Source organism: Callorhinus ursinus, unplaced genomic scaffold, assembly GCF_003265705.2.
Source record: "Callorhinus ursinus isolate GAN/ISIS: 27379988/994484 unplaced genomic scaffold, GSC_fseal_2.0 scaffold44, whole genome shotgun sequence".
Taxonomy (NCBI): domain Eukaryota; kingdom Metazoa; phylum Chordata; class Mammalia; order Carnivora; family Otariidae; genus Callorhinus; species Callorhinus ursinus.
Window position 1 is genome coordinate 1,002,285 of NW_027397106.1, and position 129,553 is coordinate 1,131,837.

General features: G+C 49.3%; 4 protein-coding genes across 10 annotated transcripts; 3 read left to right on the forward strand and 1 right to left on the reverse strand.

Annotated features, from left to right (window-relative positions):
• Positions 1-33,060: 33,060 nt before the first annotated feature.
• ITGA5 (integrin subunit alpha 5) lies at positions 33,061-53,829 on the forward strand. The gene is made up of 30 exons (XM_025882809.2): positions 33,061-33,422; positions 39,651-39,781; positions 41,181-41,293; positions 41,439-41,559; positions 41,762-41,823; positions 41,913-41,958; positions 42,223-42,348; positions 42,571-42,615; positions 42,759-42,802; positions 44,506-44,562; positions 44,750-44,802; positions 45,108-45,316; positions 45,597-45,788; positions 46,018-46,063; positions 46,244-46,345; positions 46,539-46,594; positions 46,729-46,883; positions 47,167-47,304; positions 47,437-47,504; positions 48,302-48,452; positions 48,536-48,628; positions 48,775-48,854; positions 48,946-49,026; positions 49,132-49,237; positions 49,444-49,596; positions 50,365-50,451; positions 50,531-50,644; positions 51,249-51,350; positions 51,942-52,064; positions 52,729-53,829. The coding sequence occupies exons 1-30, from the start codon at positions 33,193-33,195 to the stop codon at positions 52,810-52,812; spliced, it is 3,168 nt and encodes a 1,055-aa protein (XP_025738594.1). The 5' UTR covers positions 33,061-33,192; the 3' UTR covers positions 52,813-53,829.
• Positions 53,830-57,469: 3,640 nt separating this feature from the next.
• ZNF385A (zinc finger protein 385A) lies at positions 57,470-77,427 on the forward strand. 6 transcript variants are annotated; one of them, XM_025883123.2, is made up of 8 exons: positions 57,470-57,550; positions 63,941-64,077; positions 71,043-71,153; positions 72,792-72,954; positions 74,874-75,116; positions 75,457-75,626; positions 75,834-75,929; positions 76,072-77,427. In XM_025883123.2, exons 1-8 carry the CDS (start codon positions 57,541-57,543, stop codon positions 76,300-76,302), a joined length of 1,161 nt encoding a protein of 386 aa, XP_025738908.1. In that variant the 5' UTR covers positions 57,470-57,540; the 3' UTR covers positions 76,303-77,427. The 6 variants fall into 6 exon arrangements, with proteins under 6 accessions (XP_025738908.1, XP_073737977.1, XP_073737978.1 ...); XM_073881876.1 differs by lacking the exon at positions 57,470-57,550 and adding an exon at positions 62,718-62,840; XM_073881877.1 differs by lacking the exon at positions 57,470-57,550 and adding an exon at positions 63,316-63,647.
• A 2,408-nt stretch (positions 77,428-79,835) lies between these two features.
• On the forward strand, positions 79,836-81,892 carry GPR84 (G protein-coupled receptor 84). Its single transcript, XM_025883060.2, has 2 exons — positions 79,836-79,944; positions 80,491-81,892. Exon 2 carries the CDS (start codon positions 80,499-80,501, stop codon positions 81,678-81,680), a length of 1,182 nt encoding a protein of 393 aa, XP_025738845.1. The 5' UTR covers positions 79,836-79,944; positions 80,491-80,498; the 3' UTR covers positions 81,681-81,892.
• Positions 81,893-91,003: 9,111 nt separating this feature from the next.
• COPZ1 (COPI coat complex subunit zeta 1) lies at positions 91,004-111,537 on the reverse strand. Of its 2 annotated transcripts, none has more exons than XM_025883071.2 (9): positions 111,453-111,537; positions 100,013-100,081; positions 98,596-98,677; positions 97,885-97,976; positions 96,261-96,316; positions 94,664-94,741; positions 94,449-94,500; positions 93,233-93,271; positions 91,004-92,399 (listed from the first exon to the last, which is right to left on the reverse strand). In XM_025883071.2, exons 1-9 carry the CDS (start codon positions 111,468-111,470, stop codon positions 92,352-92,354), a joined length of 534 nt encoding a protein of 177 aa, XP_025738856.1. In that variant the 5' UTR covers positions 111,471-111,537; the 3' UTR covers positions 91,004-92,351. The 2 variants fall into 2 exon arrangements, with proteins under 2 accessions (XP_025738856.1, XP_073737981.1); XM_073881880.1 differs by lacking the exon at positions 91,004-92,399 and adding an exon at positions 92,470-92,631.
• Positions 111,538-129,553: the final 18,016 nt, after the last annotated feature.

Genomic DNA, 129,553 nt, shown 5'->3' on the forward strand with positions numbered 1-129,553 from the left:
ATTGATAGCATTTAGATAGCAAAACACCCCATTCTTGTTTAGAATCTGTAGAACACCTTGCTCCCTGAATATTTCCAACCTAGAGTAGGTTTCTTTTGTTTCTCTCCCACATTCCAGCTAGAAATTGTACTAGCTGTCAAACCAGGTGTAGATTATGTAGGAGTGAAGATTGGAATGGAGAGGAACAATTGTATGTGTGGAGAAGAGATAGGCTTTCCACCTATGTGAAATTTGATTAAGCTTCAAAGCTTAAATGTGTGATGGCCCTGCTGACTCTCCTGGAATGTGTATATAAGTTAGATTTCTGAAACACCCAAGGCTCTGGCTAGCCTAGCATTTTGTTGGCCCTTACAAGGAAACTTCATAATCTCCCCAGGCCAGTTTTTTGTTTATTTGGATTATCTGTGCGTTTTTTTGTGTTTTTGTTGGTTGGTTTTTTTCAGGTTTGGTTTGGTTTGGTTCTAAATCTGTCTGGCAGGGAGAGGGATTGGGGATCTGGTATAGATAAGGACTTGGATGAAGCATAGTGATAATTTCAAAAATGATCTATCTAGCATTTTTTGTGAGTAACAGATAAGGAAGAGTGGGCTCTTGTGGAATGCCTTCTTTCATGATATTTACACAAAACAGGATTCTCTCCTAATAGAAGCAGAGCTGTTTATTTAGTTGCAGTCCCTAAAAATGGGTCCAAGATAGCCCCAGTACAATGGTATTTCTGCTTCTAGCTGTGTGATCTTAAGAGAATAACTAGACCATTTCCTCTGGAGAGGGTGATAATGTATTGAAGGGGGGAAAACACCCATTATGCCACTAATTCTGGTTATTTGTGTATCAATCAATACCTCACACCAACTTAAGGTTATTTAATAGTCTTATTACTAGAAAATAACCCTTTTGATTTCATTTGGGTGATAACAGAACAAAACTGTTATACTACACTTGTAACCCAGAACTCCTACCTAGTTTAGGGAAAACAAGCAAGATTGTGAGTCTCATTGCAAAGAATTAGCTGCTTGAATACAACTCAAAGAAATCAAATAGAAACCACAAAAATCACAAAACATCTGACCATTTTGAGTATGAATAAGAGAATGCCTGCCTGTGTTAATTTTGTTAGCTCACAAAATAAATCCTGTGGTTTCTTCAGTAAACTAATGATTAAAGCAGCCAATTTGTCTGGCCCAAGAGCTTTCTGAGACTACTTAGGGTGTTTATTGGGCCTAGAATTCACTAGTCTGGATTTAGTTTGCTGGTGATTTTTGGAGATTCCCAAAAACTAGAATAAAGAAGTGACTATTTATAGGTCCGTTAGAATTGGGGAGGAGAAGCTTACCTGTGAGACCCTTTTTTTCAGAGAATGCTCTCCCTTTGGAATGCGGACAGGTAAGCAGCTGAATATTCTGCTTTAATTTCAGTTAAAGTCAAGTGTTAATGGTAAAGGTTAAAAGCAGAGGTGTTTCAAAGCTTAGCCCAGAGAGCCTTTGAGGCCTGCATTTCCATCTTATCCAGGGCCTCCCTACTCTACCCCAAGGAGAGGATTTGCTTTTTTGGAAGATTGCCTTTCTCTGTAGGGGTTCTGGAAGTGCCATTGTGATTTGCAAATATTCTCACCAGGAATAAACACATGTAGATTAAAATGATGCTGAGCTCTCCTGGTAGCTGTACCTGAGCTAAACACGGAGAGTATCTGGATTTAATTTCAAATAATGCACTGCAGTATTCTTTCATTGTGGAGGCAGAGTGGTAGCTTCTTGTGTTAGTCCTAATGTCAAACAAAATGGATATACATATATTGGCATTCTTGGAGTCCTGTAGTTTTTACTGTGCCCAGCTCATATTAAGCTCCAAAGTAGGCAGAAACTGGGGAGATAACATTATGCTTATTATTGCCATTTTTAAAGAGGCAGGTTATAAAAATCAAGGTGATTTGTATACCAAATTTTAAATGATTGAAGCAGGACTGGCCTTGGAAAGGAAACCTTTAAGAAAATACTTGTTTTCTTGTGCCAATTCCGTGGGTAGAATAAGGAAAACTACCTATATACCATGAGAAAAATACTGTAGTGACTGCTTATTCTTTTGATCACGGTCTTCCTGGTACCATTAAGGTTCAGAACATACTCACATCCTACTTTACAGCCATGGCCTCTTGAGAGGCCACTGAAGACACATGAACCTGTTACCCATACCCACAGCCTCAGGTGACTTGTTATTCCAGCCATACCGAGGTCTGATAAATGCAGACCTGTGTATGAACAGGGCATTTGCTCTTTACACAGCAGTTCCACTGCCTGGTCCAACTCACTTATAAACTTGGTAACTGGTGAAACAAATATAAAAGTTCAAATTGTTTATAGCTAGGAAAAATAGCATCCTAAGGCCGACAGTAACCCTGGAGATCAACCATATGGTCAGCAGGTTTGCATTTGTGTTTACCTCATTTAAAGATTGTTTTATAGGGGCGCCTGGGTGGCTCAGTCGTTAAGCGTCTGCCTTCGGCTCAGGTCATGATCCCAGGGTCCTGGGATCGAGCCCCAGGGCTCCCTGTTCGGCAGGAGGCCTGCTTCTCCCTCTCCCACTCTGCCTGCTTGTGTTCCCTCTCACACTGTGTCTCTCTCTGTCAAATAAATAAATAAAATCTTTAAAAAAAAAATAAAGATTGTTTTATATAAAAACAAATAGCGAAAGAATCTTTGAGGAAACATGAAGAAGACAAGTTTAGTTTTATTTTATACATGCACACACACAATTGTATGGAGGAAATAAATCCAGGTTGTATGAAAAATTGCATATGAACCCAGCTGTGCCTCCTCATTTTTATTAAAATACTTGTCACTGAAATAAATATGTTTTCCTAGTTCAACTGTTTCAGATCTATTTCCTCCGGCTTGGGTTTCAGGTTTTCACTGGACAGGGTCAGGGGCTTAGCTTATTTAGCTCCTTGTGTTGGTTTTCTCCAGAGTAGAACTTTCTAGCAGAGGTGCAAATTGAAAGTGATGGAAAGTCTTGATCTTGAGATTAGAAATTCCATTGAGATACCCTTTTGTTGAATTGGAGATTTCAACAGAAGAGTGAGTGTTTTAGCTCTATAAAACCCTTGAAAAATAAGCATTTATTATATGGTTCCACTAGGTATGTAACTTTGATGCCCATCATATCTCATATACCCTTGGAGCTGAAAGGGAGCTTAGAGAGCACATGATCCAAAGCTTCATCTTAACATATGAAGAAACAGGCCCTACTCTGGAAAACATTATGGAGGTTCCTTAAAAAGTTGAAAATAGAACTACCCTACAACACAACAAGTGCACTACTGGGTATTTACACCAAAGATACAAATGTAGTGATCCGAAGGGGCACACGCACCCCAATATTTATAACAGCAATGTCCACAATAGCCAAACTATGGAAAGAGCCTAGATGTCCATCAGCAGATGAATGGAGAAAGAAGATGTGATATATACATACAATGGAATATTATGCAGCCATCAAAAAATGAAATCTTGCCATTTGCAACGACATGGATGGAACTAGAAGGTATTATGCTAAGCGAAATAAGTCAGAGAAAGACAAGTATCATATGATTTCACTGATTTGAGGAATTTGAGAAACAAGACAGAGGATCATAGGGGAAGGGAGGGAAAAATGAAACAAGATGAAACCAGAGAGGGAGACAAACCATAAGAGGCTCTTAACCTCAAGAAACAAACTGAGGGTTGCTGGAGTGGAGGGGGGTGGGAGGGATGGGGTGGCTGGGTGATAGACATTGGGGAGGGTATGTGCTATGGTGAGCACTGTGAATTGTGTAAGACAGATGAATCACAGACCTGTAGCCTTGAAACAATACATTATATGTTAAAAAAAAAATTAGAAGAAAAACAGGCCCTGTACAAATGTGAGACATAACATTAAAAAAAAAGAAAATCATAAACGCAAAATTCAAGACAGTGGTTACCTTCAGGGGAGAAGCCGGGGGGATGGGACCAGGAAAAAACATAGTGTATTAATATTCTGTTCAGTAAGTTGGATGGTAGCTTTCATGGTATTTATCCTTTTTTTTAAAGATTTTATTTGACAGCACACAAGCAGGCAGAGGGAGAGGGAGAAGCAGGCTCCCTGCTGAGCAGAGAGCCCAGCACGGGGACCCAATCCCAGGACCCTGGGATCATGACCCAAGCTGAAATCAGTCGCTTAACTGACTAAGCCACCCAGGCGCCCCTCCTGGTATTTATCTTATTATGCTTCATATGTGTGTATTAAATAGTATATAATTTTAAAACAGCAACAATTAGTATATAGTTACAGAGTGCTTACTGTATGCAAGCCACTGTTCTTACTTGGCATTTTACATACCTTAACCCAAGGTGGAGGAAAGAGGCCTCAAAAATGTTATCTTTGCTGAGGATCCATGGCTTGTTAATATTGGCTGTGACCTTATCCTGGGACTTCTAATTTCTAATTTACTGCTTTTGGCTTCTAGACCCATCCTGCTTCCCTAAATGGTAATTTGCACTCTATCTCTCATTCTCCCAGGCTATGAGTTTCCTCCTGAACTCATTTCCATGTCTGTCAGCTTAGACTTCATGGTCAGTCACTTCAGTGGCCTAAATCAGCACCCTGAGTTTTCTTGACCCCATTGTTCTTTTACTATCTCTGCTTCACCAATTCCCAAGTCAAGCGAAATCCACCATCTCTTATACTCGAATTCTTCTAGGTTGTTGAGCGTGGTGGTAGAAAATCACATAAGTATGCCAACTGACTCCCCTGCAGATGTATGATTTCTTAACTCAGATACTCCTTCCTGTTTGGCTTTTTCAGATTTACCTGAGGTGCAGATGACCACTGTACCCTTTTTATTATTCTCAACTTTATAGTCCCTACTTCCCATCCTTACTTTCAGCAGATAGCTTTGCCTCTTATTCTCTAGGGAAAATACTGGTCATCAAACTTAACTTCCTCTTTTTCCCATCCCTAGACAAGTTCTTAGAGCATCCACTTTCTCTTTATTTCAGGGGTACGCTTCCTCTCCAAGGCTACCCTCATCCTCATTACCTGTGCTGTACCCCAGTGTACTAGTTATCTGTTGATGCATAACAAATTTCCCCAAAGCCTAGTGGATTAAAACAATAATAAACATCTGTTACCCTCACAGTTTCTGTGGGTAAGGAATTCGGGAGTGACTTAGGTGGGTAATCCTGGCTTGGGGTTTTCATGTGATTGCAGTCAAAATGTCAGCTAGTGCTGCAGTTTTCTGTAGACTTGCCTGAGGCTGGAGGATTTGCTTCTAAGGTGGCTCACTTGCTTGGCCTGTCAGTGTTGGTTGTTGGCAGAAATTCCAGTGTCTTCACAACATGTCAACTGCCTTCCTCCAGAGTAAGTTAAGAGCAAGATGGAAAGTGTAAATTCTTTTGTGACCTAACTTCAGAAGTCATATGACATCATTTCCACTATATGCTTTTGGTTACACAGCTGAGCCCTTTTCAGTGTGGGAGGGGATTTCACAGGAGCGTGAATACCGGGAGGCAAGGATCACTGGGGGGCTCTCTTGGAGGCTGGCTATCACACCACTTCTAACCTCCACTATCTTCCATAAGTTATTTGCTCTTTTCTCTTTACCTTAATTTTATTTCTCCTTACTCTTCTATGTGTTATACTTTTCATTAATAGTCTTTAATCTTGAACTGTGTAAGCTACAAAAATAAGGTTACATTTGTTCTTTAAAACATATACCCTTTCCTAGCCCCATGCACCAAATAAATGAATAAATTTAAAAATAGGGGTGTCTGGCTGGCTCAGTCAGTGGAGCATGCGACTCTTGATCACGGGGTTGTGGGTTTGAGCCCCACACTGGGTGTAGAGATTACTTACAATCTTTAAAAATATATCAATAAAAATAAACACACACTCTGTCCCCCCATATTGATCCAGGCTTGGTTGTAGAAAATACCCACTGAGCTAGTCTAAGCAGGAAGGGACTTATTTCGGATCACAGAGTCATTGGGAAGGCTAAAGAAACAAACTCTAGACTGGACTTCCAGAAGTGGCTCCCAAAGACTACTCCGAAGTCTTTGCTGCTTCTGCAGTCATTAGGAAGCTGCCAGTACAGCTGCTGCCAGTTCAAGAAGTAACACTGTTATGGCTCCTACACACACGCATCACAAGAAACAACCCACTGCTCCCTGAATGAGTAAGGGAGTAGAATTAAAGAATTATTAAGGCCACTTTCCTCAGACAGGCCTTGGACTTGGAGATGCTGAGAGCCTTGAGCTTCAGCTACCACCTAGACCCGTTCTTCCTCATACGTGACTAATCTAGGTTAATGATCTTTTCAGGACTCCTCAAATTCAGTTAGTCCCCAAATCCCGGCATTTCAGTACCAGAGATGACTTCTGACACCCACCAGTTCCTTGTCTCTCCACCACCACTGCCTCATTTCCCGTTCTCATCCCTGCCTGGACTTTCACAGCAGCCTCTTAGTAGTCTTAGTAGACTTAGCCAGGGGGTTTTCTCCATTTCAGTCTATCCTCCACCTGCCTTAGCACAGCATTCAAGATATTTAGTAATCTGTTCCCAGTTTACCTACTGATAATAGCAAAAGCTTTTTGAGGACTTGATACGTGCCAAATGCTGGACAAAAAGTACATTATATGCATTCTCATACTTAATTCCACATAACCCCATGAAGTAGATATTATTAGGTCCCCATTTGGTAGATAAAGAAACTGAGAATCATAGAATATATGAGATTTGACCAGAGTTACTTAACTGCTATGTGGAGGAACCAGAATTGGAGTCAGGTCTGCTACCCCTACAGGCAGTATTCCTAATCCTACTGCATTTTACACTTGTTCCAGCCCCGCTCCCTCCTGACCCTGCTCAGAATTGAGCCATAGTGATCTCACCATCTCTCTAACACCATGCTCTTTCACTGTACCTTGGCACATCTTGTTTTCTAAAATACACTTGTTTCCTCCCTATCCCAACACTCTTCTGCTTAGCATATTCCACCTTCAACTTCCAATTCAAATGTTAGCTCCTTGGGTAACTATTCCAGGCTCTCTGATCTAGGCTCCTACTGTCCTCTGTTCATACTATTTTTAATCGCATTTATTGAGTTCTGTTGTAATTATCTTCTAAATGCCTGTATCAGTAAAGGTCTAGAACAGGATACAAACCACTCTCAATATTTTTAAGCAAAAGAAACCATATGGAGCATTAGTAAGTACTTACGAAATCGTTTGAATTGCTGGAGAAGCAGACAATAGGTGGCACCTCTAGGAATGATTCATAGAACACTACTGAGCTAACCCACCAAGGGAACTGCAGTCTCTGATGGCCCCTGGAATACTGAGTTTGAGAACATAGCATGGTAGCTACAATCCAGGAATCAGGAAGCTGCCACAAACAATCCCACAACATATATAGTATCAGATTTTTACAGAGCTACTGACCAATGTAAATATCCAAATGCATGGTCAGCAGTGGTAGGAAAAAGGAAACTAGATAATCAGTACCTGAAGTATTGAGAGTTTGCTCTAGGGTGTGTTGAAGTTTTGAATAAGATTAGGTCAATCTTTTTTTTTTTTTTAAGGAAATAGTTACTTTCAAGTTTAAAGAAAAAATTTCCACATGCCAACCTGCCCCCTCTTAAAAAAAAATAGTTAAAATGTGTTGCTATGGTATTGAGTACTAAGTGGGCAGGGGCAGGCAAAAACTCCTTGAGAACAGTGGCTGTGAAAGCAGTTGAGAGAGGTAACGTTGACCTAAGAGTCAGTACAAACTTATCTTCCATCTAAGACCAGCCCTGCAACCTTGGACACATCAGTTAAACTTTCTGGGCCTCATTCCTGTCTCCCATAAAGTAAAATTGAACTAGATGACCTCCAAGTTTCGGTCCAACCCTACAGTTTTTTTTCTTTGTTATTCAGTTGAAAAACATGTTTAAAGAGGAAGATTATACAAGCATTTCTAGGGCTTGCTTTACTTTTGATTATTCTCTAAAATGTTCCTGTCAACCTTAAAATATTCTCTGAGGCCATCTAGCTGAGGCTAGAGAAGCAGTGGGAAGAAAGTAACATAAAAAGTGAAGCCTTTTTCCCTTCACCATACTGAATCACATATAGTGTGTAAAAACCACACCAGAGGGGCACCTGGGTGGCTCAGTCGTGAAGCATCTGCCTTCGGCTCAGGTCATGATCCCAGGGTCCTGGGATGGAGCCCCGCATTGGGCTCCCTGCTCAGCGGGAAGCCCGCTTCTCCCTCTCCCACTCCCCCTGCTTGTGTTCCCTCTCTTGCTGTGTCTTTCTCTGTCAAATAAATAAATAAAATCTTTAAAAAAAAAAAAACAAAACACCAGAGCAACTCAGGAGTTCCCTAATTTCCCAATTTGGAGTTTTGGTTAATCTGCCCCCAGGTGTCAAGGGGAAAAGAAATTATTTTTTTCTAACCTTGAACATCATCTCTTTATTTCTTTTTTTTAATTCAATTAGCCAACATATAGTGCATCATTAGTTTTTGATGTAGTGTTCGTTCGGCGTTTGATTAGTTGTGTATAACACCCAGTGCTCATCACATCACGTGCCCTCCTTAATGCCCATCATGCAGTTACCCCATCCCCCACCCACCTCCCCTCCAGCAGCCCTCAGTTTAAGTCAGTCAGAGAAAGACAATTATATGGTTTCACTCATATGTGGAACATAAGAAATAGTGCAGAGAATCATAGGGGAAGGGAGGGAAAACTGAATGGGAAGGAATCAGAGAGGGAGACAAACCATGACAGACTCATGACTCTGGGAAAAGAAATTCTTTAAAGAACCATCATTCATTCTAGGAGCTAGAAAGAGTCATCACAACCTCCAAAACCAGGCTTGTTATAAAAAGGGTTTGAAAAGCGGCCTCTAGGCTGCGTCAGGTAGGCCAGAGATTAAATAGAGCTTTCCCCACGTCCCTGCAACCTCCTTGGGGCTATTTGAGGAGCTTGCTGTCGTTTTTGGCCTAATTTTTTTTTACTTTAAGACTTGCCCTTCATTCTCTTGCTTCTCTGATGTAAACTTCTTTTCAGAACACAATTTCCAGGCAAACCTTCAGATGGTAGCCAAGGGTGGGTTTGCCAGTACTGTTTTTAGTTACTTCCTTCAAAATAGGAGACACCCGGCAGCGACTGGTGCTGTCTTTCTTCAGAGAATGCTGTGTTGTTACAGGCTCCGCGTGCAGCCCTTCATTTCTCCCCTGCTAATGTGCTTTCTTAGTTTGCTTCAAAGCTTGTTTACCAACCCAGCTTAGTCCCTGGGCTCTCCTCCCTTCACCCCGCCCCCCTGCGTTGTGCATTTCAAAATGTAGAGAAAAATGACAGCTTCTTCTCAGGCCTCTCAAGTGAAGACTGCAGAATCACCAGGGCCAGTATGTCAAAGTATACAGCCTTCAACAAACCTCTGCCCAGAGAGATTTCAGATAAGCAAAAGAAAAAGCCTCTTAACATATAACACAGCCTCTTTTCCAAGGGCATCCAACAGGGAGGCCGCAGGGCTGCCTCTCCTTGGAGCAGAAAATAAGTGAGATGAGCGTGAGTGAGCAGAGTTGAGTCCATAGCCAAGGATGATACAAACTTCCATGTCACATCTATTGCTACATGCAGCAAATTAAATGGGATGTACACATGAAGATTTGTTATAGTTACAGCCCTATCCTCGAGCCATTTATAGTCAAAGGCACTGTTTCTCAAAGCATAATCCAAATATCACCTACATCATAATTACTTGGGTGCTTATTTTAAAATGCAGATTCCTGGGCTTTGGTCGAGACTTCCTGAATCAGAATATCTGGAAGCAGCACTCAGGAACCTATTTTTCACAATACACCTCATATCATTCTTAAGTACAATAAAGTTTCTCAAACCACATATTGCCTTGAATAAAGGCTTTTTAGGAATTTACAAGGAAGATAATGACACTATTTGAGTTTTTAAGGACCCCAGGTCCTTAATGGATCCTTAAAACTCCACACGCTAATCACAAAGTAAAGAGTATAGCATGGTAACGATTAAGAATATGAAGATAGTAAAGGAACAGCACCTGAATCATAAGATCATCTAAAGGTATAAATGGGGAAAAATGCACTAAAGTTTTTAGCAGTGTTAACAGTAAGCACTTAATGCATTTTAGCTGTAATAACTAAACTGAGGGTACCTAATACACAGATGACATGAAGTACAGGCAGCACAAGATTATCTCCATACGTTGTGTTTTCTCCTTGATTTCTTCCTTTTAAATGTTTTTTAAAGATTTTATTTATTGGGGTGCCTAGGTGGTTCGGTAGGTTAAGCATCTGCCTTCGGCTCAGGTCATGGTCCCAGGGTCCTGGGATCGAGTCCCGCATCGGGCTCCCTGCTCAGCAGGGAGTCTGCTTCTCCCTCTCCCTCTGCCTGCCGCTCCCCCTCCTTGTGCTCCCGCTTTGTCAAATAAATAATTTTTATTTATTTGGCAAAGAGAGAGAGAACACAGGGCAGTGGGAGGAGGTGCAAAAGGGGAAGGAGAGGGAGAGAAACTCAAGCAGACTCTGTGCTGAGCGTGGAACCCAATGGGGGGCTCATCACATGACCCTGAGACCAGGACCTGAGCTGAAACCAAGAGTCCCACACTTAACCAACTATGCCACCCAGGTGCCCTGATTTCTAACTTTTAATAAATTTGAGGGGTGCCTGAGTGGCTCAGTTGGTTAAGCATTGGACTCTTGGTTTCAGCTCAGGTCATGATATCAAAGTCATATGATGAGACCTCCATCAGACTCCATGCTCAGTGCAGAGCCTACTTGAGATTCTTTCCCTCTGCCCCTCTCCCATCACCCCCCCCACCAGCTCATGCGCACCCACGCACACTCTTTCTCTAAAAAAAAAAATCTGAAAGACAAAGGGCACCCTTTTAGTCAAGGTCAGACATCCAAAAAATGAAAAAGAAATGACTGCTTTTTACTTAATCTGGGTAGAGCACAATGTAGTTAGGAAAGGAGAGTAGATTTCTGGATCTGATGTCGTTTGTTTTCCTAGCCCTATACCCTCCATGGATTGATATTATTATTGTATGTCCTAATCAGTTTTAAGGGTATTTATTGACATTGTCCCATTTCACCAATAAAGGAACCATTTGAGAGCTGTCACTACTTATAAATGACCTTCACTTCTGAAGATATAGCCCAGGTACTCCAACACGGACTGAAGGATCACTAATGGGTTTGAAAGGAGTTGTCTTTGCTAGTGAGCATGGGAAGAAGAGAACAGCCATGAGTATGAAGAGAACAGTAGAGAGGAAACACACAGACACACACATCCGTATCTCAATCAGGTAGAGGACATGGAGACAAATAAGGGCAGTTCTTTATTTTTCCTTCTCCCTGCCCCTAAGGCCTAACAGGGACCGTGTGATCTTGGCCTAAGTATAACCCCACCTATCTACTGCTTTCTGTTTGTGGGCATAGTTAACAGGTGTGAAGAAGAGCATAGATTTCAACCACCCCACACCTAGGACAACTGATGCAAGGAGGGGATGCTCTTCATCCAGCCTCTGAGAGATTTTTTGATAGGGAGAGGACAGCGAATGGGGGAAATTGTACCCAGCTCTCCCTAGAATCCAGTCTTCTGAAAAGACAGTCTTCCAAGAGAGAAAAATGTGGCCTCAACAGATTCTGAGAAGAATTTTTTTTTTAAGATTTTATTTATTTATTTGAGAGAGAGAATGAGAGATAGAGAGCACGAGAGGGAAGAGGGTCAGAGGGAGAAGCAGACTCCCAGGCACCCGAGAAGGAAGAATTTAAGCTTGGAATAAAAGTGGAGTATTAGTGAAGTTTTAGTATGTTGTAAAGAAAAAGCTGAGACAGGGTTGTTGATCTCCTTGGTGTCCAGCAGGTGGGGATACAGTCTAAGGCTCTCTGGGACTGCAGTGGAAAATACTGGGCAATAGGTAGCTTCCAGAGTCTTCTGAAGCCTGAGGGAGAGAATAAGTAAGGTACCTTTGCTGCTTCCCAGTCCCCACCTACCCTAACCTACTTACACCCCCTTTCTCTTCCTTCCCTTTCTTGGAGACTTTGACTTCAGACCTGTCGGCTTCTTTTTTTTTTTTAAGTTTGTTTGGTTGTTTGTTTATTTTTAAAGATTTTATTTATTTATTTGAGAGAGAGAGTGAGGGAGGGAGTGGAGGGAGGGGCAGAGGGGGAGGGAGAAAGAGAAGAGGGAGAGAGAGAGAGAATCCTGAGCATGGAGCCCAGCTCAGGGCTTGATCCCAGGACCCTGAGGTCATGACCTGAGCTGGTACAAAACCAAGAGTATTGGCTGAGCCAGCCAGGCACCCCTTATTTACTCATTTTATGTAATCTCTACACCCAACATGAGGCTTGGACTCACAATCCTGAGATCAAGAGTAGCACACTCATCTCACTGAGCCAGCCAGGCCCCCAAGAGCTATCAGCTTCTGATACGAGGCTAGGAAGGGGGGATACAAAAAACTCTACGGTGGAGGAAAGATAGGAAAAGGTGAATCACAGAGACATTTGAAGGAGTTTTCTGAAGTCCAGGTCTGTGCTGTTTAGCTCAGATTCTAGGTTGGCAGGGAGGTGTCCTTCCTGCCAATCTGGAGATGCCAGTATCTTAAATCCATAAAGAGACCTCCCTTGTAAAATTCCCACACATCTACAAATCTAAAAATGACAAAAACCAGGACCAGCAGACCACGGAAGATGCAACATAGGTATCCAGCTAGCCATCTGGCATCTCTGGATGCCAGGCACCAAGTTAATGTATGGGTGGGTACCCTCCCTGCCAGTGGGCACTAGGCCATGACCACCAGTTGGATACAACCAGCCTGCCAAGGTAGAGGGCATCCCAGGGCATTATGCCCATCAGCTTCCCTTGCCACAAACTGAATGGAGCCCAGAACTTCTGAGAGCCCTCCTGGATATGGAGAAATAGACTCAGTTCCTCACTGAGAGCAACAGGAGAAAGGGAGACAGGGAAAAGGGATAAGACTCTAAGAGCAGTAGCAGAAGCTCTTCATCTTCACCCCTCCACTGGAAAAAAAAAAAGTATGGAAGTGGACCTTTCCGAATATGACCCAGCACTTGCAGTTGGGAGTTAGTAGGATAAATGGGAATTAGCAGAGTGAAGGCCAATGTGGCATGATGGAAAGACCGTAGTATAAAGATACCTGGATTCTATCCCACTTTAGCTGTATGACCTTGGGCAAGTCATTTCATATCTCTGGGCCTCAGTTTCCTTATCTGTAAAATAAGGACATTGGGCTAGATGGTATCTAGAATATCTTCCTCCTTCAGTGTCTGCTCTTTAATTTTGAGAAGTGATTAACTTTCCCTTGTTGAGGGTGACCAGTATCGTACCTACAGAACCCTGTGTGACCCCAGGCATAAGCTTTGTCTAAACAAGGGAACCATGTACTAGAAGAGGTGGGGAAGTGAAAGTTCTGAGTTCCCAGTGTCCCTACTCCCGCTAACTCTATTCCCACACTGGGCATCCACCACCACAGGGATTTGAAGATCATAGGTCCGGACATCCTAATCTGTGTACCTAGAAGGCTGGAGGCTCTAGTCAACCTTGTAACTAAAAGAATCCATAACTATTGTGTCAAAAATAAAGTGATGCTCATCTGGGGGACATATATTGTACAGTAGCCCCTCCCCCACCCCTGCTTATCTGCAGTTTCACTTTCAGCAGTTTGAGTTATTTGCGGTCAACCACGGTCCAGAAGCAGATGAGTGTCTCACAATATGTCAGGAGATGTCATTCACCTCACTTCATCTCATCATGGAGGCATTTTATTGCCTCACATCATCATAAGAAGGGTGAGTATGGTACAGTAAGATATTTTGAGAGAGAGGCCACACTTATAACCTTTATTACAGTATATTGTTATAATTGTCCTATTTTAAGACTGTTGTTAATCTCTTACTGTGCCTAATTTTTTTTAAAGATTTTATTTATTTATTTATTTATTTATTTGACAGAGACATGGCGAGAGAGGGAACACAAGCAGGGGGGAGAGGGAGAAGCAGGCTTCCCACCCAGTAGAGAGCCTGATGCGGAGCTTGATCCCAGGACCCTGGGATCATGACCTGAGCCAAAGGCAGACGCCTAATGACTGAGCCACCCAGTCGCCCCTTACTGTGCTTAATTTAAAAGTTCAACTTTATCATTGGTGTGTATGTACAGGAAAAAATACAGTATATAGGGCTCAGTACCATCTTGGTTTCAGGTATCCAGTGGGGGTTCTTGGAATGTGTCTCCCACAGATGAAGGGGGACTACTGTATTAAACACATTGAGTTTGGGTCTAATGCAGATCTGTCTCCGATCGATTGGTGTATTGCCCACAGAGCTGCCCTTCCTCACTCAGGCCCACTCCTGCCCATTCAGATTCACAGTGGGCTGAGTCTGTTGGTTCTGGCTATCTGTGCAGTGTTCCCCTGGTCCCTGGGAAAGAATCTGTGCCTGAATTTATCCTGTGAAGAGAGGCAACCCTTTCCTTTCCCTCCAGGCATTGTCTTACTTCCTTTGTCCAGGTGAGTTTCCACAAGATACTGGAAACTCCCCATTTACCAAAGCCTCCCTATATACCCAGGCATAAGAACATATTCCACTTAAGAATTGAGAACAGAGGGGTGCCTGGGTGGCTCAGTTGGTTAAGCGACTGCCTTCGGCTCGGGTCATGATCCTGGAGTCCCGGGATCGAGTCCTGCCCGCATCGGGCTCCCTGCTCGGCGGGGAGTCTGCTTCTCCCTCTCCCGCTCCCCGCTCTTGTGCGCTTTCTCTCTCTCAAATGAATAAATAAAATCTTTAAAAGTTTTTATTTATTCGTTTGAGACACAGAGATACAGAGAGAGAGAGAGCATGAGCAGGGAGAGAGGCAGAGGGAGAGGGAGAAGCAGACTCCCTGCTGAGCCAGGAGCCCCAAGTGGGGCTTGATCCCAGGACCCTGGGATCATGACCTGAGCCGAAGGCAGACGCTTAACCATCTGAGCCACCCAGGCACCCCTGAATAAATAAAATCTTAAAAAAAAATTGAGAACAGAGAATCTGGGGAGATTCCAGAATGACAAATACCAATACTCGCCCTGAGACCTGAGTTCTACTCCTTTGTCCTCACCTCCACTCTGGGGGATCCTAAATACGCTCAGAAAATTAAAAATGGTCAAAATAGATTGACTAACATCTTGTTTTTCCTCATTCAAATTTATTATGCTGAGTTTCAAGGGGAATGTCATTTCACCTCTCACATTTCACCAGATATTTTAGTATGCTCTAATCTCCAAGGTGGAAGTAGGGAGGTAGTTCATGCAGTAACTTGAAGTAAAATAGGTTTAACTCATAAATCCGACTTTCCAGGAATTTATAATCTACATTGGATGTCTATTATAACAAATTATATCTATTATAACAAATTGTCCCCAAAATGTAATGACTTAAATAAACATTTATTGTCTCACGGTTTCTGTGGGTCAGGAACTCAAGAGCAGCTCAGATAGATGGCTCTGGCTTGATGTCTCTCTTGAAGTTGCAGTCAAGATGCCAACTGGGACTGCAGTTTTCTAAAAGCTTGGCTCTGGTTGGCCACCTTGTATTGGGAGGTGACTCACATGAATGAACTCAAAGTCTGGCAAGGCAATGCTGGCTTTTGGGGAGGGCCCAAGTTAATCTCCACAGAGCTGCTTGGAGTATCCCCATGACCTGCAACTGGCTTCCCTCAGAGCAAGTGATCCAAGAGATAGACCAAGTTGGAAACTGCAACGTCTTTTTACGACTTAGCCTTGGAGGTTACACACGTCACTTCTGCAGTACTGTGTTGCTCACACAGGCCAGCCATGATTTATGTAGGAAGGGGACACAGCAAGGGCCTGAACACCGTGAGATGAAGATCACTACACCATCTCGGAGGCTGACTACCCCATAATCCATCTAGGATTTCAAAGTTATCATAAATAATATATTATGCGAAATAGAAGAGGTAGGATGTTTATACACCTGCAAGAAATTTGAATATGCTCATGATAGAGCAAATTCCATAGTTTTTCACAAAATGCCATTAAATAAACTAGATGTCAGCAGATTCTATTTTCTTTGAAATTGGTTCAATTTTATTTTGGAACTTCTTGAAAACATTCTTCAACGTAGGCTGAGATTTCATGATTTCATGGTGATCTTAATCTTTTTTCTTTTTTCTTTAAAGATTTAATTCATTTATTTGAAAGACAGTGTACCAGCTGGGGGGCAGGGCAGAAGGAGAGGGAAAAGCAGACTCCCCACTGAGCAGGGAGCCCAACGTGGAGCTCGATCCCAGGACCCTGAGATCATGACCTGAGCCGAAGGCAACCCCTTAACCGACTGAGCCACCCAGACACCCTTAATCTTTTTTCAAAGAATGTAGGCCATGCTGCTATAACAAAGACACCCACAAACAGAATAGTTCAAATAAAGGAATAGACCAGAAGGACATGTATAGACAGTCCTTGACTGATGGAGAAGGCTTGTATGGCTTGGTCAAAAGTAGCTGTTTGGTTTGTCACCATGTCCCAGCAAGCAAAAGGAAGAAGGAGGAAGTAGAGGGCAATCAGCTTTCCTTTTTAAGAACATGACCCGGAAGTTACACACATTGCTTCATTCACATTCCATTAAACAGAACTCAGTTATGTGGCCACCACTACTATAAGAGAGGCTGGACAGAGTAGTATCTAGCTGGCAGCCGTGTACTGTGCTAAAATTCAGTGTGTGGGTGGCAGGGGGAGGGGTCATATTACTAAAAGAAAGAAGAGGAAAGTGGATGTTGAGCGACAGTGGTCTCTGCCACACCTACAAAATATGGTTCTGTCAGGTGAACAAAGTTAACCAGCAGTAGGACCATGTCTCCAGATACATTTCAAGATTTGCATGTACATCGGGGCACCTGGGTGGCTCAAGTCATTAAGCGTCTGCCTTCAGCTCCAGTCATGATCCCAGGGTCCTGGGATCGAGTCCCATATTGGGCTCCCTGCTCAGCGGGAAGCCTGCTTCTCCCTCTCCCACTCCCCCTGCTTGTGTTCCCTCTCTAGCTGTGTTTCTCTCTGTCAAATAAATAAATAAAAACTTAAAAAAAAAAAAAAGAATTGCATGTACATCAAAAGCACGATAGCAAAAAGTGTTATCTTGCTATAAGATTATCTTTTTTTTTTAAAGATTTTATTTATTTGAGAGGGAGAGAATGAGAGATAGAGAGCACGAGAGGGAAGAGGGTCAGAGGGAGAAGCAGACTCCCTGCTGAGCAAGGAGCCTGATGTGGGACTCGATCCCGGGACTCCAGGATCACGACCTGAGCAGAAGGCAGTCGCTTAACCAACTGAGCCACCCAGGCACCCTTGCTATAAGATTATCTTATTAAAAAAATTGTCAGAGACTTCAGAAATTAATTTTGTAATATCACTGTTATGTTTAGTATTGCTCTTTTTTTTTTTTTAAATAAACTCTACCCTCAGTGTGGGACTCAACTCACGCCGCTGAGCTCAAGAGTCATATGCTCTACCTACTGAGCCAGCCAGGTGCCCCCACCATTGATTTTTTTTAAAAGGCTTAATTTATTCCAATAATATTTAAATGTGCTAGGCGATGGAAAAACTGACGTTAACAAGACCTTTATCTCACAGAGCTGAGCCTAGTGTGGGAGACAATTAAACAAGAAGATACAGTGCAGTGACTAGACCTGAGAAACTGGGTGGGGAATTAAGGAAAGCTTCTTGGAAATAGAGCTACCCTACGACCCAACAATTGTACTACTGGGTATTTACCCCAAAGATACAAATGTAGTGATCCGAAGGGGCACATGCACCCCAATATTTACAGCAGCAATGTCCACAATAGCCAAACTATGGAAAGAGCCTGGATGTCCATCAACAGATGAATGGAGAAAGAAGATGTGGTATATATTTACACACACACACACACACACACACACACACACTGGACTATTATGCAGCCATCAAAAAAATGAAATCTTGCCATTTGCAACGACATGGATGGAACTAGAGGGTATTAATTATGCTAAGCAAAATAAGTCAATCAGAGAAAGACAAGTATCTTATGATCTCACTGATAGGAGGAATTTGAGGAACAAGACAGGATCATAGGGGAAGAGAGGGAACAATGAAACAAGATGAAACCAGAGAGAGAGACAAACCATAAGAGACTTTTTTTTTTTTTTAGATTTTATTTATTTGACAGAGAGAGACACAGCGAGAGAGGGAACACTAGCAAGGGGAGTGGGAGAGGGAGAAGCAGGCTTCCTGCTGAGCTGGGAGCCCCATGCAGGGCTCGATCCCAGGACCCTGGGATCATGACCTGAGCTGAAGGCAGATGCTTAACGACTGAGCCACCCAGGCGCCCCAACATAAGAGACTCTTAATCTCAGGAAACAAACTGAGGGTTGCTGAAGGGGAGGGGAGTGGAGGGATGGGGTGGCTGGGTGATGGACATTGGGGAGGGTATGTGCTATGGTGAGCGCTGTGAATTGTGTAAGACTGATGAATTACAGACATGGACCCCTGAAATAAAAAATACATTACATGTGAATAAAAAATAAATACAATTACAAGAAAAAAAGGGAAAGTTTCTTGGAGGAAGTAACGTCTGTGCTGAGAACTGACCAATAAAATACATTCCGTTTCATTCAAAGAGCTTATCAGACTGAATAGATTTCAGATTCATCAGCTGGACTGAATGAAGTTTTACTATTTGCAGTCAAGCACTGTGGCAGATAATTGTGCAAACACTGTATTCATTTCATTCTCCCAACAAATCAAGGAAGGTATGAACTCTGCTTTACGGATGAAGGTACTGGGACTCAGGGATGTTAAGGAACTTGCCAAGGTCACATAACTGTTACGTGAGAGAGGCAGCATTCAAACCCAGGTCATCTTTCCAGTATAACATATACCTTTCCTGTGCAGATTAGAAGGACATTAACAAAAAGCAAACATTAGCATTAAAAATTCTATGGAATATGCTTTCATAAGATATTTACAGTTGCTTCTATCATATATACATCCAAATATATTCACTCTCTAAACTGCACAAGGGCTTTATAAATGCCCTGCATCATTAAGTGCTAGACTGTGTAAGTTCATACTGTGAGTGCAAGAATTCAGAAGAGTGGGGCATTGCTGAGAGTTAGAATAAGCTGGGGGAAGTGCATGCAGGCCTTGACGAATGATACAGAGGACAGTGCATCCCAAACCCTAAAATCACAGGAAAAAAAACTAAAGATAAATTGGGCACATAGTGAAACAACACTGAATCATTGAGCCTCAAGTGACTGACAGAGGTTGTATTGGGAAGAGGCTTTTTCTGCTCCTCACAGGTCAGGGAGGAAGGAAGCTTTAATGTCAATTTATCCCTCATTTAAGTGCCCTGGTAGCTGTGGCCTCACCCCATCCCCTTTTCTAGGAAAAAATATATTCCAGGGGCACCTGGGTGGCTCAGTCTGTTGAGCATCTGCAGTTGGCTCAGGTCATGATCCCCGGGTCCTGGGATCAAGCCCCATGACCACTCTCTGCTCAGCAGGGAGTCTGCTTCTCCCTCTCCCTCTGCCTGCCGCTCCCCCTGCTTGTGCTCTCTCTCTCTCTCTGACAAATAAATAAATAAATAATCTTTAAAAAGAAAGAAAATGTTGCATGCTCTACTGACTGAGCCAGCTAGGCACCTCATAATAGTTCCCCTTAGATGTATGCTACACCATAGAGGGGTAATGGCAAACTCCTTTACATGGAAGAGAACACCAGGCATGGATGGGAAGGTCCCAGGCTGGACAAGGTTACTTATACCCCCAAATCCCTCATCAATCCAGTACAGTCACCTGGAAAAGGGCTGACAGAAGGGAAAAGGCCCTTCCTCTCATGGAACTCTGCCTCTCCTATCTCCCCCCACAAATGAGCACTGTGTGGAAAGCTGACCAAAGGAAGAGGTAGGAGGTGCTCTTAAGAGTCAGACAGAACCCAGCAACCTGGCCCCCATCCAGTGGAAAACATCATTGTCTCAGTTACTTTCTCAACTTCCTGCCCTCAAACATCTACCTCACCTAAGAGGCATACTCAGGGTCAGGTCTCCTGCTCTACCTCCTGGTTTGGAGGCACTGCATACCAAGAGGACAAGAGACCCCAAGGTTCTCCTAAAGTGAGAGGGAAGATCAGCCAGACCCGTCCCCTGTGGGGAAGGGCCAAAGAGATGAGAAACACAGGCCTTTGAATCACTAGAGGAGGATGTTTCCAGATCTTAATGAAGATCCAGGATACTCTTATCCCTCTCACCCCCTACTTCTTTCTCCTAGTGCAGTTCACCGGAAGATCTGGGGTTTTCTGACAAAAGTGAGAAACAGCTGGATGGGAAAAGAGTGGGGGTGGGTCTAAGTAGGTGTCTGTGCCTTGAGGCACGTCACAATTTTTGGTTTGTGGGAGAGGAGAGTTCAGAAGATTGGGTGTGGCTGTGGGTGTGTCCCAAGTAGAATGAGGGTTCTACAACCCAGTTCTGTTAAAGTCTCCAGGCTCCCTGCCCTACCAGCCCTCACGATGAGACCAGATGCTCATTCCCAGCTGACTCCCATTCCCAGCCACTGACTCCCAGCTCCGTGGTCCCTCCCCCATCCCCACACTCCAGCTCCTCTGGCAGGATAGCTGGGCTTTTGGCTGGGAACCGAGCTCAAAGCGGAAATGGGCAGTTGGGAGGTGTGATTTATGTCTCTGAGTTCACCCCAGGCTGGAGCCCAACACATGGACCCTCCCCTCAAAGTGCCCTTTTGGCAAATTTCCTCCTCTTCCTCAGAAATCTCAGGCTCTTCTAACTGGTCAGAGGTCATCTAGGGGAACCACTCCATCTCCACTACCATCCCCCCTTCTCCACCACCACTACCACTCATACCCCCACCTCCTGCTGACTGGTGATGGAAGAATCTATTAACTTTACAATCACCCACAGGAGGCAAGATTCCGCTATCAACCCAAACAATAGGGAAGTCCCTCTGTATATCTAATTTCCTTCTATCCTGCTATTGAGGCAGTAGCTGGTCAAACAAAGGGCAGCTACTTCACTCAGAATTCAGCCTCTGGCCTCTCAAGCTCCTTTGGCAGATTTAAAGTAATTCCCCAACTCTATGATTGTTTCTATCTCTAAAGACTTCTTAAGAACAAATCTAAGGTATCAGGGTGCAATTTTCTCATTCCTAACCAGTAACATATCAGGTGACATTGGTGCATAACCCCATCTCCTGCCTGTCAAGGACTGGAAAGTGCACCCCACCTTCTTTCAGCTAAATCAGTCCTGAAACCCAGAGTAGAAAAGATCTTCACAGGAAGTGAGAATCCCCATAACTCCTTCCAGGGTGTCCCACCTTTACCAGTTAGAAAAGTCCTATTAGAAATCTCATTTCGCCTTTTCCTGCTTTTTCAGATTCCTCATCAGTCAAATGGCTTTGTAAACTTTAGAGGGTGATTAGGAAGATGAAATAGGGAAAGGGATTTGAAAGATATAAAGTGCTGCCTCTTCAGATTATTTTGAGGTTAAATGAGGTAATATATACATAATGCTTAGATCTGTACCTGGTACTTGGTAACTTAGCCAATTTTTCCCACGATACCTCAAAAATTGGGGAGGAACCTGAAAGTTTGCCCTTCCCAGACATTTAGAGCTCCTAGTCTCATTATAGCCTCCTTGGATGGGAAGCTCAGATTCCTAGGTTTTAATTTCTGAAGGTACATGGTTGAATGAATGAGTGAGTCCATTTTCCATTCACTTTTCTGGGGTCTGGCCTTGCCTGGCCTGGCTTCCTTCCCATCACCCCCTGCAGAGCCTTTCCCTCAGAGCCCTGAGCTCATCCTAGTTACCAAGTGTTTGTTTAGTCCTGCCCACCCCCCACCCACACACACAGAAGGACTCCAGCCCCCACGCTGGTTTTCCCCAGTGAGTTCTTTTTTTTCCCCCACTGAGCTCTTACATAGGAATCTGAATGTGTTGGAGATGGAAACTCAGGGACCATCTCATTCAATTCCTTCTGTTTGGGGAAGACAAAACTGAGAGCCAGAGAAGGGCAGGGTCGTACTCAAGCCGGCACTTAGAAGTCAAATACCTGGATCCATCCCAGGGGGTCTGCTGTCAGGGCTAGAAGAATTCTCAGCCTCCTCTTCTTTTCTCCACCTCAGTAGGTAGAATAATTCACTATTTTTAAATGCCTGGAACATAAGCAAGGGCTGGAAAAGGGCTCGAGAAGGTCCCTCCACACACACCCTGTGGCTTCCTCTTCATTACTCCATCTTAACCCTAGCTCTTATTTCCGGCCCCTTTTTGCATCCCCGCCACCACCATCCCCCCAACCCTTCAGTTACACTTATTTGGCTTCTGTGCTAACCCGCATATCATTTGTGTGTCACTCAACAAATACATTTTTTGGGTTTTGGTTTTTGGTTTTTTTTAATGGACCAGTGGCTCTCTGGGAGTGTTTAGTCTGAATCCATGCAAATACCCAAGGGTCCATAACGGGTCACATTTGACTGGCAGCTTCTGTGAGCATCACCACCCCAGAAGCCACTTGGGCATTCCTTATGCCCCTGCCAGTGAGGCTCAAGTATTCCACGGACAAAGCCAGTGGGTTGGTTTCTCCTAAAGTGAAGCCAGATTGCTCGGATTTGAATCCCAGCTCTTGCAGGGACACTGGAACTAGTGACTTAAACTCTCTGTGCCTCAGTTCCCTCATCTTTTTTTTTAAAATTTTTTATTGTTATGTTAATCACCATACATTACATCATTAGTTTCTGATGCAGTGTTCCATGATTCATTGTTCGTGCATAACACCCAGTGCTCCACGCAGAACGCGCCCTCTTTAATACCCGTCACCAGGCTAACCCATTCCCCCACCCCCCCTTCCCTCTAGAACCCTCAGTTTGTTTTTCAGAGTCCATCGTCTCTCATGGTTCGTCTCCCCCTCCAATTTACTCCCCTTCATTCTTCCCTTCCTGCTATCTTCTTTTTTTTTTCTTAACATATATTGCATTATTTGTTTCAGAGGTACAGATCTGTGATTCAACAGTCTTGCACAATTCACAGTGCTCACCACAGCACATACCCACCCTAATGTCTATCACCCAGCCACCCCCGCCCTCCCACCCCCCACCACTCCAGCAACCCTCAGTTTGTTTCCTGAGATTAAGAATTCCTCGTATCAGTGAGGTCATATGATACATGTCTTTCTCTGATTGTTAGTTCTCTCATCTTAACAGATAGATCTACAGCAGCTCCCTCATATGGTGCAGTACCAAGTAAATGAATTCATACATGTAAAACTCTCAGAATACATAGTGTGTATTATGATATGTATAATCGTATATACTATATAGTATATATAATAATACCATAGGCTATTATTATAAGAAAAGACAACTCCAGGAAGCTGTGTCTCTACCCCCACCCTCTGTATATACCCGGGTCATGTGGCCTGATTCCGCTCTTTTCCTGCAATCCCATTACCCTTCTCCAAACCTGTTCGCCTGGCCCCCAGGCAGTCCTTACCCTTCCCTAGCCCCCTCCTCTCCCCTGGGGCCCAAACCTGGATGGGGGGGGGAGGGAAGGAGGAAAGGAGAGAAAAACGTGGCCATTTTAGGGCAGAGGAGCTGTTAGAGGGGAGAGGGAGTGGGGGCAGCAAGGGAGTAGACCCAGAGTTGGGAGGTTCCTTATTGGGAAAGGCCCCTGTCTGATTCTGGGTGACAGAGGCCAGGCCTGGGCACTCGGCCAAGTCCAAAGAGCGGGCCCCAGGCCCTGTCCTGGCCCCGAAGCTAGCACCGGTGAAGAGACTAGATGCTCAGTTGCTTTGGGCCCTCCTCCACACAGTCACAGCACACAGGCCCCTACCCCCAGCCTACCCCTTCTGCCTAAACCCCCGTGGCCATTAAAGTGACCAGAGCCAGGAGGATGACCTCCCTGCACGTGTGTGTTGGGGAGAGGGAGGGGCTCCTGCTTTGGCCGTCTCTAGGACACTGCACTGCCCACCACCCACCACCCCCACCGCCTCCGTTCCTTGTCCAACACTGTGAGCTCCTCCTACAGGAATTCAGCCAGTTCTGGGGAGACCACTGCCAGTGAGGGGGGGCCCAAGGGTGAGTAACGGTTCCCGCGGGGATCGGGGTGCCCATGACTAATCAATGAGAGAGTGAGAGAGGAAACTTACATTCCTTGACTTGTAGGGCAGTGGATGGAGGTGGGAGGTGGGGCAGGGCAGACTGAGGCAAGGACAGCCAAGTAGGGACACAGAGAAGGAAGCTAGGCTGCAGTGGGGGTGGGGTGTCTCTTCATCCCTGCTCTCTCCACATCCCAGGTTACAGGAGGGGCAGGCCCCAGGTAACCAAATACCTGGGTCCCTGCTCTGTTCAGAGGCTCCCCATCTTCCGGCCAATGAGCCCCTCCCACCGTTCATTCACATGGGGCTACTGACCTTGAACGTGTTGAGAGAGGGACAGACTGGCACCCCATTTGCATTCCTTAGCCCCTCTTCCACTTATCTAGGGGTTCCCATTCCCAGAAGTCTCCACTTGGAAAAACTCCACTGGGCCAGGCTGAGAGCTAAGGCATAAGAGAGGAAATGAGCTGGGAGCCAAGGTGCCCCGGTGAGGAAGGAAGCCAGTCTGCCGCCACAAAGGAGTCCGGAAAGAGAGGGAACAAACAGCCAAGTTCTTCCTGCCCACTCTCTTTCCTACCTCCCCACCAGCCTCCTCCAGACGGTCCTAACATCCCAGGGCCTGGGGGAGAAGGAGGAAAGGGGTGCGGAGACCCACGCTGGACGCCACCTACTGCTTCCAGCTCAGCAGCCTTCATGGCAGGGGCGCCAGGGGCTACTCTCATGGCAACCTCCTCATCCACTGCTGAACGATCACCCCCACCTCAGCCAGTCCCTGAAGCTCCTCGCCCCAATTTCTTTCACTGGGGAAGAAAGTGACCCGTTCCTCTTTCTGTTTTATGGCTTGCTTTCTCTGGCCCTCCAGTTATCTGTGATTGAAAGAGAAGTCCGTTGGCTAGAGAAGGGATGGAATGGTGGGGAAAGCAGGCAGCCCTCATTCCTCAAGCCCCTAGCTCACCCGCCCCCAACCCTGCAGTGGCAAGAGATCACGCCCCAACTGTGGCCTGTTGACCACTCAGGACACAGATGCCCACCCCCGCCCTTGCATCTGTGCACACCGACACGAGCACGTTCAGGTGCTCAGACCACACACACACACACACACACACACACACACACACACACACACACACAGAGGTTTTCACCTCCCATAAACATTCACAGCACACAGGACCTTTTCCCAGCCCAACCAGCACAAATGGTGAACATTCATGCAGGGATACAAAAACCTGGGCCAACTTGGGCCCAAAATCTATCCCAGCTTTGACTCTTCTCCAGGCCTATTTCTCCTCTGGTCTTGGTTCTCCCCCAGGTCTTTCCCTACGGAGCACAGCAGAAGTGGGGTGGAGGCACCTGAGGGTGCTCTGTCCCCAAGTCTGCCTGTTGTGAAACTCAGTCAGCTCTGTCTGGGTTTCTGGAACCCAGCCCCCATCCCTGAGGTGATCACATGGAAAATGTCCAGCTGTGGTTGCTTGGAGAGATGAGCTCAGCCCGTCTGAGTGGGGCTGGGGGCCTGGACTCAGCGTCAGACTTTCCATCTCGGACCTTACCCCTCCTCCTACCCCCAAATACCACTCCAGGGATTCAGGAGCAGGAAAGGGGCCAAAGGGACTTCTGACACAAATGTCTCAGGCCAGGACGGATTTGGCAGAGGAGGGGAGACACTGAGTGGAAAGCAGACCAGAGCTGGAAGCACCTCTGGGTCTGCTTTACCCCTGCCCACCCACTTCAGGGAAAGAAACCCAGAGAAGAGGGACACAGGAGACTGGCCTGCAGTGTGATGAGTGCAGAGGAAGTTGACTTCAGAAATCAGTACCCAAGAGGTAGGGGTGAGGAGGACAGGGAGCCAGTGAAAGAATAGTCAATTCAAGGACCCCAAAATGGCAAGGGACAGAGAAAGCTTGGTCCTAAATGGGAAGCAGGTGAGGAGCAGACCAGGCAGCCTGCGGGCTTCCTGCCCACTCCAGAGTGCCTCTTGGGGGCCAGCAGAGTTCCCGACCCAGCAGGAGGAAAGGAGAGCCCCCCAGTTCTATCATCTCCTACTTACCATGCCTCCATATGCCTCCCTCCACATCCTCCCTCCTCCCCCTGCTTCCTTCCTTCCTGGTCCTTCCCCCTCCCCTCCCTCTCACCCATCTCTCCAGGACCCTCCCTCCTGCTGCCTCCACCCCTTCCCTTTCATCCTCCTGGCTCTGCCTCCTGAATCACTCTGCCTTTTCTCTCTTTCTGTGGCCTCTCTGTCCACCCCTTGGCTCCTTTCTATCCCCATCATAGCCCGATGCCCCCTCCTCCTTCTCCCTTCTTATTCCTCCCAGCATGGCCCACGGAACTTTGTACATAGTTAGCACTCAAAATGTACACTGATGTGGGTCAACCATACTTCTGTGTGTCTTGCATGGTTCTCAGCACTTTCCGAGTAGACAGATCTCTACTGGTTAAAAGGCTGGAGCCATGGAAGGTTTTGAGGGAGGGGCGAAGTAGCATCATTAGAGCTTTGGTTTAAGACTAATTTGCCCGCAGTGGGTAGGGCAGGTTGCAGGGGGGGTGAGACCCTCTTCTCTCCTTTCCCCTCCCCCTCTCCAACTGTTTCCTTCTGACTTCCTCATCTTCACAGGCTTCCCCATGTGACCACAATGTCTCCCTCTCTCCCTTCCAAGAATCTCCCCTCCTTTCTTCAGTTTTCCTTCTCTGCACCCCCATCCACCCAAGCTCCTTCCAACCCCCCCTTTTCGTGGCACATCTGTAAGCAATTGGCTTGTGGAGGGGGGTAGGGTTGTGATCTCTTCCCCGCCAGCTGTGGGGGTGCGGCCAGCTGTGCCACGGCAGGCTGGGTGTGAGGGTGTGGTCTGAAGGAAGGGTTGATCTCCCTGAGGTGAAAGCTTAGAGCTTCGTCCCACCTTTTCCTCCCCCAGCCATTCAGCCACCTACCAAACCCCATTTCCCTTCTTCCCAGGTCAATCTCCATCACATATCCCTCTATCTTAAAGACCTGAGGGCCTTAGCCCCCCACCCCACAGTTCTGTCTGCTGGGACCCCCTAGCCAAGCCTAGATCAGAGATGGGGACAGGGAGGTCTCTGGTGCCCAGCCTCTGAGCTGCTGGATAGCTATTGAAAGGGATCTGAGCCAAGAGGTCAGGGAACACCTCCTCTTGGCTTCTCCCCTGGGGCTTTGAAGTCCAGTCAAGGGTTGAGGCCAGAGGTGAGAAGGGGTGGAGGCTCAAAGGGCAAAGCCCATTCAATCTTTGCTGCAGGTAAGTCAGGAAGACCCCCATATATTTTTGCACTCAAAAATTGTATACAACACTACATTAGTAGCCCTCTCTCAGTAAGCCACAACCTTGGGGTCCAGAGGCTGTTTAAGAATCTTTCCAGGTTTGGTTCCCCATCAAGCTGTAGGAGAAAGGGAGAGGGCTCTACTCCCCAGGAGTGCTCCGTATCACTGAACTCCTGAGTCTTGGCCCCAGAGACTTTCCATTTTACCCTTAGGGGCTGGCTGCTGGCACTACCTGGACCCCTTGCAGGGGTCACTGTACACCCCATTTACCTCCAAATTCAACCCTGACAGGTTAGATTTCCCCGAGGGGAAGGGCAAGGGGATAGACCTATTCTTAGCCCTGTACATGGTCCCTGGAAAACAAATGTGCTCATTACAAGGTGACGATGGACAGGGAGGAATTTGCAGCCAAGGAAGGAGTGTGTGTGCGTTTGTTTGAGGGTGGAGAGGTGAGGAGTGCAAAAGGTCCAGAGACTCATGGGCAGGACTTCTGTCCTTTCATGAGAAGCAAGCAGGGGGGACATGCTGACCCCCATCCCTAATCTCATGCCAGGGCAAATTTATTATTTTGTTAAGAACAAATGGCATACCTATGCTATACACACAGACACACACACAAACCCTGATTCCTTCCTGATCAGAGATGTCATCTCTATACAGCCAGAAGGAGCTGAAGCTAATGAAACAGTCTGTCTGGGTTTGGGTGCAATCCCTGTGATCTCTTGCCCTGCTCCCAGCCCCTTCCAATGCCCTAACTTCCTGTCTGGGATTGGTAATCCTTCCCAGGAGAGGGCTAGAAATGGCAGGCAAATTTATGGGGGTGGGAGGGAATGCCTGGCTCATCTTCAGCCCCTCACAGCCCCAGTCGGATGTGTATTGGGAATCCTGGTGTTCCAGGTCCCTCCCTGATGGGCTCCAGATGTGCTTACATCTGGGAAGGCCATCCCAGGAAACTGATGCTCCCGCCCACAGCTCCCACCCCGGATGGATCTCTCCTCCAGCCCCCAGGTTTTTGAGCACAGAAGCTTCAGGCACTCCTTTGCTCTCCAGAGGTAGTTCCAAGGCAGCAAGGGGGAGAAAAAGGATGGAAAGTAATGGGGGTGGGGTGGGTGAGCAAATAAAATGAGGTCAACGTTTAGAACACCCCAGAGAATCATATTTCCCTTTTAACTTCCTATCTGGGGTTGTTACATTTTGCTGTAGAATTCTGTTCCAGAAAAAAAGAACAGAAAAACTGAAGAGGTTTTGGAAGCAAAGACTCTAGCTGGGATGGAGGAAATTCCTTCCCATTGATCTGCTTGTTTTGCACCCCTGGGTCTTATATTTTTTTCACCCTAGCGTCTCCTTAGCCCTGCCCCTCTCCCATCAGTGTCCTTCCCCTGATTCCTGTCCCTCTGTCTCTCCCTTACCTAGCCCAGCTTGGGAAATCTCCCAGGTTTGGTTCCTTACAGAGCTATCTGGTCACAGTCTCAACCCCTAGGTTCAGAGCCCTGGAGCACCAAGAGAACTCAAGCATCCTATCCCCCAGGACTGGTCTTGTCACCCTAGCAAACATCATCCACCCCTTCTGTGCTCTGAGCAAAGTGGGTGGGGAAAGGGGAGGGTAGTCTGGGTTTACTTTAGGTCTAGGGCATGGGGGAGGGGGTTCTTCCCACCAGACAGGGAGTGGGGGGGGGGGTGACTCACAGATGATGGAGCCATCAGTTCCTCTAGGCTGAGACCTGAGTCAGGGCAGTGACAGAGCCCAAGGGTTCAGATGGCTTGCTCCTGTACTTTCCAATTACTCTTTCTTAGACACACACACACTCAGAGCAATGTCTCAGTGTTACCAGGCTCTGGACCCAGACTCCTGGGATAACTGGGCTCCTACTCTATTTCCAGAGATCCACCCCCCACCCCACCGCAGCTCCATAAGTTTCCTAAGTATATCCCTCCTTCTTTCCCTCTCTGAGGAGGACTCCCACTCATCACCCCACCACAGGGCAGAGGGAGTGGGACCCCCAGGCCAAAGCCAGGAGCCACAGACCACCTAACCCCTCTGGCCCCTTTGTCCAGCAAGCTCTTCCCAGTCTTGTCTGTATCAAGTGACATTAAGAACATGGTATTTGCACAGTCCCCCACAGTAAGCAAGAGCCACCAGCCTGGGGTTTCTGGCAGTTCCAGGTCTCTCTAGACTACAAGGGTTGAGGGGATCGGTAACTGTCTCAGCACACCTACAACCACCAGTGAGGAAGTTTTATTTCATGAAGACCTCACTCAGCCCAAACCACCCAACCAGGCTTCTTACAGACCTGACAAGGCTTGAGTCTATTCCTTGAAATCAGGACATCCAGCCTCAGTGTTCATAGAATTTCCAGGCATTTGAAACTCTAAAAGAAACAACTGGGTCTCACCCCAGAGAAATCACATGCATACACACAAGAACTTCCATCCAGTTTCAGAGGACTAATGGATTGTGCACCCAGTGTTCCCATCACCCCACCCTGAGGACAGTGGACCTAGGTTAAAGATCTCTGCTCCAGAATCTTCCCCCTATAGAAACCCAGCCCAGTTTAGAGGGCTAAACTGACAGTACAGTGGGAAAAGCAATGACTTTGTTATCAGTTGGGATTGAATTTGGATTCTACCTCGGCCCCTTTCTTTCTCTCTTTCTTTTTTTAAAGATTTTACTTATTTATTTGGAAGAGACACAGCGAGAGAGGGAACACAAGCAGGGAGAGTGGGAGAGGGAGAAGCAGGCTTCCCGCCGAGCAGGGAGCCCCACGCGGGGCTCAATCCTGAGATCATGACCTGAGCCGAAGGCAGATGCTTACCGGCTGAGCCACCCAGGTGCCCCTCAGCCCCTTTCTTTCTGTTGCTCTTGGCTCAGTCGCTTCACTCGTTGGGCCTCAGTTTCTTGACAGTAAAATGAAGAATATGGTACATTCAAATGCTGGATAGTTGGGAAGATTAAATGGGATAAAGGCAGGTTAAAAGTCAAGTGCAGGACCAGACACATAGCACATGGGAAATAAACCATTAATACTGCTAATCCCTCTCCCACCCTATTGAAACTAAGCATGGTCCCTGGCTTTAGAACTTACACCTCTACCCTGACCATCTCTGAAAATTTCCTCTTCTTGTTTTAAGGCTCCAGCCTGCAGGGCGGGCAGGCTGGTGACAGCAGGAGCCTGGTGAGTGTCCTGCCCTTGCCCTTCACTCCTGCCCCTCCGTCAAGCAGACTGTGATTCATAATAGTCAGTCATCACAGCAAATCATTCCTACTGAGCATTGAAGGGACAGAGAGTACCAGAGAGGTCAGATCTGAGAGACAAAACAGAGACACTTGGAGACATACAGGCTGGGCCAGAGACAAGCTGAGAGATATACAGAAGAGAGAAAGCTGAGAGAAGACAGAGCATTTAGAGGTCAGCTGGCTAAAAAAGAAAGGGCATTGGGTTTAGAGTCAAAACACCACTGACTGCCTAGCCCTGTGACCTTGGATAAGTCACTTCATCTGTCTACACCCATTTCCTCTTCTGAAAGAGAGGGTTGGCTGATAACCTCTAGGTTAACCCCCTCCTGGCAGACCTTTTAGGCCCCTCCTAGGCTGACCTTCCAGACCTGGAGGGCTGTACAGAAGCAGCTCCAACTAGGAGGGAACCCTAAGCCAGGCCTGACCCGGAAGCAGAGGAAAGCAGAGCCAAGCAAAGGCAGACATGGTGAGAGGAAAGGCAGGAGGAGGTGTTGGGGCCACTGGGAGAGGACTTATAAGGGCAGAGAGAGCCAAGAGAGGAGGGATATTGGGGAGAGTAGAAAAGCCAGCCAGAGAATGACTAAGGGGCTCCCGGTATAAACAGGAGCGGGGAATGGACAGGGAGGGGGCCTGTTTGAGTTGGCCAAGGCTGGGGGTGTGGAGTGAGGAGGAGGACTGGGGCAGGACACTCTGTCCCCTGTCCCCCACCAAAGCTCCTGGGAGGAGCTGAGTCACACACCTCCCTCCCTATGCCCCTCCCCACCCCCACCCCAAGCTCCCAAATCCTGGGAAAATCTAAGAGTTTATGCCTGGGCTGAAAAAAACGAGAGAGCTGGGTTCATACACTTGTGCTTTGCTGGGCTACACAGCAGTCAGGCCACAGCCCCTCTCCTGCCAAAAGGGGTTCTCAGCCCTTGGCTTGAGCAGTTTTCACCTAGAGGTTACCTTCGAGGCAGTGGCATGCTTAGATTCTGACCCAGAGATTCCTTGGGTTCCTCGCCTAAGAAAGGCTCAGGACCTACAGATGTGAGAGTGGGACGGGGGCCAGCATCACCCCACAGTCTGACCAGCTGGCCTCTCCCTTGGGCTGCACTGGCTCTGGAGAGGGGCTTTTTAAAAAACAGCTGGGTGATTTGGGACAGGAAGGAGAGTAGCAGAATGAGGAGGAAGACTCCGTGTGGAAGGAAAAAGCATTGATTCTGGGGCACTTTCATTCTGAGTACCCCAGGCCAGAGTGGGGCAGGGGCCTGGGGAAGAGAAGGGGCGGGGTTTGATTTGGGGGATTATTATTCTGGAAGGGGGAGAAGTCCTGGGGGAAAAAAGGCAGGAAGGGGGCTGGGAAGGAAAGGTTAGGAGAGAATCTAGGCCCCTTGGTCCCCCTCCCCCAGACTAAGATAAAGACTAGAATCCTGAAAGGTGATCTCATCACACAGAGCCAGGGCTGGGGGAAGGGGTGGGCAGGGGGTCACTGCCTTCCCTTGCTAAAGAGTCCTTTCCTCTACATCCACAGGGGATCAGGGGATAATGGGGTCCTGGGTTCCAGCTCCCAGAACCTAAAGGTTGGGTCCCTTTGCAAGACACCACCACCACCCTACCCCACTCTACAAATCTTCAAGTTTGTAGGAATCTGGCCAGTTTGATCAAGAAGACACTGAGGGGCCAAAGCACCCCCCTCCCAACCACTCCCAGGCTCTTGGTCAACTGCCAGATTCTAGGGAGGGTCTCAACAGAGGTTTCCATACCCTACAACCAAGAAGGGGGTGACCTGGAACAGAATCACCTGGTGAGTGATCCCAAACTCCTGGGTTTTCAATTCTAGCAGCTTGGAGGGAGGGGGTGAGGGGGCAGGAGAACTAGAGGAGCCGCAGGCAGGTCTTCCATCAGATCAGGCTGCCTGGGCGGGCTCTGTACCTGAACTCCTGAATCCCAAATCCAGCTGGCCGGAACCCAGGCACCCGGTGGCCCCGGAAGGCAAGGGGGAATCCCAGTTGGCTAGATGCCAGAGGTGTCTCCTATCTCTTTAGACCCCAAAGTCTCCTTCCCGAAGGAATGAGGGAGACCCCCACACCCATATACAGGCTCCCTCCTCCCTCCAGAGGTGATTCCTTTCCTCATTAGGAAATTCTCCGCTCCCTTTTTCCGACTCCTTTTCCGAGCGTTTACGTTGTACATCTGGAAAGGAGGGGGAGGAAGGAGGCGAAAGCAGAGAGAAGGAGGGGGAAGAGCCCAAACCCGCTCAGTCTGACCCAGTCCAGACAACCGGCCTCCAGCTGGGGCTAGGGAGAGGGGAGTGGAGAGGTGCGGGGGCCCCCCCACGCCCCTTCGGGGTGGGGGGCACGGGCTCAGCGTTCCAAGGACCCAGGAATGCCCCCCCGCCCGCCCCCCCGGCAGGCGGGGCGAGGGCTCAGCCGGGAGTTTGGCAAACTCCTCCCCGCGTTGAGTCATTCGCCTCTGGGAGGTTTAGGAAGCGGCTCCGGGTCGGTGGCCCCAGGACAGGGAAGAGCGGGCGCTATGGGGAGCCGGGCACCAGGGTTCCCTCTCCACGCCGTGCAGCTGCGCTGGGGCCCCCGGCGCCGACCCCCGCTGCTGCTGCTGCTGCTGCTGCCGCCGCTGCTGCTGCTGCCGCCGCCACCCAGGGTCGGGGGCTTCAACTTAGACGCCGAGGCCCCAGCTGTGCTCTCTGGGCCCCCGGGCTCCTTCTTCGGCTTCTCGGTGGAGTTTTACCGGCCGGGATCAGACGGGTGAGTAAGGAGAGTTGGCGGCGGGATGGGGGGTGGGGGGCTGGAGACTGGGGGCGCGGCTGGAGTATGGAGGGGACCAAGGCTTGAGTTTGGGAGGCGGAGTTTGGAAGGACTAGGGCTGGAGTTGGGGGCCCGCGCGGGAGTAGGGAGGGGACAGTGGCCGGCGCGGAGTGGGCGCCTGGAGTTTGAGATCAGTGGGGAGACATGTGTGGGGTGGGGAGAGGACACGAAGCTGGAAGCTGGAGAGGTCTGGGCAAGGGTCTCGGGGCAAAGGGAAAGGAGGACGCGCGAACCGAGAGCAGCGGGTCTCTGGCTGAGATCTGTGAGCTGCCGGGACCCGAGGCGGATGCTGGCGAGAGGGGGCGCGGAGGCCGGGAAGGGCTTTTTGGAGCCCTGGGGGACCTTGGGACCCCTGAGGGCCATTGTGCGGAGGGAAGACGGGTCGAAGCAGAATGAACTGTGTGTAGCAAGAGGAGAGTCGGGGACTGAGGGGGTCCGGAGGTTAAATGGGGACCAGCTTCATCCTCCCCTCCCCCCCTCCGCTCAGACTGGGTAAGACCCGGGAGGGGGATGGCGGCTCCCTCCCCTTTCTCCTCGGGCTCCTACTCCGCCCTCCACCCCCAATCTCCGTTCGGACGAGGGGACCCGAGAAGTTGGGGAGAGTCCCGGGACCCGGGCCCTGGGGGCGCCAGCGCTGGGGCGGGCTTGGCCAAGGGCGGGTGCTCGGATGTGTCGGGAGGGGTGTGTGTGTGCGCGCGTGAAGGGGGGTGGGCGGTTTCCCTCTTCCTCTAGCTCTTGGGAGGAAGAGAAATGCCGATTTCCTGTAGCTTGTAGGCTGGAGCTGAACTGAGGCCGGACTCCAGGGCTGGGGTCGGAAGCTGGGGAGACGCGGGCTCGCTGGGCCCAAGAGCGTCATAACACAGGCCATCAAGGACTGGGGAAGTCTCAAAGGAGGGTCCTCATTCCCAGCTCAGCAGGGTGACAAGCAGACCGGACCCTGAGTGCCTGGATAGTGGGGATCCCACAGACTTGGGAAACCGGAGTTAGAGCTGAGGCAACATTGGAACAAGGGTATTTGTTTAAATGTGGGGGGTTGGGAAGCAAGAGAAGGTAGCTGCTCCTGGGCCAAGCCAGGGACTCCCAGTTTCAGATTCCTGATCCTCCACAATAACTGGGAAATCCTCCTTCTCCTCGTCTCTGGGCACTGAGCTTCCCACTGGTGCCGAGCACCACCACCCCAACCCCTAGTGTCTCGGGGTTTGATAGGACCTCTGTCAGAGGTGAGCTGTTTTTATACATGATACATTTAACTTAGCTCTACTCATTTTCTTTAGTTTTTGGAGAAAAGGGGTTAATCTAGCTAATTCATTGGGGGGGGCAGCAAATTTCTCCTTTGTCTGAAATGGGAAAAAAGAAAGATGGTTAGGCCCCAGCTGTTGGTTCTGCGCTATTCAAGGTCCCCACCCAACCCCCACCCCACCCCCCTGGCCTCCTGCCCAAACCCCATTGCATCACCCTGGCCTGGAGCCTCTGCCAGGCCTGGCCTCCCCCAGGCCCCCTCAAACTGCTCACCACAACCCTAATGGAGTAGAGAAGAGGGAGGCAGGGAGGGGATGGGATCTGGCCCCATATCAGGGTAAATCCAGTGGTCTGGCTCTTAACCTTCCTCACAGCCCACCCCCACCCCCACCTAGCCAAAGTGTCATCTCCCTTTTAAAAGACTCCTTTAAAACATCTGGACTTTCACACACTCCCATTCCCTAGGTGTCTGGCCCCTGGGCTGATCCTATAGTCCCTAAAGCAGTCTTCTCAACCAGGACCCAACCTTCTCATGCCTCCTCCACCCCCTCTGCTCATCACTCCTCCCAAGAGAACCCAGGTGTCCAACTTGCACTCCTCCCCTCTCATTTTCTCTTACAATACACCCTTAGAGTAGGACTCTGAACAGTCCACCTCCCCAGTGACCTCCCTCCCACCACAGCTGGGCCTTCAACCCCCTCCTGCCCACAGGGGACAAAAGTAGCTCCCAACCTGGGGCCATCGCTGGAGAGGGCAGGCCTCAGTGTTCGTGTTGTCCCTGAAACATCTCTCACAGGGGCACTGAGACAGCATCAAAGGGCAGGGTGAGGCCGAGAGCGGTTACATGGTAAGAAAGGGCCATGCTTGGAGTCAGACAGTGCTGGGGGTGCATCCTGGCCCCACCACTTTGTTCTTTGTGTGACCTGGGGCGAGTTACTTTTGCTCCGTGTTTCATGGTGTTTCATGAGAATCAGACACCTAATGGATGAGGCTGTTCTGAGGACTGAGTGAGACAATAGATACAAAAAGCACCTGGTCCATAGAGGGTGATCAGTACATGGGAGGCATGATTTTTCCAGGGTAGCTGTTTTCTATCTCTGGTTTTCTCCTCCCTGGATTATCACCTGGTTCTTTGTCTAACTTTTTCCCCAATTCTTACTTGCTTCTAGTATTTGTTTATAGTAGTGATAGTAATAATGGTCCTTCACATTCCTTAGCACTGTCCTATCAATTTTTCCATTGGATTGTTAACAAAAACCCTTGCATTAGGTATAGGAAACACTACTGTGTCGTTTTTTTTTTTTTAATTTTTTTTATTGTTATGTTAATCACCATATATTACATCATTAGTTTTTGATGTCTACTGTGTCGTTTTATGTATACATATAAACGGAAACTTCAGGAATCATAGAAATTGGCTTAGGGACCATTCAAGGGCAACCCGTCATTTTATGGGGAGAGAATCCAGAGCTTGGAGAGAAGTGACTTGGCCCAGGTCACAAGCTGGAAAGGCATCCAGACTTCTTAGCCCGGCTCCTTCTTCCGTTCTGGTACCGGGCGCTGCCACAAGTGGAGGCGACTCTTCCCCGCCAGCCAGCCGGGCATTTCTCTTGGGAATACACTGGGGGATCTAGAATGTCTTCCTCTGACCTGGCCAGGGCAGCGGTAGGACCTGCAGGAGCTGGGCCCTGGTCCACTTGCTACTCCCCACCCCCGACCTTGCCAGGCCAACAGAGTCAAACAGTAACCATGTATTGAACAGGAACTTGGTTAATCAGAAGCCTGGCTGGGGAGATAGTAGAGGGGAGAGAAGGGGATAAGTTGGCAGCAGGGTAGACCAGAACACTGGCCTAGGAAAGAGGGTTCTTAGCTTCTGGTCCTTATGTCGGGAAGGATTCTGAGTGACCTTGGACATGTTACTTAACCTCTCTGGGACTTAGTTTTCCCATCTGTAAAATGAGAACACGGGACTAGGTCAGCAATTTTTTAAGTAAAACTTTTTCTTTATTTCCTTTATTTTTGTTTAAATTCAAACGATGGCTTACCAGAGCATTCTATATAAAACCGGGAAAAAAGGTTGCTCTAAAAGAAGATGGGGAGGACTGTCAGGACCAAACGGGCCTCCCCAAACTTCCATGTGGCTGGCCTGAGGCATCTACAGGACAGTCTTCAAACTAGTGGCACCTCGAAGCTGTGGTAGCCTGTGTCTCCACGAGCCAACTCTAGAATTTCGGGGAGCTGAGGCTTCAAAAGTAATTATGGCAATTATTTCTTCCCATGAACTCCACATTTTAGAAGAGTTTATCTACCAAACTGCATTTAGTAAGGCATAATTAATTCCTTTTTCCTGTTTTTTATCAACTAGAAGTTAGAACAAGAAGACGGCTATAGCTGCCAATCAGAGCTTCTGACCAATACGTGATAACCAGCTTCCCCAAATGTTGATATAATTTTAGCCAAAAGCAAATACACTTGAGGTTTTAATTAGCCCAGCCACCTTATCAGGTGAATGCATGATTTCCATTAGGCTTTCTGAAATATTGAAAATAGCCCAAGGTCCCTCCATTGTTACCTTCGTGGACCCCTAAGAGGGCCCAACGGCTGCAGGATTTAGGAAGCAAGAACGAGGAGTGGGGGGAACAAGGATAGACTATGTGATGGGGCTACCCTGACACCAGGCACTTTGCTTGGCACCTGGGGAAGGGCGCTATTTATTGGGATGCAAGGGCCACTGCAACCTGCAGGTATCAGTCACGGGGTGGGGGTCTGGGTCTGTGTCCCTTGCCTGCTTGCCAGATCTCCTGATCTCTCGCACAGCCACAACGTATATGCCCCCCCAGCCCATGAGCCTGTGGGCTTCACAGGCTTTGTGAGGCCTCACTCACCTTCCAACCCTGCCAAACTCCAAGCTTCTTCTCCAAGCCATCCTAAGAGCCCTTGGGCTCAGTTCATCATCAAGAGCAGGGGTTGTTGGAAAACTCAGAGTGGGAGCAGGGTCTCTTGGCTGCCGCCTTGTGCCCTCCTGGAAATGGAGAGCTCCAGGAGACTTTCAGGTAAACTGTTCAACCTCTTCACCTAGAGAGAGAGGGAAACGGTATCGCCCAAGTCCACACTGAGCTAGAGCCTGACCCAGAGCTCCTGACTCCTAGTCCAGTGCTCTTTTCACTGCCTCCTGTACCACAGCTATTCTCTGGAGCTGCGCCTGCTAAGGGAGGCTTGCACCCCTCTCTCCTCACCCAGTCCTGGGACAGTGCAGCCTCTGCCCCCCACCAGCCTCACCTACTGGGCCTGGCAACTGACTGGATCACTGTGCCTTCCAAGTAGCCAGCTCCCACCCCCCAACTGGATGCAATGCCTGAGTGAGAGGGGTGGGGCCCCGGGCCAGGCCAGCGGGTGGGAGACAAACGGAGAAGTGAGAGGTTGGAAACAGACAGGAAGCCACAGGCAGTAAACATTTCCTGTCCCCAGGGTAACCAGGGCTCACACCCCACCCCCCTTCACTCCAGGAACTCTCCCTCCCTGGCCCCCTCCTATTCCTCTGGACCCTGCCTTCTCCCTCCTCTGTTCTCATCCTCCAGCCCTCCCTGCCCACTCCACACTCCCCACTTCAGTCCCGTGGCCCCGCCACCTTATTCTCCCCATCCCCTGTTCTTCTTGAACCCCACCCCTCTCACCCCTGCCCCACCTGGTCCTCTTGGAAGACACCCTTAGCTTTTGGGACCTCTACCATACTTACCCACTTGGGCTCTTTCCTGGTAAGGAAGGCTAGGGAACATACCCAGATATCAGGGAAAAGATGGTACAGGGAATGTTGAAAGCTAAAAGAGGCCAGAAACCAGTAGAGATGGAAGAACCCAAGATCTGAGATGGAGAGAGGGACAGATGACTCAAAAAACCGAAACGAAGAAGGCAAGTCGTCACAGGGGCAAAGAGACAGAGAGACTGAGAAGCAGTGCCAGAGCAGATATGGGAGGAGAATAGAGGCCAGCCTGGCAGGGACACTGGCCCAGGGGCTGGGTCCAGTTGCCCCAGGCTGCCAGATGCAGTCCTTGTGGGAGACCCTGGAGGAGAAAACCAACAGGGCTGATGGCTACACAGAGGCCTTGGAGCCAAGGGACCTCAAAGACTGTGGTAGAGGCAGAGCCCAAGGCAGGAAAGATTGTCCAGGACCTTAACCATGACCCCACCCCGTTACATAGGACCCCCCAGCAAAGGCAACTTTCCTCCTCATTGTCTCAAAGCACCATGTTCAGAATCAAGACCCAGTAGAGCAAGATCTGAATTCAGACTCCTAGGGATGGTGTGTGGGGAAGGGGTTCAGGGCTGAGCAGAAACCTAGCCAAGATGGGGAGGTCTACCCCAGAGCCCAGGGGCAGGCAGGCCCAAGCCCAAGGGAATCTGTCTTCACCGTCCTCCAAGCTCCTCTCTCCACTTCTACTGACTGATTTCCAAGACTCACATTTTCCTCCTACACGCCCCAAGGCTGGGCAGCCGGATGCCTGGGTCTTGGCCCAGAGAAGGGCTTTGGCTTGGGACAAGAGGGTAGAGGTTAGGTGAGAGGACCCTGGAGCTCCAGGGGCTGCGTGTCCCATCCTGGCAATCCACAGGGGAGACGGAGAAGCTGGGGTCCAGGCCCTCTGGCTCCTGTTCCCTTCCCAGAACTGACTCTGGTCCTCCTCTCTAATAACAAGGGAAGATGGTGAAGGGGGGTGGTTGTGTTAGTGACAGCGGCACATGGGGACCACCTGACTCCAGCCTGTGCCTCTGGCATCTGTGGCATCTTCTGGGATCTAAATACAACCCAGGGGGCATCTACCCCACCCCACCCCCCACCCCCCACCCCCCCGCCAGCCCCTGGCCCAGAAGGCTGGGGGAGACTGGAGGAGAGCTAGCAGTCATTCTGAACCACCTCTCCTTTCCCCTCCACAGGGTCAGCGTGCTGGTGGGAGCGCCCAAGGCTAACACCAGCCAGCCGGGAGTGCTGCAGGGTGGTGCTGTCTACCTCTGTCCCTGGGGCGCCAGCCCGGTACAGTGCACACCCATTGAATTTGACAGTAAAGGTAACCCCCTTGGATAGGCTGGGAAGCTCAGAAAGTGACTGGGGGTGGTGCGGCAGCGTGGGGGCGGGCCCTGCGGCGCCCGGAGCGAGGGGTGGAGCCGGCCCCCGTTCTGTGGCCACGTGCCGTGCTCCGGCGCTCTGAGCTCCAGCGCCGTGGGGCAGCGGCGCAGCGGCTCCCCGTGGCACTCATACCACGTTCCCAGTCCAGCCCAGCCCAAGGAGGGCGGGCATGATTCAGAAACATGTGGCTCTCATTTCCCCTGAATCACCCACAACTCTGGGAGGCCGGGGCAGTAACACAGACAAAGACAGGGAGAGTCACACAGACTTTTCAGTGCATCCAACTAAGCACTGACTAAGTGACAGTGCATGGCCGGCACTGTGCCGGTGCTGCGGGGACTGGTGCGTGATGAAACCACTGCGGGCAAGGAGCTCCAGGTCTGGAGTAGATGCAGAGGTGAATGGGAGCGAGGCACAGGGAGACAGACCGAGAGCTAGACAGATAGACAGAAGTAACGGCTGACACATTCAGAGCACTTGCTCACTGTTGCGAGCACTTTGCATACCTTAACTTGCTTAATCTTTTCAACCCCAGGGTGAGGTATTATTCCCATCTCATAGATGAGAAAACGGAGGTCAATAACTTGTCCAAGGTCATGCAGCTAGTAGTATACGGTGGATAAGGGACATGAACTTGAACAGTCTGACTCCAGAGATAAAGACTGGGGTGAGGGGACAAAACGAGGAGAGGTAAAAAGATGGAGACAATGGCAGGGGCAGGGAGAAGATGATGAAACAGACTGACTTTTTTTTTTTTTTTTAACTTGAAAGACATGAGAATCAAAGGAAAGAAAAAAACCGTCCTATAGAGGGCAGAGATAAGACTTAGAGAGACAGACAAATGAAGGGAGAGAGAGAGAGAGAGAGAGAGAGAGAGACATAAGGGGACAGAAACCCAGATAAGAAAGGGGATGGAACAAGGTGCTGTTAGACACAGACCCAGGTACAGAGAAGTGGAGCCAGAGGACCACCCTCGAGGGAAATAGCCTTTCTCCCCCACCACCCTCCTGCCTCCCCCTTATCGCAGGCATCCCTGCCCCAGCCGGGTGAGGAGGCATGGGGATGAGAAGGCAGCTCTAGGAAGCCTAGGTTCTGTGCGTGTGCGTGTGCGTGTGTGCGTGTGCGTGTGCGTGTGTGTGCGCGCGCACGCATACGTGTGTCCGGGGAAGGGGTGAGTCAGGCTGCACAAAGCAGACTCTAAAGACCCTTTCCCACTCGTCCCAGTGAGTCATGGGGCTCGAGGTTTGCAGGTGCCTGGGCGCTCCCAGGCCGGGGGTGAGGGCCGCTCGAGGGATCAGCCATCCACAGCCCAGCATGACTGCCTTTCTCACTTCTCCAAGGCTCTCGGATCCTGGAGTCCTTAGTGTCCAGCCCAGAGGGACAGGAGCCTGTGGAGTACAAGTCCTTGCAGTGGTTCGGAGCAACAGTTCGAGCCCACGGCTCCTCCATCTTGGTGAGGGCCCGGCAGGCTCAGTGGTGTGGCGACTAGGGGATGGGCAGTGGTGGAATATAGTGCAGCACAGGCCCTCTCCCACGGAGGGGGAGAGGAGAGGCCCCGTCGGACTGACCTGAAGCCCCCTCCTCCCGCGCCCTGCCAGGCCTGTGCTCCTCTATACAGCTGGCGCACAGAGAAGGAGCCGCTGAGCGACCCCGTGGGCACCTGCTACCTCTCCACAGGCAATTTCACCCGAATTCTGGAGTATGCACCTTGCCGCTCAGGTAGGGCAAGAGGGAGCATGTGCCCCACGTCTGCCCTCACTCTTTGAGTCCTCACCCCACCCCAGTTAGCCTTTCTGATCACTGTCAGGTCCAGGGAGGTCCTTTCTCTGATGCCCCCTCCCCCCCCTCCCCAAGCTCTCTCTCCTTTCCTGCGAGGCCCATCTGTGCTGGGCTCCTTCCCACCACCTTCTCCCCCTCACAGATTTCAGCTGGGCAGCAGGACAGGGTTACTGCCAAGGGGGCTTCAGTGCTGAGTTCACCAAGGTGAGAGGGTGGTCTGGGAGGGAAGTGGCCGTGGGTGGCGTCACACGGGAGTCAGGACCAGATGTGGACTCCTCTCCTTCCCCCTATAGACTGGGCGTGTGGTCCTGGGTGGACCAGGGAGCTATTTCTGGCAAGGTAAGTCCTTCCTCTGCTGTCTCTTTGTCCCCTGGCACACAGCCTCTCGTCCCTCTTCCTGCCTGACATCACCATCCTTCCCTCTTCTGCCCCCATCCCGATGCTCCTCTCCCTTCCTTGAGATGTATGTATCCTTTCCCTCCACCCTCCACACGCTTCTCTTCCCTGAACCAGACTGCTGCAATGCCACCCCGTCGGCTCCCAGTGCCCCGCTCCTTGCCACCTCCTCCTCCGTCCATCCAACTCCCTCGTCCCCTTCCCCAGGCCAGATCCTGTCTGCCACCCAGGAACAGATCGCAGAATCCTATTACCCTGAGTACCTGATCAACCTGGTGCAGGGGCAGCTGCAGACCCGCCAGGCCAGTTCCATTTACGATGACAGTTACCTGGGTGAGTGAGCGATGGGGGGGGATCTACAGGGAGAGAACCTCAGGTGCTCTTGCCCCAACTCCCCCCACTTCTCTTCTCCCACTCAGGCATCCCCAGTCCCTCTGCCATACTTGTGTGCAGGCTGCATATGAAGGCCCAGTAGGGGTGGGGAAGAAACTGGAGGATGGGCCACAGCAGAGGGGTCCCCACAGGAGTACTAATATCCACTCACCCTGTCCCCAGGATACTCTGTGGCTGTGGGTGAATTCAGTGGTGACGACACAGAAGGTGAGTGTGTCCCCCAGGCTGGGTCCAAGGGAGAGGGATGGATGGAGGAGACCCAGGACCTGGGGCTACAGGAACCGAGACCCCATTCTGGTCTGATGCCCCTTTCCCCACGCTTAACCCACAACCTTCTCTTCACTTTGCAGACTTTATTGCTGGCGTGCCCAAAGGGAACCTCACCTATGGTTATGTAAGACGAAGCTTGACCCTCCCTCCCTCCCTCCCTCCCTCCCCTTCCCCTCCCCTGGCTAATCACAAAGAACCATATGCACAGCAGTTTGTGAGGGTTCAAAAAGTGGATGAGAACACGGGCTTGGGAGGCAGACCTGGGTTCAAGTACTGGCGCTTACTCTGGATGAATCATTCTGTTATTTATTCATACCCCACTTCATTCCATAAAATCCTTAAACCTACTTAGCCTCTCTGAGCCTCATTCTTCTCTGTATAATGGGATAATAATAGTTCTGACCTCACAAGGCTCTTGTAAGGATGAAATGAGATAATGCCAGTGAAAGTACTTAGTGAACTCTTAGGCAGTGTACAACTGGTAGCTGTTATTATTAGACCGTGACAAGTGCTTTAAAAAGGACATAGATAAGAATGCCACAAGAGTTCATTCAATTGACAGCATTTATTAGGGCAAGGTAAGAGATGAGAAGATGAATAAGACACTGTGCCCCATCTCATAAGGTGCTTCTAATCGAAGATGTAAGATAAGACACAGGTACAGTTATAATCTCAGGTGCAGCAACTTCCTGCACCCCTCGGTGCAGCAGGCTCTGCCCACTCATGATCCCGGGGTCCTGGGATCAAGCCCCACATCGGGTTCCCTGCTCGGCGGGGAGCCTGCTTCTCCCTCTCCCTCTGCTGCTCCCCCTGCTTGTGCGCTCTCTCTCAAATAAATAAATAAATAAATAAATAAATAAATAAAATCTTAAAAAAAAAAAAAGAAGGATATAGCAGTTTAGTTGAGGAACGAACGGATCAGAGAAGGTTCTGTGAAGGATCCTTGGAGATAAGGCAAGAGGGCATCTGGGACAGGAGCATGAAAAGCATGGAAGAAGAGGAAAAGAAAGTCAGGCCATTGTAGCAGACTCGTGGGCTGATTGAAGATGAGGAGAATAAGGAAAGGTTGAAGAAAAACAGATAGGTTGGGGCCAGATTCTCCAGGGCCTCAGAAGAGGCCAAGAAGTTGAGAATTTGGGCAATGGCTCCAGGGAATCCCTGTGGATTTCCAAGCCAGAAGTGTCCCTCCTGGATCCGCTCTGGGACCGTCAGTCCATCTGCTGCAGCAGAGGCAGGGTGCCAAGAGGCGGCGGGGGGTGGGAGCGGGGGCAGCCAGGGGGCCGTCCCGCAGTCCTGGGAGAGGACTCACACCAGAGTAACAGCAGCGAGAGTGAGGAAGAGGGCAAGGAGTCAAGGGCCAGCGGCTGAGCGCGGACAGAGGGTCGCCAGGAGTGCTGGTGGTTTGGGAGGGCTGGGGGATGAGGAACGACTGAGGTCTCAGCTTGCATTCATCATTCAGCTAATGATTATGGTCTGCTGCACTATTGAAGCACTACTTCAGGCTTCGGGGAGAAAGCAAAGAACAAACCCAAACTCCTGCCCTCACTGATCTTACATTCTAGTGGGTAGAGATGGACAACGGACAGATAAATATAAAGTCCGTCAGTAGTTGATCAGTGATACGGAGAAAACTAGTGACGTTGCCATGTAGTGGAGCCACCTGGCATAGAGATGGGAACACGAAAGCAAAGCCTGGAGGGAATTAGGAGACAAGTGGTCTGTGTCTCTAACAAATGCCTCCCCCCGGGGAATCCCATACCCATTTGTCCTCCACCCATGGGATGGTCTGGGAATCTACGACCAATGGGTGTATCTCGTCATCCCCAGGTCACCATCCTTAATGGCTCAGATGTCCAATCCCTCTACAACTTCTCAGGGGAACAGGTGAGGACACCCCCACACGCGACCCAGCTTGGCCCTCTGCCAACCAAGTCCCAGCCCTAACCCAGTAAGCTCAGCCCAACTTTTCAGGCTCCCTGGAGTCTCTGACCTCCCCCAACAGTTCCTGTTGATCTTGTCGAGTGACCCCTAGTTCTGACCCAGTGCTGACTTTTGTCGACCCCTACCTCAGATGGCCTCCTACTTCGGCTATGCAGTGGCTGCCACAGACATCAACGGGGACGGGTGAGTAGTGGTAAAGGGGCACAGCACGATGCCCTTCCCAGATCCAGGACTGAAGAGTGGGAGTGGGACAGATAAATACAAGGAAGATTTTTCTCCAGGCTTTTTCTCTGGATTCTCCCCCAGTGCCTGCCTTCCCCTTGCTCAGAAGCAAGGAGAGAGCTGAGAGCTAAAGACCTCAAGTCTTCTGGGTTGGGTGGGAGGGAGCCTGGGATCCAGGATGCCTGGGATTTCCTGGCAGTGGGACTGGGGAGGGGAAGTGGCAAGGCAGGGTATCAGGACACCTAGGTTTTCCCCCCTCCCCTCAGGCTGGATGACTTGCTGGTGGGGGCACCTCTGCTCATGGAGCGGACCGCTGATGGGCAGCCTCAGGAGGTGGGCAGGGTCTATGTCTACCTGCAGCACCCAACTGGCATGGAGCCCACACCTGCCCTGACCCTCACCGGCCATGATGAGTTTGGCCGATTTGGCAGCTCCTTGACGCCCCTGGGGGACCTGGACCAGGATGGCTACAATGGTAAGTGCCATGGGCCCCAGGAGCTGAGGCGTCTGGGACCTGAGTCAGAAGGAATTTGGGGAGACGGTGGCTGTCAGCGAAGATACTCAGACCCCCAGTGACTCCCCAAGGAGGTTGTGTAAACTTTAATCCTGATGTCTAGGTCTTGAGACTTGAAGAGATTAGAAAACTGGGAATGACAGATGGGAAAGAGAGGATCCTGGGTTCTGGGATCTGGTGGTAGAGATTCAGACTCCTGCATTCCCGGTCCTCTGACTGGTGTGTGTTGTGTGTCTTGCAGATGTAGCCATTGGAGCTCCCTTTGGTGGAGAGACCCAGCAGGGAGTAGTGTTTATATTCCCTGGGGGTCCAGGGGGGCTGGGCTCTAAGCCATCCCAGGTTCTGCTGCCCCTGTGGGCAGCTGGCCACACGCCGGACTTCTTTGGTTCTGCGCTTCGAGGAGGCCGAGACCTGGATGGCAACGGATACCCTGGTGAGTAGTGGCTGAGGCCCCTTTCACCTTAGAATTCTCCAGGTCACAGACCTCTCCCCCTCCTCCTCTGCACTTTCCTGAGCTCCTGGGTACAGTTCTAGAATAATGCCACCAGATGGCGCTGTTCCCTCACTTTTGCCTCCTTTGAGCAATGCCCTAGAAGAGGATTAGGAAGGAAGGATCTTGATTTGGGGCTTGCTGTAAGGGGTAGTTTCTTGACTTCTTGCAGATCTGATTGTGGGGTCCTTCGGTGTGGACAAGGCTGTGGTGTACAGGTATGAATTCGAGGGGGGCAGCCTGGGAAAAGAAAAGTAGGAACTGGGGAATTTCTCATTAGGGCTGAGGTTGGGAAAGTGTGCAAAGGACACTGGCTACCTGGGGCTTGCACATCAGCTTCCTGTGCCCAGATTCCAGCAAAGTCTTAGTTCTATTGACCCCATATCCACTCTTGGCAGGGGCCGCCCCATTGTCTCTACCAGTGCCTCCCTCACCATCTTCCCTGCCATGTTCAACCCAGAGGAGCGCAGCTGCAGCTTGGAGGGGAACCCTGTGGCTTGGTGAGCTGGGGCCCAGGAGATGACAGGGAAGGTGTCTGAAATACCTCAGTCTGTGCCTGGGAGTGGGCAGAGAAACCAAGTCTGTGGTAGGGGACAAATGCAGGTGTCCCAGTCCGGGTCTGTCTGGGAGGTAGGTGGAGGATGGGATGCCTGTTCATTGGATACACCAGCTTTCCTCTTGGTCTTCCTCCAGCATCAACCTTAGCTTCTGCCTCAATGCTTCTGGAAAACACGTTCCTGACTCCATTGGTGAGGGAAACTGCCTGAATCTCGTAGGCCTTGGGATAGGGGATGGAGGGGCCGGGGACTTTGGCACCTCCCTTCTCTCTGAATAGGTTAGGAGGGAGAGACAGATTCTCCTGAACATATGTCCCTGGCTGCAGGCTTCACAGTGGAGCTCCAGTTGGACTGGCAGAAGCAGAAGGGGGGCGTACGGCGGGCACTGTTCCTGGCCTCCAGACAGGCAACCCTGACCCAGACCCTGCTCATCCAGAATGGGGCTCGGGAGGACTGCAGAGAGATGAAGATCTACCTCAGGGTATGGCCCCAAGGGCGGAGAACAGACTGGCCTAGGGAGGGTGTCACATAGAACTGGGGCCCGTCTTGAAAGAAAAGAGATTGGGAGATCCCAGAGAGAGGCTTGGGACTTTGTGGGCTGAGGAAAGGGGTCCTTCTGTCTGAGGAACTGGGAACCAGGCTGTTGGGGCCTCGGAAGTAAAGAGAATGGTCAAATTTGGACACCTGGATTCTTGAGCGCCCTGAGTGGACAAAGAGAGATGTGTCCCCTGACACAGTGAACTCTCTCCTCCCCCACCCCCCAGAATGAGTCAGAGTTCCGAGACAAGCTCTCCCCGATTCATATCGCCCTCAACTTCTCCCTGGACCCCCAATCCCCTGTGGACAGCCATGGCCTCCGGCCAGTCTTACATTACCGGAGCAAGAGCCGCATAGAGGACAAGGTGAGGGGAGGGGTGAGAGGTGACGCCCGGGAGAAGAGAACCCTGGGCACCCGGGGCAGGGCCCTGGGGGGGGGAGCCTTCAGCCCAGCAGGAGGCCTAAACCCCCCCTCTCAACGCTATCCTGGTCCGCAGGCTCAGATCTTGCTGGACTGTGGAGAAGACAACATCTGTGTGCCGGACCTACAGCTGGAAGTGTTTGGGTAAGTGAAGGCCAACGTCAAGCTGGGGGATTCCAGATGCTAAGATCTCATAGCAGGACATGTGGAGTTTGGAAGCACCTGGCACCTGAAAAGATAGACTAGGGACATACTAGCAAGCTGTGTGACCTTAGGAAGTTATTCAGCTTCTCTGAGCTTCAGCTTCATCTGTAGAGTAGGAAGGATAGCATCAATTTCTCAGCCTTTTTGGAAGGACTAAGTGAAATAATCTACATAAAGCATCTGGTTAGGAGGGCGCCTGGGTGGCTCAGTTGGTTAAGCATCTGCCTTCGGCTCAGTTCGCGATCCCAGGGTCCTAGACTCAAGCCCCACCTCGGGCTCCTTGCTCAGCGGGGAGCCTGCTTCTCCCTCTGCCTGCTGCACCCTCTGCTTGTGCTCTTTCTCTCTCTCTCTCTCTAACAAATAAATTAAAATCTTAAAAAATAAAAATAAAAAATAAAATAAAAATTTGGGGCGCCTGGATGGCTCAGTTGGTTAAGCATCTGCCTTCGGCTCAGGTCATGATCCCAGGGTCCTAGAATCAAGTCCCACATCAGGCTCCTTGCTCAGCAGGGAGCCTGCTTCTCCCTCCGCCTGCCGCTCCCCCTGCTTGTGCTCTCTCTCTCTCTGACAAATAAACAAATAAAATATTAAAAAAATAAATAAATCATCTGGCCTAGTTATCCATAGAGTTGGAACTCAGTAAATGGTACCTATTATTATTGTATTATTATTGTGGCTCACTGTCCTGGTTTGGGGATTAATTTCCCAGTGTCCCTTACCCTGTGTTTCCCCTCCAGGGAGCAGAACCACGTGTACCTGGGCGACAAGAACTCCCTGAACCTAACTTTCCACGCCCAGAATGTGGGTGAGGGCGGTGCCTATGAGGCCGAGCTTCGGGTCACAGCCCCTCCAGAGGCTGAGTACTCCGGACTCGTCAGAAACCCAGGGGTGAGAGGGGACTCTCGGGCTTGGCTTGGGAGGGGCCTGCCAGAGGGGCACCAAAACCTTACCCATACCCACCCCACCTCCAGAACTTCTCCAGCCTGAGTTGTGACTACTCTGCTGTCAACCAGAGCCGCCTGCTGGTGTGTGACCTGGGCAACCCCATGAAGGCAGGAGCGAGTGTAAGTCTGGCACAGGAGAGAGGAGCCGAGAGGGCAGTGACCAGCTTATCCAGAGCACAGCTGTGGAATAGGGAAGGGGGCTGGAATTGGGGTGAGGCAAATGCCCTATCTAACAAGGTCCTTTGTCCTCCCTCCTTGCCCCACAGATCTGGGGTGGACTTCGGTTCACAGTCCCTCACCTCCGGGACACAAAGAAAACCATCCAGTTTGACTTCCAGATTCTCAGGTAGGGAGTTGCAGGGGGTGGAGCCTGGTGCAGGGGGGCATTCTCCCTGGCTGGGCTCCAGCACTGCCTCAGTCTCTCCTCCATCCTGCAGCAAGAATCTCAACAACTCACAAAGCGAAGTGGTTTCCTTCCGGCTCTCAGTGGAGGCTCACGCCCAGGTCTCCCTTAACGGGTAAGTGCCCAGGCAAACTGGGGCCTTTCTGGGAGGGGGGACACTTCTAGGAAAGGATGCATAGAGGATCCCTTCCACTGTCCTCTAAACCACCCTCCTCCTTAGTGTCTCCAAACCTGAGGCAGTGCTGTTCCCAGTGAGTGACTGGCATCCCCGAGACGAACCTCAGGAGGAGGGAGACGTGGGCCCTGCTGTCCACCATGTCTATGAGGTGAGGAATGGTAGAGGGGCTAGGTTCAGGGCAGGCTGCTGGGAGTGGAGGGGCTAGAAAGTATTTCATCTGCACCTATTGATTTCCTCCTTCACCTCTGAGATAGGAGACATGCAGCAGGGGATATTGGGCCATCGTGACCCACGGTCTCAGGAGGGCAGAAGCCCTCCCTACTTCTCAGGATGGTTGTGTTCCCCTCTCCTCAGCTCATCAACCAAGGCCCCAGCTCCATTAGCCAGGGCATGCTGGAGCTCAGCTGTCCCCAGACTCTGGAAGGTCAGCAGCTTTTCTACATGACCAGGGTGACAGGACTTGGCAACTGCACCACCAGTCACCCCTCCAACCCACAGAACCTGGAGGTGAGAGGCCTGGAGACTGATATGGGAGGAGGGCCCACGGCTGGGGAGGTTAGGGAAGGTCACTGGAGGCCTGGAAGAGCCCAAAGGAGTGCCTGAAGCTAAGACTGGAAGAGGGGCAGAAGAACCATAGACACCTCAAGGCCGTGGAGGGAAAAAGACTCTTTTATACACTGCCTGAAATATCCTTCCCTTACTTCTTGCCCTGGCATACTTCTAGGGCCCATCTCTGTCCCACCTTCTCTGGGAAGCCATCTTCAGACCTGTTTCCCTGGGCCCTAATGCCTGGTTTAAAGTTTGTTTACTCATTGGCAACATTTAAGCAAATGAATGTCCTATACTGAACACTGTTATAGGCTCAGGAAATATCTCACTCAACCAAACTAACAAGGTCCCCACTCTCATGGAGCTTACGTTTTAGTAGAGAATAATAGACAATTAAAATTGAAAGGGGAGGGGCGCCTGGGTAGCTCAAGTCAGTTAAGCGGTCTGCCTTTAGTTTAGGTCATGATCCCAGGTCCTGGGATCTAGCCCCAGAGCCCCACATCGGGCTCCCTGCTCAGCGGGGAGCCTGCTTCTCCCTCTCGCTCTGTGCCACTCCCCCTGCTTGTGCTCTCTCTCTCTCTGTCAAATAAATAAATAAAATCTTTAGAAAAAAGAGAAAGAGAGAGAGAGGGAACAGGTTGGAGCTGCTCTGGAACCCAGTTGCTGGCTGACTTGGATGCTGTGATGAGGTGGAAGAGGCAGCTAACGGTCTCTTCCTTCTTCCAGTTGGATCCAGAGGGTTCCCAGCACCACCGGCTACAAAGACGGGAAGCTCCAGGCCGGAGTCCGGCCTCCTCAGGACCTCAGATCCTGGTAAGTCATACTGGGACTTGGGTTCTTAGAGCCTCCGGAAGGGCAGAACTCTGGATTCAAGCCTCTTCTTTCTTCCCAGAAATGCCCCGAGGTGGAGTGTTTCAGGCTGCGTTGTGAGCTCGGGCCACTGCACCGACAAGAAAGCCGAAGTCTGCAACTGCATTTCCGAGTCTGGGCCAAGACCTTCCTGCAAGTGAGGGAGCCTTACCTCCACCCTGACCCTTGACTTTCAGGCCGGCCTGATCATACCCTCCCTTTCCCTACTGCCCCAGCCACCTCCTTTGGTGAAGGGGACCCAGACACTCCAGCTCCCCTCCCTCACCCTTGTTTAGACCAGGCTGTGTGTCCTTTGTGCCACCTAGTGGCCACTCTGGGAGTGACAGCTTCCCTCTCCAGGCCCATGCAGAGAAGGGAGAACTGGAGGGAGACCAGCATGCAGAGAATGATAAAAAAAACAGATGGAAGATGAATCCGTAGCGGAGAGGCAAGCAGATGTAGGAATAGTAAAGAGCAGTCATTTATTGAGCAAACGCTGTGGGCCAGGCGGTGTCCTGGGTGCTTGACCCACATTAATGACTCAAAAAAATTCTTTTACTGAACATGTAGCCATCTAATCATACATTATTTAGTTATAAGTATTTAATTGCACATTTGTTATCTCATATAAGGAACACAGATATTCAGGAGAGAATGAGTCCAGAATAGGGAAAGATCACAACCTGAGCCAGATCGTGGGAAGCCCTCTGTCCTCTAGATCCCAAGAGGGGCTGCCCTGAGCACCTCTTCCCCACCCACAGCGGGAACACCAGCCATTTAGCCTGCAGTGTGACGCTGTATATGAAGCCTTGAAGATGCCCTACCGAATCCTGCCCCAGCAGCTTCCCCGAAAGGAACTTCAGGTGAACCTGGGCCAGAGGTCTGGGCCAAGGAAGCTAAGGCTCAGAGTACTGGGCCTGGCACAAGGACGGGGATGGGGGTGGGGGCTGGCCTTGTTATTGTAAAAAAAATGTCTTGAGCATTCCTGTGTGCCAGGGCCTGTGCTGGGTCCTGGGGATATAACAATGAGCAAGATGAACAGAGTCTCTTCACTCTTGTAGTTCACAGGCTAGCGGGCAATGAGAACACAGTGTGACAAGTGCTAGGATATTTATGGGAACACGTCAGAGGGACACTTAAACTCAGTCTTGCAGTGTAGGAAAGGCTGCCTGGAAGAAGTAATGTTTCAGCTGAGACCTGAAGAATAAATAGGAACTATGGGGCTAATCAGTCAGGAAAGGTATATTCTCTGGGGAGAGGAAATTAGCAGGTGTGAAGACTCAAAAGTACAAGATAATAATGCACATCTTGGGTATTTAAATTTTGAAGTTCAGAATTCTGTTAGCCCAACCTGGGACGTGAGAGGTGGTCTAGGTCCGATAGCCAGCGGGAGCCAAGTGGTGGGTGGGGAGAACTAATGGCTTTTCAGTGACCTCTCCTGACTTGCTCCCTAGGTGGCCACGGCTGTGCAGTGGACCAAGGCAGAAGGCAGCCACAGCGTCCCACTGTGGATCATTATCCTAGCCATCCTCATTGGCCTCCTGCTCCTAGGGCTGCTCATCTATATCCTCTACAAGGTCAGCCACATCCTACCTGTGACTTGGCCACTCCCTCATCAGGTTCTGCCCTTAACCCAACATAGTCCCAAGCATCTACCTCCAGACCAGGTCTCCAGCCACATGCCCCCTCCTCTGCCCTGGCCACGTGCATGCTATCCTGACCCTGCCTGTAGGATCCTTCCCTTCATTCCACAGCCCCTAGCTTAGAAAGAGTCTCTTGACTCAAGCTGAGAAGTTTGCCGAGACTTGCAAAATCAATGACACTCACAAGTGGCAAATATGTGGCATTTGTGTTATTATCACTTCCCCCCAAAACTAATGGCAGCCGTCACTAATTGGCCGTACCCTGGAAGTGGTCTCAGAATCCTTCTCAAGAGGCAGCCACTACTAAGCATTCAGACGTAGAACTTGAATTCAAATCTGTTTGCCATCCCTGGCCTAACTGGGGGCAATTTTACAGCACTGATGAAAGAACCCCTTATACCAAAAGCACTCCCAGCTTTAGCCCTCCTGGCCCATTGGACCTACTGGAGAGGTAGTCTTAACAGCCAGGATTTAGGCCACTTTTGCAAAATGGGGAGATTGGAAGTACTAGAATCCTCTTCATTTCCTCTTGGGATAAGATATGGGGAGAAATGGAAGCCAGAATATCTAAACTCTCCCTCCTTACCCCCTCAATTAGCTCGGATTCTTCAAACGCTCCCTCCCATACGGCACCGCCATGGAAAAAGCTCAACTCAAGCCACCAGCCACTTCTGATGCTTGACTCCTCCCGATTCCAGACTCCCAATCCTCAAGGCTCAGTCCCCCTACCCTCAGTCTACTGACAGGGAGGGGGCTGGGCACTTCCTGAAGGTGCTGAGGGCCAGGGAGAAGCTCCTCTCCCCAGCCTAGAGACATACTTGAAGGGCCAGAGCCGGGAGTTGAGGAGCTGGGGATCCCCTCCCCCCATGCACTGTGAAGGACCCTCGTTTACACATGCCCTCCTCATGGATAGGGGAACTCAGATCCAGGGATAGAGGCCCCAGCCTCCCTGTAGCCTTTGCATTTTGGAGAAAGTTTCCTGAAAACAACTTGGAACCAGCCCTGGGAAATCCGATCCCAGTTCTCTGGGCCAGATGTGCCACCAGGACTTCCTGTCCAGCTCCAGCCTGCAAAGATCTATCCTCAGTCTTGCCAGAGATCCACAGGAAGCCCCCAGCTAAGAACCTGGAACCCGGGGAGTGAGACCTGGAAGCTCTGGACAGCCCTCACCCTGGTGGGCCAACAAGGAACACTAACTGTGGATGGTGCCCCAGGCCCAGCTCAGGACAGATCCCAAACAAGGATCATGCTGGCTCAGAACCAGCTCCAAGGGGATTCAGAACTCTAATGGGGCCAGATCGAACCTGGGGCCTGGGGTTGATCTGGGACCCAGACTCAGACGTTGGTAAACTAACCAGGCAGATCCAGGACTACATTTGAGCCTGTTCCAGACCTGGGCCTGGAGGCCCAATCCACCTCTGACTCGGGAGAAGTCAGGAATTGCCCAGGACCCTGAAGGGGCCATGATGGTAACAGATCTGGAACCTCAGCCTGGCCAGGAGCAGGCCCTCCCAGTCCCCCAGAAAAAGGGGAGCCCACTGTCCTGGGCCTGCAGGATTTGGGTTCTGCCCACTAGCTGCACTGACGCTGCCCCTTTCTCCCTTCCCAACCTCCCCTCACCTCAGCTCCGGACATCCGGGACTTATTTAAACTCTGTTGCAAGTGCAATAAACCCGGCCCGGTGCCCCCACTGACCAGAGCTGGAATTTGTGTCCTAACCTACTCTTTCCAAACCCATCCTGGAACCAGATGGCTTGCTGCATAGGAAATGTCTGTTCACTCTTGGAGTCAAGAGTATGACCCCCAGGAACTATGGAACTACTTTTATTTGGGTTTTAGATGAAAGAGATGAAGGAAGGGGTGAAAAGAGGACTTGACTCCTCCCCATCACCCAGCCCCACCAGATCTGGTTCCCAGCACCTCCCAGAGAGAAGAAAAAGAATCCCCCTTCTCCTTGGGTTTAAGCATTAAGGGAAGAATGCAAAGCAGGAGGTCCAAGTGGAAGGTGGGGGAAGATGGTCCGGAAGACTCACCTGGCCTTGTCTAAATCAGAATAATGAAATGGCTTGAGAGAAAAAGCCACAAAATGAAATCAGAAGAAAGCCAGTTAGGTTTTTGTTTTGTTTTTATTGCTCATTATACACTGGTAGGTAGAGAGGGTGTTAAATAGTTTACATACGTTATCTCATTTAATTTCTCTATCAATAATCCTGTGAAGTAGGTACAATTAACCCCATTGACACAAGGGAAGATAGAGGTCCAGAAAGGTTATATAACTTGCCCAAGGTCACCCAGTGAGTGCCAGAGCAGAGTCGAATCCAGCCTTGGCTGACCGTGAAAGCCCTCATTCTTAACCAACATGCCCCTAGGGTTTAGGTCTTTGAAGAGAAATCTAAGTGAGGGAGCCCCTCGGGGTCCTCTGTCCTTCCAAGGCCAGTCCTAATGCGGCGCCACAAGAGGAAGGAGAGGGTGCTGAAATTCTAACGTTGGAGGTAAAGATGGCCATGTCATGCTAGACCAGAATTCAGCCACCAGAGGGCAGCATAGCCACAAATTTATGGGAATTTTGGGCGGGGGAATGCCTGAAGTCCGTCTCCTCTTTCCTCCGCCACCCAGGCTATTCTTATTAACTTAGGCTTCTGCCTAGCAGTGCCTGCATCACCTTAAACGTATCTCTCCTGGGAGATCAAAGCTGCTGCACACTCCCATCTGTGACTTCTTGATAATCGTACCTCAGAACTTCTTTCCAGAACCTGTAAATGAAGAGGGACCGATAAGGAGGAAGAGACCTAGTAAGGCCAAGAGCCACCCAGTATTTCCAAGGATGGCAGCTGATGCATAACAAGGCACTGGGAATTCTCAAGGAAGGAAATCTCATATTCCCCTCCTTGGGGAAGGGGTGGGATTGGCCTCAGCCAAATTCCAGGGGCCAGATCTGAGATTTCTTACAGGGACAGGAGGAAATGAGGAAGGGAAGTGAGCTGTGTGGGGTATTGGGCTGGTGTCATGGGTGTGTCTATATAGTGCCTGTAACTGATTTTCAGAGTGACAAGGTCTCTTCTGAGGGTATACAATATGAGAAAGGAATTCCTTGGCCTCAGAAAGGCCACAGTTGCATCTAGCACCTGCCTTCCTGCCCCTGAACTGTACTTCTCAGGCTCTGGTCTGTTTGCCCTTCCAAATCTTCCAGCCCCTCCAGAGGATGTCTGCCTCTCATCCTGAGACTTGAGCCATCCAGAGGGACAGGAGGGTAGAGGGCTAGGAGGCCTGAGCCCTTTCCTCATCTGTTTGTGCAGAGATGGGAAGGAGGCCCAGAGAAGGGAACAGAGCAGCTGGGGGTGCAGGGAGGGGGAGGGGGCTCAGAAGAGGCAGCTGGCAGGCGGGAAGCTGATCTGGGGGTCTCAAGTTTCTTGACATCAATTAGAGCAACCGGCCTGGGCTCATTAGTAGCCTGGGGTGCAGGACTCATCAATAATGAATTCACCCCGCACACTGCCCCCCCCACCCCCCACCCCTAGCTGCCTGCAAGGTCACCCCGCCCTCCAGCCAGCTACCTCACCTTGGTAAGTTAAGCAACCCCTCTTCCGAGACCTCCCTAACTCAGAGTATCGGGGGCAGTGTGGGAGGGTTGACAAGGCGGAGGGCAAAGGGGTCTCTATCACCAATCAACCACACCTACTGTTGATTCTTGTTTGTTCTGAGTCCACCAAGGAGGGGAAAAAATGGGAAGAGGCCAAAAAGTTGGGGGTGGGGGGCAGTGCAGGAGGTAGGATAGATAACAGGGCCTGGGGAGAAGCAGGCTTTGTGATACTAGGGTTGAACAACATGGTAGCAGTGTGGAGCTGGAGTAAGGGGACCTCCTCTGACTGGCAAGGAGGACCCCCTACATTCTCTCCCAAGGCCAGATTTGGGCAGCAAGGTCACAGTCCCCTGAGATCTCTGGGCCTCTGGATCAGAACAAGACCAAGGTATTGGAACCCCTAGCATTCTCTTGCCATTGAGCTGGGACATCTTTTCTTCAAGCCAGATCAGTGGGGTAAAGGCAAGAGATTGCTGAAGTCCAGAATCAGGAACTTGAACTTCTGGTACCTTAATTAGCCATCTAGTCCCACTTCCCTGCTGAACCCAGGAATGCCAGTCCTCAATCCCCCTTCCCCGACTGTTTCAAGACTCCAGTCCCGCCACCCTTCACCAACCTCTTCCTCCCTGCCTCCACCCTCCTTAAATCCCAAGTGTTCTAGTTCCCAGTCACACCTCCTTTCCCTCTGGCTGGGACTGGCCTGAAGCTGGCTGCGTGGCATTCTGGGAAGTCCTCCTGCCGCCCTCCCTCTTGGGGCAGGTATAGACAGGTCCAGGCTGTAGCAGCTGCATCTTCCCCAGACCCTTCACAGACTCCCAGACTCCAGCCTCATGCTGGGGTCCCAGTTGCTCATCTCTAATCAAGTCCCCCTGTTAGTCCTTAAAATACATCCAATGTCCTGCACAGCCCCCTGACACTCCCCGCAGCCCATACATTCTGACCTATTCCCCATCTTCCCTGCACCTTACCAAACACCCCCACTAGTCCTCTTCAATCCAAGGTCACCTTAATGGGGAAGGCCCCAGGTTTGGGCCCCGACGCCTGATGGATGCTCCTATCCCCACCCCAATTCAGGTCATCTGTATAGGACTGAGCCTCAGTTCTGGACTTTGTATCATCTTCTGGTTGCCCTAATGATCACTGTTGCAAGCTTCTCTTTCCACCTCATTGATTGCAATCTCTTCACTCAGAACTTCCCTAAGGACCTAGGCATTTGAACCCCAGCCAGAGGTCAACCTGGGATCCATCTTCAGCCCCACATTTCACCTCTGAAACCCAGCCCCCAAACATCTTGCTCCAAAGTCAGAGAAACAAAGGACCTTAACATTCTCTGCACTCCCCCACACGGACCCTGCCCAGCCTGTCACTCTGAAGAGGACCCAGGTGTCCCACCCAACCCAGGCCCCATCCCTCCCCAGAGTACTTAGGCATCCCTCACCCCATATCAGCTCATGACCAGACTTCCTGCCCTCAGACTCAGCCCTTCCCGGGAACCCAGGCATCTTAGTTCCCAGCTTCCTCCATCACTTCACACCGCCTTGTAGCTGTGTTCCCCCAGCCCTGGCTGCAGTGACACCGTAAATCCAGGAGACCCGGGGCAGCAAGTGGGAGAGAAAGCGGGAGGGGCAAGGAGCCGCCAAGACGTCCCCTCATTGAGCCCAGGGTGCCCGGGTTCCCCCTCCTCCCGTCTTCACCTGCTGCGGGCTCCGCCCCCGCTCCGCCTGGGCCGGCCTCTGCTCCTCCCCCGACTCCTCCCCCCGTACCCCCAGCCCGGCCAGAACGGCCCCCGGGACAGAGCGACGCGGAACCCCGGGCGCCTGGGTCCCCAGCATGATCCTCGGTGAGTGGGCTCTGCGGCTCTGGGCTCCGGGGCTCCTGGGTCCCTCTCAGTAGGTCACCCCCCCAACCTCCCGGCACCGCGGTGACTGCGGCCGCCAGTCAGCAACCGGTTCCCCCTCCCCCTTCATCTGGCTTCACATCTGGGGGTCTCCTCTTCCCCTTTTCCCCAAGCTGCCGCTTCTCTGGGTAATTTAGGGATCAGTGAAGGGGAAAGCAGAGCCGAGTGAGACCCCCGCCCCATAATGAGGACATTGCGTATTCATGAGGCTCATGAATATTATATGACGGTCTACGAGAGGTTGGGGGAGAGGGCTGATCTTGGCCTGGTGGAGTTGAGGGAAAGGTTCGGACCCGTCCCCCCCACACACACACACACGCCCTCCCCCACCCTTAGCTCAGACACTCCGACGTCCTTCTGGGCCCAGGATAAGAGGGAAAGGAGGAAGTGGGGGGCGGGCGGGGAAAAGATGGTGGGTGTAGCTTCGAGGTGTGTGTGGTGGGAGGTGGGAACCTGAGGGCCGGAGATAAGGGGGCTGGGGAGAAGCAGGGGTGGGAAGCTGTCCATCCCAGGGCCCCTGCGGCTCCGATCCTGCCTCCGCAGCCATCCTGCCCCAACACGCCGGGACCTGCCCCGCTCTCTCCTTGCTCGGGCTGCCTGGGCCCTTCCTTCCTGGCTTCCTTCTTTCTTCCCCCACCCCCACCCCTGCCTTGGGCCGGGGGCACCAGGGGACAAGGGGCAATGGAGAGAGTAAGGAGGGGGAGGGGAGCCCCCGCGGGGCTCTGACAACCCTTCAGCCACAGCCACCCCATCCTCATGACCTACATCGGAAGGGAGCCCCGGGTTGGGGGAGGAGAGGGACTAGCTGTGCGCCTGGACTCCTCCTCAGCTCCAAGGGCTCCAGGCCCCTGCCTCCACAATAGTCTCAGTTCTGCTCTGTCCTCTGACCTCTGACCCCTGCCCTGGTTAGGCCGGTTCCTGGGCCCTGCTTATGGTGGGAGACCCCACCACCACCACCCACAGCAGGACCTCACACTCTTTACCTCCCACTGGGGACACCTGGCTCCATGCTGGTGCCCCAGGGCTTGCCTGGCTCCTGTCTCAGCCCTCTGCTGGGTCCCTCTGCTGTTTGCCTCCTTGGCTCTTTTGCTTCCCTTCTTTCCTTTGACCCCTGTTGACTTCCCACTCGTGGTCTTTCTCCCCTTCTGCCCTCCTTTCTCCATCTCTTTCTCTCCCCTTCCTGTATCTCATCCCTCTCTCATCATGTTACACACTCCATCATCGTTATTCAATGAATGAGGGAACGGAGGCATGAATGACTGGTTGACTGCCTCCCTCCCACGAGTATCTCCAGCAAAGAAAAAACTCCTCACCCAAGTCTGAAGACTATCCCCACCCGAAAGTGACCCTCACCAACACATCTTGGACTCAGGCCCCCAGAGCATGGGCTCCACATTCCTCCAACCTGTGCGATCCCTGCATGTGGGCTCCACCCTGGGCTCGGGCCCCACCCTGGGCCTGGGCCTGGGCCTGGGCCCCAGGGGCAGCATCACGCTTATCCAGAATAGGCTAGTGTGAGCAGCACTTCCCTTGGTCTGTAGGCTCGAAAGACCACCTCAGGGACCTGCTCAAACCTGACCAAGACCCCACCACAGGAAAAATGCCTGGGTCCACCAATTTCACCCCCACGGTATCTCCTGGAGGACCCTCTAGTTAACTCCCTCCTTATGCCCGCCTACAGAGGGGCGGGAAGGGAGGCTTGCCAGCCAGGGCTCAGGCCCCACCCCCAGGGCCCATAGTAAGGTTTTCTGTTCCAAATGCTGAGGTCTACTGAATCCATGTACATGGTGGCCCTGACCAGCAGGTGGGGCGCCGCCTACCTGCTCAAGATCTAGACCGTGGGCCTAGGTTTAAGCAGATGGTGGTTCTGGGCTCAATTCCCTGTTCCGGGCCTTTCTTACTGTCCTCTCCAACTAGGCCCTTGCAGGGAGGGGGCACTGAAGGAGGCCCTTTCCTGTCAGATAGGGAAGATTTCCCAAGGATCTTCTCTCTCTTCCCTTCCTGGCCACCTCCTCCCTTTAACCCTGCCCTGCCTACATCCACCCTAGGGTTATTAAGGATGATGTTTTAAGTAGTTGTTCATAATCATCCCCTGTTGCTTTCATCTTTGACTTCAAAGCTTTTCCAGCCCTCAGCCTGCCTCCTGTCCAGATGGGAGAAGTTGAGGCAGAAGGGAACAGATACATGGAATTTGGTCAAGAAGTCAAGATGCAGGGGTTCGAGGTCTCCCCTCAATCCCCAATTTTAGGCATTGCTGGGGCTGGGGACGGAGAAGAGGCCCAAAGTCCTGAAGAGAAAGTTGGGTTAGAGATGAGAACCCAGTCCAGACCCCAATCTAGCTCCTCCCTTGGCCCCAGAGTTTAATTCCCATCTTAACTCAGGGCTGACCCCATGCTTTTCACCACCTTAGGTTAGGGCCCTAATACTACTTGCAACCCTAATTCCAATAGCTCTCTCTCATCTCACTCTCATCCTGGCACAACCTTCAGAACCAACACTAACTCACAGCCCTACCCTAACACCTTTCCTGACTCCTGTTCCTACCAGACATGACCACTCCCTGAGCCAGCTCATGGCAGACACTCCCATTCTTTACCACAAGGGCTTGAGGCCCCAGGCCTGACCTAAGACAGCCAAGGGGCTGGGACTCTGACCTGACCAGAATTTCTGGGGCAGGGAGAAAGGAAAAGACCAGACCTCAGTGGGATGGAAGGAGTTAGACGTGGCTTGGTTGTGGCTCGGTGCTAGAGAGGAAACCTGAGCAGGATCAAAGTGCCTAGGGCTAGGTAGGACATAGAAAGGGACAGATGGACATCCATCCAAGGGTCTGAGAGTTCACCCCCTCTAAAGTGCATTGGCAACTGTCTTTAATAAAGCATTTGGCAATTCCCACAGAGCTGGGTGGGGCTCTATCTGTTGGAGGTAATTACTCTAATGAGCTTCTCTCTGGAGTGGCCTGCCCCAGCCAGGCCCCAGCTCCTCCCTGCCCTGCCTGACTTGTGTGCCCTGCATGCACACACTCCAGTTCGCTCTCCTCCCCCCTCCAAATCTGCCTGAAGCCCTCACCTAGCCAGATGTCAGAAGCCCTGGATTTCCTACCTCATTTCCTGCTTCCCCAGCCCTCACTATGTTCCTGCCCTTCCCCACCCCCATACGCCATCCCTAGTCTACCCACAAAAGTGTGGTGCTTGAAAGCCCTGTCTCTGGAGCCAGACAGACAGGTTCAAGTCCCTCACTAGCTGTGTGACCTTGGTCAGGTAACTCCCCTTCTCAGAGCTGATTGTCATCATCGATAAGATGAGGACTCATTTATTTAGCAAACATTTATTGAGCTCCCTTTGTAGCATGCCAGCTATTTCCATGGATTCGTTCAATCCTCTCAACAACTCCTTGAGGCAGTACTGTTGTTCTCTTTTGCCAAATGAGCTAGTCACCCAGCTCCTGAGCATTGGAGCCATCCTCAGGGAGATCCCAGTGCCTGGCAGATAGTAAGCCCTCAAAAAGTGGCCACTATTATTATTCTCAGAGAAGGGGAGAGGCGACTGAGGTTTGAGCCACCGGAAACGCGAGCCCTGCTTCTGCCCACTCTGCCCATGAGCTGCCATCAGTCCCTCTCCCCATCTCAGAGCGCAGTAGACCCAAAAATCGGGAATCGGGAAGGAGACAGATGAACCTCTAGTCGCCCACTTTGCTTCCTTGCCTCACTCCATCCTCATTTCAGCCCTTGCTCCCACTTCCCTCTCCTCCCTTCTTCCCTCCAGGGCTCCTGTCAGTGGAAAAGATGAGCTGCTGGCCATAGGGAACTGAATCACTGCTGTTTGTTTTCCTCCAACCCCAGGAAGTGCAGGGATCTTGCTCTCCCCTTCCTCTCCTTGAGCAAGATGGAAGCCTGTGCTTGGATCTCCGTGCCTTCCAAGTGAGACTAGAGTCCTCCGGGGGTTATGTAGCTGCAAAAGAATTTGCTACAGAGTTCGACAGATCTTGGTTTAAATCCCAGCCCTGATACTTACAGGCTGTGTAACATCAGCCAAGGTTTTTAAGTTCTCTGAGCCTCAGTTTCCTCATATGTCAAATGGGGGAAATAGTATCAGCTGCCCCGGAGATTAAATGTGATAATACTCAGAACTCATTGCCTGGCACATAGTGGCTCCACACTACATTTTTTTTTCTATTGCCTTTTCCAGAACTCATCTCTGTCTTCTGAGATGGGTGTTTGAGTGGTGGGGGCTTCAGAGAGTCTAGAGTTGGGGAAAGGGTCAAGGAGCTGAGCTGCTCTGGGGCAGGGCAAGTGCCAGCCCCAAACCAGCTGCTAGGGGTGGGTGCTGGGTGCCTGGGACTCTGGGAGCGCTCAGGTTTCTCTCACCATTCCTGATGCTGCCCGGGGCTCATTAAGGCTGCCCTGGTCTGGTGTGCCAGGCTGGGAGGGGGTGCACACAGAGGGGAGCAGCCCTGAGGGGACAGACCAGGAAAGGGAGGTAGTCAAACTGCCCCTCAGACGTCTGTCTGTCGCTTCTCTCTCCCATTCTTGCTCTCCCTGCTCTCTTTCAGTCTTTCTACCCTGGTCTCTAGCTCTGTGTCCAGTTTTTCAGCAGAGTCTCTTTTTTTCTCTCTCATTTCACTCTCTTCTCTCTGTTGTTCACTATCCTTTTCTCTCTCAGTATCTATGTCTTTTTTCTCAATCACTTACTCCTGCTTCTGTCATTCTTTCCCATTCTCTCTCATTTGCTTTTGTCTGTCTGTCTGTCTGTCTCTCCTCTCCCCCGTCCCATCCCAACTCTGAGGTGGCAGAGGAGGGAATACACACAGGGTTTACAGACCCCCAGCTGCCCAAGGGCCAAAGCCAAGCATCCTGCCATTTCCTTCAACCCTCAGCCGTCTAGAGCCCAAGCTCCCAGCAGCCTTGACCTCAAGTACCCTGGCCACCCACCCTGGCAGAAGAGACAGACCCCTCCAGACCTTTCTGGACCAGCTCCCTGCCCCCAGCTGTGCCTGAGCCCTCCCCACACCCTCCCTCTCGCCTCTGATTCCCTAATCCCTGCTCCCCCGCCCTCCCCTCTGCCCCACTTTTCCAGGACTCTGATTGGCTGATTCTACTGACTGGACTGGGGGGGAGGGGGCTGGCAAGGGAGGGGGCAGGGGGCAGAACCAAGGGAAGGGGACGCTGTCAGGCCCAGGCCCCCGGGGGGCCAGGGCCAGGCCACTGCCTGGGGGCAGCAGGCACCAGAAACTGAAGGTATGCAAAGGGGCAGTCTCTATGGAGGGAGCAGGAAAGGATCCCGGGGTACCCTCTGCCCCAGTAAGGTCAAGGGAGGACGGGGCCAAGCTTGCAGGCTCCTAGCTTTGCCTTTGTTCCTGGGAACCCCTGTTGTTGGCAGGGGGTTGCTAGAGCAGTGAAGGGCAGCCAGAATTCCCTGACTGGTGGACAGCTAGGTCGCAGAAAGGAGCTGGGCTAGCGGAAGCCCAGAGGGGTCCTGAGGGCCTTTGGCCCACCCCCTTTGGAGACTGGCAGGGTTCCTCCCATGGCTCTGGAGGGAGGAGAAAAAGGTTTCAGGGCTGGGTGGGTAGTGGAGTGGCTAGCCTGGACTTTCATTTCCCCCTTGGGGTCAGACCCAGGCATTCCCCTCCCAGAGGCCAGGGTGGCGGTTCCTCCTGCCAAGCTGGAGCTGAACGCTCCCAGTGAGACAAAGGGGCACGGGGGAAGACAAGAAGGTTGGGGAAAAGGGGCTCTGAGAATAGACCCAGGCAGTCCACCTCCCAGAGGAAATGCCACTCACCTATTACCTACCCCCAGAGATGTCGACAATGAACTAGGATTTATGACTGAGACAAATCACAGCTCTTCGGGCAGCCTGACTCAGTAGCCCTCCTCCAAATCTAGGCCTCAATATTCCCCTCTGGGCAGTGGGATGAATCACCCACCTGACTCTGTTCTCCCTGGGGTGAGACCTAGCCTTTGGGATTCCTTGGGGGAAAACAAAACCAGAAGAAGGGAGTGACCAGAGCCATGGGGCTCTTGAGTCCTGCTGATCCAGCAGAGAAGGTCTGTGCTCTTCCTGGGTCTGTAAAATGCCTAAAGGTCTTGGGGGAGGGAGGCTGGAGAAGGGGGAAGTGAAAAACACCCAGAAGGGAAGGACTGGTCTGCACCTTCCCCTGGGCCCACCGGGCACTGTGCTCCGTTGCGCTGGAGACAGCAAGCAGGGGAAGTGTGTGTGCACCACGGGGGTCACACTTCTGAGTGTGGGGGCCTCAGCTGGGGAGTGGGACTGACAGGTTTGGGTGGGGCTCCCAAGCTTCAATCTTCCTGCCCCATGTAATGTTTTCTCTGCCCTTCAGGCAGCCTGAGCCGGGCAGGGCCCCTCCCTCTGCTTCGGCAGCCCCCCATCATGCAGCCCCCACTGGACCTCAAGCAGATCCTGCCCTTCCCACTGGAGCCGGCCCCTACCCTGGGCCTCTTCGGCAACTACAACACTGTGAGTAGCAGCCGGCCTGCCTGCCCTACCCTCCTGAGACCCTGGCTCCTTCTTTCCCTCCGACTCACCCCTGCCCTCTTCTCTTGTATCTAATTCCTTATCTCCTCTTAGGACACCATCTCCCTGACTTCTAGCTGGTTACGAGCATTGTTGGCTATCTGATAGACTATTAACAACAATAACAACAATAGCTAATATCTGCTGAGGTCTCACTATCTATGAGCCAGACCCTGTGCTACATGTTTTATATGAATCCTCTCATCGAGCCCACTATCTAGAGAAGAAATGAGACCTAGGGTGGTGACTGTGACTACAGGGCGGTGGGAGCGGGGACAGGTGCTGAATCCAGAAGCAGGGAATAAGCAGGGCCACAAGCCTGCCTGTTTATAAATTCTGGCTCTCTGGAACCCACACCTAGGTGGGTAAGGTCAATGGGGTAGGGCTTAGAGGGCTAGCAAAGTTGACTAAATTTATTTATTTATTTATTTATTTATTTATTTTAAAGATTTTATTTATTTATTTGAGAGAGAGAGAGAATGAGAGATAGAGAGCACGAGAGGGAAGAGGGTCAGAGGGAGAAGCAGACTCCCTGCTGAGCAGGGAGCCTGATGCGGGACTCGATCCCGGGACTCCAGGATCATGACCTGAGCCGAAGGCAGTCGCTTAACCAACTGAGCCACCCAGGCGCCCAAAGTTGACTAAATTTAATACAGTATGAAATAGGGAGCCATTATGCATTCCTGAGCAGAAAAGTGACTTGGTAAGAGCAGAGTTTGAGGAAGGTGGGTGGGACAGCTGGCTGAAAGGGAGCAGAGCCTGAAGGAGGCTGTCCCACCAAGGCAGGCCTGCACGGAAGCCTGGAAGTCCAGACTGGGCCAGTGGTAGGGGCAGTGTGAGTATATAGGAAGGGGGAGAGGCAAGGTGTTTCCAAGGAAGTGTTCATAGGCCATGGTGACCAACTGGTATTTGGGGGTTGGGGAGAAGAGAGAGGATGAATAAAGGCTAACTTCAGGATTCAAACCTCTGTGACTGGATGAAGTCAACTTGACGGGGGCAGGGGTTTGGAGGAGGAAGCTGGTCTGGGGTGAGGCTACTGAGCTCACTTTAGGACATGGTGAGTTGGTATACGAGTGGGACATTAAGCCAGAAGTGTCCAGCAGACAGTTGGAATTTGGGTCCTGGAGAGTGGGCTCGAGCTAAAGGTTTGGGGGAAGTCAGCTTTATTCAGCTCAAATAACCCACCATCAAATCATATTCAGCTACAAACATGGACTGCGTTATCAACTACGTGCCGCGCACTGCAGTAGGTGTTTCCATACCTGATCTCACTTCATCTTCACCACAACCCAACAAAGAGGACAGTATTATTCCTGCTTCACATATGGCAAGGCAGAAACTAAAGCTCAGAAGGGTTTTTTAGTAATTTACCTCAGTTGACACAGTATGTGCTGAAGGTATGATTCAACCCTATAGGGAAGCTGTTGTTTTATCCCTGTTTTACAGATGAGAAAACTGAGTACTGACTATAAGCAAGGCACTGTTCTAGACACAATGGAGATGTGAGGGTAAACGTGATAAGGTCCAATCTTGAAAGACCTTATATACAGGGGAGAAATATCAACATCTATGCAGCAATCTATAACACAAAACAGAGCAAGAGTTATAAATATTGTGACAGAGACACTGACAATGGTTCAAGTGAACAAAAAATATTTTTTGAGCACCTACCATGTGCTGGGCACTGTACCAGGTATCAGGGAGAAGGGACTCAGTCTGTGCCCTTGGGGAGAGCCCATGCTTAGTAGGAAAGATAACAAGTTAGAGAGGTTAAGTGACTTGCCCAAGGTCACAAAGCTAGTCAATTCACATGGATAGTTCAGGCTTTCTGACTCCCACAGGGTTCATGGCTCCACTGCCTCTAGTAGGGACTAGCTATTTAAAGCCATGAGAGCTGATAAGCTTGGAGAGTGCAGCAGAGTGTTGAGCAGCAACAACTTTGACTGGCAGGATTTGAATTAACATTCCAAAAGTACTGGCTGTGTGACCTTAGGCAAATTGCTTCACTTCTCTGAACCTGAATTTTACCATCTGTAAAACAAGATAGTAATAGTACCAACACACAAGGCTGTTGTGAAAATTGTATTGCGTAATCATAATGCCTAGCCAAAGTAAGTGTTCAGTGTTAGCTGCTATGATTATTATGTTATTGCTATTATTTTTATTTAAGAGAGGATCAGAGAGAGAAGGGTAGTATGGCCAAGGCCTCAGCCTTTTGGAATAAGCAGAATTAGGCAGCAGGAACAGGAGGAGGCGCCAGCAAAGGAAATGGAGGAGCCACTGGAGGGGGGTGGGGATGCAACCTGGTTCCTGTAGAGTTAGAGAAGCCAAGGGAGAGAGTGTGGCGGGCTGCATCAATAGTGTCAAATTCTGCAGGGGAATGAGGACTGCAGAAAAGCTGCAGACAGGCCTTTGGCAGTACTGTGCAGCAGTTAAGTACATGGCTTTAGAGTCAGGCTGCCCAGGTTTAAATTCCCAAATCCCAGTTCAGCCACTTACTAGCTTATGACCTTGGGCAAATTATTTAACCTCTCTAAACCTCAGTTCCCTCATCTATAAAGTGAAGATAATAATAGTACTTATTTTGAATAGTGGTTGTGAAGATTAAATTAGATAATCCATGCAAAGAGCTCAGTACCGAGGGTGGCACATTCCAAGGGCTCAATCAACATTAGGTGGTGGTGGTGGTGGTTTTATTATTCATCGCAGAGTCTCCCCTTCCCTGGACTAAGACCTCCAGATCTCTTTCCTACGGGGGCAGTTCCTATCTCTTAGACCCCTTGCCACATTATGCTTTCCTCTGCCCTTGGACATCCCTCATTGTCTCCCAAAGACAACCTCTACCTCCAGTCCCCTGCTTCACTCATCTCTCTGTCCTAGGTGGAATGAGAGAGGGTGAGATCCAGAGATGAGAGAGCAGGAAACCTAAGACCTGTCCAGAGAAGGATGAGGAGGTGTCTGGGGCAGTGGGTTGCTCTGCCCTCCTGCCCCTCAGCCCCCAGTGCTGCCCCTACTTGACCGCCAGAGGGCAGCAAGTGCACGAAACATAAGCTCTTTGGGACCCTGGTTGTCCAGCAGGTGGCGGGCGAGGGGAGGAGGTGGGAAGAGGTTAGGGACCATGTCCCCATTCTGAGGTCGCTTCTGCTCTGGGCGCCCCCGAGCTCCACCGTTCAGAGGAGTCGCTAAGAGAGCAGTGCCTGACACCTAGATTCCTGGGCTCGATTTCCTCTCCCTAGCAGGGGAAGTGACATGTAAAAAGGGCAAAGGGGTCGTGTGCAGAGGGAAGAGGAGAAGGGTCGTCTGGGGACCTGGAAGAGAGGCTGTGAGCAAAGGAGCGAGGGCCAGGGCGGAGGGGATGGAAGAAAGGAGAAACGTCCGAGCTAGAGAAACAGAGACGTCCATAGGATTGATGGGGACACTGGACCCAGCAAGTGTCCTCAGTGGAGGAAGCCGAGGTCGTTTGGTCAATACCCGGTCGCCGGGCCGAGCGACCCCTCGCCAGGACAAGGTCTACCCTGGAACGAGTATCTGGATACGGACACCCCCTCCCCTCCTCTTTTCACCCTAGCCTCACTTCATCTCTCGCTGGCTCCCTAGCCCCGCCCCCGTCCGCGGCCCGCCCTCGGCCCCGCCTCCGGGGCGGGCTCCGGTCCCAGCCGGCACCGCCTCCCCTTCTCGGGCCGGCCCGGCCGCACAGCCCGAGCCACCCGGGCTACGAGCGCCGCGTCCCCGGCCTGCCCGGTCCGGCCAGGCTCGGGTACCCCGCCCGGGTCCGCCGCCCCGGGCCATGGAGTCGCGGTCCCCGGGGTCCCGCAGGGTAAGCCACCCGGCCCCTCCTCTCTCCCTGGCTCCCGCCGCTGCCGCAGCGCCCCCCCCACCCCATCCCCGCCCGCCCCTGGCGGGCGGGCGGGCTACCTCTCCTTTCGCTTGGTCCTCGGGTTATCTGGCCCATCCCCCATAACAGGCGCGGTCCCAACCAATCTCTGGATCCCAGCTGGCACCCCCAGTCTACTGCCACCATACTGGATACCCCCACCTCTGCTTCTCAGATCCTTTGAGCCCCCCAGATCTTCAGACTTCCCATCAGGTCTTACATGTACCCTCAGATTACCACGCCGCTTAGATCTCTCTTACCCCATCCCGGCATCTCTCCCCTTCCCAAGCATCCCTCCCCCACCAGCTTCCACCTGCTTTTTAGACACCCCCTAGCTCGCTCTCTTTGCTATTTCAGTTCTTCCTGTCCCTCAGGTCTTCCCATCCCTGAGATGCCACCCTCCTTCCCTTTTCACCTTTATGTGGGGGAAGGGGGAGGAGGGGGAAGTGAGGTGGTCAAACAAGGGGCAGCGGTTTCCATCAGATAAAGGGCAATGGAAGGAAATATAATCATGCCCCCCCTCGTGTTCCTGATCTGGTTTCCTCCCTTCCCTCCCCCTTGCCCTTCCTGATTCATTTTGCCCCAGCTTTAGGGAGTGATTCCCCTTCATGTCTGCTGTTGGAGGGCAGGTGGGAGAGGAATGTTTTGTGGACCCTTCCAGGCAGTGTCTAGGCCAAAATCCCAGGGAAGGGGCTCCGGAGTGGAATGGGCTGTGGGAGATGTTGGCCTCCACCCCTCCCCAGAGAGCCCTCATCTAGGTCACTAGGGCCTCTTGACCTTGGCCTGGAGCGGCACTTCAGTGGCTCACATTCCACCTGCGCAGGGATTGGGCCCAGGAGCCTTCACCTTCAGCCTGGTGTCTCCTCAGTTCCTGGAGGAGAGGGTGGGAAGGACCCACCGCCCCAGGTTGGTGCCCTCTTCCCGGTGCTCCCCACCCCTACTCGGTGTTTATGGACTTAAACCTGAGGAGGGGTGTGTACAAAAGAAAAGGCTCTCACCCTGGAGGAGGGACACAAGTGGGACAGGGACCATGCTCCTGGGATGGATTTGGGGATGGTCAGCCCACAGGTCGTCCTCAGGGCACTCTGGGGAGCAGGCTGGGGCAGACACAGAACTGGGGCCTCTGCTGTCCCCTCTCCAGCCCACTCCTCTCTCCCTACTGCTGTCATCGACTTAGGTTTCCTGGCCCAGATTGGGTTTCTGTTTGGGCTGAATTCCATTCCCCACCCAGCATGTGAGGAAGCCCAGGGGCTGAGGAGAACCCTGGGGCAGAGGGCGGCAGGGCGGAGGAGGGGGGTTGTCTCTGGATAGGGAGGACTGACGCCTAGAGACTGGGAGCTGAGAGCAGTCTTCTGTCTCCCCCTTCTGATTAAAGCCTGTCTCCAACTTGGTCTGTCTTTCTTTCTGCCAAACACATCATACATTCACACAGATAAACACACAGCTGAAGATTACACAACCTGACCATTCATGGCGTTGGCAAAGCCCCCGACACAGAAATGTTGATACATAAATGATGTACACACAGCACATGACACTCCTTCACACTCCACCCATGCACAGATTGATCACAGCCTGCCTAGACACACAGTCACACCCATTCTTCCCTTGTTTGGCTTTTCTTTGAATAGGACCTGGGTTTCCAGGAGGTGAAACGTGAGCTACTGAAAGGGGCTGCTTCCAGCCAAGGACAGACCAAGTGATGGGACACTTGTCAGTCAGACCAGTCATCTGAACTTGGTCATGATTCCTGCCTCTACTACTACCAAATGAGGCAGCCCATTTCACAGGGATCTAAAAGCCCCCTTCCTGACATTACCCCCAACCAGCCAGTGAGACTCCTGGGGAGAGCGAGGATATGTGGACTTTGCAGATTCCAACCACCTTCTTCCCCCTGCTTCCTGTTCCTGTCTCTCACCGGAGTCTTACTGGGAACCATGAAGACCTGGGCACAGGAAAGGGACTCAGCTAAGGAGCTAAGGAACCCCAAGTCCCAGCAACTATTTTTCATTTGATCCTTCCACCTAGAAGACAAGGCTTCAACTCGAATTTGGTTCCATCCTTATGAGAGGTCCCAGCCATCACTCATCCTCCTCAGCCTCGGCTACATTCCAGTCTTGCCTCTCCCTGGCCGCCTAGGGGCCAGAAGAGAGGAGGACTGTGCAGGGAGGCAGTTTTCATGCCTCTCGGCCCCTGACTTCATCCCGATAGCTGAAGTCCTCAGAGAGAAACTCCCATCCTCTCCCCTCCTCATGTGAACTCTTGGCAGGAGACTGCAAAGACATCTGCTGACCCAGGGTGGGGGCAGATACTGTTCCTAATCACGCCCAGCCCCACAGCCCTGCCCCAGAGAAAGAGTTCAGGAGATCTCTCGCTGCCTCAGGCCAACCCAGCTTCTTAGTTCCTCCCCACTAATGCCCCTTTATTCACTACAGCCACATACTCTCTCCTGAGTTCTCTTACTCCCTTTTAGACCTGCTGCCTTAAAGAGGTAGTCTAGGGAGTGTGTTAGGGCAACCCGGGGCCCAATGGGAAGCTGGGAATGTCTGTCTCCTGGGACCAGAAGCTTGACTTGGTAGACATCTTGCCCCAGAGTGGGGCCACAAGAGTTCAAAGGCCTCAGCTGAAGGCCCTAGGATCTGGGGTGCTTTGGGACTTCCCATCGGTGGGCTTCTGGTGGACTGGCCTAACTGTAGGTCAGAAAGAGATGGATCATCATGGTGTGATGAACTCAGACAGCAGTTCACGTGCAAGTAGCAGCTCTGCTATTAACTCATCGTGTGACCTTGGGCAAGCCACTTCTACTTTCTGTCAGATGCGAGCATGGGGCCAGTTGATCCCTCAGGTCCCTTCAAGTGCTGTGAAGATTGGGCTGGGAGGGAATCAAGGGACTGAAGCTCAGAGCCCTCAGGCAAACTGAGGGATAGAGGGGAGGTTCTGGGGATTTGGGTTCAACCCAGCTGCTACCAATGTGGGGGATGATGGACATGAGATTGTGCTGGGGTTCCTGGCTCACCCCAGCCTGCCTCCATAGATGGACCCTGTGCAGAAGGCTGTACTCTCCCACACTTTCGGGGGACCCTTGCTCAAGACCAAGCGGCCCATCATTTCCTGTAATGTCTGTCAGATCCGCTTCAATTCTCAGGTAAGAAGCCTAACTGCTCAAGTGATTGGGGCAGCAATAGCCAGGGGATCTCAGGGGAGGGCAGAGGCTGGGAGCTCTGGTGGGGGGCAAAGAATAAGGGGATACCGGAAAGAGCAAAGAATGGGGATGCTGCAGGAGGGGCAGGGGCGGATGGAAGGCACTTGAGAGGGAAAGTGGTGTATATTTCAACATGAAGTAGGCCAGTCATCTATGGTTGACCCCTCCCTCCCTTGGCAACCGAGGCCTCCCTGGTTCAGAACTTCTTAGAACACAGGTAGCCATCATGTGTGGGTGGGAGAGTGGCCTCTGGCCCACTAGTCCTTGGGCACTGGGCTGAGTTAGGTCATTGACTCCCCTACAGAGCCTGTGCCTTCCCATGGCCTCTGCTAAACTCCTCCCCTGGCCCACCCACTTCACTCTTAACCTCCTGGCTTCCTCCTCTCTCTACCCTCTCCCATGGGACTTTCCCATGGAGAGAAGCCACCCCAAACGCAGAACCTAGGTGTCAGGCCTCCCAGCTGTCCTCCCTCTGTGGCTCCCCTTGGACTTCTGTGTGGGTCTACAGGGGACTTTGTGGGGTGCAAGTTCTGAGAGCTTTTGGAGAAAAACAGCAGAGCCTCATTCTGCTGAGTAGGGGGAAATAAAGCATGTTCTGTTTCTCTACCCAGTCCACACACACACACACACACACACACACACACACACACACACACACACCATGATGCCAGGCTCCACACACCACTGCCCCACCCCTGGGCTGTCAATCTTCTTCTCCTGCCCATCCACACTTTTTATTTCTACTCTGTCCCTGTCTGAGTGACCTTGTGGCTCCAGGATTGTATGTTCTTAGCAGGAGGTGCACATGGGAGTGGGGGTAGAGCCAGGACCAACCCCGCTTTAGGTCTTTCCTTTACCTTAATCCCAGGCATCCCCTCTCCCAACCCTGGCTCCACTCACTAGTGGAGGGTAGAGGACTAGAGGGGCAGGGGGCCGATAGTAGACAGCCCTCCCCTCTTTTGCCCTCCCTTTCCCTCCCCCACCAAGTGGCTCTGTTTTGACAGCTGTCTCTGCTGCTGTCTCTATCTCCAGAGCTGGGCTTGGGGCCAGGGTCCTCCAGGGTGTCCACAGAGGCTTCAGGAAAAAATGAGAACCAGGGGTGAGTAGTCAGGATAGAGCCCAGACCTCAGAGCTCTTTGGGAATCCCAGCCTGAGTGTAGAAAGAGTGAAGGCTGAATCCCAGTGCCAGGAGACATAGGCAAAGAAGGCCAGGGGGCGAAGAGATTGCTGGCTGGCTGAATTGCTAGGACCCTCCCATTTAGGATTCTGTTATAGGTTGGGGTAACCTCCCTCACCCAGAACTAGGTGAGAAGCCTGAGTCAGCAGCCAGGCCCTGCGTGTGGTGGTAGGGGGGAGCCTGGGCTAGGTGAGGATCCAGGTTTCCATCTACTCAAGCTTAAGAAGCTAGTCTGAACCCGAATAACCAGCACTCCTTGGTATGGGGCTTTACATCTCACTGGTACAGTGAGAGATTCACTGCAGCCTGCTGAGACCACCCCAGGACCTGAAAAGGAGCTCTGTAGGGAGAATGGTCAGATGAAAGGTGATCTCAGATTCCATATTCTTCCTTCATCCCTAAAGAGCCAGGCTGAGGCACACTACAAGGGTAATCGCCACGCCCGAAGAGTCAAAGGCATCGAGGCTGCCAAGACCCGAGGCAGGGAGCCTGGCGTCCGGGAACCTGGAGACCCAGCTCCCCCAGGCAGCACCCCCCCAAAGGGGGATGGTGTGGCCCCCCGTCCAGGTGTGTCTGAATCCCCCCCCAGTACATTGTTCAACTGATCTTGTCTCCTCTGTTCTTTCCCCACGTCTTAGAATTCTCCTCTGCTTTCATCTCTCTCTTCCTCAGCCCCTACCCCACCACGACCCAAGGTGAGTCCTGGAGCCAAGCACAGTGATACAAAATTTCCATCCTGTCACCTCCACTCCCACCCCAGCTCCTCTTGACAGAGTACCCACTGTCTGTCCTCCCCACTGCCTAGTGACTCAGAGAGGGGCTAGGGTAAGGTAACCTGGCAAACTTCCTCAAGAAAAAAGGAACCATCAAATCCAGGGAGAGCCTCCTTCATCTTGGGGAGAGGGGTAGGGAGGGAATCAGGACCCCTTAGGGCCTGCCCACTGGGGTTCCCCTTAGGGGGGACTGAGACCTCAGGAAACTCAAGCAACTCCCTGGTGATCTTGATTGATCTTTTGACCTCACTGGGCCAGAGTTTTCTTTCCTGGGAGTGAGACTTAAGATGTTTGAGGTCTTTTCCAGGTTCACAAAAAGCAACTCTGAGATTCTTTCTCCCTCATGGCTGGTGGCCGTCTTCAATCATACTCCCAAGAAATCGGAAGGAAGGAATATCAAGAAAGGAAGATATGAGCCACCCCCATCCTGGGATTACCACATCAGATAGCAGTCATAACCAACTCCAGAGAGAATGAATATCCCCATTTCCTCTTATCCTTGCCTGTCCTTTCTGCCCCACCCCAAGCAGAATGAGAACCAGGCATCTGCATCACCAGCTTGGGAACGAGGACCCCACTCTCAACACACACACACACACACACACACACACACACACACACACACACACACCCTCAGGGAGGCACAGATAGGGCAGGCAGGTGAGCTGAGTTACAATTATGCTCTGGCTGCTGCTTAGCCTGATCATTGGTTTTTAACTTGGCAACATCTCTGTAAAATGGGGATGATGATGATAGTGGTGGTGGTAGCTAACATTTCTTGAATATCACTGTTCTAGGTGCTTTATGTATATCACCTCATTTCATTAGTTCCAATGATATATCTCTAAGGAGATCATGATACCTGCCCTACTTTTATAAATCATGAAGCCCTGTCCAGATTGAGGTGAGTGTGCTATCTGGATTGAAATGGAGGTAGTGGGTGACAAAAATGAGCAAGAGAAATAAAGGGAAAGATGACAGGATGGACAAGCAGATGCACACCTGCAGGGGTCAGGAGGTCCCTTCTTACCAGTGCCCCACCCCCACTGCCAGCCTCCCCACAACCCGGAAACTGGATCGGCCGCTGGAGCAAGAATGGGAGTGCTAGAGTTTCCTCTGCACAGAGGCCAGAACCCAGCGCTGAGGGCTGGAGCCTGTGCATCTTTAATCAAGCCATGAATTATAGAGCAGCCTGCATCCCTGTTCCCTCTCCGGTTCTGCTGTTTCTGTTTCCCTTTTGCCATGTCTGTAACTGTTTCTCCCGACCTCTCCTCGTGCTGCCTCTTCCCCTTCCTAAAGCTCTTTGGCATGCCTCCCTGGAGACTGGGCAGAACTCTGGGAAGGGGCTGGCCAGGCAGGAAGCCCAGGCTGGCTGGTAGGCCATTGAGGGGTGAATCCTTGTTCCATGCCTCTCCCCATGGCTAGGCTGGGTGCCAGCTTCACCCTCAAGAGGAGGCCATTGGGGCTGGACCCCTCAACTATTCCCAGCTTCTGGAGAACTGGAGAATGAGCCAGGCATTGGAGCCTCACACCCAGACTACAGCAGCTAGACCACATCTGGCTCTGGCCCAGGGCATGAGAGCATGCATGTTGTCACAGGGTGGGGACTCCTGGGCCCTTGCCCTCCAGGAAATGGGGGTGGGTTTCCTCCACATAAAGAATCTTCTCCAAAAACCATCTGGGGTGACCCCTATGTTTCTCCCCTAACAACAGTTTCCATGGAAAATGGACTGGGTCCAGCTCCAGGATCCCCAGAGAAACAGCCTGGCTCCCCATCCCCTCCCAGCATTCCGGAGACTGGTCAGGGTACAACCAAGGGTGAAGGGGGCACTCCAGCCCCAGCTTCCCTGCCTGGGGGCAGCAAGGAAGAGGAGGAAAAGGCCAAGCGGCTGCTCTACTGTGCTCTGTGCAAGGTGGCAGTGAATTCCCTGTCCCAGCTTGAGGCTCATAACAAAGGTATGGACTCTCCTACCCCCACCCCTACCCCTGTCCTCAGCCCACTCCTGCTCCCTACCTCCTAATTCCCCTGGTTTCCAACACCCTGGACCCTCCAGGACTTACTAGCCTATCTCCCTCCCAAATCATATCCCCCCCTTCCTTAGCCAGTTTCCCCTCCACCTAACTTCTTCACCTGTGACTCTTCCCTGACCCACCTTGTGTCTGGGGGCATCCCAAGGGGCTTGGAAACCCCCCACACTTGATGCTCCCCCATATTTTAATTGGGAGTGTATTTGTCACCTACTGGGCCTGGAAAATTTTTCCTCCACCCCTTACCTCTGCCCTCTGTGGGCTCCAGGTACTAAGCACAAGACAATTCTGGAGGCCCGAAGTGGGCTGGGCCCCATCAAAGCTTACCCTCGTCTGGGGCCTCCCACTCCTGGGGAACCAGAGGCCCCTGCCCAGGACCGAACCTTCCACTGTGAGATCTGCAATGTCAAGGTCAACTCGGAGGTCCAACTGAAACAGGTGGGTCCAAGGCCTTTCCCAGGAACTCTAGGGAGCTCAACTCACTAAGTGGGGAAGAGAACAGGGAGCTTGGGTGAGGGCTCTTCTTTCAGGGTCTGTCCTTGGTGCCACAGAAAGGGCGGAGCCAGGTGTTTGGGGTGTGCCTACGGGCCTGTCGGTTGCCCCTTTCCCCGCGGCTCACAGCCCCCTATCCGCTCGCCCCCACAGCACATTTCCAGCCGGCGGCACCGAGACGGCGTGGCCGGGAAGCCCAACCCGCTACTGAGCCGTCACAAGAAGCCTAGGGGCTCCGGGGAGCTAGCGGTGAGGCCTGGGCGCTGGAGAATTCGGCCACGGGGAGACCGGAACTGGGAGGAGGAGGGGACGCGGGGCTGGCCCGGGGAGAGGTGGGGTGTGTGCGCCGCAGAATGACTTCTCTCTTTCCCCGCCCTTCTCCCCCCTGCAGGGCACGCTGACTTTCTCCAAGGAGCTGCCCAAGTCCCTGGCCGGTGGCCTGCTCCCCAGCCCCCTGGCGGTGGCTGCGGTGATGGCAGCGGCAGCAGGCTCCCCGCTGTCCCTGCGCCCGGCCCCAGCCGCACCTCTTCTCCAGGGACCGCCCATCACCCACCCCTTGCTCCACCCGGCCCCCGGGCCCATCCGAACTGCGCACGGACCCATCCTTTTCTCCCCCTACTGACCTGAACCCCAAACCCCCTCCCATTCCCCCCCCCCCCCCCGCCACCTCCAGCCGGGACCCAGGCCTCCAGGCTCCAAGCCTGCCCTTACTCCCGGCACTCCCTGAATGATCTCTCTCCTTCCCCCCCACCCCGAGGTACGGGGTTCCAGGAAAGGGGAGGGGTAGCGGGGGAGGGGGGCTTCAGAAGGGGGGGAACACCCCAGATCTCAGGGAACCCCGCCCCCTGCCCTTCCCTCTCCCCTAGAAAGGGGGGGCCGTCTCACCCCCGAGCCCCCTTGGAGACACCCCCCCTCCCAAAAGCCATGTCCATTCAGCCCTTCCCCCCCAAACCTAGCACAAAACGGGGTTCACAAGCCATGGTCGGAGTCCGGGGGGCAGAAATGGATTTTCTTGGCAATAAGCGGACTCTGGGACTCCGGCCCCCTGCCTCCAAACTGAAGCGCTTCCGTGAACACCCCCGTCCTCCGCAGGGGGAGGGGAGCAGGCGGGATCCTGGGTCCCTCAAAAGCACTTTGGTTTTACCGCCTGCAACCTCACTGTGCCCGCCCCGCACCATGCCCCAGCCCCAGGTCTAGCTGGGCCCATCGCAGGGGGCAGCACTTGGGGGCATCTCTGGCACTTGGGTGGGACCAAGTAGATGCCCCTACAGACCCTTCCCTCACTTTCTTCCTCCCCAGTCTGGATTCCATTCTTTTCACCAGCACCCATCGCCCAAGGGGTACCGAGGGGGGCAAGGGGTGTCCAGTTCAAGCCCACCCCCGCCTCGCCTTCCGCAAAACTGTGAGCAAAAAGCAATAGAAGCCTCGCCCCCGCCCCTCCCCTTTCTGCAGGATTCGCTGAGTCTGTAGCCTCCCCCGTCCCAGCTCCTAGACCTCATGGCTGTCCCTCCCACCAAACACCTCGACTGCACAACTCGGGCGGGGGCGTGACCTCCCTCCCTCCCTCCCTCTGTGGTTTCCGTATCGTCAGCCCTTACAGCAACCGACCGGGAGGGGGACGGGCCCCCACTGGCCTTCCCGTCCCCATCAACTCTTTATGCTTGACGATGTAGCAACCCCGGCCCCCCCACCCACGTCTTCCCTTTTCCCTCTCCCTGACAATAAAGTCTGGATTCGTTGCCCTCTGTCCCCCAGACTCAGACTCTCAATCTTGGCCCCCTGATATGGGAGCTGTTACAACGCGAGATGGATCTGTATGGTGAGGGGGACCGGCACACGGGAAAGGGGGCCAGGAGGAGGGGGACGGAAAGACAGAAAGATCCGAGGCTTGTAGAAAGCGAGCAGAGGCTCCCAATCCCACTCACCCCCACTCCCGCCCAGCCCAAATGTAAACTTGGCCCTGGGGAGCCATTTCTGAGTCCAGGTCTCGGATTGTAGACGCAGCTGTTGAGAATTCTCCACAACTCCACCAGGCGGCGCCAACGACATGGAAAAGGAGTCCCCCTAAGTGTGTCTCACGATTCTGGGAAACAGGTCTAGATCCAGTCTCAGACAAAGGAAAGAATCCAGGCTTTTGTGCCTCTCTCTGGTGGGAAACCCACGCCAGCAACACGCAAGGAATGGAGAGAAGTCGGGGCAGGGACTAGGAATCTCAACTCCAGGCACTGCTGGGCCTCATATAAATAGTGACCTTGAGTTAGTCCTTCCCCTCTCTGGACCTCAGTTTCCCCCGTATGCAAAATGAGCAGATTTGGGTCTCTTAAAAGTTCACTGAGCCTTCATGTTCCAAGACTAAAGAACTGGGACTGTGCCATTTACAGATAGGCAGATAGACTAGAATCCCTTCTCTTCTGGTCCCCTAAATGGTCTGTGGGACAGAGAAGCACACTCTGTTCAGCTGCCTCCCACATGATGTGGGGGAAGGCACTCCTCATTATCTCCAGAATTCAGTTCAACCAAACACTCCCAAGAGCTGTATTGACTCTGTGATGCCGTCCCTCTAGCCCTGCTGAGTGGCAAGAAAGTAAAACAAGGCCAGACCAGAACCCAGCATCTCCCCATGTCCCCCTGAATTGCATCCCCTTTGCTCACTTCCCCCTTCTCCACCCACTTCCCAGTTTTTCAGAGGAAAGGGGGAGGAAAGGTGAGATGATGATTGTTAAAGAGGAAGGAGAGGGAAATAGAGGCCTCCTGGGTTTGTCAAGTATGAATTTGGGGGTAGGAGTTCACTGAGGGTTTAGAAATCGAACGCAACAAGGAGTTTGGGAGTGGTTGGATTTTTGTTCTTTGTTTTTTCAGATCTAGCTAAAAAAAATGCAGAGACTGGAGATCCAGAATTCTGAGGAGCAAGAGTGGCCCTCTAGGAGAGAGGGTGGTGAGAAGCAGGGGCTGGGTTACATGTGGGGATAGAGATAGCAGCTAGAAGAAACTGGAGTGAGAGGGGCTGGGATACATACCTCCAACCTGGTTTAAAAAGGAATTCATGATACACCCCATTCCCTAAGCCTGCTGCTCTGACCATTCCCTATCTTAGTGATGCAGAACACCACCACCCACTGGGAAAACTGGGAGTCATCCTAGTCGTCCCTCTTCCTAAAACTTCATCCAATGCATCATTAGATAAATACTATTTCTTTTCTTTTTTTAAAAGATTTTATTTATTTATTTGACAGTGAGAGACACAGCGAGAGAGGGAACACAAGCAGGGGGAGTGGGAGAGGGAGAAGCAGGCTTCCCGCAGAGCAGGGAGCCCGATGCGGGACTCGATCCCAGGACCCTGGGATCATGACCTGAGCCAGAGGCAGTTGCTTAACCACTGAGCCACCCAGGTGTCCCTAAAAATAAATAAATTAATAAAAAAAAAAAACTGATGGCGGCCCCAGATTTGGTCCGTAAGCCAAAGTTTGCTGACCCCTACTTTAGAGAATCAATTAAACATGTATATATTTACATATCTTATATTTACATATCTATGTCCCCTGCTAGACTATGTGTAAGCCCATGTACATTACCTTCTTGTATCCCCAGTGTCTAGCTCAGAGTCCAGTGCATAGTAGGCACTCAACATGCATTAGTTGAGTGAACAGATGAATGAATGTTTGAACAGTGGCCTGCGCCCCTGTGTGGAGTGAAGCCAGAATCCTGGATGCTTCTTTTCCCACCTTTCTTCATCTGGCTCCTTTTATCAGATGTGTTAGGGTATCACATGCCCCCCACCCCCGATCTGAACCATCTCTGAGTCCCAGAGAGAAAAAAGGCAGTGCTCCCTCCTAACAAACTCAAGGCTTCTAGGGTGTCCACAGCTGCTCCTGAAACTTGGTTTTCTCTTTGGCCCCTAGAGAAGTGGCCCAGATATTCTGATGGTTTGTCTGTCTCCACGCCTGGATAATTCTTGGCAACGAACTTATAAGTGTCCTGCTATGCAAAGAGGGGAAGGAAACAGAGGTTAGGTCTTTAGGAAGGAGTGAAACAGCCTTGGTGTTAGTACCGGTGGATTTTCGACACAGAGGCCCAGATTGCACTAGCCAAAGCAAAGGGAGGTAAGGGAGGAAGTGGCCGAGGTTGGGTAACTAGGGGATTTCTTATTCAGTTTAGTATAAGACCATGTCTCGAAACCTGACTGTCCACCAGAAAGAAAAGACTGCTCTTCAAATGAGTTGGACTTCTCTCCACTGGAGTGAGAACTGAAGACTGGGAGACCCAGGTGAGTACTTTTTGTGGTGGGTGTACCTTTACTTTCTCTGTCTCCTCTTCTCCCAGGTGATAAAAATAGGAAAACAAAACAAAACACCTGAGGCCTGTGTGTGTGTAACAGACAAGGGCAGGGGGGACTATAGTAGCATCCTGAATAGAGAGGGGGGACTCCTGGGTGGTCTTAGGGGAAAGGGAAAAGATTAGAAAGTCAGAGGGTGTTAGGGTTACTGAGAATATCTGGATGGATATTGAAGAGGCCTGAAGTTTGGAATGGACAGACACAGAGATATTTAGATAAGAATTTGGGGAAATTAGAGAGAATCTGTGAGAATGGGAAAGGACTACGGAGCCTAAGGAGAGGACTGGGAATCTCAGCAAGGGTTGAGGATGCAGAGGCCTGGCAATGGCTCAGGAGGCTTGGTGAGCTTCTAAAACAGTTCAGGTGTCCAGGGGCCCAGAACTGTTCAAGAGATCTAAGTCCAAGGCCAGGTTCTGACTCCTTCTTCCCCTTACTCTTTTTTTTTTTTTCTTCCCCTTACTCTTTCCGCCTCTTTAGCCTCCATCATGCAGAACAACTCCGTCACCAACTTCTCCTGCTACCATGAGTCTGTATTGGGCTATCGTTATGTTGCAGTTAGCTGGGGGGTGGTGGTAGCTGTGACAGGCACCGTGGGCAACGGGCTCACCCTGCTGGCCTTGGCCATCCTGCCCAAGCTCCGTACCCGCTTCAACCTGCTCATCGCCAACCTCACAGTGGCTGATCTGTTGTACTGCACCCTTCTCCAGCCCTTCTCTGTGGACACCTACCTCCACCTGCAGTGGCGCACTGGTGCCACCTTCTGCAGAATCTTTGGGTTCCTCCTCTTTGCATCCAATGCTGTCTCCATCCTCACCCTCTGCCTTATTGCCCTGGCACGTTACCTCCTTATTGCCCACCCTATGCTCTTTCCCCAAGTTTTCAGTGCCAAGGGGATACTGCTGGCATTGGTGAGCACCTGGGTGGTGGGCATGGCCAGCTTTGCCCCTCTCTGGCCTATCTATACGTTGGTGCCTGTAGTCTGCACCTGCAGTTTTGACCGCAGCCGAGGCCGGCCCTATACCACCATCCTCATGGGCATCTACTTTGTGCTGGGGCTCAGCAGTGTTGGCATCTTCTATTGCCTCATCCATCGCCAGGTGCAGCGAGCAGCACAGGCGCTGGATCAGTACAAGCAGTCCAGTGTCCAGTCCAACCACGTGGCTGAGACAGAGGCTATACCCAGTCATTTCCAGGAGCTGGACAACAAGCTGGCCTCAGAAAGGCCCAGTGAGGGGATTTCGTCAGAGCCAGTCAGTTCTGCCACCACCCAGACCATGGAATGGGACTCATCAGAAGTGGGGAACCAGCACAGCAGGGAGGTAGCTAAACACATGGCAGAGAAAAGCCATCCAGAAGCACCAGCCGAGACCAGGCCAACTAAAAGAGCCCAGAGAACTCAGGAACCCCCATCAGAGTTTGGGAAGGTGACTCGGATGTGTTTTGCTGTGTTCCTCTGTTTTGCCCTGAGCTACATCCCCTTCTTGCTGCTCAACATCCTGGACGCCAACACCGCCGCTCCTCGTGTTGTCCACATGCTCGCTGCCAATCTCACCTGGCTCAATGGTTGCATCAACCCCGTGCTCTATGCAGCCATGAACCGTCAGTTCCGTCAAGCCTATGGCTCCCTCCTAAAACGAAGGCCCCAGAGTTTCCGTAGGCTCCATTAGAACTGTGTCCCCAGTCACCAGAATCCAAGAATGATGCCTCCAGAACTAAAGTGGCCAGCTGGTAGGGAGTAGGTGAAAGTAAGACCTGTGGGCATTTTCACAGACAACTTTCCCCCCACTCTCAAACCAGGCTTCTCCATCCCTTGATCAATGCTTCAGCTCTAGATTGCCCAAGGTGCATTATTATTAATAAATGAATTCTATCCTTTTAATGCTCAGGTGTGGTCTTTGGGGAATAATAGGCCAGCACTGGTTGCAGCTGGAACCTAACAGTTGAGAGTTTGGGGGGTACCTATGTCATAGCAGGGTTAGGAAGCACAGCCTTCAACTGAGGGGTTTCCAAGTATAAAACATGAGTTGGTTTAAGAGGATCCACCTGTCTTTTTGTTTAACTTCCCAGAAACGGCCTCTGCCCCTAACGACTGCTGCCAAGATCACCCCATCCAAGCAAACAGTTTTATTGAACTCAGAAAAGTTTTGTAATCCAGCTTTGATAGCCACTCCAATGAGTCCAGACCCCCAACCCTTGCCCTATCCAAAGAGAATAGTCTTGGAAGAAGGACGCCTTGCTCTGTGGAAATGAGCTGAGCTAAGCTGAAGCAATGGCAGACAGGGAGGGGTTCCAGCTACCCTAGCATTCACAAAGGTCAGAGCTAAATCAGCTGAAGTCCTGGCCCCTCACTTTCCCCAGACTTGTTCTTGTTATCCTGGGTTATGAGAGCAGAACAGAGACTCTAGTTAAGAGAGTTCAGGGGTCCAGCTGAGGGGAGACCATATCATTCCCTTCCTCTAGCATGACCCACATCCTGTCAGCCCAGCCACCCACATGTGTGAACTTAAAGATAAGTACCTGTGTCCACCAGGTGACGCTGGTTCTCTGTGTTTCCTTTTTGGTGTCCCTGTTGAGGACAGAAGGTGTCAGAGGGACTGGGAGCCCACAGACCACCTCCCACTCAGCCAGCAACGGTGATGACCCAGAGATCCGCACCTCTCTCTTTTCCCCAAAGCTTAGGGGGAAAAGTAATGAATTAGACACTTATTATTCATGAGATATTTATTGTCTATTTAGTTGGGGTTGGGGGAGCAGGGTGGGCACTGTGCAGGCACTGAAATGTGAGAGTCATCATGACAGTAATGCTGCTCTGGCCACATGCTATCCCCTCCCTGCTCCCAAGTCCATGTTTTGAGGGAAACAAAGTGAAGACCAGAGAGATTCAGACAAGGACAGAGACAAGCAGAGTCGGGGTGGACAGATCAATGTCTTCACATTCAACACACTTCCAAGTCCCAGGAACCCTGTGTCCTAATCCAGAACATGTATTTCTGAGAGTTCTTCCACAAAAATCACAGCAGCCTAAACTGAGTCAAGTTCAGGCTGCTGAGGCAGGGGCCCAGACAGGTGGGGTGAACAGCAGAACCAATAAAGAACATTAGCCATTAGCCAGAGAGCGTAGAGACAAGAGTTCCAGTCAAGGCTTTCCGATAATTAGCTCTGTGAATCTGAGCAGGATCCTGGACCATCTGGGCCACAGGTTTTATCATACAAAGTTCGGGGTGGGGTGCAGTCTTACCATGTGCCCAGTGCTGTCCTAAACCCTATATATTATTTCATGTAATTCTTACAAAATTTACCATGAAGTATTTATTATAATCACATTTCTACAAATGAAAAAATTGAAGCACAAAGAGGTCAAGGAGTTTGTCCAAAGTGGAAGAACTAACAAATGGTATGACCATGATTTGAGGGCAGAGTATCACTTCAGCCCACATGTCTAACCACCACAGGACACCTGCCTTTCTAAAACTAGAATCAAGTTGACAGATAATCTCTAAAAGTCCTTCCTGCTTAGCCCTTCTTAGATTCTGAAAATTGACAGTTCTCTGAGGGGCTGTAAAAGGGCTCGCTTTTCATATTCCTTGGAGGCAAGTAGAAAGGAGCAGCAATAGAGATTGAAGTTAGACCTAAGGGGGGACTTCCCAATTATCGATCGCTGGAAAAAATGACTCACGGGACACAGGAGGAAACTCGGGAGTCTGAGACCAGAGAGGCCAGATCTTAGCAAAAAAAAAAAAAACAACCCCCTCCCCTCTCACCCTCCACGGCCCACGCACACACACCGCCTCTAATTTCGATAAAAACCTAGGAAAAAGAGGCGGAAGAAAAGCAAGGTTCTCAGGCTCTCTCCTGTCGGTGTGCATGGCGCGTCTGTGTCCACGCACGAGGTCTCTCACGGTGCGGCGCTCACGCGTGTCTCGGGGAAGTGTCTGTATTTGGGGGCCCTCGTGAGTGTGAGTCAGTGTCTGTCTCTCTTTGTCTTTTTATCTCTGTCAGTCTCCCGCGCGAGCCCGGGCTCTATCGCTGACTTTCTGACGCTATCTCTCAGAGCTTCTCTTTGTCTCTCTCCATCTGTCCGTCTCTCCTGTAGGCTGTCTTCATCTCTTGTACCTCTGTTATCGCCTTTTTTCTCCTAAACTCCTCTCTCCCTCCTCCCCACCTCCCCACCTCCCCTCCCCGCTCTCCCCGCGTCCCCTCCCCAGTCCCCCGCCCCGGCCGTTCTTGCTCGCTCGCACGCTCTCTCTCTCTTTCGCTGTCTCTCGCAGGCAGATTTATGGTCAGCCCAGGGCTTCTCATTGGTCAAATGCTGACAGCACTTGATTTAACGCCTCCTCTCATTGGCTGAGCTTGACAGGCCGATTTACGAGTCACTCTACCATTGGCCAAACAGCCTTGGCCCTGATTTATGGCTCAGTGGCTGCGGGGAAGGGGGGGCGCAGCTGGGGAGTGAGGATGCCCCTCCCCTCGCCACCGCTTCCGTCTCCGTCTCCGTCTCCCCTGCTTTCTCCTCTTTCTCTCCCTCCCCTCAAGGAACCGCGCTCACTGTACCTGTTCCTCAGCCCCCTCCTCCCTTCTCTTTTATCCCTCGGGAGGAGAATTGGGGTGTGGTGGTGGGGGGGATCCGAAGCAGAGGATGGGAACTGGAGGGGTAAACATGGGTGGGGGAGATCAGAGGGGTAGGGGTGGGGTGACAGTAGAGTAGGGAGAGAAGATTGAAGAGGGAGAGAGAATGAACTGAAAAGCGAAGGTGAAACTGAGGGTTTCAAAGGGGGTGACGGGAAAAAAGGAAGGCTAAGGAGAAAAGAGAGACTGAGGGACAGGAAGAAGGGGATCTGAGGAGAAGAAAGGAGAGACTGAAAAGACAGGGCGCATTTGAAGGGGCAAATGGGCTGAAGCGAGGGGAGATCCGGGAACTGGGAGACTTCTTTTCAAACCTCACTATCCAGACTGAATAAGAGACTGAAATTTCCCTTCAGACAATGGCCCTGAAGAGGAAGAGGCTTAGAGGAGCAAAGGCGCAATAGAGAGGTCAGAGAGAGGGGCAGGGAAGGAGAACTGGAAAGTAATGGCGAAGAAAAGGGGGAGAAGGATGGAGAACTAAAGGAGAAGACAGAACTAAGGTTGGGGGGGGCGTGTAGTGAGAAAAGACTAATCCCCACAGGAACTACTGAGAGAAATAATGCCTACTCCTCCTAAGAAGACCTATAGGCGCCTGCATGGGGTCAAGTCCGGCGCCCCCCCCTTACCCCCCCATGTTCTACTTCAAGGCTGCGGTGGGCTCCCCTCTCTCTACACGTCACTCCTCCCCCTTGCCCACCTCCCCAGTTAAATTTATGAGTTCAGGGCTGGCCTTCAGGAATTAGGAATATTTATGCTTCTTTGAGAGTGAGGTTTGGAAGGTGATAAATAAGGGGCCGTGGTGGGGGGGGTGCAGCTGGGGGCTCCTATTTTTAGCGTGACCACTTTCCCAAGGCCCCCACCCACCAGTTCCCTCTCATCCTGAGCCAGAGGAGGTATCGCTGAGGGAGGTGGGGAATGGGTTTCAGATATCAGGAAGGGGGTTTGACTACCCTGGGGAACCCCTCAGAGGACTGCAGATCTTTGCAGCAGAAAGGATTGAAGGCAGATGGGGGAGGAACTTTCCAAGTATCCTGGCATTCTTATAGCCCCTAGAGTGCAGTTACAGCATTTCTGCAGAAGATGGAGAGAAATGGGGAGAAGCCAGTTTCCCCTCTGCTCCCCTAAGCTCAGTTGCTGAGAAATAGGGGAGAAGAGCCAGGAAATTCAGAGGCAGGATCTCTGGCATGTCACCTCCCTCATAGGGAGAGGAAGATTTGAAATCCCCCACCCCCCACAGACCACTACCTGGGTCCCTGGGAAAGAAGGCTAGGAATGTGGGGCTCAGGGCATCTCCTAGGAGTCTCGGCCTCCAACCTGTCCACCCCCACTGCTGGCTGAGAATTAAAAACAGCCAGTAGTTCTTGATACTCCCTGCCCTGGGCCTCCAGGAAATGAGGGAGGGAGAGGATCTATTCCATGATCCACATGCCTTCTCCAGCCCTCAGCTCGCAGAACCATGCGTTTGTGACCCCCACCCCAGTCAGAGGGCTTGCTCTGGGCTTGGGTAGGTAGTGAACAAAGATAGGGATTAGTGGGATGGTGGGGGGGGTTGTCTAAAGAGAAGAAAGAGAGCTGGAGAAGAGCTGCCCCCTCCCCACATACTGTGCCCTCCATTCACTATGGCTTTAGCAAGGATGGCCACAGTGCCTGCATGCAAGCACACACACCAGACTCTGCTGCCTGGAGTGGGAGAAGGGAGGGAGAGAAGGGTCTAGACTGGCCCTTTAAGAGCCACTTAGGGTCAGAAAGCCTGGGCTACAGAGAGGGGAAAGGAGCTGATGTCAGAAGACGGATGGGCAGCAAGATGGGGATTGATGCTAATGGGGGAGTTAAAGCTAAGTACTCAGACACTCAGAGGGCAGAACTGCAGATCTGTCTTCCTTATGCTCACCCCCCCACACACACCAAACCAAGGCTGTAAATCTGCCTTCTCAATTGGGGGAAGGGGGAGCGAGGAAAAACGAGATGCTCTTTTCCCTTTTCCTGTTTTTTCCTTAACCTGTGCCATCCCCCACCCCAATTCCTTTGTCCTCTCCCAATCTATGACCCTTCTCCCCTAAAATTTCCAATTTTTTACTTTCCATCAGGAATTGAGGTAGTAATTTCAGCTTGTAGAAGGAAACCACAAGAAGGTCTCCTTCGCCAAATACCGGGTGGGAAGGGGTTGGTGGGATTGTGGTGAGAAGCCAGTAAGCTGGAAGCTCCCAGTTGCCTCAGTTTCTCTTCCTTCCACCCTCCTTTCACTTGGAGGTAACTCTAGCAGCCTTCTCCCAGGACAGTAGAGGAAAGGCAGGATGTGGGATGTTGGGCGCCAGGAGTTGGAATGAGTGTGGGAGCTTCAGAGTGGGTTTGTGGAGCCCTCTGACATACTGAGATGCTAGAGGGGCTAGTGGGCCTCCAAGGGCAGGTAGGGAAGCTGCAGGAGCTGTCCACAGAAAGATATACGGTCTGGTTTCTCGGAAACTCCTGGATCATACTGTTCCTTCTCCTTGACCACGTACCCTGCCTGCTGAGTAGAGACAATTTCGGGCCAATAGTCTTTTTATTGTAAGGGCAGGGTCCAGCTGCTCCTCATACCTCTCAGGAGGCAGTTGGGGATCTCAGGGAGGAAGGCCCTCTCAGAAGGGTTGGAGCTAGTAAGGCTTGGGGAATTCCATGTCTTCCTTTACTTTCCAGTAAGTCTTTCAGTATCCATAATGACATTTCTCTTTCTCTGCTGGCACTCAGGGCCTATTCTGGAGAAGTCCTTCTATATTAGAGGAAGTCCCTCTCCATTTCATCTGTCACAGTGCTAAACCTGAACTCCTTTCTAGTCCTGGAAACAACTGCTGCCTGATTGCTCCCTGGTTTCCAAATCCTCCTCAGTATCCATAAGAGAAAGACCCTCTCTTCCCTCTTCCCAGGTTTTCCTTCAGAGGCCTAAAATCACCTCGAGGCCATCCCCTCTCTGTTTCTCAAGTCTTCAGGGACTAGGGAGAGAGCAAAGTTGGGAGTGAGAAAAGTTGGAGGTTGTGAGCCAGAGCCACTGGAACCCAGGCTCCCAGCCTCCCAGCATCTGGCCAAGTACTCCCTCCCATCCCAGGGAGGTCAACCATTGCCCTCAGCCCTGGTCTCTGGCTGCTTCTCTGTCCTGATGATAAATCCTGTCTTTGTCTCCCACTCAAACCAGGGGCCCCAGGCGGCTGGGGGTCAGAGGCTGGGGGAGGGGTCAGCATGGAGGGTGGAGTGGGGGGAGACACAAGGAAAGTGGGAGGAGAAGATGGACAGGAGCAGCTGGTGAGCAGGCACTGGGGGTGGGCAGCGAGGGGATGGGGCCTCTTGATTCTACAGATCCTGACTACACATTCCAGCAGGCCAACATTCCCAGTAAGCAAGCCAGGATTCTTATGATGTGGAAGTACCTTGGGAATGACCCCTGGGAAATCAGAAATACTGGGAGAGGGGGGTTGGTGTGGGGTGCCTCAAGGAAGGAAGCTACTGGAAGAAATGAGAATATTGTGAGAATCAAACTTATCCCCCCCCAGACCCCTACACAAATGTGCTGTGCACAAACACTGAGACAGACAGACAGACACACATGCATGCACACATCCAAGATTTATGGCCCATCAGCATGAGGGAGCCCAGGAGAGCCAGCCTGCCCCTCGGCTGGCCCCTCCCCAGCTGCCTTCTCTTGCTGTCTTTCCCATCTCCATCTCTCCACTCTTTTCTCTTCCCAGATTTGCTGCTCTTTACTTGTGTCAGTTTCTCTTACTCTCCCAGTTCATTACGCTGGCTTTCTGCTAACTCTCAGCCTCTGCCTCTTTGTCTTTCAGTCACTTTTTCTCTCTCACTGTGCTTCTCTACCTTACTCCCCCCTCTCCTGTTTCCTTGGACCCTCCATCTGTCCTGACTCTGCTGCTCTTCAGCCCAAGAATTCCCCAGTACCTCAACTGCCACCCAGCCTCAGAGTGATAGGAAGGAGAAAAGAGGCTCTGAATGAGGCCCTGCTTTGGTGGGAGGTCTGGGACCATAATGTGTTATGATATGGGATGGAAGGGGGGACAGGGAAGCCAGATGACCAGGAGAGAAGCTCAACTAAGGGAGAAAAGATGAAAGGATGGAAGAGAGAAAAGACACAAAGAGCAAACACTAAGGAGAGGAGGGTAAAAACTAAAGGTTCCCTTTAAGTGTATTTTGGGTCAGTCTGAATGGGAGGAGCTGAGGGGCATCTACTGAGTCATTGTGAGACCCAGATCCAGCAAGAGCATCTGGAGACCCAGCCAGAGAAACAAAGATGTGATGTCCACCAGGCAGCCACAGTTCTGGGCTCTCTCGCCTACCTGAGTTCTCACAGACCTTTCTCCTCTGCAGACAGTCTTGGAGTGCTGGTTCCCTCCCCACCCACCTCCTCCTCCCCTAACACCTCCCCTCACCACCAGTGCAAATGACATCAGCTCTGATGGCCACTGTCCTCAGCCCTGCTGATGTACTCTCTCACGGGTGAAAGAGGCCAATCACCTCTGCCCCATCCATTCATTCTCCAGCCCAGGAGCTGGGGCTTATACATGCCAGCACCCCAGGGTGGAGTAGGAGGTGGCTGTACCAGGAAGCCATCTGCAGGACACGGTGGAAAAAAAAAGGGGAGCCTGGGCACCAGGGGAAGGGAGAGGAGCTGGAAGGGGGCACTTGAGGAAGAGGGGCTGCAGCACTAAATCACCCTGTGGGGGGGCTTGCTCTGCCTGAGCTCAGTGGGGTGGGTAAAGGATAGACATTTGGGGAGGGGGAAAGAAGAATGGGGGAATCGCCACATCTGGCAGGCAGGTGTCTGGCACTGTTCAGGCTGCAGTCACTTTCCTATCCAAAGGGGAGGAAGGGGCGAGGGGAGGAGGGGCTTCCCAGGGTCTCCTGTGGAAGAGGGAAAAGCTTACAAACAGAGACCCAGAGGCCCAGAATCAGACAGAGACCAATGGAGGGAGATAATCAGACCCTGCTCCCCAGTTTCTGCTTTAGTTAGTGCTGAAGAAGGTTTGCTCATAGTCCTGAAAGAAAATTGCTGGCCAAAGGACTGGATAGGCCAGGGCACCAGAGTTCCATTCCTTGTGGGAAACAGAGAAGGCAGGAAAAGTTAAACCAGGCCAGGCTGGGGAAACAAGCTCAGAGAATTTCAAGTTTGGGAACTGGTTAGAACTCCATTCTCCACACTGTCACTGATCAGCAACACCCCCCAACTCTCACATTGACATGCCTTCCCCAGCCAGGGTCAATGCTGGGTGATAAGTGGACGGTAAGGCTGGACACTCCTTCCCCCCTCAGACAGGCAAAAACAAAGATACCTAGCCCTCATCCAGCCCCCTGTACCCCAACTTTCAATGCTGGACTACAGGGATGATAACCCAAGCATTCTCTTTTTTTTCTACCTGCTGAGGGGGATTCCAGGCAGAGGTGCCCCACAGTTGCTGAGCTTAATTGCCAGGTTCTCATACAGCAGGAAAGACTGGACAACTCAATTTCAGGTCTTGATGCTGGAGAGGCTCTTCCCACTCCCATTACCTTCCTTCCCTCATCCTTTCCTGAGGTCCTAATGTGGTCTCTCCTGCTTACTCCTGGAATTGCAGGCCCATCTTATGAGCTGTAGAGGTGACTGAGAAGGAGACCCTTCAAAACTGCAGTGCAGAGGAGGGCTCCCCACACTCCCCCCTCCTTAAAATCCTGCAGAGGAAGGGGGAAAGAAAACCAAAGCATTCTCCTGTCGCCGCGGCAACCATAAAACCCCAGCTAAATCCATCTTGTGAGCTCAGCGCCCCATTAAGATGCAGGGCCAGGCTCTGCGCCAGCCCAGCCACATTCATTTGTTCGAATAAAGGTGGTGGAGGGGGAGGGGAGCAGGCTCTGGAGGGACGGGGAAATGGCGAGAAGAGGTTATTTACACCACCGTCCTGACCTTCTGGAGCAGCGCTGGCTCCGATAAATAACCCGCTCAGCGCCATTTCAGAGCAGGAGTGGGAGGTGCAGGAAGGGAGCAGGGGCTGAGGAGAGCCCCCACGCAGGTGCGCGTCTCCGGGTTACTAATGGCTGAGGCGGGAGCAGGCAGCTGGCTTTGGGGGTAGTTGTGGGGAGCAGTCAGTTCCCTGGGACTCCCACTGAGAAAATACCACCCCCACCCCACCCCTGGCGCCAATTTCCTGGCGAGGGGACGGAGAGATGCCAAGGAGGCAAACAGCCCCGTAAATTAGGGATGGGAGGGGGGGTGGAATGCTGGGGAGTCTCTGAGGTAGGAGGGAAGAAATATTATAAGATGGGGAGTGATGGGGGGGCGGTGCGCTGGAGGAATAGAAGCAGCTGCCAAAAAGAGAGGAAGAGGAACAGAAACATCACACAAAGGCAGTTTGGAAAAAGAAATCTGTTTTATTCCTCTTTGCACAGAGCAGTATATGAAGGTGGCTATCTCCTGACTCCATACATCTCTGACACAAAAGTGCCCCATCAAATATGCCCAGTTATTCACCCCACTTCAGTCTTGGAGAACTGGCAGTTAGTGGGTGGGACAGAAGGCGTAAGTCTCAGGAAGGTTTTTTTTTGAGACATTTTTGTGGGAAGTTTTGGGTCAAGGGGAAAGATTAGACCTCCATCTTCCTGGGGAAATCCAAATCCCAAAGGTTTTCTGAAGAAAGGCACCTCTCTCAGCGACCTTGGGAGGGAAAGAGCCCAGACCTACTGCCTGGATGTAAGGCTGAGGCAGAGAGAAGATAGGGTTAAGCAGCAGAGACTGCAGACCCAGGGCAGAGGAGTGAAATGCATGTGGGGGAGGAAAGGGGACAGAGCCCAGAGGCCCAAGTCATAAATCCCACCCCCTCCCCAGTTCTGAGCAAAAACTCTTCTTCCCAAGACTAAAATGGAGTTTTAGTTCAGGGACTGGCTTTGCTCCAGGGCACAGTGAGGACAAGCCAGGCAAAGATCCCATGGGTAGGGAAGGTGGAGAGTCAAGGTAGTGGACCAAGAGACAGACACTCCTACAATGAACACTCACAGACCATAGCGGTTTTGAAGCTATAAGCCAGGATCAGGGTAAAGAATGCAGCTGTGACTGAAATACAGAATTTTATAAGCCCTATCCAATAAAATTTAAATCCCTGCTTCTTCCACTCTGTCCCCTACCCATGAGCTGTTCCCAGTCTTTTTTCCAAGGCTGGAGGACAGGGCAGTTAAGAAGAGATGGGAAGAAATGCTGAGGCCAGTAAGTGGGGCTGTGGCTGAGACTGGATATGCCACCCCCACTCATCCTATAGAAAAGAATTCTCTCTCTCCCTCCCCTCACTAACATATGGGCTGTTGGGATGAAGGCCCAGTAAAGGCAAAGGGAGGAAAACACTCAGCACATTCTTTCTCCTGCTTTGATCTCAAGTGTAACTGCAGCAAAGGGCAGAGAAGTTGAGAAGAAAATATGGGGGGTAGGAGAGCATGAGAGCATAATCTGGTGTAAAAAGGAAGAGGGTGCTTCCCCTACCCTGCATTTAGAATCTGCTGGGAGCTTTACTCTCAGACTGCAAAAAAAAGTAAGAAAGAATAGGAAGCATACATGGGGGTTTGGGGGAGCAACCAGACAGAATGGAGATTTAAGGAACCCTTGTGATCCCCGAGATGACCCTGAGAGCATCAGTTGGGGGACTGGATGAGAAGTCACAGCAGACGTGTGGATTTTTTGAGGGGGTGAGGAGCCAGGAACAGTGAGGTCTTCACCGAAGGAGTGACCACTTGATCTGTTCTTTTGCTGACTGCAGCACCTGCAGGGACAAGGGTGGCAGTTGAGGGGCTTGCTGGGGGGCAGGGCAAGGACTGAGACTGGGGCTCTCCTTCCCCTCACTTGCCTTCCCTGTCCTTAGAAGAATGGCAAATACAAAATCCCCAAGGGTAGAGGGATAGGAAGAAGCTCTCTAAGGCCCTAGAGGATTGTCAGTTTGGGAAATTCCAAAAAAATTCAAATCCACTGGGGGGATGAAGAGAGAAGAGGTATACCTGGGAGGAAAGAAAAAAACTGGGGGTTACTGGACATATGTTAGAAAGGAGGGGTTACCACATCCAGATGGACTTCTTGGTGAGAATTCCAAGTAGGTAGAAAACAGAATCCCTCCCTTGCCTCCCACATCAGGTAGACAATCTATCCACAAAGTAGCAGGATGGATCTGCAAAACCTGCTTATTCTAGAATATGCATTTCCAGCTTAGCCCTCATTTGAATAATAGGAGAGAGAGAGAGAGAGAGCGTGCGTGTGTGTGCGTGCGCGTGTGCACACGCTCGCACGCACACACACACACAGACCATCTGCTTAAGGCAAGCCTCTGCTGGGAATAAATCACTGAATGAGGCATCAGGCAGGGAGGGTTTGAAGGGTACATAGCAAGGCTGACAGCCACTGCTCACAGGAATGTGGGACAGGAGTTGGGTGGGTAGAGAGTGTTTGGCTATATGAGTCCCCAGTTCTCTGGAATAAGAGGGAGCCAAGAAAAGATGTGCCTTCAGGCTCTAGACTCATTCAGACTTGGGCTGGGGTGGAATGCTATTCTAGCCTCTTTAGTGGCCCAGTCCATCTGGAGAGGAAGAAAGGAGAAAGTCATACCTGAGACACGGTCTGCTCCGTAAGGGGGACATCTTCACCCTATGACACAGAGAGACAAGCATTTAGCATGGGAGAAAGCTGGAGTAAGTAGTCAGTGATGGAGAGGGAAAAGGTAGTTCTTTAAACTGAAGCAAAAGGCAGATGCCTGACTTCTCAGTCCCTTCTAGGTAGTACAGCCACAATTTTCTTGGCCAGAGGGACTGTGAGTAGGAAAGGGTCATTTCATCCATCTTCTGTTTTAAGGCAGGAGGACTTCTTAAAAGATTTATTCCATTACAAGTAATCAGCAGGTTATCTGATCCTCAACTTGGGGGTGGGGGACCTGATTCCCTAGTTAGAGAAGACCTTCCCTGAATATCAATATCACTAGGGAAAGGATGAGGGGGAGCCAGGGGTAATTTAATGGATCCCGCAAGGCCTGATGGGTAACGACAGCATGTTAATTTCAAGAAATAAACTGCTGCAACAGCAGCCTGAGAAGGGGAAGGCGGGAGTGGGGGGGGGGAACCCTCTCTCTTGCCACATAGAGACATATGTTAGAGGAGAAGATTAAACTATGCAAATGGAACCCACGGCAGTTAAGGGAGAAGATTCCCATTACCCGACACTGTCAGCCTTCACTCTGTAGAGGTCAGAGCTGGGACATCCTATGAATGGGGAGATTTGCTTTGCTTAAACATCTCTGCACCCCACAATTTCCTGGTAGTCTCTCTCTATACCCACCATTATCTCTCTAGTAGACTTGGAGGCTTCTATGGTTAACTCAGAGGCCCCTTTCTGATATTACTACCACCAAAAGAAGACTGAGGTTCTGGCAAATAAATGCTTCCTAACAGAGAGGTGCTGTCCTCAGACTTTAAGACAAGGAAGACACTCCCCTGACTCATCTGATTGGGATCCATCCCCAAAGGAAGTATAAGTCAAACTCAAGTTCCTTTAAGTTTCAGAACCATTAATATTAAAGTTTCTTTTATTCATCTTTGATTTAATTAAGTATGTATTAAATGTCTCCTCTGTGCAAAGACTATATGGGATCCTAGGTACCAGGTAAGGGGCAAAAGTATGCTCCTTCTGCTTCCCCTCTTTGAGACGAGAAATTGAAAGGGAAGGGGAAGGCTGTATGTATTCTATAAGCCCTGACCTTTAGATGCATTTAGCAGGTCTGGTCCTGGACAGTTAGTAGATGGGGGATGTAGGGGAGCACACTCCTGCTTACCCTTAATGCCACCCGGTGTACCACTTGCTGGGGATCACTCTCTAGGATCACCCTAAGAAGACAAAGAAGAAACCAGCATTCACTCTGTCCTGAAAGACACACTCATTCATTGTGGGGATACTGTGGTCACTCAGGCCACTTGCCTTAGGACAGAGGCAATTATCCGACCCCCTCACCCCAAATCCAAGGAGGTCCAGGCAGGTCAGAAAACTCACCCTCCATCTACGATTTCATCCACAGCCAAGAAGAGCCCCTCCATGTTCTCCAGCAGAGCTCGCTTTTCTACATTTTTCCTGAGTCCCCAAGAGAAGAGAAAAAACCAGCCTGTGTATAAAAGGAATCCTAGGACATTGTCTGAGTTGGAGATCCAAAACTAGACCAATAAAATGTCTCCACCAACCACAGAGACTAAAAAGTAAGTAAGAACTTTTTGGCTTATCCACTCTAAACCTCTTCTTACTCTTAGTTGAGGAGTAAGGATCAGGAATGTCAGGAAAGAGACTCAAAAAATACAGGCAATTTCTGGGTGCCTGGGTGGCTCAGTCGTTAAGCGTCTGCCTTCAGCTCAGGTCATGATCCCGGGGTCCTGGGATCAGGCCCCGCATCAGGCTCCCTGCTCAGCAGGAAGCCTGCTTCTCCCTCTCCCACTCCCCTTGCTTGTGTTCCCTCTCTTGCTACGTCTCTGTCAATAAATAAAATCTTAAAAAAAAAAAAAAAATTACAGGCAATTTCTGACTATTCAAGGGTTGATTATCCAGAGCTAGTTTCTTCCCTACCTACCATGATGCTGCTAGTGACACTGCTCATAAACGCTGACATCAGTGGGTGGAAAAAAGGAAATAAACAGCTAAACTCAATCTGGAAGTGGCGGGAGGTAGAGAGGAATTGAGTGCAAACTCTATTTGTACTTAAGCTCTGACAAACCTTCTAAGCCTCTCTCTGCTCCCCCTCGCCCCCATCCCTCTCCAGCTCTTCTCAGGCCTTAAAAAGAAGCCCAACTACGGGGCTGGGAACAGTCAGGGCCCTCATCCACCAGCCTTAGATCCGGTGGTTGTGCATGTGGCCAGTCACATCCGTCAGTTTGACTCTTTCACTAGATCACCAAAATGAAGTCTATTCATTCACCTGGCTAAGAAATAAATCATCCCCTTCCTGAGGAAATCTGAGCCATTTGCCCTGCTGATTTTGTGGTGCTGAGAGCGCCTGCTGTTCTGCTCCGAATGGTGGATGGCTGTCTGTACTAGGTTCACTTGGGAGCTGCTGGGGGAATGAAGTTCAGACTCCTGGATGTTTTCAGGAAAAGTCTCTTATATCTCTTCTGTTGCCCATCTACGTGGGGAACAGAGGGCTGCTGGGGAGGTGGAAAGGGAGGAGAGGGTAAATGGTATATTCTTCCTCTTCTAAAGAAGGGAAAACCTAAGGGCTAAAGTTAAAAATTGGGAATGTTGCCTCCATTCCTAAGGTACTAATGTTACATCTGGGATATTTCCCTATGCTTGCCCTTTCCCTACCTTCTAATGAAGTCTAGGAAAGCGCATTAACGGTTCTCAGAACTCTGACATAGCCACTGGGTAATAAGAGAGTAGAGAGACATTGCTCCCTCCCAGTCCCCTTTCTTAGGATAATTATCCCACAGGAGGGACATACTTTCCATCCAGTCCTCCCCATCAGTGGGAATTACTCTGAAATAATAAGGCTAACTTCTCAAGGTAAATCAATTCTCTGGAGCCTCTGCTAATTCCCCCACAAACCCCTGGGCCTGATGAATAGTGACTTTCTCTCCCAAACAGATGTCAACAATGGCCTGCTCACCTCAGCATCTGGCTCAATGAGTCAAAGAGGCAATTCAGAACAGCCATGAGCATCAGCTGTTGGGAGACAGAAGAAGCAGAAGGATAAGTTTCAAGGCCCTGAAAACTGCTACATGAACACAAAACCCACTAATTCATTAGGCATCAAAAGACACAGGCTTTCATAAAGGACCAAAAGCATAACGTGGAAGTGAGAGCAAAACAGGAAGAGGACCTGTGGTTTCTCACAGAAATAAATTCTGCTACACAATCCCACAATTCGAGGTCTCTCTTTGACCAGACTGTTCAAACCTTCCCATCACAGTCCTTTACATGTCTTTGCCAACTGTATATGCGTTACCTGGTATCTTAGGTAAAGAAATCAATATCCAAACAATAGCTAAGGTCAGAGGGTTAGTGGAAAGAGCATGGTCTTTGGCGTCAAATAGATTTGGGCTAAATCCCAGCTGAGCCATTTCTAGATATGTGACCCTGGAAAAGTTATTAGGTTGAACGATATGAAACTGCCACTTCTGTAGTTCAACAGTTGTCATACGCAAGTAATTTCGTATCGTTCCTCATGGTTTGGTTTCCTCATCTATAAAACAAGGGCACTAATGCCCAAAACTCACAGAAGTGCTGTAAGATCTAGGTAACAATGTACCTTACAAAGCACTTAAAGTAGTAAGTAGTAAGAACTTCAGAAGAATTCATTCTCTCAAACTTTTGCTTTTGCTTCAAATTATGTGGGGGCTTATTTTTACTTATCTACTCTCCTAGACATTGGAGACTTACCTGAGGTAAGTAGCTTTTCCTGTGCATAGGAAGACTATACCCACAGTCTTCTCAAGTTGATCCATTCAGAATGTATGGCTTCAACATGACCCCAAATGTTGGCTAATTGACCCAAACTCAGTCAGGTGTGGACCCTTCATAGCAGGAGCAAGCATCCCCCCAACCTTGACCAAACCTCAGAAATCCATCTTTAAGGGATGCCTGGGTGGTTCAGTCAGTTAAGTGTTTGATTCTCGATTTTGGCTCAGGTCATGATCTCAGGGTCATGAGATCAAGCCCTGTGTCAAGCTCCACATTCAGCACAGGGTCTACTGAACATTCTCTCTCCCTCTCCCTCTGCCCCTACCTCCCCAGCAACCCCCCCATACCGCATGTGCACGTGCACATATTCTCTCTCTCAATAAAATCTTAAAAAAAGAAATCCATCTTTAAAAACACTACACAGGGAAGGCCACTGATATATGTTAGTATGTATTTAAATATATATGGTGTCTCCTACATGGAGATAAAAAAGCAAGAGCAATTGGCACCTGGCTGGCTCAGTCGGAGGACCATGTAACTCTTAAATCTCAGGGTTGTGAGTTCGAGCCCCACACTGGGTGTAGAAATCACTTAAATAAACAGAACTTAAAAAAAGAAAAAACAAAAAGAGCAATTGGGGAAAACTTCCACCCTAGGTTGATTTGTTTGCTAGGCCATGTTTATGAGGTCAGCAGGGATCCCTGACAACTTTATTACCCGAGTCAGAAGCCAGAGGGACATGGCACTCTAGGGTCCAGAACCAGTAACTATGTCCTGCCTATGGTTTAGGAAGTGGGATCAGAGATAGCAAAGAGGGGTGGGATTCTCACCTCATTTTCATAGGAGCTGCCAATCACATAGAAATAGAGATCGATACTGCTTTTGTATACCACTGTCAGGCCTTCCAAGAGAGCGATTTCACCTGGGGGGGGGAAGGGGAAGGTGGAAACAGTGGGTGGCCTGAGATAAGAAAGCAGGATAGAAGGAATTACTGGTGAACTCCTGGCATTCAGCTGTTTGGGCTGAAGTATGGTAGGTCATAATAACCCCCAAAGACCAAAGCTGACCTGCTTTTTCTTTCTGGGTAGTAGCAGAAGAAGGATAGTACAAACTTGGGGAAATCAAAATGTATCTTCTCTAACCACCTCCCCACGAACTACCCTTATTTCCCTCCTTGTATATGAGACAGGATACTAGTCGATCCTTCGGAGGTGAAAATGCAGAGCGGTCACCTTTACAGACTTCCATTTACCTGCCCTAATGGATGCGGTACAGTAAGCAGAGCTGCAGTTAAATTTGTCAAGTGAGGCTCATAAATCCAGGGACTAGACAGGTAGCTAACAGCCAACCTTCCAGCACGGTATTCCCGCGTGAGGTACACTCACCTCCCCATTACATTCTGAAGAGTTTATTATATGAGGGGAGGAGGTAAAAAGAGAAAAAGGAAGCAGTCATTTTATCCCTTCTCTGCAGTCCTGCTGCCACCCCCTGCCCACCATGGCTCCCCCAACACAGGGAGCAGTGAAAGGAAAATGACCTACTGTCAGTCCGATGGGTCTTGTTGAAAATGTTCTTCTCAAAGGCCTTTTGCTCCTTGACACTGGGGTAGGTGTCGTCATAGTACTGGTCAGAGAGAAAGGAGATGGGTTGGGTCATTAGAGCTGGGAGCCCAGAATGATTAGTGTCTGTGTTTGCCCTGGATCTTGGATTTCTCTCCTTCAACGCATGGGGTGAGGGGAAAATACTGACATGAAGGAGGAAAAACTATGGAGGGAGGGAATGGTCAGTGAGTAAGCGAATACAAAAAAAAAAAAAAAACTTTTAAAGACCCTGCTGTAAGCATGCCCACCTCACATTTCTGAGACTGGAGGGGCAGAGGTCTACAAGCCCTATGATGAAGCTCTGCCCCTGTCTGCATTCTAGGAGAGCAATCCTGAAACTACTCTCATCAAGTGCTCTCTAGGAGTTACCCCATGTCAGGGAGCAGTGCTGGGGAACACAAAAAGCACTAGAAGCACAGAACACTTCTTTCAGACCCTCACACACAGTATAAAGCTGAGGAATGGGGAAAGGCTACATAAACCTCTCTAAAAAAAGGCAAACCCTACCCCAATCTTGTATCTTAGCTCTCTTTTCTGCAACCTGCAAGGAGCAAGAGACCATCTAGCACATTGCTGAGCCCACTCCCAAGCTCTCCCTGGCACAGGGTGGAGATACAGGCTACTAAATCGTTCTGCTCTTTAGGGGCTAATCCGTCGCAGTCAGCTGAAGACCTATGACAGGTCTGGCATTTAGTAACTGGATAACTGTTTCAAAAGGTGTCCTGCATAGTTACATCCAATTACAGGGAGGAACAGCTGGTGAATTCTAAACTAATCTCTACCTGCTGATTGATTTATGCTGTGCTCGCCCGGAGTTAATACACCAGGGACAGAAAAAATTTCCACAGGAGGGGGAGAATATGGAGAGGAGAGGGGTGTCCTTTCTCCTCTCTTTCAATAGATCCAAAGTTAGAAACATCACACGGGGGACGTCAGGAGGTAACAATCTTGGTAGTGACTGCAGACCTAGGGCTGGAACCCTGGAACTGCAAGAGAATTCCCTGGACAAACCCAGGCAGGGTGACAAGGCAGAAGGAAAAGGGGACAGGAGAGATGGGCACGGGGAGCCTGCTTCTCACACCCAGACACTGTATTGTTCAGAAACCAAGGTTCCCAAGCTCTTCCCTGATCTGATGCTGACAACAAAGGAGGTCAAAATTTGTGGGAGGCAAGTATGGAAGCAGGGTAACTAAGATACAGAAGCAGTTTGGGTTTTACCTGGAGTAGGTACAGGAAAATGTAAGAATTCTCAAAATTATAGTATCAAGGAATATGAGATAACAGGGGCAGTCCCAAGATCCAAATTTCAGAATAAGTCTTTGTCTTGCTCCAAAATGAATTTCAAAGGGAATCTCACCTTGGCAAAAAGTCGATCTCCATCATTGTCCAGAATCAGGATGGCTTTGACAGTATACAGGGAGGGTTCCTGAAGAGATATGAACATAACTTCAGTCCTGAGGCTCCTGCCACCACTGGCAGACCAAATATGTTCCCCTAGTCCCACTGGGGCTGCAAGGGGATACAGAGGTGCCTCTGTATGTCCCCTATCCCAGCCTGGTTAGATTTAGGCAATTCCCACTGAGAATGATCAAGTGGTGAATGAACTGAATTGAGGGAGGGGGCATTTCAACAAAGGACTCCAAAGCAGCATCAGAGAAATTGTTTCTCTGAGCCAGACTCACAAAGGGTTTAATCAAGGTAGGTCATGCTGTTATTTCCAAATACTATGCTACAGTTATTTTCCACATTACTCTCCCTCCCTGGTCTCCCATGCACAGGTAGGTATGGAATGTGACCAGATTAATTAATAGGCACTGCACGAGGCTATCTGAAAATAGGGTTGAATGCCCTAGTATACTTGGAAGTTTCTGCAGTCCCAATGCAGTAGCAATGCAGAGGCATAAAGCAAGCCTTCCCTAAACCACCCACACACTGTGCAGAGGGAAATGAGAATACATGCAAGTGCACACATTCATGCACACAGACACACCAGTTATGAATGCAACCCCGTGAGACATCCATCTTCCAAGACTTCCCCTATGATCCCAATTCTTCTACTACACCCACAACCACTACCACTTAACTTCCCAAGACATAAACCAATCTGAATTTGGGGGGAATTAAGAAGTAGTAAGAAGAGAATCTAAGAAGCCTGAAGCCTAGATATACTGAGCAGGAGGGGAGTGTTCTTTTACTACCCAAAATCAAATTTTGAGGATAATGGCTCTCATAAAGGAACCATAGCCTCGGCCTTAATGGTTACACTCAACTGCAAAACATAACACTTTGCAAAAGCTCCTCTACTCCTGCAACTTCTAGGGAACCAGCTAACCAGGAGACAAAGAGGAAGGAAAGGGAGGCAGTGTTATGTGTATGGAAGGTGTCTGCAGGTTCACATTTCTTGAATTTTTTTAAATATATTTTTTAAGTAGGCTCCAGGCCCAATGTACTCACAACCCCAAGATCAAGAGTCGCATATTCTACCAACTGAGCCGGTTGGTGCCCCTCACATTCCTTGAATTTCTAATCATCATTACTTACCACTGATATCCCTCCCCTGTACTATGAGAAAGGGCTGTTGCTTTGCTGCCTTCCTTTCCTGGCCTTACTTAGGAAACCCGCAGTCCTCACAGGGGCTAAATATAATCTCCAAGCATGTGTTTAATAAAGACCCAAGAGTGAGGATGAAAGAATTATTGCCAAGGATCTAGAAACTACAACCTCTACAAAGGTAAACTGTCCCATGAGGCTCCAGGAGGTTTATGGTTCCATGCAAAGAACCAACCCTACCTCAAGGAGTTAAGAATGAAGAGTAAAGGGAACCCAGTCTTTTGACAACAGGGTGATGAAGAATGTAAGCTTTCCCCACTTGAATTCTTGAGAACAGCAATTTTTGTGTTTTGTTCACTGATTTATTCCAAGTGTCCTGAACAATGTGTGACACACACTATACTCTCAGTATTTGTTGAATGATTATTAGAACTAATGAAGCATGAGAATAAAGTAAAAATTTCTTGAAGCAGTAAGCATGTAAGGGACCCTCTTATAATTAGACTTCCAAATATAGGTAGACATTCTGGTGTGGCCATTTTGGGTGATATTACTACCAACTTATCTCTCCTCTGATAAACACTTAAGAGATGCCTACCCTATACACGTTACTCCCTGGAATAAATATTGTCTCAAAATAAGGAACTCTGTGTCTAGCAGAGGGAAGTCCCCTAGAATATCATCTAAAAGGTCACAAACAGAGAAGCTTTCCTAACTCCTATGCCCCACAGAAAGATCTTCCCATAAAGCAGCCTCAATGCTATAGCAACTGGATCCTCAATTCACCAAAGGGAGATACCAATGGGAATGAATTTCCTTAATAGAGGAAAAGAAGCCCACAGGGAAGGAAATTTAGAAAAGATTTTTCCTACAACCTTTTCCCTGGAAATCTTTGGCTCTGTTCCTCTCTCTACATTCACAGGAAACTTGGAGAGCTTCCTAATGGTTTAAACTGGGCATTAATCTGGCATAGGTAACTGGTTCTTGCAGCCATAGAGTCTGGCATCCCTAGAAAGAATGAGATGGATCCCAAAGAAAAGCAAAGCCCTGGGGCGCCTGGATGGCTCAGTCGTTAAGTGTCTGCCTTCGGCTCAGGTCATGATCCCAGGGTCCTGGGATTGAGCCCAGCATCGGGCTCCCTGCTCTGCAGGAAGCCTGCTTCTCCCTCTCCCACTCCCCCTGCTTGTGTTCCCTCTCTCGCTGTCTCTCTCTAATAAATAAATAAAATCTTTAAAAAAAAGAAAAGAAAAACCCTTATAGCCACCAGCCAACTAGGAAACAATGCCCTTTGCCCTTTGTGGCCAATGGGGTATGGGTGCCTAAAACTGCTGGCAAAGATAGAAATAGTTCCCTGGGTTCCGCTCCTAGCTTTCCTCACTGGCTTCCTAGAAGATGTTATCAAGGAAACTCCCAAAATAGGAACTAGATCTTACTGGAAAGGATAAAAGACAGGCAAAGGAAGGCAGGGAGACCAGATCCGACGTACTACAGCTCTGAAAAGAGGTAAGAAGGCACTAGAGAAAAGACTGGTCATTTCAAATTTCCAAGGGATAACCACACTAAATGAAGCCAAGAATTTAGGCATGAGTCTAAATGCTGCTTTAATTCTCCACTCTGCTACAGCTGGAGCCAGCATCTCCTTTACTTCTCCTGCCACCTCCTGACTACTGCCGGTTCCACTTCTGCCGGGGGCCTTTACCTCTCAGGAGTGGGGAGGCCAAGAGTTCCTCTAAGACCATAAAACCAGCCAGTTTAAAGGCCCCAGAAGACATTAGTGATAATGTAATTTCATCTTAAGTTTTTGCAAAGGGCAAGTTTATAAATAACTCCCAGCTACTGAGAAATGGGCGTCCTGGACAATGGACTAGGCTTGACCTTGTAACACATTAAATGCTGATTACTGAAAAAGACCCTACAAGCCTAGGGCCATGTTCAAAGGATTTAAAAGGTCTATTCTTCCCTCCCACTCCCAAATGTGTAGCTGCTAGCAAGCTTTCGAGACAAAGTTCTGTGATGCACTGACTTTCAGAGAGCCACAGCCTGAGTGTATAACAGAACTTCACCTCAAATGCTAATAGTGCCTGGAAATGATGTGTAGGCAGATGGGTTTGTGGGAGGTGGGTGGCTCAGATAGATTTTCCTGTGTTTTTATTATCAAGAAAACCAGACTGGGCTCCTCAGGAGAGCTGAAACAACACGGAACAAGCAACTAGCCCGCTGCAAAAGAGTCTTTGATCTCAATCAGAGGCTTTCTGAAGCCTGGTGAAAAACATCTCCCAGTACCTGCGCCCCCAGCACAGAGGGGACTAGAGGAGGAAGTCATTCCTAGTGCTGCCCCCTGTGGGCCTTCGAATGACCTGCAGTGCTTCCTCAGAATTATAGTCAGCAAAAATATTAAAAAGGCAGCTCTGGATAAAAGCTATTTGTGTGTCTCGTAAGTCAAACTAGGAGAGGTGCGCTCTGAAAAAGCACGGGAATGAAGTCAGTTCACAATGTATACAGTAAGAGGGCACTCTGGGATAAAATCATGGAATGCCACCAGAAAAGGACTGGGGCAGGAGGGGCGGGAGGGGGCGGATAATAAGTCTTTGCAGCAGGCAGACAGGATATTTGAGGGCTAAGACTGGTTACTTTATTTAATTCACAGGGAAGGGAGGGACATGACCAAGAAGGCTTTGTGGAGTTAGAGGATGCTATCCACAGAGCTGAAAGGGCACAAGTAAGAATCCAGTTGAGATTCCTAGAAAGTTCTTCATTTTCCACTTATAAAGAAATCTTTATGGCCATGCCAAAAGTAGTACCCTGGCTTGGCAACAGGTTTTGAACAACAAGAAACAAGATGCTCTTCCCTCAACCCTATTTATAAAGTAAAACCAAAACAGTATAAACTAGAAGGAAAAATTCCTAGATACCACTCCCAGCCACATAGCTAAGCAAGTATTTTGCTCCCTGATTCTGTGCCAACTTCTTTAAAATGAAAAGCTCCTCTGGGGTTGAGGGCTCCAATTTGCCAGCCACAAGCCTAGGGACTTAAAAGAATTAACTCAAGGATTTGACAAGGAAGCATAGTTTTTATACACTACCCAAAAGTTTGCTTAGATTCAAGCACAATTCAGGAAAGACTAGGAGCCACAGGTACCACGGAACATAACCCAGATGCCATGAGACTAAATCCCGGCTATAAAGAGGAAACTGAACACAAGTCTTAGGAAGGAAGAAGTGATGTCAGGAAGAGACAACTAGGAAGAATCTTCCTATCTGACACAGATACAAAATGTGAAAGCACAGTCACTACTAAGAACTCATATGCTCCAGCAGAAAATGTCTCTAAACTCCTAAAACCCTTTATTATAATCTGGATCGGCCATTAATTCAAGTTCTACCTTTCTGTGGGACTCTGCTTCTTCATCGGAGAAATGAGAGGCCTGCCCTAGATCAGTTAAAGTTAATACCTTAAGTTACAGAAGACCTCTTTGGTAAGCTGATGAAATCTATGGACCCTGTTCCCAGAAAAATATACATTCACAAATTTTTATGGTTTCAAGCTCAGTTAGAATTAAATATGCTACTTTGTGAGGATAGTAAGATGGTGTGGAGAGGGGAGAAAAAAAGGGGGGAATGAGTGATACTTTTATAAATCACCCCCTCTCCTCTGCCTGGCACCAAATAATGGTTTCAATAAATATGTGTGTGGCCTTCATAAATTAATGAATATGATTGAGAAAACTAATGCAGCCAGCAGGGGGAGCAAAGGTCAGCACCTTTCAATGACTAAATTTGGTGGCTGTGAGACAGGAAGGACAAAGGTAACCAAGCCCAAGCTCTTCAGGAATGCAAAATCTCAGGTCCTCTCTTAACATTCAGAAAGCTGGGCCCCTGGCTGGCTCAGTCAGTTGAGCATGCAACTCTTGATTTCAGGGTTGTGAGTTTGAGCCCCACACTGGGCCCAGAACTTATTAAAAAAAAAAAAAAAATTCAGAAAGGCTATTTGTAGAATTTTTCCCCAGGGGCGACAAAGTAAAATCTCCAACTGTTATGAAAGTGAAAGAATTACAGAAATGCAGGACAGAGCAAGCAGCAGTGGAAAGAGAGAGGAGTTGAACAAGCAGAAATCAGAGTACTCCACACCAGAAGGCCTGAGAGCAACATCAGAACTTCCTGCCTTCCCAGTTCAGTAATCCAAGAGTTCTCATGTAAATACCATTCAGAAAATAAATAAATAAATAAATAAATAAATAAATAAATAAATAAATACCATTCAGTAAAGGGAAATACTAAATGGAACTAGATCTATTTCTGCTGAGTCCTTGGTTATGATGTTTCATGCTTTCCGCGCCCCCCACCCCCCCCGCCCGCTGCCCCATATCTGCTAGTCTAAGAGAATGAGTGAACAGCCTCTGTGTTCATCTTTCAGTCTATCAACCCAAAATTCAAAATCACACCCCGAGGAATAACTGCTATCCTCTGCCCCAGTTTGTCTCCCTCTAATAAGTCCACAAAAAATAGAAAAGGGGTGTTTTTTTTTTAAGATTTTATTTAGTTATTTGACAGAGAGAGAGAAAGAGCACAAGCAGGTGGTGTAGCAGGCAGAGGAAGAGGGAGAAGCAGGCTCCCCGCAGAGCAAGGAGCCTGATGTGGGGCTCCATCCCAGGACCCTAGGATCATGACCCGAGCCAAAGGCAGTTGCTTAACCGAGCCACCCAGGCGCCCCAGAAAAGGAGGTGAAGAAAGTTAGTAGAGCTATCCAAACCTGTGGCTGTAGGTGGTGATATCTGCCTTGACAGTGCGAAAACTGAACAGCCAGATAGGGATACATGTGCTTCACCTGCAGCCTGAGACTTCAGTGACACAGCAGGAAAGACTTCTGAAGAGATGGATGTGGTCAAACACCAGAAAATGAAAGCTAGGAAATCTAAGGGTAAGAGAACTCCTCTACTAATCAGATCTGAGAGAAAGGCAAGACAGAATGTGAAAGGGCCTTTGCCAGTACCAGCATCTTGTAATGTGCATGGACTCAACCTCCCAATCCATCTTCGTCAGCTGCTTGAGGGCACTCTGCCCTCCGTCTTTCTAATTACTCCACTATAAGTGGATAGGTAGGTACTTCTGGTTCAATCCTTTGCTTCTTGAGTTTCCCTTTCCATAACTAGTTGTCTTGTCAATATCCTAACTCTAACCAAGTCATGTAAATGAAGTAAAAAACAGTAGCAAATATCTAGATGAAAAAGACCCTAAATCTGCCACTAGGCTCCCTCAAATATCTGGATAATTGCATTCATCCTCTGCCTCGAAGGGAAGACCTGGCTTCTCAAAGATCTGGCTTTCTTCACATGGAGAACCCCCCTCCTCTTCTGACCGTATGACAGCTCCCCTAGACCTTTGATATAATTTATACCTTGCCAGGGACCAACTCTTTCCCACCACTGTGAAGGAGAGGGAAAAAATATATATGAATACGTCGGAAATCTATAACGAGGTCTTCTTGGAGGGCAAGACATGGAGAGAGTTAGAAGCAGCGTCAATTGCTCTTTGGGGGTTTTAGTTCAAGCCGAGGTCTGCTTCCAGCAATCAACCATTAAAACAAGCCGGCCAGAGTAACAGCACAGTTTATTCTGATCATTTAATTTGAAGTGTCAATAAATTAAACTTCAATCAATTAAACTAGGTGTGCAATAACCCAGATGGACACCCCGACACCAACATAATCACAATAAAAATTTTTATGGCTGCCAGGGACCTCACCGGGGGCAGTGCTGGCACTGCTCGCGCCCTAGCTGAGAAATATATCTCCACAGTGCAGGAACGAGGAGATTGCTTCTCCTAACGAAATGGAGGGGCCAGGCACCCCCAAGGACGCAGCTGGGAGAGGGGCACAGGGGACTGCCAGGAACGAGATGGGAGTGCTTTGGGGGCTTAATGTAATTGATACCTTTGCCCAGAGCAGGGGGAGGGGGCATGTAGGCCAAGTACCTCTACTGTTAGTGCCAAAGGAATTTAACAAAAGCCCCATTAAGATGATTCAGGAAGCGAAGGCCACAGAGCAATATCAACCTTTAAGTCATTGATGTATTCTGTATAGTTTCCTCCTCCACATATAAGCACACTCTTGTGCACTCTGGATGCCCTGAGTTTTGAACGAGGCTCAGAATTTGGGATTTGGTCATTGTTTTAGAATAAAAAATGTTACTAAGGGGAGAGAAAGGATAGAATTAAGTCTAGTCGGAAAAACACTCAGAAAGTGAATCTAGAGAGGATTAGGAAAAATGAAACCTACGATGAAAGATTTAAGGTTCTAGACAGCTAGAGTAATTCAGTTTTGAGAAAAAAAGGTAAAGAGGGAAGGGAGTAAGGGGATAAGTCATTATCTTTTAAGATTTCATTGGTTATTAATGGAGAATGGTGACCTGCAGAGATCCCTCTCCATTCACACCTAAGAAAAGGAGAACCAGCAGAAAACAGCAGGAGAGAGGAAGCTGAGTCCAAAGATGCAGGCTGGGAGCACTATAAAGCACCAGGAAGGAAGGTGATGAAAGGGTCTCTTTCCTTAGAGACTACAAGAGGACCTGAGAAAGATTAAACAAATCTGCTCAAAACCTAGAGCCAGATTACTGTAATTCAAGAAAGAAATGTGACCCACTGTAAAGTACCTAAATGAAGGGAAACTACTGGTATTTAGAAATTCCCGGGGTGCCTGGGTGGCTCAGTCATTAAGCGTCTGCCTTCGCTTAAAAAAAAAGAAAGAAAAAAGAAATTCCCATAATCAGACCAAATTTCGGCAGATGTTCTTCTTTACCCCCTCTAGATTACCCTTCCCTTCTTCTCAATATCCTATGGCTGTGTGCCTTATAGAGGTGAGGATAGAAAAATATACTTTGATCAGATTTCTCCAGAGGTCCAGCCAAACCAGGAAACAGAAATGTGAAAGGAGGAAGCCAAAAGAACTTTAGAAGGTGTCTGCCCTCTTTAAGGAGTGTGGTCTGTTCAATATTATCACGGTATAGTAAACTTTAGTTCAGTAGAGAGCTAAGGTAAGATCCAGGGATTCCTCATACTTTTCACAACAAAGATGGCAATAAGTAATCTGATGCTATTGGGTAAACAGAGAAGGGGATGAGGTTAAAAAGGACCAATGCAGGAAGGTGATTCTGAATCCGTTGGGGCTAAATTTCGTGGGCCGGTTTGTGAGGGTAGAGAGAAATAAAAATTTAGGAAGGATCACCTGATTCTCAACTAGGACTCCTCATCTGAAGCACTGAATACTGAAAACTATTTAAATAACTGCTTTTTTTTTTTTTTTTACTTCTCCCAAGGATGGTACAAACTAGTACCACTGTGGATACAGTGAAGTTGATTCATTATATTAATGAATGCCTTAGGGCTTAATTCTCTCCTAGAACTCTGGTTGAGAAAAGGCTGGAATGGTGAGAAAGATATACAAATTCTTAATTGGGGGCCCAAAATATAATGAAATTGTAAAGAACCAAAAAAAAAAAAAATGTTGGAAAGAGCTGACAGAGAGGAAGGAAAATACTAGTTCAATATCATAATAACTCTGGAGACCAGCACACATATTGATATCTGTTAGTACTTTGTCCCCAACAAAGTTAACTGATATTTAAAAGTACAACTCTGCATACTGAAGAGGTAGAAAGTCTATGATGAGAAAACCTATAGTAACATGAGAGAGACAGTCTGGGAGGATGAGGAATCAAAATTTAATTGTTTTGATATGTGCTTCCTTGAGCCATCCCTTTTCCCTGCAATTTGGTTTCCCCTAACCCCATTACATAGATTTCTCATGACAAAGAATCAGTATGGTTTTTTTTTTTTTTTTTTTTTAAGATTTATTTATTTGAGAGAGCAAGAATGAGAGAGAGAGAGAACATGAGAGGGGGGAGGGTTAGAGGGAGAAGCAGGCTCCTCGCCGAGCAGGGAGCCCGATGCGGGACTCGATCCCAGGACTCCAGGATCATGACCTGAGCCGAAGGCAGTCGCTTAACCAACTGAGCCACCCAGGTGCCCCGAATCAGTATGGTTTTAAAAGCAAAGTTCAGGGGTACCTGACCAGTTTAGCAGGAATCTGTGAAAGTGGCATCTTAGGTACTTAGATCAAAATGGATATAAGGAAGCAGCAGATTGAAATAGACTTCACTGAGGAAGCAGAAACTGAAAAATGAGGTAAGAGAAAATGTGAAGACTTTCACATATACTTCCTTCAACTCACCCCTACACACAGATCCCTTATTAAGAGGGCTCCCCAAGCATCATGTCCCTCAGTCCTATACCTCTAAGCAGGCTCCCTTGTAAACAGATATAGGGAGCATTTTAAAATTTTCTAAAAACTTCCAAAGAAACCAACTCCCTGGAATTTATCCTAGTCTGTTAACTGGTTAAGAATACTGGCTAACTGCCTGGTACAGAAAATATCTTATTAAAAACTACTCAGGGGGTGGGACACCTGGGTGGCTCAGTCGGTTAAGCGTCTGCTTTCATCTCAGGTCATGATCCCAGAGTCCTGGGATCAAAATCCCGCATTGGGCTCCATGCTCAGCAGGGAACCTGCTTCTCCCTCTACCTGCTTTTGCTTTCTCTCTTTTATCTAAGATAAATAAAATCTTAAAACCAAACAAAAAACTACTCAGGGAGTGCCTGGCTGGCTCAGTTGGTGGAGCCTATGACTCTTGATCTCTGAGTCACAAGTTTGAAGCCCACACTGGGTGTAGAGATTACTTTAAAAAGTTAAAAAATTTTGGGCGCCTGGGTGGCTCAGTTGGTTGAGCGACTGCCTTCGGCTCAGGTCATGATCCTGGAGTCCCGGGATCGAGTCCCACATCGGACTCCCCGCTCAGCGGGGAGTCTGCTTCTCCCTCTGACCCTGCTCTCTCTCTCTCTCTCTCTCTCAAGTAAATAAATAAAATCTTTAAAAAAAAAAAAAGTTAAAAAATTTAAAAAAAAACTCAGATTTTAAGCTTGCTGCCTGACTTGACCAATCCATACATTAAGAAAGAAGTATCCCTATCTTTACCATTTTGAAAGAAAAGAAATAAAACCTGTTATTCTCTTTTACCTGATGAAAATCTCGATGTGCACATATATTAGAGCTGAAGGAAAAGATACAAGAAAACGTCTTTGGAAAGAGCCTGGAATTCAACTCAAGCAAGGAAGGAGACTGGGAGTTAAATTCCTATACACACATATGTACTAACATCCCAAATTGCAAAACAGAGCATTTTATTTTATTTTTATTTTTTTTTAAGATTTTATTTATTTATTTGAGAGAGAGAGAGAGAGAATAAGAGATAGAGAGCACGAGAGGGAAGAGGGTCAGAGGGAGAAGCAGACTCCCTGCTCGGCAGGGAGCCCGATGTGGGACTCGATCCTGGGACTCCAGGATCATGACCTGAGCCGAAGGCAGTCGCTTAACCAACTGAGCCACCCAGGCACCCAAAACAGTGCATTTTAGAGAGAAATCCTCTAGTCCAGTTCTAAAGAAGGAGTAATAGCATTTTATTTGTTTTAAATATGGGCAAGGAATCTAAAACACCCTTTAGCCACCAAAATGCTCATATAACCAGAGGGAGAGTTAGCATCCCACATCCTGCACTAAGAACTCCTAAAGTCTTAGTGGGGAGAAAAAAAGAACAGAATAAGGAGTCTGGAAAAATATTCTATAATCCATGCTAACTCTATCAGGTATTCCAGAACTTTGATGGAATACATTTGCCATGACAAACCTACATAATGGGGATTAACAGGAGACGGAAGTAAAATGAAAACCGTTTTTGGAAGAAATGTAACGTTATTATCAAAGGAGAGTCAAGCTGTGACAACCATGAGGAGGACCCTGTGATGACAAATACCTGCAGTCTATTCTTACAATTTGGGGCTAGTTTGAAGGTTTGGAGAAAGTCAAACCAGGCTATCATCCATAATGCTCAGAATGAGGGGGAACCTAAAGGACCCCGATACAGTATGCTTATGATACTGTGCATTCTAAGGACTCCATGTGCTCCCTTCAACTTTCCACGGATTCTGCCCTCTCCCCGGAAGAGCTTCCTACTCTAAACCGAGGCTTTAGCTCCTACAGTTCCTACACTAGGCCACACACTTATTCCAGGGACTGGCAGAAGCTTCGGTCCCCGAGGATTACCCGGAATTCCCTTTTCTACCCCCACCCAGTCAGGCTGTACCCCAACTCCCAGCCCCTCTGGACACAGCAGCGTCTCGGCTGCCCCTCCAGCTCCTACCAAAATCAATGCCTCCATCTTGCCCCGCAGCTGGTGCCGACGTGGAGCCGCAAAAGCTACACCGCCGCTGATTGGCCCCGCGTCCTCATTAGACCCCGCCCAGGAGGAGGATTATTGGACTATATCGTACCAGCTATTGCTCTATTGGCCAATCAGTGTACTAACTTGCTCAGCAGAAGCAAGGTGTCCAGCCAGAAAGCGCAGGCATTTGATTGTCAGTTTAAAGACTCAATAAAACGGCAAAACCTCACGGTTGAATGGGGCGGGAGGGTCAGTGGGGCGGAGTTGTTTCCATGGGGAACAGAGGAAGCGATTATTAAGTTTCAATTGGCAGAGAGGAGAACACGTGATATCGTCGGCCTGATTTAGCAACTTTAATCCGCACTCCCTTTAGAGGGCGCTGTGTCTCCTTAGCCCTCAACACTGGCAGCTCTTGATGGAATCCTACCCTAATCCTCATTACAAGAGCCCACCTTAGAGCCTGGTTATCCAAGGTTACTTTAGCAAACACTGCTAGCTCTTCCCTCCGACTTGCTGAGATCCCTTAAGTAGCCTCACAAAGTCTGCACAACCATAGAGTAAAGCCAAGAGATGCCCCCCGTACTAACTAGATAAAACAAGGCTGCCAGAAGTTAATTGCTACAGTAACAATCTCCCCAAGATGGAGTCCCAGGCTTTGCTGGGCCCAGGGAAGGAAGGACAAGAAGCCAGTGAATTTCTAACGCAGATTTTCTTTGGCCAGACATGAAACGGGATGTTAGAGCTTTGCAGACTAGAGAGGAGAGAGTAGGAGGGACAAAGGGGCAGAGGGTCCAGGATAAGGAAGGGTATAGGGAACAGGGTCTGCGGTTTTCCAGTAGGGACAAGCTGTTGCAAAACGAGAAAAGAGAAGTTTACAGAATGCAGGGATTTCACAATATGGAAGGTTTTTGATGAAGTTTAGCTTTCCTCTACCCCTAGGTTCGTTGGTGCCAACTCCTCTTAGGTCAGGGACACCTATTGCCTTATATTATCTCTAAAGAGGTTTTTTGGTTTGTTTGGTTTTTGGTTTTTGTTTTTTTTTCCATTTCTGACAATTGTGTCTTCAGGAGCACTCCAAGAAGAAGATCCAAACCTACCCAAGAGTTTTTCTAATAATTTCAGAGTAGAGCCAGAGGACCTAAGAGAAAAGTATAGAACAGTACAAAACTAGAGTTAACATATGGTATGAAGGAAGGTATATGTTTTTCTGGTGAAGTCCCAGGTGACAAGCCTCATATCTAGAGGAAGTAAGGGCTTAGCCTTTATCTGTTCTGAATGGGGAGTTATTCAAACATTTAGCATTGTGCCTGGCATCACAAGGTTGTCCTTGGCTTGGCAGCTTAATGATAAAACTAACATTTAATGACCATCTACTATGTGCCAGGCACATGCTAAATCTTTGAATAGATTATTTAACATTTTTTTAAATACGAAAAAAGTTAACAGTTTATTATAATTTATTTTATTTAACAATCTAGGAAGTTCCCAGCCATCAGCATTTCCAGTGCAATTGCAGGTGCAACTGGGAATTCAGGATTCTCTGTGGAGCTGTTAGTGTAGCAAACATTGTAGGTAAAATACATGCATACTTTTGATAGTACATATGATCGGATCTCTCCAACTGATTTCATTTGTTTTTTTTTTTCTTTCTCCCTTCCTCTTTCTTTCTCTCTTCCTTCCTTCCTTCCTTCTTTTCTTTCTTTCTCTCTTCTTTCTTTTTAAAATAAGCTCGGGGCGCCTGGGTGGCTCAGTCATTGGACATCGGCCTTCGGCTCAGGTCATGATCCCAGGGTCCTGGGATCGAGCCCCTCATTGGGCTCCCTGCTCTGCGGGAAGCCTGCTTCTCCCTCTCCCACTCCCCCTGCTTGTGTTCCCTCTCTTATATATATATATATACACACACACACACATATATATATATGGGGCAGGCACATACTCGTTTCCCAGTTGATTGATTCTTTTTTTTAAATTTATTTATTTATTTGAGAGAGACAGAGAAAGCATGCGTGCACATGCATGTGCACAGGAAGAGGGGCAGAGGGAAAGAATCTCAAGCCGACTCCCTGTGGGGCTCAATCTCAGGACTCTGAGATCATGACCTGAGCTGAAATCAAGAGTCATACCCTCAACTGAGTGAACCACCTAGGCGTCACCATTTGATTGATTTTTAAAGGTTTTTCAAGTGAAGGCTGATGGAAGATAAAACTTTAACTCTAGATAGGGCTCTAGATAGCTCTAGTCCGTTTTTTGTTTTTGTTTTTTTTTAATTTTTAAGTAATCTCTATCCCAAACATGGGGCTCAAACTCACAACCCTGAACTCATACACACACACATATATATATATAATATACAACCATGTATATATGGTTACAAACAATTTATAAAAAATGTATGGGAGGGGCACCTGGCTGGCTCAGTTGGTGATGTGTGTGACTCTTGATCTTAGGGTTGTAAATTTGAGCCTCGTGTTGAGTGTAGAGATTACTTAAAGTTAAAAAATATATGTGGGGAAAAAAATGGAGAAAAAGCCTGGAAAGAAATATACCAAAATGTAACCAATGGTTTGTCTTTTTTTTTTTTTTAAGTGCTAGGACTTTTTTCAATGTTTCCATATTTTCCAGGTGTACTAAAATGTGTGAGTGCTGGGGCGCCTGGGTGGCTCAGTCGTTAAGCGTCTGCCTTCGGCTCAGGTCATGATCCCAGGGTCCTGGGATCGAGCCCCGCATCGGGGGTCCCTGCTCGGCGGGGAGCCTGCTTCTCCCTCTCCCTCTCCCCCTGCTTGTGTTCCCTCTCTCGCTGTGTCTCTCTCTGTCAAATAAATAAATAAAATCTTTAAAAAAAATAAATAAGGGGCGCCTGAGTGGCTCAGTCGTTAGGCGTCTGCCTTCGGCTCATGTCATGATCCCAGGGTCCTGGGATCGAGCCCCGCATCGGGCTCCCTGCTCCACGGGAAGCCTGCTTCTCCCTCTCCCACTCCCCCTGCTCGTGTTCCCTCTCTCGCTATGTCTCTGTCAAATAAATATATAAATAAAATCTTAAAAAAAAAAATTAAAAAAATAAATAAAAAATAAAAAAAATAAATAAAATAAGATGTGTGAGTGCTATTTAAAAGGAGAAAAATAAGCTATTTTTTAAAGGACAAAATCAACTTCTTTCCATGAAGCCTTCTCTGATGTCCCCAGGTGGAGTTGAACGTTTCCCCTTTGTTGCCATCGTTGACTCTACTTACAGCCATGTTGTAACACATAGATCTAACTCACTAGACTTGCCATCTATGTCCCATTCATTTTATTTCCTCAGCACCTCACCCTCAAATGGTAACACTCAGTGTTTATTGAATGGAATGAACATTTGTGAAAATGCAAGATACAAAGAGGAATGAACAGTGGCAAAGGGAAGTTTAGGATTAAAAGATTAATAAGCAGCACAGATATTGAAAGGGAGTGATCCTTTAGGATTGGGGCAGGGGGTTGTCAAGGTTTGGGGGAAGAGGAGGTCTTGAGTTAGGCCTTGGTTCATTCATGCGTTGCTGAAATGCCAGATAGAGTTTAGAGTTTGGTATGAATAAAGGTATAAGATGTGCAAGAAAGCTTTTTTTTTCTTTACTTTTTAATTGTAAAATACTGTAAAATATTTTAATTTATTTTATACGTAACATACATCTTACCATTTTAACCATTTTTAGGTGTACAGTCTGTGACATTAAGTACATTCACGTTGTTGTGCAACCATCACCACTATCCATCTCTAGAACTTTTTCATCATCCAAAACTGAAATTCTGTACCCATTAAACAGTAACTCCGCATTCTCTCCTCCCCTGCCCCGCAGCAGGCTTTGGTAACCACTATTCTACTTTCTGTCTGTATGAATTTGACTATTCCAGTACCTTCTATAAGTAGAATCATATAATATTTGTCCTTTTGTGTTTGTTTGGCTTATTTCACTCTGCATAATGTCTTCATGGTTGTGTAAGAAATGTTTGAGGGATTGGCTTGATGGCACAGAGGATTCAAATAAAGAAACAGAAGAAGATGAAGATAAAACTGGAAAGGTACTTATGGCCGATTGGGACATGCCTTGAATGCAAACCTACGTGGCTGCTGTTGTGGGACCAGATGATTGTGGAAGTTGGAACTGTTACAGTCTCTTGGAAAGTATTATGGCAATATCCTGTAAAATTAAACATAAGTACATCCTCACCTAGAGAAATAAAAACATAACCCAGTACATAATGATAATACAAGAATGCTTATTGCAAAAAATAATACTATTGTATATAAATAAGGGAATAGTCGAATAAATTATTGTACATCCAGACTGTGGAATAATATGCAACTAATGAAAAATCATGTTCTAGCTGTATGCATTAACCTGGAGAAGTAGTAGAGTGGCATGTTAAATGAAAAATGTTGCAGGAGCGCCTGGGTGGCTCAGTCGGTTAAGTGTCTGCCTTCAGCTCAGGTCATGATCCTGGGGTCTTGGGACTGAGCCCCACATTGGGCTCCCAGCTCAGCTGGGAGCCTGTTTCTCCCTCTGTCCCTCACCTGCCACTCTCCTTGCTTGTGCTCACGTGCACGCGCTCTCTCTCTCTCTCTCTGTCAAATAAGTAAAATCTTAAAAAAAAAAAAGAAAAATGTAAGTTGCAGAGGAATTTATGAGGTATGATTGCATTTTATTTATTTATTTATTTTGTTTATTTAAGAGGGAGAGAGGGGATGAGGGTTAGAGGGAGAGGGAGAGAGAGAATCCCAAACAGGCTCCACACCCAGCACAGAGCCAGACTCGGGGTTCAATCTCACAATGCTGAGATCATGACATGAGCTGAAATAAAGAGTTGGGCACTTAACCAACTGAGCCACCCAGGTGTCCCTGCATTTTTTAAATTTGAAACAATATAAAACTCTAATTATGAATAACTATATTTGTAAACGTTTCTATTCAATTCTATTCTATTTATTCAACAAATATTTATTGAATTCTAGCTGTGGGCCAGCCACTCACTCTAAGTACTGGGTATATAGCAGTGAACAAAACAGACAAGTATCCCTACCCTCATGGAAATTGCATTCTAGTTGGGGAGCAGGAGCAGACAATAACTGAAGAAACAAGCAAATTGTATAGGAGTTTAGGTGGTGATAAGTGTTAGGGAGAAAATTAAAACTGAAGAGGAGGCTAGGGGGCAATTCTAGTATGTTGCACAATTTGGAGTAGTACCATTCACTTTGGGGAAAAGTGAGGGACAGGATGGAAATTCAGGAGGGTGATTAAGGAAGACCTTACAAACAAGGAGATATTTGATAAAAGATCTGAAAGGAGTAAGGGAATGAATGATGTGGATATAGAAGAGCATTCCAGGCGAAGAGAACATAGAGGAGGGGATGCCTAGCTGGCTCGGTTGTGGAGCATGTGACTCTTGATCTTGGGGCTGTGAGTTTGAGCCCCATGTTGGGTATAGAGATTACTTAAAAATAAAATCTTTTTTAAAAAAGAGAGAGAGAGAGAAAGAGAGTACATAGTGGAAATGTGGAAGAAAAGTATTAATAAATGTTACCCTAGGAGCACCTGGCTGGCTCAGTCAGTAGAGCATGTGACTCTTGATCTCAGGCTCATGAGTTCAAGCCCCATCTTGGGTGTAGAGATTACATACATACATAAATAAATAAAGCCGTATTTAAAAAGAAAAAAGCTAAATATATATATATTACCCTAGAGGGTGAGATGGAAAGAGTGGATTATTAAATAGTTTTCCTTTATATATGTTGGTATTGTTTGACTTTGTTACAACAAGCATGTGTTTATAATTAAAAACTGATAAAGAAAAAAGTGATTATCAAAATGGGGATAAAGTTGTAAGGATTAAATGAGATAATAAAAATATACATAAACTGTTAAATGCTCTGCCATTGTTATTCATTACCTTATAAATAGTTGGAACCCATTGAACACTTCTGAGCAGAGGCATGAGATTATGGAAGCAATTAAAAAAAATTTTTTTAAGATTTTATTTATTTGTGTGAGAGAGAGAGAGAGAGAGAGAGAGAGAGCATAAGCAGGGGGAGCAGCAGGCAGAGGGAGAAGCAGGCTCCCTGCTGAGCAAGGAGCCTGATGTGGGACTCTATCCCCGAACCCTGGGATCATGACCAGTGCCAAAGGCAGACGCTTAACCGACTGAGCCATCCAGGAGTTCCCTGGAAGCAATTTTTTAAACTGCAGCAAAATCATAAAACAAAAAATTAGCCTTTCTTTTTAAGATTTTAGTTATTTATTTGAGAGAGAGAGTGCACGAGCCAGGGGAGAGGCAGAGGAAGAGGGAGAAACAGACTCCCCACTGAGCAGGGAGCCCCACGTGAGGCTCCATCCCAGGACTCTGAGATTATGACCTGAGCTGAAGGCAGATGCTTAACCAACTGAGCCGCTCAGGCGCCTCCCAAAATAAGCCATTTTAAAGCATAAAATTCAGTGGTATTAAGTACATTCACAATGTTGTGCAACCACTGCCTCTATCTAGGTCCAAAACATTTTCATTACCCCCCAAAAAATACCTGACATCCATAGAGCAGTTGCTCCCAATTTTCCCCCTCCTCTGGCCCCTGGCAACCACCAACTTGCTTTCTATCTCTATGGATATTTCAGATAAATGGAATCATACCATATGTGACCTTTTGCATCTGGCTTCCTTCACTTAGCACGTTTTCAAGATGCATACATTTCTCAGCAAGTATTAGTATTTTATTTCTTTTCATGGCCATGTAATGTTCCATTGCTTAATGTACCCTGTTTTGTTTATGCATTCAGTGGGTGGACATTTGGGCTGTTTCCACCTTCTGGCTATTGTAAATAGAATAGTTCTGCTATGCACATTCATGTTACAAATATTTGAGTACCTGTTTTCAGTTCTTTTGTTTAAATGCCTAGGAGTGGAATTGCTAGGTCATATGTGAATTCTATGTGTGACTTTTTGAGGAACCACCAAGCTATTTCCCACAGCAACTATACCATTTTACTTTCCAGGAAACGAGGGTTCTAATTTCTCCACGTTATAACTAACATTTGTTGTTTTCCTTTTTTTTTTTTAATGACCTTCCTATTTGATGTGGTGTTTCATTATGGTTTTGATTTGCATTTCCTTAATGACCAATGATCTGAGCATCTTTTTATGTACTCGTTGGACATTTGTAAATCTTTTTTGGGAGGAATGTCTATTTGAGTCATTTACTGATTATTTATTTATTTATTTATTTATTTATTTTTAAAGGTTTTATTTATTTATTTGAGAGAGAGAGAAACAGCCTCAGAGGGGAGAGGGTCAGAGGGAGAAGCAGGCTCCCCAATGAGCCGGGAACCCGTTGTGGGACTTGATCCCAGGACTCCAGGATCATGACCTGAGCCGAAGGCAGTTGCTTAACCAACTGAGCCACCAGGCACCCATTTACCAATTTTTTAAAATTGGGTTGTTTGTCTTTTTGTTGTTGAGCTCTAAGAGTTCCTTATATACTCTGGGTACTAGACTGTTATCAGACATATGAGTTGCAAGTATTTTCTCCTATTTTGTAGGTTGGATGAAAGAAATTTTAAGACAATTAATTTGACAACTGTGTGTGTAGGAAGGATTCCAGGAGCAATGAAGGGCAGAAAGACCAACTAGAAAGACATTACAGTTCTTCAGGTTGCAGTGAACACAGAATAGTAACAATGGGAAAATACCCCCAAAAGATTGTGTACCACAAGTGAAATTAGGAAAAGTCAAAGTGTAATGGATAAGATTAGTCATCTGTAGAAGGAGCAAATGACCTGGTGTAGTCTCAGGAAAGCATAATTCTATCAATATATCTAAAGCTCTAGCAGCCTAATCACTTAAAGTAGAATGGCTGGAGCCCTAACACAATCAAACTCTAACCTAATCAATTACAATAAAATGGCTGAAGTGAACATAAACAGAATCAATTATATTAACTTGGCTGGAGCTGAGACCCAATCAATTCAATTGTACCTTGTCTTCACAAAAGGGGGAGATAATCTGCATAGAATTCCCCCTTCCCCAACCAAAAAAAAAAATGTCAGTATTTCCCCAGTGACATTTAGGGAAGAATATTCCCTGTTTGGCCTACACAAGTATCTTATATATTTATAAAGAAGATAGATATAGTTCTATTCGTCATTAAAATTATCCAACTAATTCGCTTGTTCACTAAACAGCCTTCTAATTATAATATTTGACTTCCAAAATTGTCAAGTATTTTGATTGGTCAATAGGATTGTCTAGGCCACTGTAAGTTATATGTGGAACATTAAATCAACCATATGGCTTATATTTCATGCTCTTTTGAGTTTGGTCAGCATAAATGAATTCTCCTAAGATGAATTAATTGGACAAAATCAACTTTAGGGCATTCAAGCTGAGGCTCAGAACCTCTTAAAGAAGAAAACTCAACAATCTTTGTATCTCTTGTCACTCTAACATTAACCCAGGCTTGACAGGAGCCTTATTTCATGTACTTGGAGAGGTAGTGAGAGGAGTTTTTGTTGTTTTGTTTTTCCATTTTAGAGTGGAATGAAGACTTAGAAAGTGCTTAGGTCGCCTAGGGCCGCACATAGTTCACCCAGATGAAGTGCTAAATGCTCCAACTCCCAGCCCAGGGCTTGCTCTGCCTCTTGCGAAAGCAATCATTGATTGTTTCTACAGAATGGGAAACAGCATAAACAGGGGGAATTATAGATTCTAGAATAGCATCAGCAGCCATAGCTGATGGCCTGGAAATACGAGCACATCTCCTCCACAAGATGACTAGTAAGGACACAAAGATACTTGGGTGCTCAGTAGGGGCATCTTCTGACAGTGAAGCAGGTCTTGGGGAGACAAGAGAAGAAGGTAGAATCTTTCTGACCTAACAGCAGTCTGGCTTTGTCTCTGAAGTATAGGAAGTGTCTCCCCAACATACGACTATGATGACACTTAAGACCACAAAGAGGAAGCTTCCTGGGGTTATATAGCTGCTGCTTTGATCCGAGAGAATGGGGTGGGAATTTCACCTGGATGAACTCTTAGGACTGCCACCTTGCAGTTCAGCCCTACCTCTGAATTATTTTATTACTCTTCCTCAGGACTGGAACTACCTAGTCAGCTGTACAGAGAGCGACCTTGCTGCTTGTGGTGCAGAACTGAATGTTAGCTATGCACTCAGACAAATCTAATTTTCTCATCTTTTCACAGAGCTGAGAGGGGATGGCCTTAGTAACAGGGATACTTCTTTCATCTTAATAAGGTAGAAGGCCGAGCATGTGGAAATACACACAAGTAAGATGGTGGATTTGGTATTGGAAAGATAAGACAATCCATCTAACTGCATCTATTTTATCAATGAAATGTGAGACAAGGTCACCTGCTGAGAGAGAAGTGGAGGGGGGTTGGAGATTTTATTTTATTTTTTTATTTTTTTTTAAAGATTTTATTTATTTATTTGAGAGAGAGAGAGAGAGAATGAGAGAGAGCACGAGAGGGAAGAGGGTCAGAGGGAGAAGCAGACTCCCCGCTGAGCAGGGAGCCCGATGCGGGACTCGATCCCGGGACCCCAGGATCATGACCTGAGCCGAAGGCAGTCGCTTAACCAACTGAGCCACCCAGGCGCCCGGGGTTGGAGATTTTAGAAGAGAGAAGGTGTGAAACAATTATTGAGCAGAGTAGGAATGAGAATTTACCAGGGAAATGTAGTATTAGGCAATGTTGAGCTTTTGGGTCATAAGTTTAAAGTGATACTAGTCAGCAAGAATCTGGGATTTCCTCTATCACTATTTAGCTGCCCAGGTATAGATGTGGAAAAGCTAAATTGTTGGCTTTAACCAGAATTGATTTTTTAAAAATTTCCTTAAGTAATCTCTACACCCAACATGGGGCTTGAACTAACAACCCCAGGATCAAGAGTCACATGCTCTACAGACTGAGCCAGCCAAGCATTCCAGAATTGATTGTTTTCTCCCCAGGAAAGTTCAATGGAGGGGGAAAGGGGCAAGGAAGTTAACAGTGTCTGCAGGTTTATAGTTCTGGATATGAAGGGGAGTGGATGGGTTATTTAAAGAATAAAATAAAGGGGCGCCTGGGTGGCTCAGGCAGTCTGCTCTCAGCTCAGGTAATGATCCCAGGGTCCTGAATTGAGGGTCCTGGGATCGAGCCTCTGCATTAGGCTCCCTGCTCAGCGGGAAGCCTGCTTCTCCCTCTCCCTCTGCTACTCCCCTTGCTTGTGCTCTCTCGCTCTCTATCTCGGTCAAATAAATAAATAAAATCTTTTTTAAAAAAGAATAAAATAAAAAGATAGTATCAATGGTTTAGAGATCTTTGAGGGAAAAGAGGTAATTGGGTGGGAGGAGAGGTGTTAGGGTGTGAGAAGAAAAGATAGAAAATGGTGAACCAGAAGTTAAGGTACTTGGACATTTCAGAGGATTTTATCTGGACTAAATTGTTCCAACTTTTCTTTCTTTTTTCTTTTTTTTTTTAAGTACAGGTATTTTCTTTTTTCTTTTTTTTAAATTTTTTATTGTTATGTTAATCACCATACATTACATCATTAGTTCTTTTTTTTTTTAAAGATTTTATTTATTTATTCATGAGAGACAGAGAGAGAGAGAGAGAGGCAGAGGGAGAAGCCCGATGCGGGACTCGATCCCAGGACCCTGGGATCATGACCTGAGCCGAAGGCAGACGCTTAACCATCTGAGCCACCCAGGCACCCTACATCATTAGTTCTTGATGTAGTGTTCCATGATTCATTGTTTGTGCATAACACCCAGTGCTCCACGCAGAACATGCCCTCTTTAATACCCATCACCAGGCTAACCCATCCCCCCACCCTCCTCCCCTCTAGAACCCTCAGTTTGTTTTTCAGAGTCCATCGTCTCTCATGGTTCGTCTCCCCCTCTGACTTACTCCCCTTCATTCTTTCCCTCCTGCTATCTTCTTCTCTTTCTTTTTTCTTAACATATGTTGCATTATTTGTTTCCGAAGTACAGATCTGTGATTCAACAGTCTTGCACAATTCACAGCGCTCACCATAGCACATACCCTCCCCAATGTCTATCACCCAGCCACCCGATCCCTCCCACCCCCCACCACTCCAGCAACCCTCAGTTTGTTTCCTGAGATTAAGAATTCCTCATATCAGTGAGGTCATATGACAACATGTCTTTCTCTGATTGACTTATTTCACTCAGCCTAACACCCTCCAGTTCCATCCACGTCGTTGCAAATGGCAAGATCTCATTCCTTTAATGGCTGCATAATATTCCATTGTGTATATATACCACATCTTCTTTATCCATTCATCTGTCGATGGACATCTTGGCTCTTTCCACAGTTTGACTATTGTGGACATTGCTGCTATAAACATTGGGGTGCACGTACCCCTTTGGATCCCTACATTTGTATCTTTGGGGTAAATACCCAGTAGTGCAATTGCTGGATCGTACGGTAGCTCTATTTTCAGCTGTTTGAGGAACCGCCATACTGTTTTCCAGAGTGGTTGCACCAGCTTGCATTCCCACCAACAGTGTAGGAGGGTTCCCCTTTCTCTGCATCCCCGCCAACATCTGTCGTTTCCTGACTTGTTAATTTTAGCCACTCTGACTGGTGTGAGGTGGTATCTCATTGAGGTTTTGATTTGGATTTCCCTGATGCCGAGCGATGTTGAGCACTTTTTCATGTGTCTGTTGGCCATTTGGATGTCTTCTTTGGAAAAATGTCTGTTCATGTCTTCTGCCCAACTTTTTTTTTCTTTTCCAACCATTGGTCTTTCCTTATTTCTTCTTTCTGCCTCTGCTCCTACCAGAGAGTAAGAAACAGTGAAGTCTGCTTTTCGGTTCTTGTCTGGGTAACTGAGCTGCTGGCTCTCTACCAGTCCTCAATATGGAGCCCTTTCTCTTTTTCTGTCTCTTCATTCTGGAGAAGGAAAGCTGATAGTTGGGGGAAGATGAGGTCAGGAGCGCTACACCTTTCTCCTTGTGGGTGTCTCATTCTCTGTGAAGTGATCTCTTTGGGGAAAATATGGCCAGAGGAGTAGCAAGCAGGTTATGAGCATGGTTTCAGCTGCAACCAGAGCGAACACAGACAAGAATTGCCAACAGGGAAAGTGTGAGGCCCTGGTGTGGAGATAGGCTTTTTGGAAGAAGCTTTAGTTTGCAAGAGACTTTGGGAAGGGGCCCAGAGGCACTTCGAAATTTAGACAACCTTTATCCGGTGTCTCCATGTGCTATATAGAGGTGAGCCCAGGCTCACCACATTCAGGAGAACCCCCTTGTCAGTTTTGGCCAGGTTGGTCACTCTTAGAGACTGGGAGAACCTCATTAAAGCCCTGTAAGTTGGGGCGCCTGGGTGGCTCAGTCGTTAAGTGTCTGCCTTCAGCTCAGGTCATGATCCCAGGGTCCTGGGATGGAGCCCCACATCGGGCTCCCTGCTCAGCGGGAAGCCTGCTTCTCCCTCTCCCACTCCCCCTGCTTGGTTCCTGCTCTCGCTATCTCTCTCTCTGTCAAATAAATAAATAAAATCTTAAAAAAAAAAAAACAAATAAATAAAGCCCTGTAGGTTTTCCCAGGGTAGGTCATCCCAACTTGCCCCAGGGTACTTGGAGGGAGGAGTCTACCTGAGAACCTTGATAGGCAATTAGACTCCAGGCAGGGAGTGGACTCTGAGCCTTCCTCACTAAGACCTACTCTGCTGTCCCAGGAAACTTCAGGAGACTTCCTCTCCACCCAAACCTCTTTTTACAACATTGGGTTTCCCATATACTATAACTGGTCAAATCTTAGAGTTTCCCCCCACAACTGTGCATTTACATATATCGTTTCTTCTGCTCAGAATGTTGTCTCCCATTTTTCTCCTAGGAAATTCAGATTTTTCCATCTTTCACGACTAGTTGAGGGGCACTTGGGTGGCTTAGTCAGTTGGGTGTCTGCCTTCGGCTCAGGTCATGATCCCAGAGTCCTGGGATCAAGCCCCGTGTCGGGGCTTCATGCTCAGTGGGGAGCCTGCTTCTCCCTCTCCCTCTGCCTGCCTGTCTGCCTACTGTGATCTCTCTCTGTGTCAAATAAATAAATAAGATCTTTAAAAAAAAAAGACTAGTTGAAAGGTTACCTCTTCTCTGAGGCCTCCTCTGAGATAGTTGCTTCTTTTTCTTTGTTCCCCCCAAAACTAATTTTTTAAATCTTTTTTTTATTTTTAAAGATTTTTGGGGGCACCTGGGTGGCTCAGATGGTTAAGCGTCTGCCTTTGGCTTGGGTCATGATCCCAGGGTCCTGGGATCGAGTCCCGCATCGGGCTCCCTGCTCCTTGGGAGCCTGCTTCTCCCTCTGCCTCTCTCTCTCGCTCTCTGTCTCTCATGAATAAATAAGTAAAAATCTTTAAAAAAAAAAAGAGTTTTTAAAATTATTATTTATTTACTTGTTAGAGAGGGAGAGAGAGAGAGCACAAACAGGGGGAGTGGCAGGCAGAGGGAGAGGGAGAAGTAGACTCCTCACTGAGCAGGGAGCCTGAGGTGGGAGTAGATCCCAGGACCCTGGGATCATGACCTGAGCCAAAGGGAGACACTTAATTGACTGAGCCACCCAGGCATCCCCCCCAAAAAAACCTAATTTATCTATTCTCACATCACTGGCCATATCCACTTATCTGTTTATACATGTGTCTGCACCATTAGACTGTGAGTGCCCAAAGGCAAAAGATCACAACTTAGTTATCTTGGTATCCTCCAAAGTTAGCAGTTTGGCAAATACTCTATATTTGTTGACAGTATTTATACTCAGAACTAGACACCTTGAGGTATATATAAAAAAAGACAAAACATAAAATGCAATTCTTCTCAATAAGTTTATTAGTTCACAATTTAATGCAATAATTTAATATATTTAATAATAATATTAGATGTGCCACATATGTACCATTTAATAGTGCTTACTATATCCCAGGCACTGAATCACTGAATTAAACACACATACCTGGTTTTTAACTCATTTACTCTCACAGTAACATGTAAGTATTGTTATTATCCCCCAAATTACTGGGTGGGTAAAATTAGGCTTGGAGAGATTAAAGAATTTGCTTGCGATCTCAAAGTGATTGTCAGAGTACAGGCATTTCCAACTCCAAAATTCATGCTCTTAAAAAAATTTTGAAGAATTTATTTTTTTTAAGTTTTTATTTATTTACATAATCTCTGCACCCAGTGTGGGGCTTGAACTCACAACCCCGAAATCAAGAGTCTCATGCTCTTCCAACTGAGCCAGCCAGGCATCCCCTAAATTTATGCTCTTAGCCTTTGTGCTATAGGGCCTGAGTCAAGTTTTGTACAATACAGTTTATACCATCACTATTACAAGGCAATATAATAAAACACAAAATCATATGGTTTGATTTGCAAATAAAACATTTAAATCAGGTTATTAATTATTTGGTACATATAAGGGACCGACACTCATGGACTTTCTGTGTAAGCGCTTTACGTACATGGTCTCATCTGATCCCTCACAATCACCTGCGTCGGGAGCTCTATTCTCCCCATTTAGGAGAAACTGAGGCTCAAGGAGATTAAATAATTTGCCAAAATGCACAGTGCTGTGTTGAGCTGACAAACTCAGATCTCTCTTCTACTCCATATTGCCTCAGGTTGGTAGGAAGGGCCAAGCAGAGCATTCTGGTGGAGGCGAGTGGTTTGAGCAAAGATAGAAGACTGGACTGAGCAGGATGGCTGTGAGAAGGAGCAAATAGTCAGGCATCTGGCTGGCTCCATCAGTGGAGCCTACGGCTCTTGGTCTTGGGGTGGTGAGTTTGAGCCCCACGTTGGGCACAGAGCTTACTTAATTAAAAAATAAACAAAATTAAAGGGACACCTGGGTGGCTCAGTAGGTTAAGCATCTGCCTTCAGCTCAGGTCATGATCCCAGGGTCCTGGAATCAAGTCCCGCTTTGGGCTCCTTGCTCAGCGGGGAGCCTGCTTCTCCCTCTGCCTGCTGCTCCCCCTGCTTGTGCTCTCTCTCTCTGACAAACAAATAAATAAAATATTTTTTGAAAAATTTAAAAAATAGGCATCAAGTCTCATCCTCTAAGGCGCAGAGGGTGGGGCTTCCTAGGCAGCTCCACCCCTGCAGAGGATTACAACATGGTGAGGTGGGGCTAGGGGCTTGGGGTTCCTGGAAGGTGACTGAAGCCCATAAGCTGGCCCTGTGCCCATTGTGTGGCTAAAACTGGCCCCGCCCAATGGTGCTGGTGGGAGAGCCATGGCCTGAGGGCTAGTTCCTGGAAGTCTAGCTGCCACCCGTCCCCACAAACTGCTGCGTCCTAGGCCTGAATGTCTCCCAGAGTCAGGCTGCCCACTGGCTGGCTGCAGTTCTGTTCCAAGTGTCTCTCACAGAGGAGTGTGGGCTCCAGATAGGTTAGTCTTGTTCCCCAAGCCCCTGGGACGCTCTGGCCTCCAGGCTTTGAAGCTTCCATCTCCTAATAATAACAAACTCACTTTCCTATTGACTTTTTTTCATCCTCTCAACACCACTAAATAGGTATTATTACCATCATCTCCATTTTTCAGGTGAGTAGAGAAAGCTCAGAAAGTTTGGGCTGCCCAAGTCCACATAACCAGGAAATGCTGAGACTCAAGCCCAGGTCTGAAGAATCAGGATCTGGTCCTCCCTCATTCTGCTATACACCATGCTCACGTCTCTTTAGAGATTTAGAATGAAGCCCCAGGGGTTATTTCTTCTGGGCTACTCTGGACTCATCTATTAGCCTTCATCCATTTTGGGTTCAGGGCTAGGCTCTGCTAGCAGGGCATAACTCTTAGATGTCAGAGTCTGGGAACTTCAGTCTTACCCAACTCCCTGGACCCGTAAGCCCCAAGCTTTTTTGGTCTGAGTGGGGCTCAGTCTCCCCTCAACTCCTGCGTCAATCCTCTAAGAATTCTTATCACTGGAAAGCAGCCTCCTCAACTTTTTTTTATCCTATCCTTACCCAAACTAGAACACAAGGAAAAACCCCAGTGGATGGCTTAGGAGATGTGGCTCCAGTACCTGGGCCTCGGTTTACTTTAGTAAGAGGGGCCTCAACTATTCCCAGGTCCCAGACCCCCTCCACTACCTCCCCCTGCCATCCGGGGTAACCGCCAGGCTCTGGTGCCTAGGATAACGCCCAGCCCTCCCCTTGCCTCCTGTGGCTGCCTCCCCTTTCCGTCTGTTGAGAGAGGAAGCCAGGGGGTGGCGGGTGCAACCCTGCAGGGCACTGATAAAGGGCCAGGCCTGCCCCCGCCCCCTGGGGCCACTGCGGTCAGGCCAGCAGGCAAGCAGGCAAGGCAGCCATCTCCCCCTGGGACCCATGGCCCTCCCCTGGTTCCACCTCTACCCACCCCGCCCTACTCGGGAAGCTGGTTGCATAACCCATTGGGGTGTTTGGCAACACTGCTTGTGGCTTGACCTAATGCTGGTGGTGGTGTGCATATGCGTTGGGGTGAGGGGGGGGTGGATTGATCAGGGGTGACAAGTCAGCCTTTTGGGGGTAGGTGAGCAACATGGATGGAGAATGGTGTAACAGTAAAGATATGTTGCCATGTTTTTCTCCATACTCTGTCTGCTACCTTTGCTGAAGTGGGGGAATCTTGGGATAGGAAAATGTTAGGTATTCTGCCTTGCCCAGCCACAAGCACTACCCAACCAGGCTCCTAATCCCCTGCTAATCATAAATCAAAGGAGACTGAAGAGAGAAAGCTGTTGACTGGACATCAGAAATCTGGGAGGAGGAGGCTGAAGGAACCATTCCCACCCCTGAGGGCTGTCAAGGGTGTGCTGGAGGCAGGACGCAGCATGGGAACAGCAGAGGAGTAGGAGAGAGGTGGGAAAGACACTTCTGCCTGGCCTCGGTGAAGGCTGTCTGTTCACTTAGTTCACCCTACATGATCATGTCTGTCCCCCTGAAATAAGCAGGAAACTGCTTCAGATACGTCTATGAATGCCTATTGCTTACAAGATAAAATTGTCCCTAGCTTGACTTTCAAGACACTTTACAATCTAGCCTCAAACTTCCCAGGCTTATCTTCTACTACTTCCTACCCCCACATGCCACCCTAGTAGACCCAAAGTACTACCCTATGTTTTATGGCTCTGTGCCTTCATATCTTTGCTTGGAATACCCTTCTCCCTCTCTCTGCCAGGTGAACCCCTAGTCATTCTCCACAGCCCCACTCAATTGTCACCTCCTCTGTGAAGCCTTTCTTGAATTTCATCAAGCAGAAATTCAACTCCATAGCACTTTATATAGACCTTTACTAGTGTAATTCCCCAACTAGACTATGAGTGAGGACACAGACTACATCTTATTCATCTTTGTGTTCCTGGAGTATAAAACATAGTAGACACTCAATAAATATTCACTGAATGGATTAATGAATGATGAGGCTTGTGTTACCCACAGTTGTACTGCAATGCCACAACAGTGTCCTGAGCTGGTAGTTTTCATTCAGTAAATGTTTGTTCAGTAGCTATAACCTGATACCATTATTTAATCAGCCACAAGTGTGACTATCACCACCCATCATCCTCTCTGAGGGGCCCGAATAAGTAGGCCACTGAGAGAGCTATATCTGAATACCCAGATGCCAGGTATGTGACCCAGATTCATGCCCAGGTCATCAAGAGATTCTGGACCCACAAATAATGTGTCATGGAGACATAGGTCCCCTCTTGTCCTACATAGATCATGCATATAGAATCATGATCTCCTGGGATAGAGCTAGAATCCAAAGTGTTTAACCATGGGTTTGACGTGGAGGTTGATCAATCCCACCCCCCGCCCCCCGCCAGACACAAGCTGCAAGGAAGCTGTATCAAACTGCCTCTTGAGTTGCTTGGTTGTGTTGCTAGTTGTGGAAGGTCCCAAGGGAGAACTGGGGTGCTGATGTACAGGTGTCAGGGCGGGGAACACTTCAAGGAGGACTCCCAGCAGCTCTTCTTTATCAACTGGGACAGAATATTTTCAATATCTGAACAGTGAACATGATCCTATCAGAGGATGTTGGCTGTGTGCCAGCTTTGCCTTGGGATGGCACCCATCTGCCTC

What these genes read in the sequence shown, in the direction of transcription:
- ITGA5 (XM_025882809.2), top strand. Translation starts at nt 33,193, where the DNA reads ATGGGGAGCCGGGCACCAGGGTTCCCTCTCCACGCCGTGCAGCTGCGC. An exon ending in GACTCGTCAGAAACCCAGGG is followed by an intron (nt 48,453 to 48,535) that starts GTGAGAGGGGAC and finishes CCCCACCTCCAG; the next exon opens with AACTTCTCCAGCCTGAGTTG. An exon ending in CCTCAGGACCTCAGATCCTG is followed by an intron (nt 50,452 to 50,530) that starts GTAAGTCATACT and finishes CTTTCTTCCCAG; the next exon opens with AAATGCCCCGAGGTGGAGTG.
- ZNF385A (XM_025883123.2), top strand. An exon ending in TCTTCGGCAACTACAACACT is followed by an intron (nt 64,078 to 71,042) that starts GTGAGTAGCAGC and finishes CTGCCTCCATAG; the next exon opens with ATGGACCCTGTGCAGAAGGC. An exon ending in GGGGCTCCGGGGAGCTAGCG is followed by an intron (nt 75,930 to 76,071) that starts GTGAGGCCTGGG and finishes TCCCCCCTGCAG; the next exon opens with GGCACGCTGACTTTCTCCAA.
- GPR84 (XM_025883060.2), top strand. Translation starts at nt 80,499, where the DNA reads ATGCAGAACAACTCCGTCACCAACTTCTCCTGCTACCATGAGTCTGTA.
- COPZ1 (XM_073881880.1), bottom strand. An exon ending in GAGATCGACTTTTTGCCAAG is followed by an intron (nt 98,678 to 100,012) that starts GTGAGATTCCCT and finishes CTCTCTGACCAG; the next exon opens with TACTATGACGACACCTACCC. An exon ending in CAAGACCCATCGGACTGACA is followed by an intron (nt 97,977 to 98,595) that starts GTAGGTCATTTT and finishes TCCCCCCCCCAG; the next exon opens with GTGAAATCGCTCTCTTGGAA.